Source organism: Arvicanthis niloticus, chromosome 24, assembly GCF_011762505.2.
Source record: "Arvicanthis niloticus isolate mArvNil1 chromosome 24, mArvNil1.pat.X, whole genome shotgun sequence".
Classification (NCBI taxonomy): Eukaryota; Metazoa; Chordata; class Mammalia; order Rodentia; family Muridae; genus Arvicanthis; species Arvicanthis niloticus.
Window position 1 is genome coordinate 36,339,595 of NC_133432.1, and position 109,925 is coordinate 36,449,519.

At 37.6% G+C, this 109,925-nt stretch overlaps 2 protein-coding genes and 1 pseudogene across 3 annotated transcripts; 2 read left to right on the top strand and 1 right to left on the bottom strand.

Moving 5' to 3' along the window:
* Window positions 1–6,918: 6,918 nt before the first annotated feature.
* Window positions 6,919–42,322, top strand: LOC143438113 (uncharacterized). Of its 2 annotated transcripts, none has more exons than XM_076923693.1 (5): window positions 6,919–7,214; window positions 11,874–12,000; window positions 15,177–15,269; window positions 22,908–23,017; window positions 23,792–42,322. In XM_076923693.1, exons 1-5 carry the CDS (start codon window positions 7,212–7,214, stop codon window positions 25,148–25,150), a joined length of 1,692 nt encoding a protein of 563 aa, XP_076779808.1. In that variant the 5' UTR covers window positions 6,919–7,211; the 3' UTR covers window positions 25,151–42,322. The 2 variants fall into 2 exon arrangements, with proteins under 2 accessions (XP_076779808.1, XP_076779809.1); XM_076923694.1 differs by lacking the exon at window positions 6,919–7,214 and adding an exon at window positions 13,360–13,412 and having other exon boundaries at window positions 11,924–12,000.
* A 16,593-nt stretch (window positions 42,323–58,915) lies between these two features.
* Window positions 58,916–69,773, bottom strand: LOC143438262 (vomeronasal type-2 receptor 116-like). Its single transcript, XM_076923954.1, has 6 exons — window positions 69,712–69,773; window positions 66,158–66,449; window positions 65,001–65,804; window positions 63,849–64,076; window positions 62,658–62,781; window positions 58,916–60,952 (listed from the first exon to the last, which is right to left on the bottom strand). Exons 1-6 carry the CDS (start codon window positions 69,771–69,773, stop codon window positions 60,027–60,029), a joined length of 2,436 nt encoding a protein of 811 aa, XP_076780069.1. The 3' UTR covers window positions 58,916–60,026.
* A 14,174-nt stretch (window positions 69,774–83,947) lies between these two features.
* On the top strand, window positions 83,948–95,367 carry LOC143438263 (vomeronasal type-2 receptor 116-like; annotated as a pseudogene).
* Window positions 95,368–109,925: the final 14,558 nt, after the last annotated feature.

Genomic DNA, 109,925 nt, shown 5'->3' on the forward strand with positions numbered 1-109,925 from the left:
TACCAGATCGCCAAACCTTGGCACAAGCATCAGCAGATTGGTAAGGTTTTCATTCTGGTCAGTGGGGAGGGTCCCTTCTCCCAGAGAGGTCTGGCCACCCTCTATGAGCTTAGGGGTGGGCTTTCCACAATCCCTATGACTGACCTCCCAGCTGGCACATAAAACAGGACTTCAACCCTTGGGTGACTTCCCTCTCAAAGTGGTTTTTTTGTGACCCCTCCCAGTCTCAGGCTTTTGTAGCCATGGGGCCACTTTTTTTCTGTGAGTCTGGGACTCAACCCACCTGTCTGAGACAGTACCTGATCAGGATCCTTGATGGAATTATAATTTCCCAGATGGCATTTTAGCCAAAGATAGATTCATAACCTGCCTCCTGGCCAGTTGCTGTAGGGCAGCCTTAAAACCAGTAAATTTTGAAACACTCCAAGAGGTCATCCAAGATAAACAAGAAAAACTGTCTCAATTTTTAGAGCATCTTACAAAGACTCTATTACAATATACTAATTTAGATCCTAAAAACCCAGAAGGTAAGCAACTCCTGATGACCTATTTAATTTCCTAGAAGTCTGACATTAAAGCCAAATTTAGACATTTGAAGAGGAGACCCCTAACTACTAGATCTAACCATCCAGGGGTGGGCACCTTGTATTTTTACCTTAGCAACTGCTGAACTCCTTATTTGAGAGTCTAAAAAACTAACTTTTGAGTCACCTATAACTGTCTTTTCTTCTTATTACCGGCCACAGCTTCTAACTTAAAAAGGCTTATACGATCTATCTCCCTCCAGGGTTCTTTCTCTTCAGATAGCACTAATAGAAGACCCCATACTCACCTTTCAATCATGCCTGCCTCTCAGAATTTCTAATCTTCTTCCTCTACCAAATACCAACCACTCCCTGTCTCATTCTTGCACTGAAACTTTAGAGGAACTAGTACCTCATCCTTCACACACACACACACACACACACACACACACACACACACACACACACACGGGAGGGCACATTGCCTCAGGCCATCTATACCTGGTATACAGATGGCAGCTCCTTTCTACGTGAAGGAGCCAGGAAAGCTGGCTATGCCATAGTGTCAGACACAGAGGTGGTTGAAGCACAGACCCTCCCTGTTCATATCACCAACAGGATGAACTAACAGCCTTACCTGTGCCTTTCAATGAGCACAGGGACAATCCCTCAATATTTACAGAGACTCCAAATATGTTTTCCATATCCTCCTGCCCCACGTTGCTATCTGGAAGGAGTGTGGGTTACTTATGATGAAAGGAGGATTAGTAACTAATGCAAACCAAATTACGGCCATGCTAAATGCCTCCCCATCTCCCCACAGCTATTGGGATTGTCCACTACAGATCCCACCAATCTGATGAGGTAGCTAGAGCTTCAGCCCTTAGGGGCTTAGACTCATCTCACCCTCCCCTGGACATTCTTACATTACAACCCACATCCTTACTCTAACCCCCTGACACTCACCAAACTCTGTCCTCTCTTCACCATCTCTTTTATCCTAACAGCCAAGCATTGTCCTATTTTGTTGAAACCCTCCTATAGCCTACTCCTGAGGACTTAAGTTTCTTAAAGTCTATCACTGCCTCCTAGAAAATCAGATATCAGACTCCAACTCCAAGTATCATAGTACCTCTTTTCTTACCTATCAAGGAAGAGGTTTCCTTCCAGAAACCGACTGGCAACTTGACTTTACCCACATGCCCACTGTCAAACATGCCAACTACCTCCTGGTTTTGGTGGACACCTTCTCAGGGTGGGTGGAAACATTTTCCACAACTAACAAAGAGTCTCAGACAATTTCTTATCTCCTCCTCCGAGAGATCATTCCCTGATTTGGTATCCCAGCCTCCCTCCAGTCAGACAATGGTCCTGAATTCACTTCCCAAACTTTTCAAACTCTATCTAAAGCTCTAGACACCCCCTGGCATTTTCATATTTCCTACCACCCCCAGTCTTCAGGTAAGATAAAAAAGAACTATCCACTCTTTAAAAACCATTCTTGTCAAACTGTCACAGGAAGTCCACCTCAATTGGGTAAAACTCCTACCTCTGGCTCATTTTAGCCTATGAGCTCACCCCAAGTGACCTCTCTTCATCTCATCTTTCAAATTCATGTATGGACATCTGGTCCTAACTCCTGGTCTTTCACCTAAATGTCCTCCCCTCCCTGATCACCTACTTACCCCGTTATTTTGTCACCTCTGCTCTCTCCTATGGAACTTTGCAGACTATTGTCTACCTAGGTCACATGCTATTCCCTGTCCACTGCCTTTCAACAATAGAGATCAAGTCCTTCTATCTCCTCCAGACTATCAGCCTTCACCTCTCTCTCCTAAATAGCAGGATCCTTTCAAGGTAATTCTCATGGTTCCCACAACTGCTAAACTTGAGGGACTCTCTTACCGGGTCCACCTTTCACCTTTCAAACCTTTCACCCCTCCACTTCAAAATGACTCTTCTACCTCAACAGGACCCTGATCTACAACTGGGATTGGTAGAGGCTTTTTTCTGTGGATTACTCCTAGTTCAGGGGAAAGGAACACCAACATGCAAACTCCTGACCATCTGGCAGGTAGGCGATGATACACCTCAGTGCCACAAAGAATTGATGTGTTTTGGACTGCAGAGCATTGTAGCAGACATGAGGTATCAAGGGTTGTGGTTTGATTGCAGTCTAGGGAGCTTAGAATTCCTACAAAACATGTCTCGGATGTCAGAGTGAGTGGTCTAAGGGCTCCTTTAGACACGAGCCCCACCTGGTGATTTAAGCACCTGCTAGCAGATTCCACAGATAGTGCATGTCTTAGTCAATGTTCAACTGCTGTGAAGCGTTACCATGGACCTAGCTACTATTATACAAGAAAGCATTTAGTTAAAGAGAGAGAGAGAGAGAGAGAGAGAGAAGAGAGAGAGAGAGAGAGAAGAGAGACGAGAGAGAGAGACACAGAGACAGAGAGAGAGAGAGAGAGACAGTTAGGGCTGGCTTACAGTTTCAAAAGTTTACTTCATTATTGTTGTGGTAGACAGGACCGTGACAGTTTGCAGACAGACATGTGCTAGAGAAGTATTTGAGAGTTCTACATGATCTGTAGGCAGCTGGAAGAAAGCAACTGGACCTGGTGTCAAACTCAGGCACTGGACTCATGCACATACTGGGAAAGGGCTTCCCTTTGATCCTGCTACCCCAAATAAATATTGTGCTATGCTGAATTAAAAAAAAAAATCTTCATTTTTCTTTTAAATGTGTGGAACCGGTTACCTATGCCCTAATTTCTTCTCTCTTTCTTCCTTTATTTCCTGTCCTGTTCTCACCGTGAAGCTCAGGATGAACTAGAACTTTGAGTTCTTCTAACTCACCATCCACAGTACTGGGATTGTAGCTGTGAACCATCACCTTCAGCAATAATCAGAACTTACTGTGGTAGTTTGAATACTAATTGGTAGCACTACTTGGGAAGACAGTGGGACATTTGGGACATTGAGCCTGGCTAGAGGAAGTATGCCACTGGGGTCAACTGTGACAGTTTATACCTTCTTTTTATTTCCAGTGTTCTCTCTTTACAAGCTCATTATGCTTTGACTGATGGTGTGATCTCTCAGCTTTGTGCTCTGTCTGCCTGCTCCCATGCACCCCCCCCCCATTATAGACTCTCCCTCTAGAATTGTGAGCCAAAATAAATTTTTTCTTCCATAAGTTGCTTTGGGTCATGTTTTTTTAATCATGACAACAAAAAAGTAACTAATACAATTATTGAACACAATACTGTAGGCTCAGTGGTAGGTGGTTTATATGTATAATACACTGAGAAAATTGATTAATGAAAAATATTTCTCAATTTGGGATTGTGATCAAAGTGTTCAGGGACTAAAGACATAGGTGAGTGGTATGATATGTTCATAGCATGCAAGAGGGCTTGGTTCAGTCTCCACTTGTTTGCCTTTGAATCCTAGTTCTTTCAGTTAACACTGAGTAATCCTGGGCAAGCAATTTGCCCTATAAGTGGCAAGCCTTCACCTATAAAATGACTTAAATTGTATGCCTCACAGAATGTCTGTGAGGGTGAAATGTGTTAGCCACTGTCAGCACAGATCTGGGAGAGTGCAAGTTCTCAATGTGGCATCGGCTACAAGGCACACTACTGTATAGGAAGAACAGGAATCCAAGGCTATCCTGAGTCACATAGAGAGACCCTGTTTTAAAACAAAACACGGGAGACTGTGTGGGAAGCGGCTCCGCTCTCGCCATTACAAGGTGGCGCTTGGCATAGGCATTGCTTGAGAGAGAAGACAACTCCATATATGGAGTTGTATGCGCTGAGAGGTGTGGCCAATTAGTAGTGACATCGTGGCAATCGCTGATTGGAACAAGGAAAAGGTTTTAAGGGGATGCACAGGGAGGAGAGAGAGAGAGAGAAGAAGCTCAATGTACAGGGATAGCTGAATAAACCGCTTGAAGAAGAACACGGTTGCCGTTGCCTTATTCCGCGGGTCAGACGTGGGTAGCGACAAGACTGGACAGTTTTCAGGCATAGAGCACTTACCTACCATGTATAAGACCATCTCTTAGATCCCAAATACCACAACGCAAAAAAAATAAAAAATAAAAAAAATCAAACAGCCACTCTAAAGAACAAACAGACACAAACACTTCCATAGAACTAAACAAAATCATCTCTCGAAGGGGGAAGAGATCATGTTAAATTGACTAATCACTAATACAAGGCACAGGACTGGCTGACACACCGAGCATGCTGCTCTGATCTCCTTTCAATAAAGAATTGACGATGCAGCTGCTAAAGGTGTACAGAATACCTGCTGTGGCTGAGCCAGTTGTGCTTCGGAAGGTCCTCATGTTTCCAACAATGGCATCTGTCACAGCCAGACGGTGTCTCCACCCAATTATTCCTGCTCTTTCTTTTCTTGGGTAGTACACCTCATCAATTTTTAGTCCCCTTAGTGTTATATAAGAGTCTTATATTTGGGGGAGAAAACAAACCTCATGGCCTTTAAAGTCTCCGCACTGCTTCCTATGATACTGTTCTTTATTCTCATGGTTTCCCCTCATTCAGTCCTCTCACAATGGCAATGAGGATTAAATTGTGTGGATGACACAGTTGCCTGGCAGAGCAGAGTCTGCTACTTTAAGAGTAGCGTGGTCTGCTACTGCTTAAAGATCCAGGGTCCTGGCACCAGATAGAGCTGTCCTCTACCCTGCTAGCATCTGTCAGTGTCTCTTCCCCAGTTCCCTACCTTCTCAGGGTGCTGAGTGGTGATGCTACCCATATCCCTAATGTATGCCCTTAAGCACACTCCTCTAGTTAAACTCTTTGGAGCCTCATCAAGTAAAAACACTGCTGCCAAACTAGGTGACTTGAGTTTAATTTTTGTGACTCACAATGCCCAGCAAACGGTCCTGGGACTTTCATACTCAAGCACATGCAAACACATATAAATAGATAAATTTAAACTCATTGGTACATGTGGTGGTTTGAATTAAAATGGTCCCCATAGGCTCATATCATATATTTGAATGGTGAGTCATGAGGGAGAGACACAACTTAAAAGGATTAGGAGGTGTGACCTTGTTGGGGTAGGTGTACCCTTTCTTGTTGGAAGAAGTGTGCCACTGGCAATGAGCTTCAAGATTTCAGAGCCCATGACAGGCCCAGTGTCTCTCTTCCTGCCATCTGCTGATCCACATGTGGAACTCTCAGCTGCTTCTCCAGCACATTTCTGTCTGTGTGCCACCATGCTCCCCACCTTGAGGACAGTATAGACTAAATGGCTGAAACTGTAAGCAAACCCCAGTTAAACGCTTTCGTTTATAAGAGTTGCCTTGGTTATGATGTCTCTTCACAGCCAAAGAACACTGACAGAGGTAATGTAACAAGTTAAGCTTGAGTGGATCTGAATTTTTGTTCTGTCAGTTTTGTTCAATCTGGAGAGAATAGAAGTTTGTTCAGAAAGAATTCAATAGGAATTTAAGAAACCACTAGGATAAAATCCTTGAAAGCTATTGTTTTGGGGATTGAAGTCATACTGAATTACTCTGGAGACCATTTTAACACCATTAATGTCTGGGTTCTAGATCCTGGATTCTGATTTCACTGGTTCTTTATTCCACTGGAAACCTTTGCTATAGTGTCAGAAGTTACAACCACAAGTTCTGTGGTTTGTGATGCCTGAACTATGCATGATATCCATGTATGCTGGGAGGCTTTGTCAAACAGCTTTGCCTAGCAAAAAAAATCAAAGAACAAATTCAAGACACGCTCCCTTGTCAGCTACATTGTTACAAGAGAAAATGTATTCTTTGCATATACATCTGTGTGAATGCTCCCTTGCTTTCTTGGGAAGATGACTTAATAACAGAGATTTAGTTATTGTTTATGTTGGAAATAATAATTAAAAAATCTTGCAAACCCCAGAAGAACTGGATTTTGTTGTTGTTGTGGCTATTTTGTTTTGTTTTTGAGACAGGGTTTCTCTGTGTAGCTCTGGCTGTTTTGAAAGACCATGAAGTCACAGAGACCAGTAGGCCTCTGTTTGTGCTGGGATTAAAGGCCAGGGAATGAAAATATTTCTCATGTATGTGAGATGCATTATACATGTTTTCAAATATTTCCTAAGGTAAGCAACGCAACGCATGGCATTGATTTCCTAAATGATAGTTCTTACAACCAAATTCAAATGTTTGTTTTGATTTTTTTTTTTAAGTGAATACTTAAATTTGTTCTTGGAATACATAGGACACGAACAATGTATATAGATTTATATACAATTTATAAATTTTCATACTTTATTTACAAGGTTAAACGCAGACAAAAACCAAGGAGGTTCTGTCACAAGAAGCCCTGCCTTAATTTACCAGTGAAAGCAAGGCCTTGTCATTCTGGCTTCACCCACCCGAGAAAGTTGAAGCATGAACTGTCACTCAGGGTGGGGACGTGGGGCGCCGACCTATCAGAAGCACTGGGCTGAAGGCTACCCAATCAGACATACGTTTGGTGAGGAAAAGGCGGGCTTTCAGCCCTGCGTACGTTGTTGCTGACCCCGCCATCTTGCCATCTGTGGTCGCTTTCTTCTCCTACCTCTGGGTTCTGGATTGCACCTGGTATCTGTCGCCGTGTGACTCGCTGGTGCCTGAACACCCAGCACGAGTGGGGCGCTCGCCGGAGTTCCGAAATGGTGCGTTTACCCGCAGCAGTGTCCCCAGTCCTGAGCCCCGCATCGGGGTCGCTTGCGCCCCCGCCCCCTGCACTGTGGCCAGGCTGAGCGGGCTGCTGCAGCTCCGGGGTCTTGTCGCGTCCGTGCACGGGTTACCCGTAGTGATGCCCGTAACCAGGGCCGCTGTGGATGCCTCCTAGGTGGGGACACCAGGGCTGCGGGACCCGTGACTGCCCGAGCGCGGCCCGGAGCTTGTCTGCCACCTCCAGACCTGGTAGGACTTTGGCCAGCATGAGGGGATGCTGCCTGCTTGGTCTCTGGGTCCTCAAGGCCATCAGCCTCCCCAAGGTTTTTCTGCAGCCGCCGCCCCGCCCCCTCTTCATCTTGCATCTCCACGTTGGTTTCTGGCTGCCCATGTCGCAATTTTGTGATGTGTCTCTCTGAACCTCCATGGGAATCTGTGTGCAGGACCTTCCTCAGCCCTTTCCTCTGCTCTTACCAGTCCATCTCAGCGTCTCTCAACACGTTTTCTTCACGAGGCCTGTCCTTCAGGCCCCGGAGTCCCTGGGTGACCTGGAGTAGATACTTCCCCTCCTCTCAGCTGTTTCCTTCACTCTCCCTCTGTCTCTGTCTCTCTGTATTTCTAGGGATGGAATTTAGGAATTCATTCATGCCCCAAGCCAGTTAGTTACTTGTCCTTTTTTCCCTTTCACGTTTTTCGTATTATATATTAACACACCATAGTTACTATCATTACATTTTATACCTGCATGTAATGTATTTTCTTCATCCTAACCCCTATTATCCTCCCAGTACTTTTCCTACACCCACAGATTCCTTTCCTCTTTTCCATTACTTCCCCTTATTCTTAGATCCCTTTTTTTTATGACCCTCACCGTTGTGTATGCTACTATACTACTGAATAAAGAGGCTATCCTGAGCCTCTCCCCAGGCCACCATTACCTGCCTATACATCCTCAAGGAAAAACGGGGCCTTGTGAGCCTCTTCCTATTTTTTACAATTTCATTTCATTTACTTATTTTTATTTATTTACTTAAATGGGGGTTTGTGAGCCGCCTCCTTTTTTTTTTTTAGATTTATTTATTTATTTATTTATTTATTTATGACACAGTTTTAACTGCAGCACAAGTTGGCTTTGAACTTAACTGTTCTCCTACCTATGCTGGGAACATAGGCCAGCCTTTCCTACTATTTGGCAGGAGCCCAGGTAGCAGCTGTCCTCCATTCACCTCGCCCCATCTGTGCACTTGGGGATTGAGGGGGTGAGGGGCGGGGGTTGCAACCTTGAATGCTTCTCTTCTGGTGGGGTCCTGGCATACAGGCATAGCTCATGTAACCCAGTACGGTGCTGAGGGAATTAAGGTGCAGGTAGCAAAAGAGGACTATAGTCAGAGGAGAAGACACGAAGGACAGCAACAACTGTAGACATTAAAGGAACGGAACCAGCCAGGTGCTTAGGTCCATGTACTCTGGAACAAAAGAAAAGGGGTAGAGAGGCAGGCTCTCTAAGTCCCTTTTTGGAATTTGGCCATATAGCTCTGGGCTATTCCTTGGGTGATGAAGCTTTTCCTGGACCTCCTGGGTGATGAAGGAGTGTTAGGAGACTTGGGGTACAGGAAATGGGGAGGGCTGTACCCTAAACCTGATCACTGCAATACGGGTCTCAGTTCTCTTTATGTGTGCCCACTTTGTGTCTGCAAACCTGTCACTGCATCCTTTGCCACCTTGTTGGTGGGATTTGTTTGTTCTTTGGATCTGATCTTTCATACAGGCTCTCACAGTGTGGCCTAGTCTGCTCTCAAGCATATGATGACCCTCCTGCCATAGCCTTGTGATCCTTGGAGGGTTTTTTCGACACGAGCCGTCATCCATCTCCCTGGCTTATATGTCCTCATCTCTCTGTCTCTGTGCCTTTGATGTGGCTCAGCCTCTGAAAGAGCCCTGCTCTGGAAGGTAGTTTGGCTGACTTTGAGCCGTCTCAGAGTGATTTAATGTGGGAACAGCATGCATAGAAGCCTCACCTCTTCCCTCTTTTCTTCTCTAGATGTTCTAGTACGGTGAGACAGGAGAGAGACACCTAGATCTGGGTTCAAATCTCACTTCTAAGTCAGGTGGCCTGGTGGTGCAGGCCAGTATATATAGATTGCAAGTTTGAGGATTGTCAAGTGAGTTCATGGTGGGCTTGGGCAATTTAGTGAAAGCTAACTTTAAAGAAAAAGACACAAACCAGTTCAGTGATTTGTATGTGTTACATGTGTTAGGGTTCCATTCCCAACCATCTCTCTATGGGACGGTTCTATAGAATGCTATCACCTGTTATTTGTTGTTGTGCAGCCATAAAAAGAGCAGCATGGGATTGCCATGAAAAGGCCAATGGATGTTTTAGTGCATGCAGACTTTCCATTCTGGGACCCCGAGACTAGAAGAAGGGCGCGATGTAAAGCTGTTCCCACCATAATAATCGGAAAGCTGTATAGGAGGAGCTCAGGTGAGAGGAGTAAAGAGAGGAAGAGGAGAAAGGAGAGGAAGTGGAGAAGGAAGAGGAGGAGCTACGGGGAGATGGATAACGAGAGAGGGAGATGGAGGCTGATGTTCGCTTGTAGCAGTCACAGGTAATTGGTATATCTAGGTTGGGTATTGGGTTACACCTCTCATTGTAAGGGTATCTTGTTATTGATCATTACTAAATATATAAGCCTTTGGATAATCTAAGCACTAGAGTCTCTGTATGCTATTAGAATCTACTTCCCTATTGATAAACCCAAGTTATTACTTACTATGTATTATCTGGGCTGCTCTTAACTCCAATTGGACAGCCCTCAGGGCCACATTTTTCATGAACTCACCTAACGCATAGTGGCTTTTCTTCCCCTCACTTTCTGCTGGCCATGTGCTCATAGTCCATCTTTCCTAATGGCAGGTTCTCTCTCCACCTTCTTCTTCTCCCCTTGGTCTCTCCTCCTCCAACCAGGTCACTCCAAACCCACCTACCTCTCATCCCTCCAGTAATTGGCTTTATCCAATTTTATTTAACCAATAGTTTTAAATCAAGGAACAAGGTTTGCACAACAAAAGCTTGTAAACAGGAGACGTCTCTGGCCCTAGACCTTCTGATATAGACTTTAGCCTTACAAAGCATAGCTGTAAACCAAATTTCAACATCAGACTCCCTTCTATAAACAACTAGTAGTCTTGGAGATGTTGCATGGTGAGCAGTGGAGGGGCTCTAAACTCCCATTGAGGCTACCAGAGAGACAGGTAAAACCTCAGCTATCAGTAATAGCAGCAGATGTGTTGGAGATTACCTACAGGGAGAATCATGGCCTGAGAGTTTTAACCTGTTTTCTTTCTTGATCCCAACATCATGAGACCAGAGGAAATACTTGTATTCACATATGAAACAATGATTTTTCTCAGTTTTCTAGAGAGGTGTGTGGGTCCATGTAGTCATTATCTTCCCATCCTGTGGATGACCTCAGGAGCATAGAACTATTTTCCTCTTGTATGGCACATGATCCAAGTTGAGTTGTTGCTCATGTCTAAGCATTTCTGAACTCTCAGTGTGACTGTTTTCTCAGTTGGCCAGTGTATCAAAGGCAGGTAGTTCATTTATGATTTTAAGACAGAAATAATACATAGAAATCTTTCTACTTAGTGATTCCTTTTTGCCTGAGAAACTGTGTGTGAACTCTAAATTCATAAATAGGAGTGCAAATCAAACATTTATGTTTAATAATCTTATATTTTAAAACCATTTCTTATAATTTAACTAATTGCAAAAGATGAAATGAAGTTTGCATACAAGTGAAATGCATGTGCTGGTTTATGTAACACAACACCAGTATGCTATTTTAATACTTTGAGAATGAAGGATAAAGTTGGGAAAGTATTTAAAATCTTTAATTTCCGTGATTAAATCATTCTTTTAATAAGTAGGGAATACGGTATGCATAGTAAAAGCATTGAAGTGTAAAACAGCACCTCAGGCAGTCTTTCTGGAAATTGCATGATGAGATGCCATGCTCAGTGCCTATTGCACATGGTGTGTGTTTACAGCAAAGGCTGCAGTGCAGTTACCTTATGCAGTGTACAGGTCTGTCCCCAAAGCATGCTGCCAAAAGCTTGGATTTATTACATGCCTTTCTGAGTTAAAGTTCGGTCATGACATATTTGGGAATCTACTCTGTTGGAAAAATAATTTTGTGACCCTACATTCATGTATGTGATCCCCATCATCTACTTTTAAGAATAAGATCTATTTCTATAGGAACTGGAATTGAGCTTGTGCCTCTGTATCCTCTGCACTGCACCACAGTGCTACCCTGCCAGTGCTGCTCATGCCTTTACAGGTTTAATCTTGTTTTTATATGATTGAGTTTACAGAGTCTACTCTCTTTAATGCAAACTTTACAAACACATACTCAGCTACAGAGTTTGTTTCTGTTGTAATTTCTTGGAGAGCTCTTTAATTGTAATTCCTTCAATCGTTACGTTAACACAGAAGAAAGATACTTGTATTGATTTTCAAGTGGCCCATGATACAGAATACAAGTCAAGCCCTAGTTTCTATGTGACACTGGCAAGACACAAACATCCAGGGGACGTAGACTCTTTTCCAGTGCTGAAGCCTTAGGTTAACGAGCAGTGTGTCGTTGCAGGGGTTGGTGTCATTTGAGGACGTAGCCGTGGACTTCACTTGGCAGGAATGGCAGGAGCTGGATGCTGCTCAGAGGACCCTGTACAGGGACGTGATGCTGGAGAACTACAGGAGCCTGGTGTCCTTGGGTGAGTTGCATTCCCTGCCAGCTCTCAGCAATTACTTTCCTCTTGGTTGAGAACTGTAGGAATTACTGCAAACTTTTAATATAATACTAAGTTGCTCATATTTTAGCTGGCCTTTGTTATTGCCGTATATATATAAAGAACTTATATGTGGCTTGGGAAATACACTTAGATGATGTGTGATCATCTGTTGAAGCCAGTCAGTAAGTCTGCCAGCTTAGACACAACCTGTTTGTGGTAGGAACATTTAAATTCTCCCTCATAGCAAAGATTTAATTAATTGTTGTCAAATATATTTATTATCACACTATAGAACGTAAATTCTGTGTCCCTTGCCTGTGTACTTGGAGCAAATACCTGCTACTCCCCAGTCTTTGTCTTTATTCTACTCTTGTAACTGCATTGTCTCTTATCTCTTTGGGATCACCTTGGACTTGCAAATATAATAAGGGCATGTGGGATTTTGCTTTCTGTGACAGACATAGTTCATTTATTTTGTGTCTTTCTTGCGTAGACATCATCTTTAAGAGATCCTCTGTTTACCCCATCCAAGAAAATATCCATCTCTTCTACTCTGGTGAATCAGAGAGTGTATTTGTTGTAGTCAGCTAAAGTGACTCTCAGACAGTGGTAACCCTGAGAATACCACATCTTACTCAGTTTTGCCCTCTGCATCACATGCATTTGTGCAGAAAGGGTCTGGATTAGAACCTCTCTTGAGGGATTCATGGCCCTGTTCTGAGGGGATGTTAGAGGTGGCATTATCATGGATTTGCTGGGGTTTATTATTATTATTATTATTATTATTATTATTATTATTATTATTATTATTATTATTTCATTGCCTTATTTGGGTACCAAGCTCTCCTGTGGATTACCAGTTACTAAGCATTAAGATAGCAGGCTCAGAAACGGTGGTGTACAGCTTCACAGTGTGCTCTCCAGCTGTGTTCTAGGACAGATGTTTCTGTTTGTGTGGTGATGCCCAAGAAAGGATGTTAGGATGCCAGTACCTCCTTCCTTTGCTTTCTGGCTGCAGTAAGGTGAGGAACACAGCTCAGGCACTGCTGCATTCTCTGTGCAGATGATTTTGAGTTTGGTATGATCCCATTTGCTGATGTTGCTTTGATGGCTGCACTTTTGAGGGAGATCTTAGAAGAAAGGTCTTCGTCGGCATATAGTTTTCTAAGGTGAGTTGGCCGTGTCACTCTGGTCCTGTAATGAGGAAGAGCATCATTTCAGGGAGCTTGTAACTACAATATGCTGCTTACTTCACAGCTGCCGGAAAGCAAAGAAGCAGGGTTCTGACGTGCTGGCATCCCTTTTGGGGGATCTCCTCATGACCTCATTTTCTTCTTCTAGACTTCAGCACCGGTCCGCTGAATCCATGTCAAACCCCATATAACACTGAATAGGTATGGTTTTGTTTGGGGCTATCCATTCTCTTCCAGTGGCTTCTGTGTTTCTTTTTGTGGCAGTTTCCTACTGTCTCCTCAGAGTGGGGTTTGAAGGTAGATATCAAGAGCTACTTGTTTGTGCTTTTTGATCAAGATGCTTTGCTACTTTCAGGTCTTTGTTGCTTTCATATTATGTTTAAGGCATCGTTTGGGACAGTGTTTTTCTGTTTATGTGGAGAAGTACATAGATTTTTACTATGAGGATATTGTTGAATCTGCAAATCACTTTAAAAGTGTGGAAATTGCTTCCTTTAGTATTACTTCCAATTTGTTAATGTGGAATATGTTAATGTATATTTGTGTCTTACCCTGGGAATCTCCCCACCCTGTGCATCAAGTCTCTGCAGTGTTCGGCACATCTTCTCCCATTGAGGCCAGACACAACAGCCCTGTAGGGGAACAGATTTCACAAATAGGCAACAGCCTTAGGGATAGTCCTCCTGTTCTAGTTGTTGGGGAACCCTCATGGGGACTGGGCTGCACATCTGCTCCATACATGCCAGGGGCCTTGGTCCAGCCCATGTATGCCCTTTGCTTGGTGGCTCAGGCTCGGAGAGCTCCCAAGGGTCCAGGTTAGTTGACTCTGTTGGTCTTTTTGTGGAGTTCATATCCCCTTCAGGGCCTTCAGTCCTTCCCCCAGCTCTTCCATAAGATTCCTCAACCTCTGTCCAATGTTTGGCTGTGGGTTTCTGCTGTTTCAGTAGCTGCTCTGATGATTTCATACACATATGCAATGCGTTTTTATTTTTACCATCTGTTATCCTCAGGCAGCCTCCTGATCTCACTGAGCACACTCTTCTTTACAGTCCCCGTCTACCTTCTCTCCTTTTATGTTGTGGGTGCTGTTTTTTTTTTTTTTTTTTTTTTTTTTTTTTTCTGACCACTGAGTTTGATTCTTTGCATGAACATGGGATGTGGTGGGTTAATTCTTAGAATGTGGGCATTTTTTTCTTGGTTTTCTGAGCCACAGTTTCATTGTGTGTCCCCAATTTGCACTTGTTTTATAGTGCAAAGTATTTTCAAGCTTACAACAGTTCTCCTGTCTCAGCATATTGCATCCTGGGATCTTTCCATCTGGTAAAGGGAAGGATATGACCTCTTTTAATTTCTCAGTGTTGGGAACTTCACACTGGTATTAGACTCTTTGGTTAATAAGTTAATCAATAGAGCTGGGGACATATGTAAATTCAACCCCTAGCACCACAAAATTAAATAAACAATAAGTAAATAATAAAATTATTGAACCTTTAAAGATTCCTTTAATTTTTTAGGTTTTTAATTTTTTATTAAAAATAGACTTTTAATATACTATAAGAATATAGTATAGTATTATGATTCCGCCTTTCCCAACTCCTCCCAGATTCTCCCCACCTCCCCACACAAATATGCACCTTTTCTTGCTCCCTCTCATTAAAAAACAAACAGGCATCTAAAAAAAAAAGAGAGAGAGAAATATTTATGTAGCTATTTTGAATGGGAATGTAAAATTGAAACTTCTCAACATCTTTTTTTTTTGATTGCATGTATTCTGTTTAGTTTTTTTTTTTTGACTCTGTGGTTTTTCTCTAGTTGTTTTTTCTTCTTTTTTTTCCCCTAAGTTCTTCACATTTTTCTTTATATAGCTTTCTTTACCCTTTATAGCACAGCTCAAATGGGGCAGTCATGTTCCATCAGCAAAATGGACTTCTTGGGAACACTTTACATATCATTTTCCATTTACAGGGCACTGCATGACTAAACCTGAGTTAATCTTAAGGTTGGAGCATGGATTCCGGCCATGGAGCATAGGAGACACTTCACTCTGGAGTCTCCCAGGTCAGTGACTGTGAACTGGGGAAGGGAAGTCAACAAGGACAACTGCTCATAGGATATTGGTCATCTTCAACTTGAACTGTCTTCACCAACAGCTATTTTGTCTGTTTATTTTATACAGTTTCCAAATGAGTCAGTCTGTGTCCTTTGTCGTTGTTGAAGTCTGTTTTCCTAAATTTACTTTTTAAAAAAATTGATCTTTGTATAGGTTCGGACAATTTTGTTGTTGCCTTGAGATGGCGTCTAATATAACCCAGACTGCCCTCAAGCTTGCTATATCGGCAAGATGGGGCTCAAACTCTGCATTTTCCTCAGCGTCCCACTATCAGGATGTGTTGCCATACCCAGCCTTGTTTGTTAGATACTTTGCCTAAATGTTTTATCTGAGTTTTTAGTTGTTCTTTCTACCTTGTTTTAATATTGGAGATTTCTTGATCTGAAAGTTTGATAGCAATAATTAACACTCAAATGCATCTCTTGAAGGGAAGAAGTAAGAGAAAAGCGAAACAGTCATACAGTATACCACAGTGAGATGAGAGACACCAGGAGTATTTACCCAGAGAAAGGCAAAGAAAACCAGAAGTTTTATTTTAAGAAAGGCATAAAGACACTGTTGAGGAAATACTCATTTACTTTAGTTTAGTGTTGTGATTACTCTTGTAAAAGCTTTGAACTAGCTATGTGGTGGTAGTGGTGGGACAGGCCTTTGATCCCAGCACTCAGGAGGCGGAGGGAGAGGCAGAGGCAGAGGCAGAGGCAGAGGCAGAGGCAGAGGCAGAGGCAGAGGCAGAGGCAGAGGCAGAGGCAGAGGCAGAGGCAGAGGCAGAGGCAGAGGCAGAGGCAGGCGCAGAGGCAGAGGCAGAGGTAGGCGCAGAGGCAGAGGCAGAGGTAGGCGCAGAGGCAGAGGCAGAGGCAGAGGCAGAGGCAGAGGCAGAGGCAGAGGCAGAGGCAGAGGCAGAGGCAGAGGCAGAGGCAGAGGCAGAGGCAGAGGCAGAGGCAGAGGCAGAGAGGCAGAGGCAGAGGCACTAGACAGATCTCTGAGTTTGAGGCAGAGGCACTAGACAGATCTCTGAGTTTGAGGCCAGCCTGGTCTACAGAGTGAGTTCCAGGACAGCCAGGGCTACACAGAAAAACACTGTGTTGAAAGAAAGACAGACAGACAGGCAGGGAGGGAAGGAGGGAAGGAGGGAAGGAGGGAGGGGAAGCATTGTTGAACTAAACACATATGTGGATGTCAATTAAAGATGTGACAATGAAATTAGAATGGTAAAAGACATTTGGAATTGGTGGCCTAAAAACAATCAACCTTTTTTTTTTTTTTTTTTTTTTTTTTTTTTTTTTTTTTTTTTTTTTTTTTTTTTAAATTAGGAAAGAAAGCACTGGAAGTTTAGGGATGGGATTGCAGACAAGGTTTTCTATGCTAGTACATGAATGCTCAGTGTCATAGTCACAGATGAGAGAATGTTTTCCAAGGAGAGCAAGAGAGAAAGAACATTTGGCATCAAGAAAGGGGTGACAGGACAGTATGCTCTAGAAAAGAACAGCTACTCAGAAAAGTGTACACACAGCACAACTTCCTCTGCAAATCCCAAGTGATATTGGGCTGAATGCTACAACTAGATAATGACCATAATGTGCAAAGTGCTCTGCTGCTGATTGACTGGCATTCTTTGTCATGGGAGAAACCTGTGATACTGACAAGTGTCAATACAGAGAAGTAACTTCTCTGATGGTGTCCTGTGTATTTTGGCTTAATAGATTGAAAAACAAACTAATTGCATTTATCTATATATAGAATATTATATCAGGTTATTCACTCTTGGGACGTGTATAGCTATGATGAGTCAAAACCTCCGGAGGTTGGGAACACACTGGTAGTTCCTTTGTGGCACAAGAAATGGCCATAGAAACTTACATGGTGAGATGCAGGCTCCCCGAGAAAGGAGCACAGACTGTTAGGTATGAAGTCTTACATTTGTGGTGAGGGAATATGCCCATTCCTCATAGACATGGTCAGACTGTAAGAAGAGTGGGTCCAGCATCAGCCAGTTACCTGGCTTCTACACCATTTTCCATCTTTGTATGTTTACTGTAACTTAGGACTAAAGGATTTGAATCTAGGGACAAGAATCCATTAGGTTTTCACAGCTATCTTTTAACCAGAACATGCTCACTGTTCATTGGATTCCAAAGGACCTGAGAAATCCAGAGTCTCCTTATCTTTTTGCTCTATAGTATAACACACTAAAGACACCTTTTATTGTCTTCATTGTCATCATCATCTTCATTGTCTTCTTCCTCTTCCCTTTCCTCCTCCTCCCCCTCTCCACTTCCCCTCTTCTCTCCTCCCTTCTTCCCCTCCTCCTCCTCATTTTTTTTTTTTTTTTTTTTTTTTTTTTTTTTTGCTTTCCATCTGTGAGTTCAGAAATACTGAAGTTTCTGAAGAAATATTACCATACTGGCTGACACTGTTAAAAGCCTAATTTTTACTGTCACAAAATGTTCTGCATGCTGAAGTTTTTACTATAGTGACTGATAATGTTATATCTGTCTACAATTTTTTGAATATTATTTCTATGTCTGGTTAGTTCTTTTGTTGATCTTTTAGCATGTTGATTTCTCTCTGCATGGTGTCAGAAGTTGGAGCTACAGGGGAGAGCTGCTAGAAGTACCCTTTTTGTAAGATGAAGGGTGCTTTTCATCCACATTCTTCCAAAGTGACAGTTGAGGGCAAAAAATTCCAATATACATGGCAGCAACCAGGCAAATAGTGATACACATTGGAAAACCTAGAACATTTCCAATAACTAATTCTCATTCTCAGGATTTTGGAAATAGTGGAGTATTCGGCATAAAATGCCAATGTGTGGTTTTAGTAACAATGTGTACACTAAAATAGTATTCAAATAAGTAGGTTTAGCAAACAGGGATAATGAGAGAAAATGCGACCTTAAATAACTGAAGAAGGAAGCTTAATAAGTAGAGCATTCACTGGAAAGCAGCATTCACAAGAGCAGGCTATAGAACAAAAGAATACGAGGAATGAAGATGAGGTTGAGAAATTATTGTAGTGAGAGAACCATACAGAAAGAGGAAGAAGAGTCATGACTGCAACATTTAAGCCCCTTTGGCTATGGTAAAGAGGTGCAGCGTATGACTGGGAAATTGCATAAATACATGGAAAACACCAAAACCAGAAAACACATCCAGGGATGCAGCCATTTAGAAGTACCTCACAGTTGTAGTTAAAATGTCGAGTACAGAATAGAGAAAGACAGCTTACAGCGTAAGAGGCACATGCTTAGTTACCATGATGGCAAGTCCCTTTAGCCTTGTGATCATGATACTAGAAAGCATGGACTCATGTATTTTCAAGCACTGAAATAAAATAATTGCCAACTAAGTTACCTCTCTCTAGTAGTGTTACCCTGTAAACCGTAAGTGAAGAACTAGAGATCTTTCTTCATGAGTATAAAACACATTGTACTGTGAATATTAAGGGGCACCATGGATACGTCAAGAGATGTTGCACAGAAACAAAGAAGGTGAATATAATCAGGGTTTGAGTAATGGCTTAAGGGTTAAGTGCACTGGCTGCTCTTTCAGAGGACCTGGGTTCAATTCCCAGCAATTGCTGCCTTCTCTCCTCTGCAGATACTACATGCACATGGCACATAAGACAAAGCACCCGAACACATAAAATAAAAATAAATCAAATCTCAGAAAAAATCAAAACAATGGATGTAATCAAGAGCCTTGGAAAAAATTATACTCCACTAATAAAAGCATCAGAATAAAGTGTTAGACATTATTAACTCAGTAAACTGGCAGAACTTTAAGATGGAGAAGGAAAACATTAGTAATTATTCTTTAATAAGACTAATTATAACTGATTTTTCTAACTCATAGCTGAACACTGACAACCTGGATTTAAAGAAAAACACTTCCAGCTGCTGCTTAAATGTGAGTTTACAATACTGATGAAGACAGACTGAGAAAAAGGAAAACTGTTTTGGAGCAAACAGAATATAGAAGAACTCAACAATAGTCATACTGAAATTAGTCAAACCATATTGCATGCCAGAGTAAACCAGAAGTTTTTTGCCCATGAAATATTGGACTAGTGCATTGTGATGATCACTAATAAAAGAGAATCTGTCCAAATTAATAAAAATTCATGAAATGAATGATTTCATCAGATATCTTTGAGATAGAAGAGATTTGTTAGGAATATTTTTAGAATGTGTATTTTTGTAATTGCAGAATAGGAAATCGAACAGGTATTTATTTAAATATAAATATAACATACCAAAATTCTACAAAGTGCCTATATTAATCAATAAGAAACGATGCCATTGAGACAACAATAGGGTGCCAGAACTAATCAAAGCCCTTTGTAAAATCTTTTTGACTAGTTCTTCTACCAGACAAGTATAAAAGTAAATATCTATGCCCATCAAGCTGATTGATAAAATGGAAAAGGAATATGGTAGTTTTGGAAACTTGCTATATAGCCAGTATTAGATAGCAAGACTAGGTAGGAATATGAGAAGAAAATAAACATGTAAAAATCTTCAATAAAATATCACACTACAGAATTCTTTAAAACATTAAAAAAAATGCCCTGTGATAAGTATCATTTCATACCACAGATATCAGGTAGTGTAATTAATGGAAAACATTATATGTAGTGTTCATGTAATAGAATTTGGAACACTCACATGCTCATTTAAGTTGAGTATCTGATAGAATTTGGCATTTCTTCAAAGTTAATAAAAAGGGTAACTTTTCAAGTGGCTGAAAAAAGGAACAGGCCAACATAATATTGCAGTCTAGACAACTGTGTATGCTAAATATAGAAAAGGAGAAAACATTCTGTCTAAATAACAGTATGTATTGTATTCCCTCTCATTAACTTTTTTTTTTTTTTTTTTTTGAGAACTTCATATTTGCACAAATGATTTGGTCAAAGCTTCCTTTTCCTTTCCTTTGGCCCAACTTCTTTTAGATCTCACCATCACTTCTCTCTCCTACATTCATGTCCTCTACTTTTTAAACCCACTGAATCCACTTCGTGCTACCAGTATGTATGAGGGCATAGGCCATTTGTGGGGCTTGGGTACCCTCTTGGGGGCCACATCCTGTAGAAACCTCAACTTTCCATCATCTAGTAGCTATCAGTTACCAGTCGCTTCTTAGCTATTGATGGGACTTTGTCAGTCCTTTCTTCATCTATGTTGGGATTTTGGTTAGCTTTATTGTGCAAAGGCTTTATACATATAGTCCTAGTTGTTCTGAGGTCATATTTGCAGTGGCGTTGTCTTGATCTGAAAATGCTGTTTAAGAAAATCATCTACCACTTCTATCCTTATAGTTTTTCCTCTTCTTCTTCCATGATCATCCCTGACCTTTGGGAGGAAGGTGTGTGCTACAGATTCCTCATTTAGAATTGGGCACTCTGACAAATGAAAAGTGAAAGCTACACTAATATATGCATATAAAGATAAATACTTAGGGGGCTATTTAATATTATTGCTATGTAAAAAAAAATTGAAGTAGGTTCTGCCTCACAGCCTGTGAACTACCCACCCACAGGTTCTTGACCCAGTTACAAAGCAAGAGTTCTAGCTCATGAAGTGAGCCTTGACTCCAGTTAGAGTGGTTGGCTACTCCTGTAAGTTTCATGCCACTATTGTGAAACTAGGTATATCTTGGTAGGCCAGTTATTATTGTAGCTCTCAGGGTTCACAGCTGGTTAAGAATGTTGATAACTTTTTCTTCTAGTATTGTGATAGTACTTCCCAGCACTATAAAAGCTAGTCAGTAAGCATGAAGCTTCCAGATCAGTGTCAGCTTGATTTTTCATGTTCTATAACTAAAGTTTAAGTGTCTTCAGAAATGTGGTCTTATGATCAAGTTCTGGAGGGTAACGAAGAACAATAGCAATATTTTTTAATGTTTCAGTGGTGGTCTTTGGGATCACACTGTCACCACCTTGAAAATAGATAACCCCAAAGCACTGAACATTTAGTTCAGTAGTCTATGGCATCTGGGGCATTGTATTTCCCCTCTATAACTTATCTCCAGTCTGTCTGTCTGTCTGTCTGTCCATCTACCACCCCTCCCTCCCTCCCTCCCTCTCTCTCTCTCTCTCTCTCTCTCTCTCTCTCTCTTTCTTTCTTTCTTTCTTTCGTTTTTCTTTTTTGCCTTTCTTTTAGAACCTTCTAAAGTAGGTTTCCATGAGGCTTTTAAAGGAAAAAAAAGGCTAAACTAAAAAAGGCTTAACACTAAAAGGCCTTTAGTGAACCCTACCTGCACCACTATTTTCCTTTATTCCTTTATAATATTTATGTTATATCCCTCATTCTTTATCTCTCCCCCGTGGCCTCTTTTTTGTTTGTTTGTTTTCCTGACTTCTATAGGTCCTCCTATTTAAGCACACACATCTAAAGATTCCAAGCTAGGATCTACATATGAGAGACAATTTGGTTCATCTTTCAGGATTTGGGTAATATTTCAAAGAATAGTCTATTTCCAGCTCCATTTATTTACTTGTAAAGTTCATAATTTAATTTTTATTTATAATATAATAAAATTTTTATTTTATGTATGTATTTTTATTTTTATTATATATATATATATATATATATATCATATTTTAATTATCTGTTTATTAGATAATGGACATCTATGCTCATTTCAATTTCCTAGCTTTAAACCGCAGTGCATGTGTGTGTTAACCATTACCCACTGCAATAAGAAGCTTTTCTAATCAAGTTTAAGAACAGTGTAAACTGTAGATGGAAACATACATGTTTACAAGACAGTTTGATAATATGACCATTCAAAAGACAAAAATAGGTTCTTTCTTAAGGACTTTGACTTCTCAAGCTGTGAGTTTGGATAAATTATGTCCATAATTTCGTACAATTAGTGTATAGCTAAAAGACACCTAAAATTGTGTCCTTGACATCCTCTATGTACAGGCACTTACCAGTCTGGAATCACAATATATTCATTTCTTAACATTTATTTTTAATAAATAGTTTATTTTCAAAATGTGTCTTTGTTCAAGAGGCAAAGAGGTTTGTAGAACAGAAGGTAGATTACAGGGAGCTTCTGATGAAACTGTCCTCTCGTGTGAGAGAAGGGTATGCAATGACCAATGGAAGACAGACCCTGCTGTGACTTTTCAGGGCAAAGGATTTATAATCAATTTATAATTAATATGTAATAATCCTTTTATGATCCTACATTCTTGCTCATAAAACAGAATATGAAGCCTGTGTAATGTGGGTAGCTAATGAAAGAAAATCTTCCCACTTCACATAATGAGAGAGATGTGATAACAGATGGTGTGAGTACAATTAAAGTAATAGAGGACTGGAGCTCAGGTTAACAACACAATTAAAAATTACTGTGCCAAAACAGTAGCAAATAAGAAGGTGAATTCCATGTATTTCTCAAGAGTAAAAGCAGTGAAGGAACACGACTTGCACTGCCTTACCTGTTCGTGTAAAATTCCCTTCAGTAAGCTGAAGAATCAAGAAGAAACTTCACAATTACATTTGAACACAATATATTTGATTTATGGATATTGGTTTTTTTTTTTTTTTTTTTTTTTTTTAAATTTTGTTTCAGGTGTTCTTGAAGTGTATACTCCAGATGAGAGTTGCCTGGAAAATCCAGAGAGTCATATGTGGCCACTGGGAAGCATCAGCAGAAATCTTTCAAATAAAGAGATGATTGAAGTAGGTAAAATGTGAATGTGAACACAACCTTCACATTCTGATTGTGGACATAAGGAGACTTGCTCACAAATGTTTTTTAAGGAACCTAACCTGTGGCAGGATGTGTCTGTAGTGAGCCGAATGGGATGCTGACTAGTGATGAACCTGATAATATAACTGATAAACCCCTCTGGCACCCTGAGCATCTTATTCTCCCTCACAAGGTTGAAAGTTCACATTATGATATTCATAATATTTGACTGGGAATATACACCTATACAAAGACAATGTAATTGATACTTTAAAAGTTTTACATTTAAAAAATCTCTAGTTTCATGGATTGGAAGTCTTTTCTTGTTTATGTAAACTTAACTGTGCAAAACATATCTCATATAAGGAAAATATTGCATATAGGCAGACTCAGACAGAACATGATAAAGTATGGGGCTAAGAGATAGCTGATCAGTTAAGAGCTTGAGCTGCTTTCTCACATAACAAGAGTTAGGTTCCCAACACTCATTGTGTGGCTCTTATCCAGCCTGTAACTCCAGCTCCAGGGTAATAAGACACCTCTAGCCTCTGTGGGCACCTGCTCCTAAATGTACATACTCTTAAATGTATACATAATTTAAAATGGTAGAAAGAAAGTAATCTTATTTTAAGTGACAAGGGAAAATTGTGAGTGTACTTTCTGTAAAACTTTAAAAATGTTATTATCCTCACAGAACATTAGTAAGTACACGCTGGAAAAAAGCTCCATTAATACAAAACCTTGACAGATTCTTTTGTCTCAAGGCAGAAATGAAGGTTCAACTGGAACTTGACCGAGGTACAAAACCCTATGAATGTAAGCCATGTATGAAAATGGTTAGCCTGCCATCGCAGCACAACAAGCAGCATGTGTACTATCCAAGTGTGAAACCCTACGAATGGAAGGAGTGTCAGAAAGCTTTCTGTTACAAATCAGCACTCACTCCACACCAGCGAACTCGTACAAGGTTGAAGATCTATCAATGTACAGAATGCAGGAAAGCTTTCCCCTCCAAATCAGAACTCACTGTGCATCATAGAATTCATACTGGTGAGAAGCCCCATGAGTGTGAAGAATGTGGTAAAGCTTTCTATCGTAAGTCAACTCTTACAGTACATCAGAAAACTCATAGAGGTGAGAAACCTTACGAATGTAAAGAATGTTGGAAAGCTTTCTATTATAAGTCAACCCTCACTGAACATCAGCGAATTCATACTGGTGAGAAGCCTTATGTGTGTAAAGACTGTGGTAAAGCTTTCTTCTACAAGTCAAACTTAACTCGTCATCATAGAACTCATACAGGTGAGAAGCCTTATGAATGCGAAGAGTGCAGGAAAGGTTTTTCCTCCAAGTCAGAGCTTACGTCACATCATAGAACTCATACCGGTGAGAAGCCCTATCAGTGTGAAGAATGTGGGAAAGCTTTTTACTGCAAGTCAACCCTTCGTGTACATCAAAAAATACATACAGGTGAAAAGCCTTATGAGTGTAAGGAGTGTCAGAAATCTTTCTATTATAAGTCAACTCTGACTGAACATCAGAGAACTCACACAGGTGAGAAGCCCTATGAATGTAAAGACTGTGGCAAAGCTTTCTTCTACAAGTCACAGTTAACTCGCCATCATAGAATTCATACAGGTGAGAAGCCTTATGAATGTGAAGAGTGCAGGAAAGCGTTCTCTTCCAAGTCAGAGCTCACTGCTCATCATAGAACTCATACCGGTGAGAAGCCCTATGAGTGTAAAGAATGTGGCAAATGTTTCTGTCGCAAGTCACACTTAACTCTTCATCATAGAATTCATACAGGTGAGAAGCCCTATGAATGTAAAGATTGCAGAAAAGCTTTTTTCTGCAAGTCAGGACTTGCCCGACATCTGGGAACTCATACACATGGTACTAATACAAAGAATAGAGAGAAGCATTTTCCAGCAACTCAGAGCTCAGTCAATATCAGACATGGTATACAAGTTAGAAACCCTGTAGCTATAAATGAAGAAAAACTCTCTACTGTAAATCAGTCCTCCGTCCATATGATGGACTTCTTAGAGTTGAGAAGTCCTATAGATGTACATAATGCAGGAAAACTTACTTTCTTAACTCATACCTCATTCAGTATGAATTAACTCAGGTGAGACACACTAATAACAGAAGGCTAGAAAGCATGCAGTCGGTCAGGATCATTTGACATCAGAGAATGCCTGTAGAATGATTACAGCAAAGAACTGCTACAAGGGAGACCTCTCTCAGCATCAGAAGAACATTTTGTCTGGAAGGAACACAAGAAAGCTCTACCATAGTTGTCTCAATGTAAGCAACTTATCCATGTAAAGAAGCTTATGAATTAAAAGCCAAAGTTTTGAATGGTACATCAGGTCTCTATTGAAACCTGCAATGAAAAACCCTGAAAATGTATAAAAAAATCAAAAAACATTTCCCAGTATAGACTACATTATATGTACTAATCTTGAAAAACGACCATTCAAGGTACCCTTTAAAAGAACATAGGAAAATTTTGATAAGTCAGATCACATTTTGCATCAAAAAAGTCATACAGGTGAGAGACTATGTACAAATAAATTTGTCGTGTGTAGTGGTATTTGCTTATGTTCATTTTCATTGACACATAGATATTCAAGACTAGGAACATCATATCCTCTCTAACTCTGGGTGGCCCTAGAGTGTTATAAGGGCATGTGTAGAAATGTGATGTAGTTCAGAAATGCTGTGGAGGTATGTTGGAAATGACTGATTCTGTGTCTGGTAGGGTGCACTGGCTTATTTTGTAGGACTGCTGAAGTCACTGGTGATCTGTGTTTTCTGATTCTTATCTCACAAGAGAAAATGTGGTAAATCTTCTGATAAAGTCATTTTAATCTGACAGTCAATGACATAGGGGTCCAGAAATTAATAGTGCTTATTATCTGATCTCAGTGATGGTTAAGAGTGGTAACATTTATATCAAATTAGTAGCACAGGAGAGATCAAGGTACATGGTTTTAATACCACACTTTGCAGATACAGAAGAGAATCTAGACCAGTGCCTAAGGTAACAAACCAAGTGAGTGTTAGAGCCAGGAACAAATATCCTATCTCAGCTCAGTGTTGCTTGCACTAGCCCTGCACCATTTTAGTTGACTAGATTTATGTAGGTTGCTGTTAGTGGACGAAGGGAGAACAGTCTTCATTATCATTTTTCAACTCTGGCAGAAGAGAATCAGGGTTGTGAGTGGCTGTCTTTTAAGTGAAGCAGCAGCCATCTCAGGGAATTCAGCTGTACCCCTGTTGCGGTAAATCTCTTGCCCATAGGAAGTTCATAGAAGAAAAGACACAAGTCAATAAATATCAAATGAATGCTGCATGCCTAGATTGGGCAGATTTACCATTAAACTACACTATTCCCCGACTAAGAGAGCTCTTAACAACTTGCGGTTTCCTAGGTAAAGGTCTTCTTCGTCTTCTCTCCTTCCACCAACTGCCAACTTCCTCTGCTTCCACCAACTGCCAACTCCCCTAACTCCAACGGCTCTCCTCATCTTATCCCCTTTCCCTTCCTCTGGCTCCTCCCACTCCTCTTCCACTGCCCAATCACTGGCTGTAGCCTTTATTTAACAAATTTGATTGGACAGAAGGTTTACAAGATTCACTCCTCCTTCGCAGCCCCTCCCAGGAGTGGAATTACCATGACAACAAGAGGCTAGGGCTATCTACCACATTTCCCCCTTTTTGTCCAATAAAAAAATTTTTTTTCACATATTAATTGAACTCTAACTATATTACCATATTGTGATTGTTAAAGAACAAGATAAACCTAATACCCAGTGCATCATTTTTGCTAACTAAATAGAACCTTTGCCATCTCTCTCAATTAAAAAAAAAAAAAAAAAAAAAAAAAAAACCTTAGTTCTGAACCTGGCTTATGTCCTGTCTTCAGAATGAATAGCATCTGAAAACCATCCTCTCAAAGTTAATAGCCTGGGTTGGCTGTGAGATTATAAATCTTCAACCCCATCAGAAATCCAGAATGACTCAGTTAAATAAAGATATGGGAAGCACAAAGCGTGGCTTCTAAAACTCAACCAATTTAAATAGACCACTGAACATCTAGACAGTTCCTTATTTCAAAACGTTAGAGCATCTGGTTTTCAGCCTTCTGGCCCAGGAATCATCTGACAGACCTAGTAATGCAGAATTACTAAGGGCTGATTACTCTGTCTTGGCAGATATAATCAGTCGACTATTCCGCAAGTGTGTTTCTTTTTTGCACAATATTTCGTCTGTAGATGAAAAGAGGCAATTCTTGCCTAGTGGCTATCATACCACAACTGATGTAACTCCAAAGATGCTCAATTTTTTCTTAGAATCCAAGACTGGGAAGCTGTCAGGATCAGATAGGTCTCTAATAAAATAAATGTTTATATAAGAATGTTTGTAACATCAATTCTATGGATTTCTGATGTTTTTGAAAATCAACTATGTAAGGCAATCTGAACAGTTGTCTGTTAATTCCTTTCCACTATTTCTAATTAAAATCTAGAAAACATCCTAACAGTAAGCAATGAGCCATGCAATTACCATACGCCTCTGATTCACAAGCCAACCATCTCAAATCAAGTGTTTTTTTTTTTTTTTTTTTAATTAAAAAGGACTGGGTCTAAGCCTTGTATTTCTAAATAAGATATATAGGCACAATGCCTACATGAGAGTAATATATTAATCCCTCTTAATTCCTGAGATTTAGCTCTCTAATTCCCTTCCTGTCTGAAGCTACATTTGTAAAGTATTCCTTAAATTACAACACATGTATAATTTACAAGGTAACCAGAACCATCCACCCCAACATAAGGAACTGGGGTGATGATCTCCTTTTGTCTGCTTCCAGCTGAATTGGGGCGAAGAATTCCCATCTTGGGGGCCCAAAGGGAAACAGGAAAATTGGCTTAGTCAAAGGAGAGCTAGCTGGCATCATTTGCCTTGAAGTCTCTATGTACTGAGAAAGTTCATAGTTTAGCTGACACCATAACTGTTACAGTCAGAAAGGCTGGACAGGCAAGCTAGCTGTTCTGGAAAAGTTCTGGAAGCAAGTCCTTAAAAGAAGCAGCTTCGATGCAGTTGCAGTAGAATCAAGCACGAAGCTGGAATAGGAGGTCCCAGAGACTCAGCATCCCCGAACATAAATCATGCTAGGGCTGAGTTTCTCTTCTTTCATCCTGTAACATATAAAACTTAAAAGCAACAGGTAGTTTTATAAAAACATTCACGTGGAACATGTAGGGCACACAGCTTTGTCAATGAAGATCAATAAAGAAAGGCCACTGCCCTCTTCAGGTTAGTTTGATCACTTAATCAAACTATAATATAACTTATATACATGCTCTCATAAAGGATGGCATGTATTAAGTCATGAGAAATTATTACCCAATTAAATGTTCTTGGCTTTGTATTGACATTTTAGTCCCAGCCAGTTAAGTCCATATAAGAGACATAACACCATATATACATCACCCATTTGGTTGGTTGAGTTAGTCTCCCTTTTCTTTTGTGTCGACTAGTGCTTCAGGGGGTCTCTCTTTGTCATTTCTGATTTTTTTCAACTTGGAAGGAACCCACAGCTTTTCTTTTCCTGTGGAAACATAAACATAACCTCTCCCCCAGCGTAACACATTTCCCACTTTCCATTCTGACGTCATAATATCCTTAATATAAACAGGTTGATTTAGTTCAGAAGTTTTTTCCACCATCCAATATCTCTCAGCAGCTGTGGTGTTTTGTTCATTAGCATTAAAAAAATTTAGAGTTAATAAAGCACTATGTAATCTATCTTTGGGGGTTCTTACTGATCCCTTTTGCCTATTAAGCATCTCCTTTAGAGTTCGATTAGATCTCTCCACAACTGCTTGTCCCGTAGGATTATGTGATATGCCTGTAACATGTTTTATATTATAATATGTAAAAAACTTCTCCATCTTATTAGAGGTATATGCTGGACCATTGTCTGTTTTAATTTGTATGGGTATTCCCATAATGGCCATGACTTCTAACAAATGTGTAATTACAGAATCAGCCTTTTCTGGTGCCAAGGCAGTTGCCCATTGAAATCCTGAATATGTGTTTATAGTATGGTGCACTCTGTAAAATGAAAGACATCCATTTGCCAAATGTCATTTCTTTGGGTACCCTTAGGGTTAGTTCCTGTAGGCAATGGAGTTTGGTTATATAATGAGCAAGTAGGGCATTGCCTCACAATTTCCTTGGCTTGTTGCCAAGTAATAGAGAACCCTTTCTTTAAACCTTTGCTATTAACATGATGTTTTTTATGAAATTCTGAAGCCTCTAGCACGCTTCCTATCAATAGCTGGTCGATATCATTATTACCTTGTGCTAGAGGGCCTGGCAGACCTGTATGGGATCTTATGTGTGTTATATATATATTGGGTTACTTCTATTTCTAATAATTTGTTGTAGTTGAATAAATAATGAGGTCAATTCAGAATTATCTTGAATAAGTTCAGCATTCTCTATGTGTAAAACAACCCTTTCGGCATATTGAGAGTCAGTTACTATATTAAGGGATTCTTGAAAATCTGACAATACCATGATTATTGCGTATAATTCAGATTTTTGAACTGACTTATAGGGACTCTCAGCCACCTTACTTATGTCTTCTGATTTATATCCTGCCTTTCCTGATTTACTAGCATCAGTGTAAAATGTAGGGGCTCCAGATATCGGAGTTCCTTTTAAAATACGAGGGATAATCCAATTAGTTCTTTTTATGAACTGAAGCCGCTTGCTTTTAGGATATTTGTTGTTAATCTCTCCCAAAAAGTTACTACATGCTCTTTGCCAATGTTCATCTTGTGCCCATATGAGGTAATTTCTGCATTAGTAAAAAAGGTACAACAATTTCAGCCGGGTCCATTCCAACTAATTGTCTAAGTCTCATTTTTCCTTTCAGAATTAATTCAGAAACCTTCTCAACATAGGTTTTTAACTTTTTACTCTGTTTATGAGCTAAAAATATCCACTCTAGGATATCATCTTCTCTCTGAATAAGAATTCCAGTAGTAGAGTGAGCAGAAGGTAAAATAACTAAGATGCAGGCCATTTTTGGATCAATACGATCTAGATGTGTATCCTGCAGCTTTCTTTCTGCCAAGGCTAACTCCTTCTCAGCATCAGGAGTCAATTTCCTAGGACTATTTAAATCTTTATCTCCTTGTAAGGTTTGAAATAAATTACTTAGTTCTTGAGTGGTCAAGCCAATTGCTGGTCGCAGCCAGTTTATATCTCCAAGTAGCTTCTGAAAATCATTTAGGGTTCTTAACTGGTTTCTTCTAATTTGTACCTTTTGTGGCTTAACTGTTTGTAGACTTATCTTATACCCTAGATAATTAATAGAATCTCCTCTTTGTATTTTTTGGGGGGCTATTTGCAATCCCCAGCAAAGCAAGATTTTCTTTACTTCATCAAACATTTTTTTCCACGATATTAATATCTGAATCAGCCAACAAAATATCATCCATATAATGATAAATAATTGATTTGGGAAACCTTTTGCGAATTATCTCCAATGGCTGTTGAACAATGACAACAAGAGGCTAGGGCTATCCACCACATACCCCCTTGCAAAAGCTCATCCCAACTGGGCTGATTGATGGTTTATACTCTCTTCTCTTGGCATCCAACTACTCTCTACCAACTAGCAGCTCTGCAGACTTCCTGGGGAAAAGATTTAAAGTGCCAAGAAAGACTAGTGAAGGGGCCACATCCTCCATCTATGCTGTTTTGGAAAAATCCCATTGCTGCTGAGTAAGGCTTTCCAGATTTGGCCCACTAGGGGTGGTGTACCCATACCCTTGTAAGTACCCCTTACCCACGCTCTGTAAGGAAGTCAAATAAAGTCACTGGTTTATTTATGAACTTTGGTGGAATCATGGCTCAGTTTGTCATTAGTACCTCAAGGGAAGAAGTAGAGATTGCTTTACATCTCCCCCCGGGAAGGAATTTATAACAACAAGGAATAAATAGCAGCACAAAGTAAGTGAGTATTCCTGTGGTAGATTGGCTCTCTAGGAAGTCAGGGTGATCTTTACCTGTTATCCAAATCCAGCCATTCTCACCTTTCCCACATTAGTTATTGATACTTCATTAGAGAGAGAGTAGATAATGCAAGAAAGTTCTATGCTCAGAAAGTTCTATGATCAGGTTGGATTGGAGTAAGAGGTACTGATTTGAAGTTTACACAAGATATGTTAAAATACTATTTACTTTAATATCTTCCAAGAATTCCTGTCATCTACCCTGACTCAGTGTAGTGAGAAAATAAAAGGGAGACAGGTAAGCATATCCTAGAAACAAGTTAATGAGTTTTTCAGTTGAGCAATCTTCTGGGCCTTGAATAGGTATCACAGCTTGTGCATTTGTCATTTCTACTACTGTGATGCCACAGTGTCATTCCTTTAGTTGCCACCTTTCTCACTGACCTGGTGTCTCTGGATCTTTGTGAAGGATGTGGGTGTAAACGGTCCTGGAGTCAGAGCTTTGGGACCAGGAGACTGTCCCAAAGGCTTAGGAAGAAGTCTCAAAATCTCAGTACATAAAAAGAGTCCTTCCAGAAGAGTCTCAAATCTGAGATTATGATCTAGGTGCATATTGTCTGCTTTTCAGAGTAACATAATTTTGACAAGGTAAAAACCACGCAACCTTTAAGATGTCTTGAGTATACAGAGGAAGTATGAGATTTTCACTGACTTATAGTTTCTAGTGTGGATAGGTAAAAGGTAGCAAGTGTTCTTCCTAAATCTGGGGAAAACTAGTGGCTAGTACTCAACTTACTATGTGAGTCCACATGTTCCCAGTTAGATTAATGACCAGTTCCTATTTTTCTTTTAGGGCAAAAGCCTGGTATATAATGACCAACCTTTTCCACAATCATCTGACTGTACAAGGTCCTGAAAATAGTGCAAAAGGTAGAGGGTATGGCAGCTATGATGTAAGGGGGATTTTAATAGACGTTGGCTGCTTGCCCACTAGGGCAGTATTTCTTAGTTTTGCAAAAGTGCAGACGATGAGCAGTTAGCTGTCTTTTATAGTTCAGGGTAGATGGTCACTACAGCTTACCCTCTCTGCTTATTAAGTTTTCAAAGATACAGAAATTACACATCAGGATCAAAAGAGGGTTTGTGGATGGGACTAGAAGCATAGACAGCTAGTGGAGTGTGTGTGTGTTCTTGTGTGCACACATTCTTCTTAAACTCGAGTAAATGGTTTACATCTTTGCCTATTCTAAAGAAGACTAGCAAGAAGTCTGAGAGGACATCATCTACTTGGCATCACCAGTGCCTTGTAACATTCTCATTAAGCACGAAAGAACATAATCCCATGATTAAACAAACATGGAACTGTAAAAGAAATAGAACAATCCTTTCACAGGGGTTACCTAAGACTATTGGCAAATAGAAATATTTACATCATGATTTATTATAGTAGCAAAATACCATTATAAAGTAGCAATGGAAATAATTTTATGGTTGGCTGGTAAGAGCTAATTAGTGTCTGAATTCCATAGGATTAATTAGTAAGACTCAAGGATACAGTAGTTAATGTACAGAATGTTTAGAAGTTCTTTTAAAGTTAAACATTCACTTATCTTACTCAGAGAACCAAAACCTTGATAGTTACTGATGTAACTAAAAACTGAATCGTTAAACAAGTATCCACCCTACTATATGTGGAGATATTACTTTATTTCAGATTTTAAATGTGGACCAGGATGTTGGTATAATCACAGTGGATAGACTATACTATGTGAGCATTTATGTATGACATACTCATTGAAGAAGTGATGGAAGGTGCTGAGTTAAGTAACATAAGCAGGCTTGTGACTGTGTTCTCCAGATATCAGACTGCACAAACTACTCCAGTTACCAAGTATGTTGTTAATCACAGGTATACAAGTTTGCAATTGTCTAGGTCCTCTTGGAAAGGACTACATTATAGATAAGTGGGACTGATTCCTACAATCTAATTGAACAATTTGTAAATAAAATGAAAATGCTCTAACAAGCACTGTGCCAGTGTATAATTGGGATCATCAGTATCCCCATTCCACATTTTAACTGTTTTGTGAATATATTTCCCTGCACTCTCTGAACCAATATTGATATATTCCCTTGTGTTATAATCATGCACCTGAATACTTATTTCTGTATTGTATTATTGGTAGGAGAATATCAAATATATTTACCAGCTAATTTTACTAAATGAATAATAATTTATATTTAAAATTTTTATTGAGTATTCACTTATTCTAACTTCATAAGTTGGGGTTTAAAAGTATTTTTCAAGTTAAAATATATTCTTTATATTTAATATATACATACAGTCTCTTAAGTGCATAATGTTACATGTATGTGTGTGATTTTAGGGTATTGGCTAGGTATTGGCTAACCAATTGGTTGGTATGTTCTTCCATTGGGAGCATTATTTCTCCTGTTCTCAGCATTCCTAATTTATCTGTAGTCCTCTATCTAGAGTTGAAACCTTGTGAGATTACTGCCTACCCCATGTTAGTATGTCTGTTGATGCTATCCTTTAAAGAGAGATTTTAAAAATTATATGTGTAGCAGTGTTTTGCTTTCACTTAAGTTAATACACTATGTACATGCTTGCTACCTGCAGATTCCAGCAGATGTTGGATTCCATGGAACTAGAGTTAGATTGTTGTGGGTAATATGGATGCTGAGAACTGAGCCTAGGTTTTCTGCAGAAGCAGCAAGTACTTTTAACTACTGAGCCATCTCTACAGCCACTAGTGTTTTAGTTTATATCTACATTGATTTCTCTAATTTCTAAACATATTAAGGATAATTTATAATATTAAACACTTACATATGTTCTATACAATGTGGCCATTCGTGTCTCTTGCCAATTTTTTTTTTCCTGAGCTGTCTAGTTTTTTCTTTTATTTTCAAAGTATTTGAAGATGACCCAAGTTTTAATCCTATCAATTGGGAGGTAAAAGCAGATGCATTTTTGAGTTCAAGTTCAGCCTGGTCTACCTAGTGAGTTCTAGAACAGCCAGGGCTATATGTAGAGAATAAAATAAAAGTAGTTGATCTATGTAATGTGGTGAGGTTTCTCCTAGTGTGTTATGTCTTCTTACCCTTAAACTGTATAGTCTGATGAATAGTCTTTTTAAAAAGTCATTGCATTTTAAATACTTTTTAAAATCATGGCTTTAGGCAAATTTGAAAGGAAATCATACACATATTGTACATCTCCTATACACTTAGTGACAATGATCCATTCCTTTATCAGTTTTTTTTTTACTTTTAATGCTGATCTAGTGTCATGTGAATAAAATTCTTATATACTCAACAAAAAAAAAACCCAGAAAGTTCTGTCACCCAGAGGAGCTAGCACCCAGTAGAGCTCTGCACCTGAGTGAATAGCTCATCTATCACTTAACATTTAGTCTGTGGAGGACAGAGTTTGAGAAAGGGACTTGGTACACAGTCTTGGGTTTCCTGAAATTTACTGTGTAGAACAGACTTCCCTTTGCATGCTGCAATCTTTGGCCTCTCAGATGTTGGGATTGAATGCCTGTTCCACCGTACCCAACTGCATTCAGTCTTAAAAATGTGATTATTAGAGGGTCTCCAGATGCAACTGTGAATATCTAGATGGTTCTACTACCGAGTTGAACTGCAAATCAGGAACAGTACATGCAATAACATGATTATTACAGTTTTGATATTTTCTCTTACAGGTTCTTGTGTCTGAAGCCTGTTTATATATGTGACAGTGTTGAGGTGCTGAATTAAGTATGAGGTCTCTATTGTTCCTTCCCATCACAGAGATTTTTGTTCCTGCCTACCTCCCCCCTCCCTCTTTTCATCCTTGGCACTGGTTAGAGGACCACAATCTCTTAACAACAACAATTTAAGCTCTTAAACTCCAAATTTATTAACTATAGTTCTTACACATAGTTACCAGTTAAAGTATTCCATTATTCTAAAAGAGTTTAAACACACACACACACACACACACACACACACACACACGGTGTTTATGTTCTTTAAGGAAGCAATTGCTCTTGATTTTTATTAGTTTTCTCTTTCCTGAAAAAAAAAAAAAAAAGACCTGTGACAAGAAAAAGTAAAAGAAGAACGACCTATTTTGCTTTCTGGGTTTTAAGAGTTATCAGTCCATCATGACAGGAAAAGTGTATTAACAGGATTAGCTAAGCACCAGGTAGTGAGTGCTGGAGGTGTACTTTTCTGACATGATAGAGGTCAGGGAAGCAGAGACTAAAGGCCAGATCTATTAGTAGGTGTAAACTTCAGAAGTCTGTGAGTAATGATAAACTTCCACAGGCTCAAACTCATCACTGTAAGTTGTGAAACCAGTGGAACTTTGAACTAAAGCAAGAACAACAGCTATTCTAGGAAACACCCAAAACTTCAATTTCATAACCAGCAGCTAAGTTTTATTGAGATCATCTGGTCCCCACAGGGACGTCTCAACCCTTCAGATCTGCTTCCTACAATGCATGTTACCTCTATCTTAGTTCAGCTCCGCATCATGCATGGATGGAGCTTAGCTGGGTATCCTACATGCAATGACCTCTCGGGAGTTCCTTGCAGTGAATTTGAGTTTCAGTTCACTGCTTATCCTCAGTAGCATTCTGAACCATCAGTAAGAGCTTCCATAACCCCCTTATGCATCTCTTACTCCTACTTGCAAACCAGCACCAGTTTGAAAGTGTGACCTGGCCCCTGTTGTGCTAGACACAGTGGCCTCTGCATGATCCATAGGAATACTTGTTTAGTTGATCTTTCTCTATAAGGGAAGCCTTTGGTTAACATTCTCTGGTCAGGTATATTTCAAACAAATGTGTTTTTAGTTTGTTTTTCCTGGTGCCCTACTCTCAGGGGACCTCTGGTTGTTTTGATTTAATGGAAGCTATGGCATGGCTTGGCTACAATTTTAAATTTGTCAGGATAAGGAATTATTTTAGTTCTTTAGTTTTTTGAAAATGTTGTGCAGTGTGTTTTGAAACACTCATCTCTTCTTCAAATCCCTGTAGATCTACCCATTCCCTGCCTACCCACTTTTGTGCCTACCTTTTTTCAACCAACAAATCTATTTTGCATTTTCCATATATTCATTGATGTGTGGGCTTCCACTGGAGTATGGTTGAGTTACCAAGTGAACCACTCTGAAAGAAAACTGACATTCGATTTCCCAGCAGCTATAAGTTGCCAGTAGCTCCAGCTTTGAGAGACACTTTATGTCTACCTTCTTTATCCACAGTGGGATTTTGATCTGCATGGTGTCACACTTGCTGTGAATTTCTTTGTGAGGCTTTCTCATGTCTTGAGATCACTACCTGTTTGGATGGAAATGAAAAACATGATACTAATTGTGGTAAAACAGAAAAAATAAATTTGGAAATCAGCAGCCCAAAGATAATAGGTCATATTTTTGGAGTCAGCTGTGTAGTCTTAAAAAGAAAAAATGAAAATAGAAACCATGAGAAGTTCCAGAGTTAAATGGTAACTTAGTATTTCCATGCTACAAAATAAGTAGGAAGGGTCAGAGTAACAAAGGAAAGAGTATTCCCAGGAAAATGCGCAATAAAGAACACTTGAATCAAGAAAGAAGTGTCAGGACCTGTGTAATATAGGAAAATAGGCAATGTAGCAAGAAGGAAACAGTCCACACTTTTTTTTTTCATTTTTTATTGGTTATTTTATTTATATACATTTTAAATGCTATCCCCATTCCCAGTTTCCCCTCCACAGCTCCCTATCCCCTCTCCCTGCCCATGCCTCTATGAGGGTGCTCACCCACCTGCTTACCTACTCTTGCCTCAGCACCCTAGCATTCCCCTACTCTGAGTCATTTAGCCTCCACAGGATCAAAATACTCCCCTCCCAGTGATGCCTGATAAGGCAGTCCTCTGCTACATATCCAGCTGGAGCCATGGGTCCCCCCATGTATACTCTTTGGTTGGTGGATTAGTCCCTGGGAGCTTTGGGGGTCTGGTTGGTTGAATTGTTTTTCCTATGAGGTTGCAAACCCCTTCAGTTCCTTCACTCCTTGCCCTAACTTCTCCATTGAGTTCCCCTTGCTTAGTTTGATGGTTGGCTTTGTGCATTCGTATCTATATTGGTCAAGTTTTGGCACAGCCTCTTGGGACAGCTATACCAGGCTCCATTCAGCAAGCACTTCTTAGCATCGACAATAGCATCTGGGCTTGGTATCTGCAGATGGGATGGATCCTTAGGTGGGGCAGTCTCTGGATGGCCTTTCCTTCAGATTATGCTCCACTCTTTGTCTCTGCATGTCCTTTTGACAGGAGGCATTTTGGATTAATATTTTTGAGGTGGGAGGGTGGCCCTATCCCTCAAATGGGGGTCATGCCTATCCACTGGATATGATCTTTACAGGTTTTCTCTCCCCTTTGTTGGGTATTTTGGCTAATGTCCTCCCTGTCTTGGGGAACCTCTTGGGTCCCTGGCATCTGGAACTTTCTAGTGACTACCCCCAGTTCCTCCTGCCCCACTGTTACACACCTCCATTCAAATTTCTGACCCTCTGTACTTCTCCCTCATCTGTATCTGAACTGCCCCCCCTTTTTCTTCCTCATGCTCTCTCCTTCGCAGATCCCTCTCTCCCTCTACTTCCACAGATTATTTTCTTCCCCCCTTCTGAGTAGGACTGTAACATCCACAGTTTGGTGTCATATTTTTTCTTCTTGGTTTTCATATGGTCTGTGAATTGTATTGTGAGTATTCCAAGCTTCTTTTTGGCTGCTATTCACTTTTCCGTGAGCACATGACACATGTGTTCTTTTGTGAATGAGGTACCTTACTCAGGATGATATTTTCAAGTTCCATCCATTGACCTGTGAATTTCATGAAGTTATTTGTTTTTAATAGCTGAGTAGTACTCCATTGTGTAAATGTACCACATTTTCTGTTGAGGGATATCTGGGTTGTTTCCAGCTCCTGGCTATTATAAGATTGCTATGAGCATAGTGGAACATGTTTCTTTGTTATATGTTGGAGCATCTTTTGGGTATATGCCCAAGAGATATATAGCTGAGTCCTCAGGTAGAACTGTTTCCAATTTTCTGAGGAACCACCAGACTGATTTCCAGAGGGGTTGTAACAGCTTGCAATCCCAATAGCAATGAAGGAGTATTCCTCTTTCTCCACATCCTCACCAGCATATGCGGTCACTTGAGTTTGTGATCTTAGCCATTCTGACTGGTGTGAGGTAGAATCTTAGGGTCGTTTTGATTTGCATTTCTCTGATTACCAAGGATGTTGAACATTCCTCTAAGTGCTTCTTAGTCATTTGAGATTCCTCCATTGAGAATTTTCTGTTTAGCTCTGTACCCCATTTTTAAATAGGGTTATTTGGTTCTCTGGAGCCTAACTTCTTGAGTTTTTTGTATATTTTGGATGTTAGCCCTCTATCAGATGTAGGGTTGATAAAGATCTTTTCCCAATGTGTGGGTTGCCATTGTGTCCTATTGACAGTGTCCTTCACCTTACAGAAGCTTTTCAATTTTATGAGGTCCCATTTTTTTAATTGTTGATCTTTATGCATAAGCTATTGGTGTTCTGTTCAGGAAAATTTCCCCTGTGCCAATGTGTTGAAGGTTCTTTTCCACTTTTTTTTTCTATTAGATTCATCATATCTGGTTTTATGTGGAGGTTCTTGCTCCACTTGTACTTGAGCTTTGTACAAGGAGATAAGAATGGGTCAATTAGCATTCTTCTGCATTTGGACCACCAATTGAACCACCACCATTTGTTGGAAATGCTGTCTATTTCCCACTGGATGGTTTTAACACCTTTGTCAAAAATCAAGTGACTAAAGGTATATGGGTTCATTTCTGGGTCTTCAATTCTACTCCATTGATATATCTGTCTCTGTACCAATACCATGTAGTTATTATCACTATTGCTCTGTAGTATAGCTTGAGGTCAGGGATGGTGATTCCCCCAGAAGGCCTTTTATTGTTGAAAATGTTTTTTGCTATCTTGTTTTGTTGTTGTTGTTTTTGTTATTTCAAATAAATTGGAGAATTGCTCTTTCTAGCTCTGTGAAGAATTGAGTTGGAATTTTGATGGAGACTATTGGATCTTTTGATTTCTTTTGGTAAAGTGGCCATTTTTACTATGTTAATCCTGCCAGTCCATGAGCATGGGAGATCTTTCCATCTTCTGAAGTCTTTAATTTTTTTCTTCAGAGACTTGAAGTCCTTGTCATACAGATCTTTCAGTTTCTTGGTTAGTGTCACATCAAGATATTTTATATTATTTGTGACTATTGTGAAAGGTGTCATTTTCCTAATGTTTTTACCAACCCATTTGTCCCGTGAGTAGAGAAAAGCTACTGATTTGCTTGAGTTAATTTTGTATCCAGACACTTTGCTGAAGCTGTTTATCAGCTGTAGGAGTTCTTTCATGGATTTTTTTTGGGGGGTTCACATATATACTGTCCACAAGTAGTAATATCTTGACTTTATCCTTTCTACTTTGTATAACTTTGATCTCCTTTTGTTGTCTAATTGAGTAGGCAGCCTTGTCTTGTCCCTGATTTTAATAGGATTGCTTTTGAGTTTCTCTCCATTGAGTTTGATGTTGGCTATTTATTGTTTTGTTATATATTGCTTTTATTATGTTTAGGTATGGACCTTGAATTCCTGGTCTCTCCAATACTTTTAACATGAAGGGGTGTCATATTTTCTCAAAGGCTTTTTTGGCATCTAATGAGATGATCTTATGGTGTTTTTCTTTGAGTTTGTTTATATAGTGTATTACATTGATGGATTTCCATATATTAAACCATCCTACATCCCTGGGATGAACCCTGCTTGATCATGGTGAATGAATCTTTTGATGTGTTCTTGGATTTATTTTGCAAGAATTTTATTGAGTATTTTTGAACCAATATTCATGGGTTTGTTTTGAGAAGATTAGTTTCTTGCTTTTTCTTGGATGTTTCCCTCCTTGTGTTGAAGTTTTCCTTCTGTTCTCCTAAGTAGGGCTAGATTGATGGAAAGATATTGTTTAAATTTGGGTTTGCCATAGAATATCTTGGTTTCTCTCCCTATGGTAATTGAGAGTTTTGCTGGGTATAGTAGCTTGGGCTGGCATTTTTGTTCTTTTATGGTCTGTGTGTCATCTATCTAAGATCTTCTGGCTTTAGAGTGTCTGTTGAGAAGTCTGGTGTAATTCTGATAGGTCTCCCTTTATATGTTACTTGACCTTTTCCCCTTACCAGTTTGAAGAGTCTTTGTTCTGTGCATTTGGTGCTTTAATTGTTATGTGATGGGAGGAATTTCTTTTCTAGTCCCATCTTTTTTTTTTTTTGGTGTTTTGTAGGCTTCTATATTTATGGGCATCTTTTTCTTTAGGTTAGGGAAGTTTTCTTGTATAATTTTGTTGAAGATGTTTGGTGACCCTTTGAGTTGGGAATCTTTACTTTCTTCTATACCTATTATTCTTAGATTTCAGTTTTTCATTGTGTCCTGATTTCTTGAATGTTTTGAGTTAGGAACTTTGCTTTTGGTATTTTCTTTCAATACTGTTGTATCAGTGTCTTCTGTGATATCTTCTATGCCTGAGATTCTCTTTTCTGTCTTTTGTATTCTGTTGGTGATGCTTGCATTTGTGACTCCTGATCTCTTTCCTTGGTTTTTCATATCCAGGGTTGTCTTCCTTTGTGGGTGTTTTTTTTTTTTTTTTTTTTTTTTTTTTTTTTTTTTTTTTTTTTTTATGTTTCCATCTTCATTTTTAGATCCTGGATGGTTTTGTTCAATTTGTTTGCCTGTTTTATTGTGTTTTCTTGTATTTCTTTTAAACATTTATGTGTTTCCTCTTAAAGGGCTTCTACTTGTTTACCTGTGTTCTCCTGTATTTCTTTAAGGGAGTTATTTATGTCCTTCTTGAAGTCATCTATTATATTCATGAGGTGGGGTTTTAGATCTGAATCTTGCTTTTCAGGTGTGTTGGGGTATCTAGGGCTTGGTGTGGTGGGAGAACTGGGTTCTGATATTGTCAAGTAGTGTTGGTTTCTGTTGATATGGTCCTACACTTACCTCTCACCATCTGGTTATCTATAGTCCTAACTGCCCTTGCTGTCTCTGACTGGAGCCTGTCCCTCTTGTGAGCCTGGTTGTGTCAGAACTCTTGGGATGCCAGAGACAAGCTGGAGACACTATTTTAATATGTAATTATTATAGACTTTTAAACAAACATAATTAAAAGAGATGGGGAAGGACACTTAGTCATAAAAGGAAATATTCTCCAAGAGGATTTCTCTGTTCAGAACACCTATGCTCCAAATACAAGGGAATAAACATTCATAAAAGAATCATTACTAAGGCTTAAATTACACATCAAACCTTCAACACTTCCCTCTTACCAATGGACTGGTCATTGAGACTGAAACTGGGTAGAGAAATAATGAAACTAACAAAGGGTAAGATTCAAGTGGACTTAACAGGTATTTATAGAACAAAACAAAATAAGAATATGCATTCTTTTTAGCACCTCATGGAAACCTCTTGAAAACTGATCATATTATTTGGTCACAAAGCAAGCTTCAACAGATACAAGAACATTGAAATAACCCCTTGCACCTCATCAGATCATCATGGTTATAGCTGAACTTCAACAACAACAGAAAACAACAAGCCTACAAACACATGTCAACTAAAGAACTCTGTTGAGAGCCAACTTTTAGCAGAAAGCGGCTATCAGCTTTGCAGCCATCTTGAGCCATATACCCTGACATGAGACTTGGATTACAATAGCCTACAACAGCTGAGCACACTCTGATAACATCTTGCTTTAGATGCCCAGGACTTTCCTTTGGTGTGTGAGATTAAAAGTGTGTGAAATTAATGGTGTGTGAGATTAAAGGTGTGTAACTTAAGAGTGTGACTTAGAGATCAGATTTAGAGACAAGACCTAAGGGCATGATTAAAGGTGTGACCTGAAGTCGTGGCTTAGAAGTGAGACATATAGAAGGCTAGAGGCAGACAGAGAAGGCAACAGATTACTTGACATTAGGTAGAAGACACTTGGCTCTAGACAGAACAATTTGGAGTAACAGAGATTCAGACACTAGGAGTAGGGGTAGACATTAGACACTTGGAAGAGAACAAGAGGAGTAAAACTAGGAACTAGAAGGAGTAGAATTAGGAACTCAAGACTTGGGACTTGGACTAGGAAGAGAGACTGAAGAATAAACGGAATGGAATCACACTCTGTCTGGTCTCCATTCTTCGAGTCCGTCCTCACTCTCTCTCGCTGAACCCTGACCCGCAGACTGCAGACTGCAGTGGAGAGGGCCTCAACATTTTAGGGCGCCCAAAGTGGGGCAGTCTAGGCCCCAATATTTTTGGCACCCGAACTTGGGCTAGTGCCATCTCAACATTTTTGGCACCCGAATGTGGGCAAGTGCGGTTCTCAACAGGTTCTCAACAGAACTCTAGACTCAGTGACTAGTGGGTCAAAGAAGGAATAAAGAATTAAAGACTTCCTGGAATTCAATGATAATGAAGGTACAGGATAGCCAAACTTATAGGACAGACACAGTGCAAGCTGTGCTTAGAAGAAAGTTCATAGCACTAATCACCTTTGTAAAGAAACTGGAGACATCTCATACTAGCAACTTAACAGCATACCAGGAAGCTCTAGAAGGAAAAGAGTCAAACATAATCAAGAAAAGTAGACAGAAGGAAATAATCAAACACAGGGCTGAAATCAATAAATTAGAAACAAAGAGGACAATTCAAAGAATCAACAAAACCAAGATCTGATTATTTGAGAAAATCAATAAGATAGACACAGCCTTAAAGACAAAATCCAAATTAATAAAATCAGAAACGAAGAGGAACATAACAGACACTGAGAAAATTTAAAGAATCTTAGTTCAACAACTTGTACTTCACAAAATTGAAAAATCTAAATAGAACAGGTGATTTTTTTGATAGATTCCACTCAACAAAGTTAAATCAAGATCAATTAGACAAAATAAACATTGCTGTAACCCTTAAGGAAATAGAAACAGTCACTAAAATTATCCCAACAACAACAATGAAAGCCCAGGACCAGATAGTATTAGTGCAGAATTCTACCATACTTTCAAAGAAGAGCTAATACCGATGTACCTCATACTGTTTCACAAAATAAAAACAAAAGGAATACAGCCAAACCCTTTCTATGAGGCCACAGTTACCTTGATAACAAAACCACACAAAAACCCAACAAAGAGAATTTCAAACCAAATTCCCTTAAGAATATTAATGCAAAAATATTCAATAATATACCTACAAACTGAATCCAAGAACACATCAAAACATCATCCACCGTGATCAAGTAGGCTTCATCCCAAGGATGCAAGTGGTTCAATATATGAAAACTCATCAACTTACTCTGCCCATAGAAACAAACAGAAAAAAAGCTACATGATCATCTCATTAGGTGCTGAACAAAAGCCTTTGACAAAATCCAGCACAGCTTAATGTTAAAAATCTTGGAGAGATCAGGAAGCATATACATAAACACAATGAAGGCCATACACAACAAGCCAACATCCAACATCAAATCAAATGGATAGAAACAAAGCAATTTCACTGAAATCAGGGACAAGGCTGTCTACACTCTGTATACCTCTAATTTTGTACTTGAAGTTCTAGTCAGGACAATAACACAACTAAAATAGATTAAGGGAATACAAATTGGAACAGAAGAAGTCAGTGTATTGCTACTAGCAGATAACTGTCCCCTATGACATGGTTTACCTAGCAACTGACTGAAACAAACCCAGTTGCCTACAGCCAATATTGAATGGAGGTCTGTTACTCATAGAAGTGTTGGGGGAAGAATTGAAGGTCCTAAAGGGAAATAAAAACCCCACAGGAGGTCAAACAAAGTCAATTAATCTGGACCTCTGGGAACTCACAGAGCTACCAACCAAAGAAAGAATACACTTAGGCTGGAATGAGGCCTCTGGCACATATGTATGTAGAAGACATACAGCTCAGTCTCTATGAGAGGCCCTAAGGAATCAAGTGGAAGCTCTCCCTAAAGCTGTAGCCTGACTGGTATATGTTTGCCAACAGGACTGATTTGTCTGGACATAGTGGGAAAGGATGCACCTAATCTGGCAGAGACTTAATGTACCAGGGTGGTGGGATATCCAAGGAGGTCCCACCATCTCAGAAGATGAGAGTAAGGGGATGCTCTCTGTGAAGAGGGACCAAAAAAGAGGGCAGCATTTGGGACAAATAAATAAATAAATATTAAAATTTAAGGTAATTTCTTTTTTTTTTTTTGTTTTATGTGCTATCATCATACTACAACTTCATTATCCTGATGAAGAATATTAAACAAATTTAATAATAATAATAATGACAAAATTCTACCACAGAACTCATAAGGCTTATAAAAAACCTTCTGCAAAGTTACTGGATACAAAAGTAACTCAAAGAAATCAGTAGCCCTCCTTTATACAAATAATTAATGGGCTGAGAAAGAAATTAGGGAAACAACAAACTTCACATTAGCTACAAATAATATAAAATAGCTTGGTGTAACTCTTAACTAAGCAAGTGGAAGATCTCTATGAGAAGAACTTCAAGTCTCCAAGGAAAGAAACTGAATAAGTTATCAGAAGATGGAAATATCTCCTGTGCTCATGGATCCATAAGATTTACATAGTTAAAATGGCCAACTTATCAAAGGCAATATACAGATATAATACAATTTCTATCAAAATTCCAACACAAATTTTATAGACCTTGAAGAAGAAATTCTCAATTTCATATGGAAAAACAAAAAGCCTAGGATAGCTAAAACATTCCTGTATAATAAAAGAACTGGAGGTATCACCGTCCCTGATCTCAAGCTGTACTTGAAAGAAATGGCACTAAAATCTGAATGGTATTGATATAAAAATGGACATGCTGATAAATGGATTTTCACTGAAGACCCAGAAATAAACCCACACACTTACAGAAACTTGATTTTTGACATAAAAGTGAAAACCATACAATGAAAAGAAGAAAGCATTTTCAACAAATGGTGCTGGTTTAACTGGATGTCTGTGTGCAGAAGAATGCAAATAGATCCACATTAAGTCCCCTTCAAAAAACTAAATACTATGTGGACCAAAGACCTCAGCATAAACATGATACACTAAATCAAATGAAAAGATAAAATGGGTTAGAGTTTTTGACTGTGAGATGGCAACCCTATCCCTCCTGTTGATGCCCTGTCTTTCTACTGGAGGTAGGCTTCACAAATTCCCTCTCCTCACTGTTGGGCATTTCAACTAAGGTCCCTCCGTTTGAGTCCTGAGTGTCTCTCACCTCCCCCAAGTCTCTGGTAATTTCTAGAGGGTCATTCCCCACTTCCCACCCCTGAGGTTGCATATTTCCATTTATTCTGCTGGCCCTCAGGGCTTCTATCCTGTTCCCCTCACCCCCATACTTGATCATGTTCCCCTTTTATCCTCCCCGTCCCCTCTCCCACCAGGCCCCTCCCTCCATCTGCCTCCCATGATTGTGTTCTTTTTCCTCTCAAGTGGGATCAAAGCAACCTCACTTGGACCCTTCTGCTTGCTAACCTTCTTGACTTCTGTGGATTATATAATAGAATTTCTATACCTTTTTGGTTAATATGCGCTTATTAGTAAGTATATAGCATGCATGTCCTTTGGGGTCTGAGTTACCTCACTCAGAATGATATTTTCCAGTTCCATCCATTTGCCTGCAAAACTCATGATATCCTTATTCTTAATAGATGAGTAGTATTTCATTATGTAAATGAACCATATTTTCTGTATCCATTGTTCCACTGTGGAACATCTGTGTTGTTCCTAGCTTCTGGCTATCATGGATAAGGCTATTATGAACATAGTGGATGGAACTCATGCCCCTGTAGTATGGTGGGGCATCTTTTGGGTTTATGCCCAAGAGTGGTATAGCTGGGTCATTAGGTAGATCTATTTCCAATTTTCTGAAGAACCTCCAGTTTGATTTCCAGAGTGATTGTGCCAGTTTGCAATCCCATCTGCAATGGAGGAGTGTTCCTCTTTCTCTACATCTTTGCCAACATATGCTGCCACCTGCATTTTTTTATCTTAGCCATTCTCACTGGTGTAATTTGGAATCTCAGGGTCATTTTGATTTGCATTTTCCTGATCACTAAAGACTTTGACATTTCTTTAAGTGTTTCTCAGTTATTCCAGATTCCTCTGTTGTGAATTCTCTGTTTAGCTCTATACACCTTTTTTATTGGGTTGTTTGGTTTTTTTTTTGAAAGTTAGCTTCTTAAGTTCTTTATGTATTTTGGATATTAGCCCTCTATCAGATGTGGGGTTAGTGATTTTTTTCCCAATCTGTAGATTACAGGTTTGTCCTATTGCCTATGCCTTTTGCCTTACAGAAGCTTTCCAGTTTCATGAGGTCCCATTTATCAATTGTTGATTTTAGAGCCTGAGCCATTGGAATTCTATTTAGGAAATCCAACCCCCCACACACACCTGCCACTCCATGACAATGAGTTAGAAGCTCTTTCCCACTTTTTCTTCTATTAGATTCAGTGTATCTGGTTTTATGTTAATGTTCTCGATCCATTTGAACTTGAACTTTGTTCAACGTGACAAAAAAGGATCTATTCTCATTTTTCTTCTTACAAACTGCCAGTTAGACCAGGATCAGTTATTGAAAATGTTTTCTTTTTCCATTGTATATTTTTGGCTTCTTTGTCAAAGATCAAGTATCCATAAGTGTGTGGTTTTATTTGTAGGTCTTCAATTCTATTGCATTGATCAACCTGCATGTCTGTGTACTAATATCATGCAGTTTTTATCACTTTTTCTCTGTAGTACAGCTTGAGATCAGGGATGGTAATACCCCCAGAAGTTCTTTTATTGTTAAGAACTGTTTTTGCTATCCTGGGTTTTTGTTTTTCCATATGAAATTGAGAATTGCTCCTTCAGTTCTTTTTCTAACTCCCTCATTGGGATCCCTGTGCTCAGTCCAATGGTTGGCTGCAAGCATCTGCCTCTGTATTTCTCAGGCTCTGGCAGAGCCTCTCAGGAGACAGCTATATCAGGCTTCTGTCAGCATGCACTTCTTGGCATCCACAATAGAGTCAGCAGTTAGTGACTGTATATGGGATAGATCCCCAGGTGGGGCAGTCTCCGGATGGTCTTTTTTTCAGTCTCTGCTCCACACTTTGTATCCATATTTTCTCCAATGAGTATTTTGTTTTCCATTCAAAGAAGGACTGAAGGAGATGAAGGAGTTTGAAACCCCATAGGAAGAACAACAATTCAACCAGCCATACCCCCCCTACAGAGCTCCCAGGGATTAAAGCACCAACCAAAGAGTACACATGGAGGGACCCATGGCTCCAGCCACATATGTAGCAGAGGATGGCCTTGTCAGTCATCAATGGAAGGGGAGGCCCTTGGTCCTGTAAAGTCTTAATGCCCCAGTGTAGGGTAATGCCAGGGCAGGGAGGCAGTAATGGATGGGTGGGTGGGTGGGGGAACACCCTCATAGAAGCAAGAGGATGGGGGAGTGGTATAGGGGGTTTCTGGGGTGGTGAACTGGGAAAGGGGATAACATTTGGAATGTAAATAAAGAAAATATCCAATAAAAAAGAGAAAGAGAACTGCTCTTTCCATGTCTTTGAAGAATTGTGTTGGAATTTTGGTGGGAATCTGTAGATTGTGTTGGAATTTTGTGTTGAATCTGGAGATTGCTTTTGGTAGGATGGCCATTTTTACTATGTTGATCCTACCAATTCATGAGCATGGGAGATCTCTCTGTTTTATGAGGTCCTCTTCAATTTTTTGAAAGACTTGAAGTCCTTGTCATACAGATCTTCCAGTTGTTTGGTTAGAGTTAGTCTCAAGATAGTTTATATTATTTGTGACTTTTGTGTAGGGTGTTGTTTCCCTATTTTCTTTCTCAGCCCATTTATAGTTTACATAAAGGAAGGCAACTGATTTGTTTGAGTTAATTTTATATCCAGCCACTTCACTGAAGTTGTTTATTAGCTATAGAAGTTCTCTGGTAGAATATTTGGGGTGGCTTATTTATACTATCATGTCATCTGAAAATAGTAATACCCTGACTTCTTCTTTGTCAATTTGTATCCCCTTGATATTTTGTTGTCTTATTGTTCTATGTAGAACTTTGAGTACTATATTTAATACATACTGGAAGAGTGGGCAGCCTTTTCTTATTCCTGATTTGAGTTGGATTTCTTCAAGGATCTCTCCATTTAATTTGATATTGGTTGTTAGTTTGTGGTATATTGCTTTTATTTTGTTTAGGTATGGAAATCAAGTTCATAATCTCTCCAATACTTTTAACATGAATGGGTGTTGTATTTTCTCAAATACTTTTTCAGTCTTTAATTTCTTCTTTATTTTTTCCCCTGAACAAGTTACCATTGAGTAGAGAGTTGTTCCATTTCCATGGGTAGTGGGGTTTTGTTTTGTTGTTATTGGAGTCTAGCTTTACTCTGTAGTCATCTGATATATGAGATTATTTCAGTCTTCTTGTATCTGTTGAGGCTTGTTTTGTGAGCAATTATACAGTCAGTTTTAAAGAAGGTACCATGAGGTGCTGAGAAGTTCTTTTGTTTTAGGGTGAGATATTCTGTATATATCTGTTAAATTCATTTGGTTTATAGCCTCTATTAGTTTCACTGTGATTCTGTTTAATTTCTGTTTCAATGGCCTGCCAATTGGTGAGAGTAGGGTGTTGAAGTCTTCCACTATTATTGTATGGGGTTCAATGTGTACTTTGAGATTTATTAGTTTCTTTTATGAATGTGGATGTTCTTGCATTTGGGGCATAGTCATCCAGAATTGAGACTTTATCTTGGTGTATTTTTCCTTTGATGAATATGAAGTGTCCTTCCCCATCTTTTTAATAACTTTTGGTTAAAAGTATATTTTATTGAATATTAGAATGGCAACTTCCACTTTTTCCTTGGGACCATTTGCTTGGAAGACTTTTTTTCCAGCCTTTTACTCTAATATAGTATCTGCTGTTGTCTTTGAGGTGTGTTTCTTTTATGCAGCAAAATAGTGGATCCTGCTTGAGTATTCAGTTTGTTAGCTTATGTCTTTTTATTGGAAATTTGAGTCCATTGATATTGAGAGATATTAAGGACAGATGATTGTTAATTCCTGTTATGTTTGTTGTTATAGGTGGCATTATGTGTATGTGATTCTCTCCTTTAGGTTTTGTTGTGAGATGATTAATTTCTTTTTTCTTTAGTGTAGGTACCCTACTTGAGTTAGTGTTTTCCTTCTAAAATTCTCTGTAGGGCTAGATTTGTATTGTTTACATTTAGTCTTGTCCTGGAATATTTTGGTTTCTCCATCTGTGATGATTGAGAGATTTGTAGGGTATAGTGTCCTGGGCAGGCATTTGTGTTCTCTTAGCATCTGCATGGCATCTGTCTAGGCTCTTCTGGCTTTTAGGGTCTCTTTTGAGATGTCTGGTTTAATTCGGACAGGTCTGCTTTATATCTTAGTTGCTTTCGTTTTTGTTTTTGTTTTTGTTTTTTTTTTACAGCTTTTAATATTCTTTTTTTTTTTGTTCTGTGCATTTAGTGTTTTGATTATTTTGTGACAGGAGGATTTTCTTTTCTAGTCCAATCTATTTGGTGTTCTATAGGCTTCTTGTACATTTATGTTGTTTCTGTCTAAAAGAAGTACAGAGATTAAAAATGGAGAAGAGGCTGAGGGAAAAAGGTCCTGTGACTGGTTCACCTTGGAATCCATCTCAAGGGGAGGCTCCAAGACCTAACACTATTACTGATGCTATGGTGTGCTTACAGACAGAAGTCTAGCATGGCTGTTCTCCGAGAGGCCCAACAAGCAGCTGGATGAGACAGATGCAGATACTTACACCCAACCAATGGACTGAAGTCAGGGCCCCCTATGATTAAATTAGAGGAAGGCTGGAAGAAGCTGAGGAAGACAGTGACCTCATAGGAGGACCAGCATTCCCAGCTAACCTTAACCCCTCAGATCTCTCAGAAACTGAGCCACCAACCAGACAGTATACATTAGCTGTTCCAAGGCCCCCAACACATATACAACAAAGCACTGCCTGATATGACCTCAGTGAAAGAAGATAAGCCTAATCCTTGAGAGACTTGAGGCCCCAGGGAGTAGGGAGGCCTGGTGAGAGAGTGATGGAGACATCCTCCTTGAGACAGAGGGAGCAAGAAGGGATTGAGGAACTGTGGGAGGGTGAACCAGGAGTGGGGTAAAGACTGGAGTGCAAAGTAATAATAATAATAATAATAATAATAATAATAATAATAATAATAAGATGATGATGATGAGAAGGAGGAGGAGGAGGAAGAGGAATTGGAGAATAGACTTCAACCCTTTGGCACGGGAGACAACTTTCTGAACAGAACACCAATAGCTCAGGGTTAAAGATCAACAAGTGATAAATAGGAAGTCATAAAACTACATTAGTAAGACTAGCTAAAATCAAAAACTCCAGCTTCAGTATATGCTGTTGAGGATGCTGAGAATGGTGATCACTCCTACATTGCTGGTGGGAGTACAAACTTGTACAGCCACTCTGGGAATCTATTTGGTGGTTTCTCAAAAAATTGGGAATAGTTATACCTCAAGACCTACCTATACTACTCTTGGCTATGTGCCCAAAAGGTGCTCCACCATACCACAAGAACACTTGCCCCATTATATTCATTGCATATTTATTTGTAATGGCCAGAAACGAGAAAACCTGTATGCCCTTCAACCAAAAGTAGATAAAACAAATTGGGTTCATCTATACAGTAGAATACTATACAACTACTAAAAAGCATATCACAAAATTTGCAGCAAATAGACAGAACTAGAAAAAAATCATCCTGAGTTAGTAACACAGACCCAAAAGAACCCACAAGGACCCACAATGACATGCATGGTATGTAGTCACTTATAAATATAAATGGGTATTATCCATAAAGTATACCCATGATTGGCTTGTGGAAGACTTGGGGGAAGGATTGAGGAACCTGGAGAGGATAGGGACTCCACAAGAAGACCAACAGAGTCAACTAACCTGTACCCTTAGGTGCTCACAGAGACTGAATCAAAGAGCATACAATGGCTGGACCTAGGGCCCCTGAACATGTGTAGCAGAAGTACAGCATGGTCTCTGTGGGGCTGTGGTCCCTGTGTGAGAGTGGGTCTAGTGGATTGAGTTGTGGGTCCTGGGTGTCTCCCTCCCCAGGCAGCTCAGAGGGCAGAAGCACAGGAATTCAACTGAGTTCACTCCATGCTGTGCTGGGCAGATGCCAGGCTATGGGAAGCCACAGAGCTCCACTCCAGGCATGGGGAATTCCCAATCTGAGGTCCCACGAGGGCAGAGCTCTTGGGTTGGGGACCCCTGGGCAAGAAGGTGGAATAGGATCAGATGATCTCAAGCCCTTGGGCTCCAAGGCTGAGAGGCCGCGGAAAGACTGAGACATGGCAAGGGGAAGAAGTTGAGCTCCTGCAGTGCCCCACGGGGAAAGAGACTCTTGGTCATGGTGACTCGCTTGGCTGGGCCTTGGATGGCTCAAGTTGCTTGCTTGAGTTGGTGGGCTCAGTGGCTGGAATGTAGAGAAGTCCTCTGGTGGGAGATTCGGCAGCAGCTCGTTAGTTGAAGGTCCCATCTACGGTTCTCCACAGCAGGCCCCAAGTACGAGAGGAAGTCCATGATCTTAAAATGTTTATTGTCATGGAAGAAAGTGGATGAAGCTGTACTCCATGTTCTCAGGGCAGGCTTGAGGTTAAATACCTTTTGCTAGTAGGAGGAGGGTCTGGGAAGGAATGTTTAATTGGCCATGCTTTCTGGCCTTTAGGTATCTCACTAATATGGGGATATCTTGAGGCTCTGCAGGCTGTAATCATTCCCTCTACCTGTGCTACTTGACTGAAGGCCACAAACTTTTCTTTGGGAGGGTCTGTGGATGGCTGAAGCTAAGTGAAAGGAACTCCAACTCTACTCCTGTAGTGACTTGAGGTTCCAGAAATCATTCTGCAATAAAAACTGTACTAGGTGTCTCTTAAATTCTTGCCAAAACAACTCCATGCACAATGGTATTCCACAAGACAATAATTGTTGTTTAGACATTATCTATCTATTTATCTATCTATCTATCTATCTATCTATCTATCTATCTATCTATTCAACTTATATCCCAATATCAGCTATTCCTTCCTTTCAGTCTTTCCATCACACAGCATTCCCCCAAATTCCTCTACTCCTCCTCTGAGAAGGAGGAGGCCCCTACAAGGTATCACACCCAACCTGGCTCATTAAGTCACTGAAGGACAATTCACATCCTCTTCCAGTGAGACCAGACAAAGAGGCCCAGTTAATGGAAGAGAATCCACAGGGGCAACAGCCAATCCATATGGGTCTATGGGGGCCATTTTTATTCAAATCACAGTAACGTATTAAAAATTTTAAATGTTAATTTCAATGGTAATCTCAAACAAATAGAAGTTTATTTCTGCAGCAGATGGTGAAAAACACAGAGCTACTACTAGCCAAGGTGCAGAGTATAAAAGTAGAGAATGCTCATCCTAAGTGAGACATTTATATCACATTCCACTCCTCAGAGATAATTGTGGGGAATGGGTAGAAAGACTATAAGAAACAGAGGTTGTGGATTACTACAAAGAAACAGTTTCCTCAGAACACAACCAGATAGCTGCATATATGAACTCAGAGTAAATGTGACAGCATGCACAAGCCTAGTGCATGTGCAAGGTAGATCAGATTCCAGCATGAAGATGGGGGATAGCCATGAAGTCCTACTACTAGCTGAGGGGCTTCTGGTATTTTATACATGTATGCAGAGAAGTAGACTAAATATTTTTCAAGAATAATTTACCTGGTAAATCATTTATATTCCAGTAGGTCACATTTCTAGGAAAAATATAGATAGGACTCATTTTATAGATATTTGGAAAAGGGGGGAATATAGTCCAGTGGGGGAAGATGTAAAGTAAGTTGACAAAGGGTATGAAAATATTCAAAATCCATTGCACAAAATTCTCAAAAACTAATGAAAATAAACCAATAAGTCCTCACTCCTGGGTCAAACTTGGTGGGTTTAAAGTTGCTGACAAATTTTGTGACAATGCTACTGTAATTATTAAAGAGATTAATACTATTAGACAAAAAACTTACACTGTAGATGGAAAATAGTGTCTCCTCAGAGTAGAACAACACCCTCAGTGTAAAAATAATAAAATCCCAATTGAAATATATCTGTATTCTCAAATATAGAAATATTTCAATGGACAATCCCAAAGAGGCCACTGTAACTATAATCCAAGCCACCAGGGTATAGTTTCATATTATACCAGGACTTGACAACCTTTAAAAATACTTCTTTTATGCAGAAATTAAAAGGGATGCAAACATTAAGGGTTCAAGGAAACTTGCATTAAGTTTTCAGGATTCACTGAAAATAGGTCTAAGGCAGGGTCAGAGTCCCTGCAATGATTACTTGAGAGGAAATTGCATCTGGTATATTTTCTCATGATAAAGTCATATTCGTGTGGTGCTGAACCAGAACAGATTATGTGTTACAGAAGCAAATCTGAAGACACAGGATGTTCTAGTGGGTACCACCTCATCCAAATACTACTCTTAGATGTTGATGTGGATCTAAAATTAAGGGTTTTTTAATTGATTGCTGCTTTTCTGGCTTTAATTTTGTCTTTTGTGGTGCCCATGTTTTGATCATATGTGGAGGCAGTAGGGCTTTAAAAGTTTGAACATATATGGCGGAAGTAAATTATTACTCACAGATGTTTGTAGGTTCTACCTACTCAGGCTCTAGAATTCAGTCTCAGCAGTCTTGTTCTAGATGATGTGAAGAGATTAACTCTCATGTTCTCACCACCTGGAGCTCACCTGAATTCCTAGTAGGTAGGTTCTACTACCTACTAGGTAGCTATATATACCTTGATAAAGCTTGAGAATCAAGAAGCAAAACTTTTCAAAGTATAATTTTTATAAAAATTTAGATATTTTTCATTTCAGGTAGTACTTTCTCAGAGAAGACAGAAGCAGCTAATGCAAATGAAGAATTGTTTGTGAATATGTCTACCCAGTTCTTACATATGTAAACTGATATATATATATATATATATATATATATATATATATATATATATATATGCATTCATTTATGTATATGTATTATATATGTAAGATTGTGTAAGAGTATTTGAATAAGTGAACTAGAGAGGTGCATGTAATAGAAGTACTTTAGTTTTAAAGTTTGATACATGAGTGTAAACATCTTTTGTAGCTGATGCCACTCACCACCATAGATGCATTTGTTGTTATCAGAAGAATACACTAGATATTGCTCGTTAAAAAAAAAATCTTTATATAGAGACAGTTTCCTTCCTAGGAAATTATTTGTTGAGGTGTGTTTTCCATGACCCAGTGTTTATTAAATTAGGAAAAAAGAACATGAGTTAAGTTTTAAAATAAGTTCTACCAAGACCATGGTCAATTACTAATAATGTCAAATGCTTTAAGAAGAAAGTTTCAAATTCTTCTGTTAATTATTACACAAACTTAGACAAGGTTAGAAAATGAAAAAAAAATTAGTTTTCTCTAATGGAGTCTCACTGTGCAAATCACTCATAAATGCACTCAGCAGTAGATGGCCAAGACAGAAATATTTCCAAAGTGGTTGTACAAGTGTGCACTTTTACCAGCAATGGAGGATGGTTCCTGTTGTTCCACACCCTTGCCAGCATGTGTTATCTCTTTAGTTTTCATGTGGAACATCAGAGTTGTTTTGATTTGCATCTGCCTGATGACTAAGGACTCTGAACATTTCTTTAAGTACTTTTGACCATTCCAGATTCCTCTGTTGAGAATTCTCAGTTTAGCTCTGTACCCCATATTTTAATTGGGTTATTGAGTTTTTGGTGTCTAATGTCTTGAGTTCTTTATAAATTTTGGATATTAATCCTCTGTCTGATGTAGGGTGGTGAAGATCATTTCCCAGTCTGTAGGCTGCCATTTTGTCCTATTGACAGTGTCATTTGCCTTACAAAAGTTTTTCAATTTTGTGAGTTCCTGTTTATCAATTGTTGATCTTAGAGCCTTAGCCATTTGTGTTCTGTTCAGGGATTTGTCTCTTGTACCATGCTTTCAAGTGTATTTCCCACTTTCTTTTCTATGTGATTCAGTGTATTTGGTTTTATGTTGACATCCTTGATCCACTTGGACTTGAGTTTTGTGCAAGGTGATGAAAATGGATCTATTTACATTCTTCTACAGGTAGACATCCAGTTAGACTAACACCACATGTTGAAAATGCATTCTTTTTTTCCCCATTGTATGGTTTTTGATTCTTTATCAGAAATCAACTGTCCATGGGTGTGTGGGTTTATTTCTGGGAATTTGAATCAATTCCATTGATCAACTTGTCTGTTTATATACCAAAACCACACAGTTTATTTTAAATCACTATTCTAATGTACTACAGCATGAGGTCATTGATGGTGATACCTCCCAAAGTTTTTTATTGTTCGGGATGATTTTGGATGATTTTGGATATCCTGGGGTTTTTGTTTTTCCATATGAAGTTGAGAATTGGTCTTTCAAAGTCTCTAAAATTGTGTTGGAATTTTAATGAGGATTGCATTGAGTCTGTAGATTGCTTTTGGTAAGATGGCCATTCTCACTATGCATATCCTACCTATTCATGAGCATTGGGAGTCTTTACATCTTCTGATATCTTCTTCAATTTCTTTCTTCAGGGACTTGAAGTTCTTGTTATACAGATCTTTCAGTTGCTTGGTTAGAGTTACACCAAGATATTTTAGATTACTCATGGCTATTGAAAAAGGGTGCTATTTTCCCAATTTCTTTCTCAGCGTATTTATCATTTGCATAAAGAAAGGCTACTGATTTCTTTGACTTAATTTTGTATCCAGACACTTTGCTGAGAGTTAATCACCTGTAGGTGTTCTCTGGTAGAATTTTTGTGGTCACTTATGTATACTATCATAATTTCCATAAATAGTAATACCTTGACTTTTTCCTTCCAAATTTGCATTCTCTTGATTTCCTTTAGTTGTCTTATTGCTCTGGTTAGAACTTCAAGTACTATATTGACTAGATCAGAAGAGAGTGGAACAAGTTGTCTTGTCCCTGTTTTTAGTAGAATTCCTTTAAGTTTCTCCCTTTAGTTTGATGTTGGCTATTGGCTTGCTGTATATTGCTTTGATTGTGTTTAGGTTTGTTCCCTGTATCCCTGATATCTCTATTATCTTTGGAAGGAGTGTGAGATGTGTCAAAGGCTCCTTCCACATTTAATGAGATGATTGTGTGATTTTTTTCTTTTAGTTTCTTTATATAGTGGATTACATTCATGTATTTTTATATGTTGAACCATCCTTGCATCCCTGGGATGAAACCTCCTTGAACATGGTGGATAATGTTTTAGATGTGTTCCTGGATTCAGTTTGTGAGAATTTTATTGAGTAGTTTTGTATCATTTTTAAAAGAGAAATAGGTCTGAAGTTGTCTTTCCTCATTGAGTCTTTGTGTGTTTTACATATCAGGGTGACTGTGGCTTCATAGAATGAGATTGGTGGTTTTCCTTCTGTTTCTAATTTGTGGAATAGTTTGAAGAGCATTGGTTTAAGCTCTTCTTTAAAAGTCTTGTAGAATTCTGGACTGGCCCTACAAGTTTTTTGTTTTTGATTGAGAGATGTTTAATGACTGCCTCTGTTTCTTTATCCTATCTGTACCTCAATTATTTATTCATATATTCATTCACTCATTTGTTTGTTTATTTATCAATGCCCTGTGTTTTCTATTAATAGAGAGAAAGGGTATGGCTTTAGGTGAGTGGGAGGTACAAAAGATCTGGGAGGGGTTGTAGGAGAGAAACCTATGATAAAAATAGTCTTTAAAAAGTCTAATTTCTCTTAAAAATACAAAATAAAATCAATCATATTTTGAAAGAATTTTTCTCATAATTCTTTTTTTTACTTTACCTTATTGATCATAATAGTAAGTATGCATTTTGATGACATTTTAAAATCCTTTTTTCTTTTATTGAAAATAGATTTTTACTACTTTTCTTTTTGTTAAAATAAATAAAACATTGAATGTTTTCCACTCTTGCTCTCTATTTCTTCTATTTCTTCTTTGGGGGTTTCATTGTGAAGTGTGTTCCTTTGGTTGTTGGTTTTATCTCCCCCTCCCCTTTTTTCCTTATTGTTGAGGGTATAAACCTGCAAAGCTTGGTTCTACTTTGGTTTTAAAAGTTTAAGCTTGTCTGCTTGTGCAAGCACAGGCCTCTGTCCCCTTCTAATCCAAATGAACTTTTGTGTTCTCTAATGATACTAACACAATGTAGGTTTTACAGTATCTTAATTTTTACTGGTAATGCAGATTCCAAAGAAATAGTTTCTTTTGTTGCAAAAAAACTAATTTTTTCTTACATTATATTTTGCTCATGGTTTCCTCTTCTGACCCGACCCGCGGGTCTAGTTATTTCGTGGGCACAAGAAGGATCGCAACCTGAAAGAAGAACGGGCGAGACAGGGAAAAGGACTCAAGGAAGCAAATGCTTGTCAAGAGTCATATATTTGGGCACAAAGTGCTTATTTATAATACATTTTGCAAAGGGAGGGGTAAGAGGGATCCAGGTGATGGGAAAGTACAGAATCTTCTTGGCCTGTGCCCTGAAACAATGGTGGTCTAACTGCTTACTCAAAAGATGTGGTACACTGCTTTGAGTCTATAAGTCTATCTGTAACTGTCAAGCTGAAACTTGTGGTTGCTAGGGGGATGAAGCTGCAGGGGACGTAACTATCAAGCAGGACCTTGTGGTTGCCAGGGAGATGAAGCTGCAGGAGACATTGTGCAGGTGGGGAGAAGTAGGGGGTGAGGGTAAGAGGCGAGGGTTCTGGCTTCTGACACTCTTCCTCTTCTCCCAGGTTCATCCCAACTTCCCTCTGATCCTGAATAACCTCATTTCTTTCTATCATTAGAAAACAAACAGGCATGTAAGGGTTTGTGTAATGAATACAATATAATAAGATATACTATACTATAATATAAAAAAAAAATCTTACATCAGAATAAGATAAAACTAACAAACAGAAGGAAAATTACCCAAGAAAAGCCAGAAGAAACAAAGAGACAGAGACCTATTTATTTGCATACTCTCAAATCTCATAAACCACTTAGTGGAATCCATAATGTATATGCAATGGGTAAATACATAATAATATATGTTTCAACATGTATATTTTTTTCAAGACTTTCTGTCGGCAGTGGTTCTGCTGTGTGTTTTCAATGTGACTTTCTTGACATTTCACAGAATTATCCACATCTGGTCAGTAATGAAATTTATTGTGGGTATATGCTCAGGTTCACCTTTTATCCCAAGCCACTTCTCAGCACCAGTTCTGTGGCATGATATGCAATGTATAATGTCATTAGTGATGATTTTAGTGATATGTGCTTCTATTAGAACAGTAGCATTTATTTTTACCCTAGGCACTTGGACTGTCTCTTGGTATGGGACTTCATTTAAATCAGAGGTTAGTTGGTTACTCCTCCAAGCTTTACACTATCATATCTTAAATGCTGGATCTCTCTCTCTCTCTCTCTCTCTCTCTCTCTCTCTCTCTCTCTCTCTCTGTCTGTCTCTCTGTGTGTGTGTGTGTGTGTGTGTTTCGTTCGTGAATCCAGAGAACTCTGGCAGGTAGTGAAAAATGCGCACCTGCTGAGAGCTCAGAGCAGATTAACTATTTACCATGACACGTGTGTGTGTGTGTGTGTGTGTGTGTGTGTGTGCTGTGTGTGTGTGTTTATGTCTGTGCCTGTTTCTCAAGGTTTCGCTTTATTTTGTGTATTTGTTTTATTTTGTTTGTTTGCTTAATTTTCATATTTGTTTTGTAAAAAAAAGGAAGCCAAAGAGTTGGATGTTTGGGAAAGTAGGAAAGATGAGGGAGAAGATAACACAGAGAAAATCATGATCACAATTTATTGAATGAAAAATGTATTTTACAAACGTTTTCATGGGCTGGAGAGAAGGCTCAGCAGTTAAGAGCACTCTGGGGTCTTCCAGATGACCTAATTTTAATTCCCAGTAACCACATGGTGGCTAATAGCTGTCTCTACTGGGATCTGATACCCTCTTCTGGTACGTAGGAATACATGAAGATAGAGTACTCACATACATAAAATAAATAAATATATAAATCTTTTTAAAACATCTTATCATAATGAACCAATTTTCAAAACTAGAATGTGGCTTGTTTTCAGTATACTAATAGATTTTAACATAATTAACCCTCTCCCATATTTTTGTAAGTTTACAGATTGTGTAGTATAAAAAGATTGATTGGTGAGAGGTGACAATATGAAAAGCATATAGCAGAGAAAGTCTTGCACATTTAAGAAAACGTGTAGCATATAAGAAAAGAAACCAATTCTGTTCTGAGTACAAGATACCTTTTATGAAATAATGATAAATTATCAAGAAGTAGGTACTCAAAAATGTGTGGAATTCGCATAATATATGGTTTCAATTGAAGGAATACAGATCAATTCATCAAAGTAAAGAATTGTGAAGAGAAAAGTACATGAAACACTGTTTAGATATCAATAGTCAAAGAGAGACATGAGCACAGGTTCTGATGAATTGGATACAGCTGGTCACTAAACATTCTTCAGAGAATTAATGGAAGCTTAATATAATTATCTGCTTTCAGGCATATCCAGCTTACTGCTATGTGACTTTGGTTATGACATTTAAATTGGTCTTTATTCTACTATAGTATGCAGGTCTGAATGTTGGGATGGATGGTGCTTAATCCAGCTTAAAGACTTCTACGTAATTAAAACTAAGTAGACTAATCTGTAAAATGCACTTTTCTTCTAGAATGTGCATTGTTCCTGATGCACTGAGGTGAGTTTCTATCTGGTCTTAACAAAATAATATAGCACTTTGGGGCAAAAATGCAGCCTAGGATCCCTGCACTGGAAGCCATGATAGAGAAGATTTCCATGGCCACCATGACCCTACCCTTGGTGCTATAGTAAACAGGGAGGAATGTGACCCATACACTGAGGAACACTAGCATGCTAAATGTCAAAAACCTGGCTTCATTAAATGTGTCAGGCAGGTTCCTGGAAAGGTAGGCCATAGCATAGCTCCCAAGTGCCAAAGAGCAGAGGTATCCCAGAATGCAGTGAAAGACAACTGAGCCTTTGTTGCAGACAGTGATGATGTGTCCATGTTCAGAGTGAGCATCAAAGTCAATGAAGGGAGGAGAGGTGCACAGCCAAATTCCACAGAGCAGAAGTTGAATAAAGGTGGAGATGAGAATAATGAAATTAGGAGCCTTTGATATCATTAACCATCTCATCATCTTCCCAGGAACAGTGACCTTGAAGGCCAGAACAACGGTCATGGTTTTTGCCAAGATTGTGGAGAGAACCACTGTGAACAAAACTCCATATGTGCTCTGCTGTAGGATACATGTGGCTGTGTTGGGATGGCCAATGAAGAGCAAGGGACAGAGAAAACAGAAGATCAGAGTGATGAGCAGGATATAGGTGAGGGCCCGATTATTGGCCTTGACAATAGGAGTGTGGTGGTACTTCACAAAGATACCAAGTACAGCAGTTGTGAGTACAAAGAAGCCCATGGTCATGCAAGTGAGAGTCATTCCCAAGGGGTCTTCATAGGCCAGAAATTTCAAGGCTTTCTCTAGGCAGTGATTCTGCTCTGTGTTTGCATAGTGACTTTCTGGACACTTCACACAATTATCCAAATCTGATCAGGAAATTTATCATGAGTGTATGCTCAGGTTCACCTTTTATCCCAAGCTACTTCCCAGTACCAGCTTTTCTCTTTCCTTTGTTGTTTCAGACTCAAGTAAATTAGTGTTCAATAGTGAACATTCTCAAGTGCTCTGTAATCAATAATTCCAAATTGACACTCCTCATTGTCTTTATTGGGACATGAAATGAATAGTCCTATTCTCTTCATCTTTGTAATTAACTATCTTTTTAGTATAAATATATTAATAAATCTTAACACAGGGTTCATCCCACCCTAGACCATTTATGTTCCCAGATGGAAGACACACATATAGCCTTTATATTTTAATATGCCTAAAGCAGCACAATAGTTGGGCAACTGCCTAACATCCATGTTGTTAGAATCTACTTCTAACCATAACCCTATTGTTACTTACTAATTTCTAAGTTCTATCTTAGCTGTGCATGACCCAAATGAGCAGCCCTCTGGGTCATGTTCTTTTGGTTTTTTCACATGGCAGCTCTGGTTCTCCTTCCTTTATATTCTAGTTCTTCCATGGCTGCTTTCTTGCCCTTTTCCTACATCTCTTCTAAGACATGCCCCTCCTTTTCTCTCCTTTCTCATTGTCCCAAGGCCTTGAAATGGAAAACATGCCTATGTCTCCCCTTTCCAGCTATTGGCTGCTAACATCTTTATTAACCTATCAGAATTGACTGAGGGCAGGTTCCCAAAAGCTACATATAGACCCTATCTTGCAAAAAGTTTGGGGGAACCAAATTAGCTTTAGAATACAAACAGCTACATCTTTGCTTCTAAGTGATAATATTCACCTATTTGTGTGTCACAAATTATTGAATTACATTACATAAACCTAACTTAATAGAATTATCTCCTTGTGAAAACACTTCCAGTGTGAGCTGGACATGTAGTCATTTGACTCTATGTTTAATAATGATTCTATTAACTCATTATATAAAATACAGTCATTTGTACATAAGGAGTTAATCAATACTGCAAGATTATTTATGCTTAATTTAATCAAATAAACTTGGAATATACAACTCTAGATTCAATTTCATGATACAAAAGCATTTATTGATTTAAAAATTTATCTGTGCTCAATCAAAAAGTCTCATGTTAGGGTTGTGACATACCTCTCTAATTTATATTTTGTGGTCTACAACATTTATCTATGTTATAGACTTATTCACTTCTCCAAAGATTTTATGTATTATATTTTAAATAATATTTATTCACTTTCTTTTGTCTGTGAGTGTTTATAATAAAGGAGTAAGTCAAATACATCTCTGATCACATTTGGTGAGTCCGGAATCATGACTGAAATTATAAATGTAAGAATGATCAGGATCTAACAATTAATTTTTACTAATTATGAACTAAATATGCTTTTAAAATGTGAAAAGTTGGTATTTTATTTTCTCTATGTTACATGTCATGGTAAAATAAAGTAGAATACTCTGGGATAGACAAAGATGTTCTCTGCAGGGAAGAAGGCATAACAAGGACAAAAATCATTGACCAAATATGAATTTTAATGGCTAGTCTGTCATTTAAAGTGATAATATAATAAATTAATTTTACTTTTAAATGAAAGAATAGGACTAATAACTGCTGTTCCTTCACAAAACTTTTCCATGAGATTAGACATTGAACACTATGGATAGATGGGAAAATTCTCAGTGAGATTGACATTTACCTGTTTCATTGGAAATCTCATTATCTGCACAAGGTGTACAATCATAGCAACAGGCAGCCTTACCCTCCTGTTGGGATTTTCTGAATCCAGAAACACAGCTATCACTGCATACAGAGTGAGGAACCTGAATTAAATACAAGAGAGTAAATACTCACATGTGGAGTTTTAAAACAATGAAAAGATTATATTTCACTATTTAACAATGAGATGGAAAAATTTTATATTTACAATACAACATCAAATTATTGTTTGAATGCTTCTAATTTGAAATGTCCTATAAAGTTCAATATGTTAGAATTATGACTTAAAGAAATAAAAAAAATCTCTAAACAGTTGTATGAGTGTAATAGATAAGGCAAAATAAGAGGACATTAGGTCACTGAATTCATGTCTATAAGGACAATTAGAATGCTATAGTGATTCTATGGTGTGCTCCCTAACCATAAGAAGGAGCAGACTTTTTATAAACTTTACATTCATTGGGCCTTTCTGTGAAAGATGATCTATGTTAGAATAATTGAAAAGGCAAGATATAATCTAAAATAGGTACCAAAATTTTGTTGGCTGTTCTTGTAAACAGAATGAAAAACAAAAAGGGTTGTGAAGAACAGTAATCACCCATAACCACTTCTGACTGAAGAACCAATGTGAAACACTTTCTCAGGGCTCTACAGCCATGACTGTTTGAATCTTGATGGACTATCTCTGCCATACAAAACCAAATTGAAGTCTGTTCTTAAGCTGCTTCTATGTGGTATGCACTTTTGAATGTTTGATCAACTCTTTGTTTTCAGCAATAAGTCATGTAATTAACCAATGCACATGTGCCTTCCATGCTAAAGTACATTTTCAGGGGCCCTAAAGCAAAACAGCAAATGATATTAGCAAATACACTGATATTTTCTAATCTTGGAGTCAAATCAATCCTCTTATCAGCATGATTTTAGCATAAGTATGAAATATTAATTAATAGACTTTGTATTTATGACTTGAAATACTTGCTCATGGGATAAATGAATGAAAAAATTAACAATCACATTTCTCAGAATATGAAAACAAAAATTTTTATTTGACAGGGTTTTTTGCTTGTGTATATATTGATGAGTTCTTTGGAAAGAACCAGAAATCTTTACATCCAGAAAAATATTTATATACATAAAAAGCAATGTAATGAGATAAGATCCAACATACATCTTTAAATCCCATGGCCCACTGTATCATATGGTCAGCCAAAACCAGTTGTTGACCCTTTGGAGCTTTTGGAGAAAATGTTCCAACTTTCAGCTTTTGTCGGAGACCATTTGGAAAATTCCAGAAGTTGAGAATATCATACTCTTCATCTAATTTATTTCTTGGATCCATAACCACTTCATTTCCAGCATCATTTTTGAAATGGATATTCTTGAGAAAATGGTGGAGCTAGGGAGGTGAGGCAGGAGGGGAGGGAGGATGGCATAGGGGGTTTGCAGAGGGAAACAGATAAGGAAGATAACATTTGAAATGTAAATAAATAAAATAACCAATAAAAAAATTAAAAGAAGACTTGCAGAATCTTATGAATTTATTCCCAGAAATGTTCAACAGTACCCAATGAAGTAAAGACTCACAACATTCCTGTTGTGGAAACCAAGCTACAAAAGACTGTTACAAATTCTAATGAAAACACCCTAAGTGGCATTATCACAATGTTTCTATTCTGTCAGTCAGTCTCAAAAGAAAGCATACACATACACACAGACACAGACACACACAGACACACACACAGACACACACACAGACACACACACAGACACACACACAGACACACACACACACACACACACACACAAACCAGAAAACCAAAAACTAGAATTAACCAAGTAATGATGATTATGGCAAATTTATTTCTCCAACATTGAAATACTAGTCAAATGTAATTATTTAAGAAAACTATTCAAATTTATTTTGTAAATTTTGCTGTTGATTTACAAAGTATAACAAATTGACAGTTAGCTAACAGCCATTCCTTTTGCCTTTCACCCTTAAGTGTCTTGTAGCATTTTACCATATAGGATCTAGTTCTATTTCTGTTCTGAAATGTATTTAGTGATAGTGGAGTTTCAAATTGAGTATACTACCATCAGAAAATTCTGAGGTTATTGTAAAACAAAATTGGCATTTTTTGTCACTCATTCACCATGGCCATTGACACATGTGTTCACTATGATGTTTAGACAAGCAACTACATAATGTCTATCATAACTTTTGGTAATCTGACATGAAGTACAATAGTATATTGAATGCTTTGATAAAGTCTCAAAATCTCACAGTTCTATTGTTAAAATATATAGGAAGAGAAATTACCTCCCATGGGTGGAAATTCCCCTGCCCATTTCCATGAGGTTGAATTTGTACTTGTTTGAGAGTCATCTCATGGAGACTGCGAGCTACAGCATAGACAGAATTATATATATTGTAACTCTCTTCAGTCATATCCATTTCCCATATATTTGTAGGCAAATATTCCAAGGAAACATTTGGTAAACAGTTACCCAAAATTTTACAGTCTTGTACAGAAAAAGAGCAATTGAAAAATTTACTCCACAAAAGAGCAAGGTAATGATCATCTGGGTATTTGGAAGGGTTATATGTCTGAATAAATTTTCTAAAACCAGCAATCTCATTATGATGGTGTGCAAAAAAGAGACTCCCGTGCAATGAGTCAAACAAAAAATAATCATGAGTAGCAGCTACATCCCATTGTGAATTCATGACCCAGACTTTCCATGTTATAATCAACTGCATTAGATTTAACATTGCAGTATGTAAAGATTCAGTGTCTTCATAAACAATAACCACTTTTGCAGATGATGCCATGATCCACTTGAGAGTTTCTTTGGAAGCATAGTCAAAGGCAATCAAGTTTTCTGGCATCATTTTTACAAAAGCTACACACACCTTATTTCTGTACATCTCTCCTCTCAAGTCTGACAGAATCTGAGTTCCTTTGTGGTTATCTAGGAGGACCAGCCCCACCCAGGTCCAGCTGAAATGAAGCATCAAAGAGACAATGCCAAATGACAGTGATGTATCTTTTGAAGCGGTCTGGTAGAGAGCAGAGAATTGGTCTTGGTCACCCAGGATACTGTCAAATGGTCCAAAACTAAGCTGAAGAGAATTTTAAATTAGAAACAAAATATTGATATAAAAGCAAACTTAGACCTTAGGGAGCACTTGCGATTGATAAGAACTAACTTTTGTTTATGATGTTTTAAATTCCCTTCTAATTCCTAGAGAATTTTGTTGAGAAATCTTGACAATACACAGTTTTAGAAAAACCCATTGAAGGGTCCAATCATTTCTCTTCTCTATCTCATGTAAAGTCTTTGAGGCTTCATAAACAAATATCCGATTTCTTACCATTGACAGATGAGAGTTTTGTCTCTCTCCTTTACATGTTAAAACACATGAAATGTCAGCAGTTTAATACTGGCTTGTTTCCTCACAGTCATGTCCCTCACCTGTGGATATTTGTAGAGATTCAGCAGTCTCCCAATACGTGCAGATATTGCCCATGATGTTCCTGTAAGTATAGCGACAGCCTTGTTCTCCCTTCTACAGGTATAATTAGGAATGTTTATTCCCATTCCTGTGAGCCAAATAAAAGCTTCCTTCAGACTAGTCCATTCACTTCTTTGAACATTATAGAGATCAAATCCTAGAGATATGTTGGGTAAAAGTTGAGGGTTCCTGTTGATCTCTTCAGTGGCAAATATGACAGCCAAGGAACACTGGTAGTTCTTCACCTTGAACCTGAAGAATATATTTGTCAGTATTGAGGAAGAGGACTTATATCATGCTGCCTACCATTTTGATAAACTCACTTTTATTATTTCAATGTTGTATTTCAATAAACAAATAAAATTTTGCCATTCCAATATTGGTTACAATTTGAATGGCCATTATACAGAACAGAGCAAGTTTAACTACCAGAAGTCTAGGGTAAATTTACAAGTTCTGGACAGAAAACTTGTATTGAAGCAAATGGACTTCTGACGTGCAAAAGGAGATCCACATTTCTAAATCCACTATATTTTGACAGGTTAGGGAAATAATCAATAAACAGTATCTTCCATTCTGAAATACTAACTTTTAATATTATAAAACACCACACCATACTCCCACATTGAGAAATTCCATGGAGAAATTGCAGCTCTTTCGTTTTTCTTATTAAAGAATAATGCTGCTTATAGAGATTTGTTCCTTTGACTTTTATTTCCAGGTCACATCACTCAGTTTCAAACTGGCATGTGTATCTGAACCTGGTAGTGGTTTGCGAGTCCTTAATGACAGCAAGTCATTCTTTGAAACCTTTTATTTCTTGATTGCTATCTTCTATCATTTCTGAGAACGATACAATCAAGAGCATGGTAGCTGAATGAGTTCACTATGATGTCACAACCCTCAGTCATAATTTGAATCCTCTGGGAATCTGTTTTATTGTGGGAAATCAATCATGTTTCCTCCTCAACTACCTTACTCTTTTTCTTTCTCTCCCACTGTCTCCTTACACAACTCAAAGAAAATAGATTACACGATTACACAGGGATCTCAAATTCTTTGATGAAAGATGTATTTACTTTGCCATGGGGGTGTTTTTACATAGAGCAGATAACAACTACTTGATTTACTGTATACTTAACTTGGGGTTGCTCATTAAGATGAAAGCAACTATGAGATTTGGCAGCCATCTTTGAAAATGATATTATAAATAAGACATATACCACAGGTCTTCATATCTTTACCAGGGGTGAACTAATATAATCAGAGCAAGATTTCTTAAATGTTACTATATCTTCATAGAAAGAAGAGATGATGGGCCAATATTTTTAGAAAGTGGGAGGGAATATCTATGAAGAAAATGCAAAATTGTTTTCATACATACTGAGTAAAGAATATTTAGTAATTCTGAATCACACATTCGCTCATCAGAAACCCATTTACCATTTTTCTATAAGTAAACACAATGAATTTGTTAGTTCCTTAGAGTAAACTGTCATGAAGTGGAAACTTGGTGTCATTAAAAGCTTAAAATGAAGAAATAAATACTGCTTACTCTTCACCTCAGTGTAAATAATGGCACAATAGATTGTGGCATTTTTTTGTTAAAGCTAGTATGTCTTATGTTATTAAAAAGAAATATTAGAATGTTCTAAAGATGGAAATTGTATTAATAAAGAAGAATTTATATATAAAGATTAGAATAGATTAATGTTTCCAAAATGGGGAGAGGGTAAGAACTACAACTCCCTTTGAAGTTATGGACACATTCTGAGTTATTTAAGGTACATAGAGTATGAGATTTGAAGGTAATATAAATTGGCTGTATTATAAGTTGAATTCTGTCTTTTCCCCAGTCTAAAATGAGAAAAGTTAAAATGCAGAGATGATTCTCTCAGAGCTTCTGAAGGAAGTCAAAGTCAGGCCAAACAAAGCTATTGACTTATCCGCACTGAGAGAGACAGTAGTACAAGGAAAGGCTAGAAGAATCAAAGATTCCTCAGAACCCAAGTGAAAGCTTAGCCCAGAGTTTTTCATAGGCATTGCCAGAAAAAAAACAGAAGTAATTTTTGCTAAATACATAGTATTAAGCATGAAGTAAAGTATCATTACTTTTTCTTCAACATTCCTTCTGCAGAAAAGACCATAAAAAATATTTCACTATTGTTGAGCTAAAGTGAAGACAAAGTAAGGTAGAGAAGAAGATCATAGCATCAAAATTTTAAATGAATTAAATAAAACAAACTTTTTTGTTTATCCTTAAGCAAAAAGGTGAATATAAAAATAATCCCCAAAAAGAGGTAAATGATAACAAGAGAGGAAAGCCTGGATAGACCATAAAATTACATTGGTGCAGATACAAACTTACTTGAGGACAATGGAAATTCAATTCTAAAATAGTTTTAAAAGCACTTACATGGCATGATACTTTTTTTCAACATTAAAAGCAATCGTTTTGTTTAGGATAAAATAATTAAAAAGAGGAACAAATGCAGCAATCACAACATTTCCATCACTGTATCGATTCCACTGTGGTTTAAAAATGCACTGAGAAGTATCAGAAGAGCACACAAGAACAGGGATCTTCAGGATCCAGAAGATAAGCATCCAAGAGAACATCACAAAATACAAATGTCTACCACAGTATAAGTATGGGAGATATGGATCTCAAATGTCCAGCAGCTGTATTCATAACTTGTGTGTTTGTGAGCATAAGCATTTGAATATTGGTGGTGAGTGAAGTTCTCACTCTGATCACATATTTTTTAGGAAAGCCTCTTGTAGTCTATGGAGAATTCTGAAAAACATTATTCCCTGAATATCCCATCAGAGATACCACAGTCAAAATAAAAACAATGTTCAAAATACATTTGTGGATCTTCTTTATCCTCAGGCCATATGATTTCATCTATAAGGACAGACAACAAGACCCCAGGGATGACTCCTCATGAATAGTAGACTTGCACAGAACTCTGTATCATAGATGATACAGATATCTTTGAAAGGACACCATGGGAGTTGAAAAGGAAAATATCCAGAAAATGTCCAAGCCATAAATGGACCAGTGAAAACCAGGAGTAGAGTCTGCTCTTTAAAGATGACTATCACCTATACAAGTCTAACTTTTCAATAGCCTGGAGGATACAAAAAGCCCTGTCTGTATGAAATATGCATAGCTGCATATTGGTATTTCATTAATGTCTCTCCCCCATATTCCTGGGAAACTAATGGGCTAAATTAATGAATTTTAAATCAATGGCTTAATATCAATGTTATTACTTGTTTTCCTAATTTCATTCTAAATGCTGACATACTATCATGTCTTCTTTTCATCAGTGAATCATTCATTCAATGTAAAAATCCTAATTGTTCTCCTCTACATTCATAGTAAGAGCTTCTCTCAATATTCTTTCCATTCAACATGATGTAGTTAGAGAAATCCTTCAATTTTCCAAAAGAAGAGCTGGTAAAACTAGTTCATTGATTTCAGAATTTTAAAGTTTATCTCACCTACTGGTTCTTTCCTTCATTCTCTACTTCCTTATCCTCTATCATGAGAATAGTTGCTTTCGACATCAGCTTTTACTCTCTGAAGCTTATCCTAAATTTCAAATATATCCTCACTGCAGCTATTAACAGTGTATTCATTTTTTTCAGACATATAATGTAAAATGATCTTTCCCTTTTTATACTGTTTTGATTGTGTCTGGTAATTTTTCTCAGGGAATAGAGAAGCAACTAATATAAATCAATAATAATTGTTACTTCATAGGTAAAATAAAATAAAACCATAGCTATATCTATACTTCTATAAATGTTAGATTCAATTAGTTGGAGGAAATAGCAAATTTCTGAAATTATGTATAAAAGAAATATTTATTTTTTTAACTTTGTTGTCTGGGATAACTGTGATGGCTTAGATGATATAATCTCATAAAAAGCATTCAAAATAAATATGACACTAATGGTAGGACAAACAGAAAGATACACACAGACAAAGACACATATACAAGCACACACAAAGATATAGACAGACAGGCAGACAGACAGATAAATGGAATGAAACCAGTTTGTAACAATGAAAGGTTTAATAAATAGTGGAAAGTGTTAGTACAGAACTCATACTAATTGCTAGCTATTCATGCCTAAACCTCAAGCTTGTTATCTAGAAAAACAAGACTTAATTACAGAAATGTTTGAGACTGAACATGTCAAAAGTATATCAATTAATGTCTCACTACAATTACTGTATTTATCTTTACTAAAAATAAATTTTAATATTGCTTTTTTCTATGAACTGTTTGCAAAGCTATGACTTCCCACAGGGAAATTGTGCTTCCAGGCCTGTTTTCCATAATATTTTCATTAAATTTTAACAAAGAATGTTTATTTTAAAACAGTCTCAACTTTCTTGTTATTATCTATGATGTATTCTGTTTTCTGACTAATAATCAAAATTCACCCATGATTCACTATAAAAAAAAGCCACCTCAACTTTGAATTGAATACATCCATCACCACTGTAGGTTTCAGAAACTCTAGTTCATAGGGTATTTTGCACAAATCTGCTCAGCCCCATGGCTTTATTTCTAATGTAATGTGCTTGTAAACACTATCACTCTATCTAAAACCCACTTCCTGTTCTTATGTCTCAGTTGTTTTACAAGCTTCTTCACATCTATCTTTTGTCTGTTTTGGTTCTCTTCAGTAGAAGGCTTGGTCTCTTATTATGTACAAAACTATGATTAAATTTAAAAGGAATTTTTATTTTTCTCTTCACCACTCAAATTTCTTCAAAATTTCAAGACCTGACCCTCCCTCCCCCCCCCAAATCATTTTTGGCTATGCCAATTCTCAAAGACATAATACAGTTTAAATGAATTCTATTTTAGCTATAAAATTAAAACATATTTTCCTTGTCTTCTTGTTATTGACTGATTATACTTTGTGATCTTAAAAATGAGGAAAGACAGATGACTAGAATAAAGGCATATATTAGTTAGTCTTATGCACTTATGCACCTATATAGCACACCACAAAGAAGAGAAATCAGAAAGAATCAGTCTTGAATGGAATGCATATCTTTTATAAATTGGTGATAAGTTTCTGAGAAATGGCTAGTGATAAATGTGCAGGATTCACCCATTTTATGCTTTCAGTTGAAAGACTATGTATAATTTTTTTAAAATGTGAAAAGTCTTATAGTACTGAGTAGAAAAAGATATACAAAGATAGAGACAGAGATGTGATTATCAGTAAGCTGTGTCATCTGTTTTAAGATTGTCTGACCCTGAGATTGTAAGAAAATGACATAAATTACTCTATAAAGTAACAGTATTCAATTTATTATGAGATTCCTTCAGACAGTATTCTACTGATAAAATATTATATTTATTTTTAAATATCATTTTTCACAAAAAAGAATAATTCAAAGAAAAACATGATGAAACCTACCACAATTTTATGGTTATATCTATATCCATCTATCTATCTATCTATCTATCTATCTATCTATCATCTATCTATCTACAAAGTTAGAAAAAAGGAGCACATACACAAACTTTAGTCTTCTTGTATAAATAATTATATTAATGAATTAAAATCTACCTTATATACTAGGAAAATATGTAAATAATCTAAAAAATTAGAGCATAAAATGGACCAGAAAAAACATATTTCTTCAATAGCAGTAAAAATAACAGTGACACAAACCAAGAACATATCACGTTGGGCACCAAAAATGTTGTGGCCCGAGGTACCCCACACTTGGGGGCCAAAATGTCTCAGACTGTTTTGTCAATGTTGGAACTGCACTGCCAAAAGCCTTAGGGGCTAAGTGTTAGAGCCCACTGCCCCAAGTTGCTCTGGTCCACAGGTCGGGGTTTAGCAAGAGAGAGAGTGAGGACAGATTGGAAGAATGGAGACCAGACAGAGTGTGAGTCAATCCCATTTATTCTTCAGTCTCTCTTCCTAGCCCAAGTCCCAAGTCTTGAATTCCTAGTCCCTAGTTCCTAGTCCCTAGTGCCTCCAAGTTCCAAGTTCTTTCTTCCAAGTGCTAAGTGCCTAATGTCTAATTCCAAGTTGTACTCTAAGTTGTACTGTCTAACCTAATTCTTAGTTCCAAGTTGTACTGAACTCTTCTGTCTGCCTCTTGCCTTTTATATGTCTCACTTCTAAGCCACGCCTCTAAGTCACAACTTTAAGTCATGCCCTTAGGCCTTGTCTCTAAATCTGATCTCTAAGTCACACCCTTAAGTCTTGGCTCTCAATCACAGCTTTAAGTCTCACACACCCAAGGGAAAATCCTGGGTATCTAAAGCAAGATGTTATCAGAGTGTCCTTAGCTGTTGTAGGCTAATGTAATCAAATCTCTTGTCAGGGTATATGGCTCAAGATGGCTGCAAGGATGATAGCCACCTTCTGTTGGCTCCCCACACCAACCTTACTTCAAAACATTAAAAATGATTTTTTTTCAATACAAATTATCTCTCAATAAAATAATCCATTTCCAGAATTATGACCTTTGGTGACTTTGGCAATGCTGTATGACTGGCTTCAAAACTTCTACTAAATTAAAAAAAGTGATCTATGATTTCAGACAAATTTATCTTTCTAGGTTGTAGTTTACCACTGGTGCAATGAAAACTAGTTTTCACCTTATCAGAACAGAATAATGTAGTACTTGGGGGTGAAAAATCAGTCAAGGAACCCTGTCCTGGAAGCCAATATAGAGAAAGCTTCCATGGCTAATGTAACTTTCCTGTTGGTGCTGTAGTAGACAGAATGAAGGTAATTCACACATTGAAAAAGAATACCACATTGAATATCAGGAACTTGGCAGCACTAAACATGTCTGGAATTTGCCTGGACTGGAAGATCATACTGTAGCTCCCAAGGTGGCATGCAGCAAATGTCTCTCAGGTCCCATTGGAAGGCAATAACTGAGACCTTGTTGCCTACACTGTTGATGTGTTCATATTCAGAAAGTGAACGTCTGACTCAATAAAGGGAAAAGAGCTGTTCTGTCAAATTCCAAAGACAACACATTGGGTGAGGGTACAGATAGGAATGACAAAGTTATCATTACTCACCTCCTCATTAATACAGGATAAGTGATCCTGAAAGCCTGAACTGTAGCAAGAGTTTTGTCCAAGACATTATAGGAAGCCACAGTATGAATGGGACCTTGAATATGCCCTGCTGTTCTTTTATTCCAATCTGCTTTCTACCTCTTTAGAGTATTATGTAATGCACCATCCTTTGTCCTGTCATATTCTAATAATCATTCAGCACTGCACTTCAGCATGAAAAATTGCAAATGTACTATCATTATTTACTACAGTTGAATACAGTTTTCTTTTTATTTATTTATTAGATCTTTTATTTACACTTCAGATGCCATCCCCTTTCCCCATTCCCCCCCTTAGAAAACCCCTATCCCATGCCCCCTTTTCCTTTTTGCATTTATACATTTTTTTAAAAAATGTTAATCATAGGCTTTATAAGTTTGGTATTGTTCAATCAGAGGTGTAACCCACTACCCAACCTAGATATAACAACTATCTTTGACTGGTGGAGATACATGAACATCTGCCTTCCTGTCTCCCCCCTATTTTCTCTTTCATCACCTAGCTTCTCCTCTCCTTCTTCTTCTCCTCTTCTTACTCCTTTTCTTCCTCTCAGTACTCCTCCCACCTTAGCTCCTCCTACACATCACCCTTCCTGTTAAAATGAAATTTTTCTCTCAAAACACAATTAGAGCATAATTATGCCAATTTGTACCAGTGAGGTACAAGATAGTCCTAATACCCAGTCCATCCTTTTGTTGACTAACCACCACCTCTGTCATCTATCCTAACTAAAACACTTAGTTCTGAACCTGGCTTTAGGATGAATGTCAGCTGCCGACCATCCACTCAAATCTTTTCTCTCAAAGTAAATAGCTATAAGTTTTCAACCCCATCAGAAATCCAGAATGACTGAGTTAACTATAATTGTGGGAAGCACAAAGCATAGCTTCTAAAACTTAGCCAATTTATAGAGACCTCTGAACACCTGGACACTCGCTCTACTTCAAAACGTTGGAGCATCTGTTCTTCTGCCTTCTGGCCCAGGATCATCTGACAGACCTTAGTGCTGCAGAATTATTAAGGGCTGATTACTCTGTCTAGGCAGATATAATCAGTCGACTATTCTGCAAGTGTGTCCTTTTCTGGACAGTGATTTGTCTAAATACAGTTTTCTTTATTGAGACATAAATTGAGCAAACTTGTTATGTTCCTTTGTCTTTATTCATATTGTCTTTACACTTAGTGATAACTTTTCTCTTTATGTAGTGCTCAATTATTGAGATATATTGCATAAAACAAATTTGACCATAGTATCACCACTTCCTGGAAGAGGTCAAATTTAAATATGTAGTAAACTCACTTTTAAAAAGGTGAATTTTTATTGTTTTATCTATTTGTGCCTTTGTGATGACCCCACATTCTCCTTGGATTCCTTGTATTGTGGTTTTCTGACTGAATAAATGTTTCATATATACCACTCAAGCAGCTACTGATCAAATAGTAGGAGATATAAAAGATGCATTAATTTTTATAAAGAAATAAATATTTCTTTTTATACATATAATTTATTCTAAAATATTTAATGAGTAATATTTAAACTTTGATCCATTTTTGTTTTAGTTAACTGCTAGACAGAAATGCTGCTTTAAAGTCATCTCTTTAAATTGCATTCATGCACAGTTTGATACTGATGGTTCAGATAATCTCAAATGTACACATGTGACATACATGAGCTTACCATATATTGATACACAGAAAACATCCATGTACTAGGTAATTATTTTCTGTTTAGTACTGTCATTTTTAATCACCTCATGAACATTCTTAATTTAGGTAACTTATCTGTCACATAACAGGGGTTATAAACTACTAATTTTAAAAGGTATGTTTCAAGGAAATAATTATGTTATTTGAAATACTGAAATGAATGCATTAATAACCTCTTGGTGTGAATAAATACTAGTGATGTGAAATCCTCGGCTTTTTGTCTCATTTGTAGAATTGTGTTTATCTGTGATTTCTGACATAATGTTTTGGTTACCTTGTGCCTATTTTATGTTCTCTGAATGAGTTTTGATGTATGTTTCTATACTGTAAACAGTTTGATCTGGAAATCATGATCCCTCTTCTTCAGTTTCCAGAGATGATGTGAGAACAAGTGTGAACATCTATGTCTGGCTTTTCCCTCTTTTAATGTTATTGGATAGAATAATTGTTATTTCAATTAGTTGTTACAGTATTATTCCACAATTATAGTGTGTGTTTTATGCTCTAACACTGATTTAATAAACTATAGGAGGAAAGTATTGATGATGTAACAAGTAATGGCATCTTTTTTAATGTTTTAAATCCAAAAACATATTAGAGGTCAATCTTAAAAAGGGAGAAATTTCATAAATGCATACCCAACTTTATAAGTTCCTAGGCAAATACCAAATTTTAAATGACTTTTGTTCAATACACTTTCTTGTGACATTCTTCTCCAAATGAAGATTCTACTACCAATGGTATCCTTTAGGTATATGAGCATCTATTGTACAGTCTGTTTGCATTATAAATGTTTGCATGTACTTTGATGTATACATCAAACTAAGCACAAAAACCTATTCATTGTAGAATGATGATCATCTTTTATGTTTTACATCAAATTTTTAGACACTGGGTAATCAAAGCCAACCATTCTGATCACTTTGGATGAATTAAGAAATGTTCTAGGAAACATGAAATTGTGAATAAAAAGTTCCAAGCCTTAAATGTGACCAAAATCATGAAAACAAAAAAGGTTTCAAAAACTTAAAGAGAGTTAAATGTTTATGTTAAATTGTGTGATAAAATGAAGATATTACAATAGGATGTAAATACTCCTTTTGTGTGGGAAAATGCCTATAATATAAAAGAAAAACATAAGTATGTCAATGGCATGAAGCTGCCAGCTGCCATGATGAACTGGGTTCACCTGAAATAAAAGGGAGGCTGGAAATGAAAAAGAAAAGGAGGGGCATGAGAAACAGGGAGCCAAGACAAAGTTCCTGATCAACACTCAAAGTTTAATATTCAGTACTTGTATATATAGGGGAAGCCCAGGGAACCCATCCTTTGTTTCAGCTGTCTTAAGGTAAGCTCAGCAGCCAGTCTATTATTCTAAATTTTTATAGGAAGTTGTATGTGTAGCCAGGGTGGATAACTACTCCTAGGTCCTATTGTGGCAAGGTCTATTGTGGTTAAATAGATCTTATTCATCCTGTTCAAGGCTGGGGGAAGGCACAATTCCCCGTTTTTAGTGTTTTAAAGATGAGAAGTAACAGTAGCTGGACAGGGGCACAAGATTTACTTATTTTCCATCATCCCCTCTAGGGTAGAGTTTCCAAAAGACTATGTATGGCTTAAGTCGGTGTATATATTGCTTTTTCTTACCCATTAAGGAGGACAAACATAGCAGCATTGATGTTTGCCTCTGTCTTAGGTCAGTAAATATATTTAAAATATTATGAGCTAACAAGAGGTGGTGGACTATACAAACAACATGTTCTGTAGAAAAATGGAAGAGTTAAATACATCATGTTCAAAGTAAAGATGAATAGAAGATGAAGTTATATCTATGGATATACAGAAGAATCAAGATTGTATATTATATGAATAATTCACCATTAGAAAGTAAATGCAATACCACAATGAGTCAGAGTTCAGAATATAAAGGTTCAACATAATCTACAGATTGACATTAAGCTGTTTTCCTTTTAATTCAAGTATTCATGATATCAATTGTTCATAAGGAAAACAAAAAATAACTTGGACTGTATGAACACATGAATGATATATTGGTATAAAGACAAGTATGATTGATAAAAATGATATTTATGATTCCTCCAGGATACTAGCAAGTTAGGTATGCATAGGCAATGATCAACAGTCAGTTTGAGATGACAGGGTGTCCCACTAATATATCTGGCTTTGATGAAGAGGCCAGAAATCAGACACATTTAATGGTGAAGTTGTTATATATAATGTGGCAGAATGATACTCTAAGGCTATGAGAAGGAATAGAAGATGTGGCAGAGAATGAATAAAATGTTAGTTTTAGTCAAAATATAATCTTTCTAATTATTTTTTTAAAAAATTAAAGAAAAATGTTAAGGTACAAACAATCTAAGATCTTTAATATACATACATCACTGTGTCTAAAATCTTTGTAGTGCCTATATCCATTTTGTTCTGGTTTCTATGATCTGCAAACCGTAAAGAAAATGCAAGTGGTTTTAATTTCTATATTTACACTGACTTAGGAACTGTTCGTTATACATATATATGACAGAAAAAAGGATGAAATATGAAGCCTTAATGTTAATATAAATTTCCATATATCAAACACAAATATAAAAAAAGAGAATAAAACTATTCAATCCTATAATTACATTGTGTCATTTTGTGTTACACAGCCAACTATATGCTGTACATGACTATCAACAGCCCATGAACCTATATAAATAGTGCTTTGTTCTGGTAATGTTTAAATGAAAGAATCAAGTATGAACATTTTAAAATAAGTACAAAAACTATATTTTTCCCAATTCTAGAACAAAAAATATGGAAACTTAAGGTTTTCTTGGACCTACTAATGCTGTGAATGTTGATTGGTGATTCTTTCTAACCATACAAGGTCTGATAATATTGACCTATTTCACACTCATCACCTCAGCTAACAATCCATTTTCACTCAAGAGCAACAGGTTTCTGGCCTTAGAAGTTCATTAGATTCTTTATGCAGACCCAAATCCAGAGTCACTTACAACCTTACTTAAGATAAGAAAATGCAGGTGTCTGTCAGTCAGTATAAATATCTTTGTTGCTTTCAGAAATTGTTCCTAAACACACAGCAGGTGTATAGTTTACATGTGTGGCAGTGCTCAGGATACAAGCTAAATGCTGAACTCACCATTTTCACTTAGTTTATGCAAAGCAGGACAAGGAATGCTTTTTATACACCATAAAACCTATGCCAAATTATAGTTGATCTTTTAGACATATATGATCATGTAAAATTCTTCAAAATTTAAATATATAATCATGGAATTTACCCTTTTCAGTTTAACATCATTTATATTACTCTGAACTAGCATGCGAACAGTGGAGTATATGAGCTTTTAGGTTGTTTGGAAAAATGCAAGGATTTAATTAAGCACTTTTTCAATGAAAGAAATGCATAAATACAAGACAAAGCTGCCTGTGTGGAAATAAGGAGGAATCGGGATTTTATAACAAATGAGTGGTTCACCATTGAAAAGTAGACACAATAGCACAGTAGGTCAGAGTTCACAATGTAAATGGGAAAATTCATCTAAGAATTGATATTAAGCCATTGATTTGATATTCATGAATTCAGTGAGTCAAAAAGTCATTTGGTATGTAGGGAGACATCGAAAGAATATTGGCTTGAAGACTTGAATGATTCTTTAAGAAAGTGTTTTAAGATTCCTCTGAGCCACTGGAAAATAAGATAGGCATAGGAAATGGTTTTAGAGAGTACACTATCCTACTGATTTATACTGGTTCATTTCTGGCTTTTATCATTTCAGCAGGATTTCCATCTCAAATTCTATGACATCTTCTGTCTGAAGACATTTGAAAAATCTCAAGTCACTATTGCATATACTATTAAGGTACTGTGTTTTGGGCATGTCTTCTCAAGTGAAGTCATCCCTGGGGTCTTGCTGACTGTCTTCTGGATAAAATGCTAGGTTCTGGGGTTAAAGGAGATCCACAAATGTATTTTGAAGTTTTTTTTTTATCTTGGATGCATGATCTCAGATGTCTCAGGGAAGACAATTTTTCAGAATTCTCTATAGAATAGAAAAGCCTTACCTAAAGATATATGTGATTAGAGTGATGACTTCACTCACCAATAATATTATCAAATACTTATGCTCACAAACATACTAACTGTATATATATATATATATATATATATATATATATATATATCATGAACATTATCATATCTACACTACATATCCCATGCTTACACTGCAGGGGGCACTTCTATGTTATGATGCTTTCTTGGATATTTATGTACAGTATCCTCCAGTCTCTTTTTCTTGTGTGCCATTTCAGTGATCCTTGGTGCCTTATTAGCCCACAAAAGAATCGAGACAGTGATGGAAATGTGGTGATCACTGCATTTATTCCTAATTATATATTCTCTCTCTTAACCCTTATGATTGATTATGATGATGATGGTGAATCTCATTTCAAGCAGTAAGTTGTTTAAAAAATTATTCATTTTCAGATTCAATTTTTATTGTCCTCAGGTCAGTTTGGATGCATATAAATGTAACTTTTTATTTTCCCAAAAGTCTTTCCTTGCTTGTAGAAACATAATTCTTTTTCAAGTGTTTCTTCCTGGTCAACCATGTTTTCTCAAGGAAAGAAGAGGTGTTTGCTTTTATTTATCTCATTACTTTTGACACTCTGAAAGTTTGCCTTTGTCTGTTATTGGTGGAATATTTCTTGTATTTTACAGCAAAATCTATTTGATGCTGACTTAGGAGGAGAAAATTGAGAATTTAGATTTGGGAGACTTTTTATTACAATACTTTCAGATGATTCACAAGTGTTTTATTTATATTAAGTGATTTGTAGATTATGTTATTTTTGCACATTTCCCCCATTATTTCTTGTTTCTAAACTTCTGTAAACTGGTACAGATAAGATCAGAAAGACACATTGATGCTGATGGTGGCCATTAATGATTGTTTGTCAGTTTAGTACCTATAACTTAGAGGACAGAGGAAGAGAAATTGGTGGAATTACTTGGACTGTGCTGAAAAATGCCAATGTAGGATTCTTTCTGAAAGAAGTAAAATTAACTGTCTATCATTCAGACATTTTTGTAGTTCTGTGATCCATTTATTGAGATCCGAAATGGACATTACAGAAATAACTATGCAATTATACTTTGTTTCTCATCATTAATAATATAAACACTAAACAAATTTGATTTTCTCTTAAATATTAATGGTTTGCCCACATTTTAATATATACTGTTTCTTCTTCTATTTGCAACAAAGTTGCTAAAGTATCCTATGTCCTTTGATTTCCAATGGAAATGTGTTGAGAACTGCACTAGCCCAAGTTTGGGGGCCAAAATGTCTCGGACCGCTCTGTCATTGTTGGAAGATGCACTGCCAAAAGCCTTGGGGACTAACTTGTTAGCTCACACTGCCCCAAGCAGCTCCAGTCTGTGGGTCAGGGTTCAGCAAGAGAGAGTGAGGATGGGCTTGAAGAATGGAAACCAGACAGAGTGTGATTCAATCCCATTTATTCTTCAGTCTCTCTTCTCCTCTCCAAGTCCCAAATCTTGAGTTCCTAGTTCCTAGTGCCTCCAAGTTCTAGGTTTCTTCTTCCAAGTGCTAAGTGCCTAATGTCTAATAACTAACTCCAAGTTGTTCTCTCTAACCTAATTCCTACTTCCAAGTTGTACTCTCTGAAGTGTCTGATTCTCTGTTACTCCAAATTGTTCTCAACTCTCCTGTCTGCCTCTTGCCTTTTATATGTCTCACTTCTAAGCCACGTCTCTAAGTCATGCCTTTAATCATGCCCTTAGGTCTTGTCTCTAAATCTGATCTCTAAGTCACACCCTTAAGTCACACACCGTTAAGTCTCACACACCCAAGGGAAAATCCCAGGTATCTAAAGCAAGATCTCTTATCAGGGTATACAGCTCAAGATGGCTGCAAGGATATCCACCTTCTGTCGGCTCCCCACAGAACTGATGTGAGTCAAGTGATACTAAGAGACCATTATGCTCTTCACTTTTTCCTAATGATATATCTGAGTATCTTGAACCAATATTGTTTTATTCAAGAAATTGGAAATGTTCGATTCTTAAGAGTATTTGTGTTGCATTGACCCGATCATGTGAAATTTTGAAGATATGTTTTAAAGTACATACTGGTTGTTTATGTTTCTTATTTTTAGCATAATCTGTCTTTGTCATTACCACATTGGCAGTTTTATTTTCATGGTGTGCAACCTGTGTTAATTGAAAGATTTTGACATTAGTTCACTGTCTAAAGGATAATTAGAAAAGTTTTCTCTCATTCTGTGATGCTCTGATGATAGTTTCATTTGCTGTGCACAATGATTTTTGTTTTAAATTCCCTCTGTTAACACTTGGGGATAATATGTGAGATGCTTCTGTTCCCTTCAGCAAAGGCCTCACCTATATGAATGTTTTGAAAATTCTTTGTTGGGTATTTTGCTGGCACTTTCAGTGTTCCCTATTCAATGTTAAGGTCTTATATTCACATCGAATTTATTCCTGTACCATATGAAGTGTTTTGTTCAATTTTGAATCTTTTATAGGTTGGTACCCAACTTGCCACCTCTACATGTTTTATAAACCGTTTGTTCTCATCTGCATTTGCTATTTACATGTCTTTTTCCCTTCAAGTGCCTGCACCTTTTCTGTTTAAAGCAAATTAAGAGCATGTGTAAATGCCACCTTAGGATTATGTCTATTATCAGGAAATAAAGTCAAGATATGCTCCCAGTAAAAAGGAGTCTTTATTTTCTGTGTTGGGCATAAAAATTTATAAAATCATATATTATAGAAATAATTTCAGGGCTTTTCAGACTGTAAAATAGAAACACAATATTATCTGATTCCATTATTCCATTTTCATCTTCATTAAACTCTAAATCATGCCATGGATATTTCATAATATTATGAATGAAGTTCTTTATAATTTTGTTGGACTTTTAAAGCATGTTTTAAGTTAATTTTGAGAGACATTTCAAGTATGCATACACATTTATCTGAATGTATTTAAATAACTAGACATAATTTTATGCAAAATGAAAACCATCTCTTTTTGATGAAAACATTATACATTTATTACTAGATCTTTAAATGCCTTGAACACTTCATGTGCAATCTCTGTATCACATAGATTAGCATAAATCCTTAGTTTCCTTGAATCAATGTGTGAGTTCTATTAATACTGTTAATTTTTCTAATAAATATATATTTTCCTTTCAATTGTAATGTTCTGTATTAGTAATTATTGTTGTCCACTTTTCCAAATGTAGGTATTTTCATGTGCATTATTCTGCAATGGATACTATCTCTCTATACTTTGAACTATTTATTACTTTAAAAAGACATTAATAATAGTGACAATTTGTATATATTTCTTAGAGTACCAAACAGCCTGACCTGAATCATAAGTATCATATGACTTAAAATTAGTGACATGTGTATATAAACCCTATGACTCAAAGTTTGAAAGATAAAAAAGACAAGGAAAGATAAAGATAAACATATTTTGGCAAGAGTATGATTTTGATCAGCCTAGATAATGAGAACAGTGTAGAGTCTTGCCTTCCTTCCACCCATTGTCTAATTGTATCTCACTGGTTTTCCAGAATTTTCCCAGATGTCTAAGTGCTTCAATGTCAATCATTCTCTTCTATTTTTCACTCTTTGATCTCAGGTATCCTTGAATATATAATCACAATATTAGTTCCCAAATATTCTAAACATTGTGGTATTACATAAAATGTTTATACCTATTCTAATTTGAACCAAAATGAACAAACTCAAAAATTCTGTAAATAATCCTCAACTTATGCAATAGGAGAATATCCTGTCTGTAATTGTGGTTCCCAGCATATCCCATGTCAGTTTTAGTAGTAATTATGTGACCATCAAAATGTTTAGAAAAATTCCTTAGGGGACAAGGACTTTTATGTGTGTGTTGGTGTATGCATGTGATCGGGAGCATTCATTTACTGTTTTGTTTCCTGAAAGTACCAGAAAGCTAAATCTGAAGATATACATATCTAAGACATGGGTATTGATATGGAGGCACAGATTCTAGCAATTAAACAACATGTTCAATTGATCTCCAAATAATACCCTACCTCACATACAATATAAGTTCCTACAAGTATATCATTTTTTCAAGGGCCTTTGTATAGAGGTCAGGCCAACTGGTTTGCATGGGCACCAAAAATACCTTGAGTGAACTTCTTAGCACAATTTTTCCATCTGAGATAATAAATCCTAAGAAATGTCTGTGGGGTGATTTGCTTACACAGGTCTTTTTACTTTACAGTTTCTCATGGCACTCACAAATATACCTGTTTTTCCTTGGTCTACTTTTGATGATAATATGGCAATGGAATAGTAAGGGAGTTGTCCCATTTGTCCTTCTTCAAGAGATCACTGGAAAAACTTTTAGGGAGTTAAGCAATTGATCTTTTAGCATTTTGAAATGACCAGAGGGATGACATAAGAATGACAGAAGTTAGGGTAACTCAAAGAAAAGTCCTTTTAAGAAAACAAACTAAAACTAAACAAATAACAAAGCTTCTGAAAATATACAGCCACAGCCATTTGATGTGGCAATATTCATGGAAGCAGTGTGCTATGTCAGTGGGGTGACATCCGCAACATACATAGTCAGATTCCCAGCACTTCTATAATTGTTATGGAAAATGTAGTGAAGAACATAACTGAGACTATTCCTGCCCCCTTTTATACAAAGAGAATAGGCAAGAATACCATCTAAAATCTTGTGGCAGGGTTTTGTCATGGTTGTTATAAGACTGATGATTTTTGTCCTTGTTATGATGCCAGTAGTTTGTAGGATACTCTTGAGATAATTTAAACTAATCAGCATGAGTTCAGATTCAGCCATTGTTTCTCATCTCTTACAACTTGTGAGAAACTTTAAGAGGTAAAGTCGTAGGAAATAATTTTGTATGTATGCTTTTGGTTTCTGTTTCATTCTCTGTGATACCCCCTTGGGCCCAGCTTAGTTCACTCTGTAGGTCTTCTTGTGCAGTCTTTAACTTGCATAAAAAGACAAAAAAAATGTATCAGAAATTTGTGAGAGAAGTTAGTTGAGTCCTATGGTATTATGAAGGATTCCTGAATAATTCCCCAAATCTGTTACTTTGATGACAGAAAATCCTGAAACCCATTAGTGAAAAGAGCATGTATGTTTATTGTATCAAATGATGCATTCAGTCTTTGCAAATATTCTTCATGTTAGACCTGTGTTTTCTAGATGTTAAATACAACTTTCAAATTTGACATGAGGGTTTAAGAAGATAGGTTCTTTTCCCTCAGCTGTTGATATTACAGCACTCCTGATGTGAGCTGGGTTTTGTTTTCTATGTATGTACTATATTCGTGTATCACAAAGAGAATCAGTGGTGAGAAATTCTTGTTTAAATAATATTTTATATGATTAAACATACTTTTATGACTGCATTCCCTTCAGTTGCTAAACAGACAAATTGAGCATTTTAAAGGATGCTTTATTGGTGCATGCTTGGTATTGTGTATTTATTAAAAATTAACTTCTAGTTTTGTTCTTTTGTTTCCTATTGAAAATTTAGGCATAAGTGTCACTCTTGCTTCTGAAGAATCTCTGATTCTTCATGCTTTTCTTTGTGTTAATATCTATCTTAATGACTTTAACTCAATAGCTCTGCTTGCCCTGACTTTATCTTCCCTTGTAAGCACTGTGGTACCTTTTACTGTGTTTTTCTTCTCCTCACTGTAGTTTGGATAGAGTAAAATTCAACTTGTATTAAAGGCAGATTGTAATGATTGTTGACCTTAGGCCATAGAAACTTTAATTCAATATTAATTATTTTTAATACTCACACTCTATGTACCTTAATAAACTCACTTGTACCTTCACAAATTGTAAGATATTTATAAGAGTCTGTTTGATGAAAAAGTCACATTAAAAATTAGTAACTCTACTATACTAGAAAGGGGAATAACTGTTGCTGTTATTCCTTTCTGACCAGCAGAAAGTAAAATGCATCTCCTGAGTTCTTTCTCAAGCAGTTTAATCAAGCTTTATGATACAAAAGTAGCACACTCTCCCCTTCCACATCTGGTTTATAACCCCTTAAGGCCAGCCAACAATTCTCTGCCACATGGCATAATACTATGGGTACTCTACTAGAGAAAGCTGCATATTGTTTATATATTCCTAATAAGGCTTGTATTTACAGGTACAAGCTTTTGTCTGGCTGCCTGCCAGGCGCCATCTTCTGGGCACGGCTCTCCACAGATAACATTGGAAATGTAAATAAAAAATTAACCAATAGAAAACTAAAAAAAAGAAAAAGAAAAAAATTATTAACTCACTATTCGTTGAGCCAAATTTGTCTTACATAGATAAGAGAATATCTGCTCTCACATTTAAAAAAATTCCAGGTGGTCATCTCCTCTTTTCATGAAGGTTTAGTAACATTTAAGAAGTGTTGTTCGGATTATTTTAGTCCACCAGAGTTGGTCATACTGATTAAGTATATATTTCCTTTATCACATTACTTTTACATTTGGTTGTACTGTAAATAAAATGAACTAGGGGTATGTTAATGATTTTAATTTACAAAACACTTATAAACAATTTGATATTAGTACGTGAAGTGAAAAACTAACAATAATCTTATAAAGACTGTTTTTATATAAATAAAACAAAAAGCAAATATTAATAAACCAAGATTTTGTGGTTATTGTTTATTAAATTTAATTTTCATGAATTTCCTTGTGAAAGGGAAGCTTATCATAGGGATATTTAATAAATAGATGGGTTTGAGAGTAAGATAAACAGACATACATGGAACAAAGGAGTACAAAGGAGCAAACAAAATTTTATCTCAGAGAAAAATTGGCTTGAGTTTATCAGGCAGAAATAGCAAACAATGAGACTCAGCAGAAAGTATAATAGCTGTTATTTGCTTCCAGTGGCCTATCAAGCACTTGGAATTTTATGCCCTAAATTTCTGTTGGGATATGTGAATATCAAAGTGTTATCTCCTGTTGTTAATATGCCAGTTTTGGAGACATATCTCCAGAAATATTTCTATGTTCTCTTGCAAAAACATTGAATATAAAACCTTTGAGAAACAAAACAAAATACTAAACTTACAAAATAAATACCTTGGTTGCATCCACTTAATGAATAACCTCATGTGCTGTATGTGGCAAATCAAGTAGTTGTTTTCTGTTCTATGTGAACTCAGTCCATCATAAAGCAAACATTTCCCAGAAGGAAATTACAAGACCATGTGTAAGTCATTGTCTTTGGGATGGATAAAGGGCTGTCAGAGAGCATGAAAGAGAGAAAAAACAGATGAGGAAAAAGACAGAAACTCACCAGAGGATTCAATTCATGACTGCAGGATATAAAGATATGTAATCTCACAGAGCTATCATGCTCTTAAAATATGGATCTGCAAAAGGAGAGAAATAGGGCAATGGGAGAGAGGAAAGGTTGTTCAGAGTAGTTTGCTATCATTGGGTACCCCAAAACTGCTCCCAGTTTTAGATCTAAATGTTGACATTGGATTGGTGGATGCATACTGGAAACAAAAGACACAGGCAGACATCTTCAGAGTCTTAATTAGAAAAACTGAAGAAAGGCTGTTTCTCCAGGGAAATGTTTATGATGGGAACATGGTGTGGGGTCTTTCTGGTTTTATAGTACAAAGCATGTGTTATTGGGGGGTGAAATATTTGACTTGCTGATTATATCTTTACAGCTGCAAAATATTAATGGGTCTGGAGATTGGATGTAGATTGTGAAGAGTCCACAAGTGCTATTGATTGACTATAACATTCCTGTCCAGAAATGCAGATTGAACCAAGACATTAGATATTTAAAACAATCACTTGTTAAATGTGCTGGCCATTTTAATCATAACTATTACAGGATGACATAAAATTATTTGTTTTTGTAAATATTACATTGAAACTATAAAATCCACTGAAATTACCCAGGAAGCAGTATGCTATGAATCTTCTGCATTAATATTAATAATATTAATATTAATATTGATATTAGTATTTTTGTAGGTTAAATTTGAGGAGCTATCAGCTTATTTTGGTCTTCACATTTGCCATTGAGGAGATCAACAGGGACCCTCATCTTTTACCCAACACATCTCTAGGATTTGACATTGTGAATATTAAAAAGGGTGAAGACCATATTCTGGATGAAGTGTTTGCTTGGCTCACAGGAATGCATAAACAAATTCCCAATTACACATGTAAATGTAAGAACAAGGCTGTTGCTCTAATTACAGGATCATACTGGGGAACATCTGAAGGTATTGGGACACTGCTCCATCTCTACAAATATCCACAGGTAAGGAACATGCCTGCAAGGAACCTAGAAACCTGTATTAAACTGCTAACATATCAGGTGTTTCTACATGTAAAGAAAAGAAACAACATCCATCTATCAAATGAGAGGTGTCAGGCATTTGCTTATGTTGCCTCAGATATTTTGTTGGAGATAGAGAAGAGTTACTGTGAATACCAGAATAAAAGTAAGAACTAAGTGACACTTTGGAACCTAGACTTTTCAATTAATTTTTAATGACCTAAGAAAATGGGATATTTTATGTAAATTTCAAGTGGAATTCTTGGGATTCATTCAGGTTTTCATTCAACAACACAAATCTAGGGCTTCACTGAGCACTTAGTAAAGATAATTAAATAAGAATTGAGTCCAACAATAATAAAAAGTCATGGAAAATAACAGTATAAAGATGATTTTATATAGAGAATGAAACAGTCCATGCTTAATCATACCTTACTGATTTCCATTTCCTCTGTGCAGCCATAGTCATTGCTGCAAAAGGTTGAGGCATAAAGTAGGCATTTAGACAACTGTCTTGTCAAGGGATCTCAATATATTTCTTCAGAAATGATATAGGTGTTTAAACATCAAGAACAAAATTTAGTCCCTACTAATTTCAAGCACTGTCTTAGTTCTACAATTAAATATATATCACTGCTTTTATTCTTTTTCTGCTTTGAAAATTTCCTCAGATATTTTTTTGACTGTCTGACACTATTCTGAGTGACCGAAGCCAGTTTTCTTCTCTTTACCAGATAGCTGCAAATGACACATCATTGTCGCTTGCCATTGTCTCTCTGATGCTTCATTTTAGGTGGAACTGGGTCGGACTGCTCCTTCTAGATAATGATAAAGGATTATGGATTATCTCAGACTTCAAAGGAGAGATACACAGGAATAAGTTGTGTGTAGCTTTTGTAAAGATAATGCCAGAAAATGTTAGTTATGTGGATTATGACTATGGATCCACAGAAACTCTCAAATTAATCATGACATCATCTGCAAATATTGTTATTGTTTATGATGACACTCAAGCTTTACATGTTTTAATCCTAAATTTCATGAAATTGATAATAACATGGAAAGTATGGATTATGAATTCACAATGGGACATAGGCAGTGGAGTAGATTATTTTCTGTTTCATTCATTGCATAGGAGTCCCTTTTTTGCACACCACCATAATGAGATGCCTAGTTTTAGAAAGTATGTTGGGACATATAATCCTTCAAAATACCCAGATGACTATGTTTTTGCTTTTTTATGGAATCAACATTTCAATTGCTCCATGTCTAAACCTAATTGTAAAATATTGGGTAACTGTCTACCCAATGTTTCCTTGGAATTATTGCCTGAAAATACATGGATTATGGAAATGCCTGAGGAGAGTTACAATATTTATAATTCTGTGTATGCCGTGGCTCACAGTCTCCATGAGATGACTGTCAAACAAATACAATTTCAGTCTCATCAAATTTGGGAGAATGTCAAGCCATGGGAGCTAATTTCTCTTGCTGTGCATTTTAATAATACCACTGTTCAGTTTGCAAATGTATTAAACTCACTAAATATATTTTTACCTAAAAGGATATGACAGGCTGTTTGTCATGTCTTCTGTAAAGATATTGCAGACAAATGTGTTATTTTCAATGATGAACAGGCTTAAAACATGGATTAAATGTATATGTCAATATCTCTTTCATGCTACAAATAACTACAGAATTGTATTATAGTAACATACTCAATTTAAAACTATATTATCTCTAAGTGCATTTCTGAACAGATAGAAGAACTAGACCCTAAATTGCCACAGGTTAATAGAACCTTAACGTTCAAATGCTGAAGCAATGGCTATGTTACATAAGAAAACATTTTCATACATTTTGAAAATGAACACCAAAATTTACAAACTAAATTGAGTATTTTTCTTAAATAATTAGAGGTGGCTAGCATATGAAGATTGTGCAAACTTGCTTCAATCAATACTGCTTGTTTAATCTGTTTCTTATTTGTTTCTGCGTATGAATCAATGCATTGTTTTGATGGTAACTTTTAGTCTAGAAACATGATAATGTCATTTTTGAGCTTTCATCATAATAATCAGTAATAGATTGTTGAAGCTCATATTTCTTATCAGCAATGTCAATGAGAGAATTTTCTTTATTGGATACTCTTGAACATTTCTGGGAATAAATCTACCATAAGGCTCTGTATCTCTTTTAGCTCAACACTTTTCTCAAGAATGTCCATTTTACAAATGGTGCTGGAGATCAAATAGTTTTGGATACACAAAAGAAATTGGATGGAGAATATGATATTCTCAATTTCTGGAATTTTCCAAAAGGTCTCAGACAAAACATGAAAGTTGGATCATTTTCTCCAAAAGCTCCACAGGGTCAACAATTGTTTGTGTCTGACTATATGATACAGTGGGCTGTAGGATTTATGGAGGTATGTTGGACCGAATCTCATTGCAGTGTTTGTTAAATAAAAAAAATGTAGATATAATAATTTTGTTTCATTCTCAGGGCCATTCTGTAAAAACAAAATCTAACAGTATGAAAAAATTTTGTTGCCTTATTCTGAAGAATCATATTTTTTGTGCATGTCTTCATAAGCCATCATTTCAAGTCATAAATACAGTATCTCTTTCATGTTTCTAGTCTTAGTGCTGACAGCATGCTAGCAAGATAATTTATTTTAATCCAAATTAGAAAATATAACTGCATGGTCATTTGCCCTGTTTGTGTCCATGCTTCTGAAAATGTACAGTAGCATGCAGAGCCCATGTGCATGGGTTAACTACCTGGCATCCTGTTGAAATAGGAAGCAATTGTTGAACCAATCAATAACACACAGTACAGAGAAGCAACTTAAGAATATACATGTTATTTGGATCTCATGTGACAGCAGCAGCCCATCAAGATTCAGCTAATCATGACTTCAAGAGCCTGAAAAAGTTTTTTACATTTCCTTTTCTATCAGGAAATATTTTGAAACAAATACTCCTCTTAATAGCCATTCTCTTTTTTACATTTTTTTCTCCACAAAAACCAATAAAGGATGCTATCTAAATTTAGAGTATCAAGAACCACAATGTAGATTATTTTTCACAAGAAAGATGCAAAACTTGTTTTTATTATAATTATGAATGCTTTCAAATTTGTACTCCAATAGATATTAACTATTTTTATTATAGAAAGTCTGCTCTTTCCTGTGGTTAGGAAGCATTCAGTAGCATCAGGATAGCATTCGACTTGCCATTCTAGACAGGTACTCAGTGACCTAGTGGCGGTTTATCTTGCCCTACCTCTTACACTCCCACAATTCCTTAGAGATTTGTTACATTTGGATGATAGTTTTAACAAACTGAACTTTGCTGAACACTATCAAGTCAGACTAGAAGCAGAATAATAATAATCTGTAGTTATAAATATAAAACCTTTTTGTCTCATTGTTCAATATTGAGTTATAATGTTTTAGTAGGATTTGAACCTGTACATCCCTGAGTATTTTCTCTTGTGTACTTGATTCTTAGATTCCTCGCTCAGTGTGCAGTGAGAGCTGTATACCAGGGTTCAGACAATCTCCCCAGGAAGGAAGGGCTGCCTGTTGCTATGATTGCACTCCTTGTGCAGACAATGAGATTTCCAGTGAAACAGGTAAATGTCACTGGGGAAGATAGCACCTATCAGGAGTTTTCTGTAATGTCTAAGCACACAGAAAAATTCTGTGAAGGGATAGCACACAGATAAGTCCTATTCTGCTTTCATTTAAAGGTAATAAAAAAGATTTAGTTCACTGTATCATGACTTTAAATAGCACTCTGGCCATTAAAATTTATACTTAATCATTGTTTTTGTTCTCGCAAGGTATTGCTGCCTTAAGAGAATTTCTTTGTTCATTCCAGAATATTATACTTTATTTTACCATGGCATTTAACAGACACAGAATAAATTATCAACTTTCCATGATTCTGAAAACATATTTAGCTCATAGCTAGTGCAAATTAATTATGAGATCTTTATCACTCTTTCTTGTATAATTTCAGCCATGAATCATGATCAGAAATCTCTTTGATTTATCCTTAGTTATGTTTTAAAATATTTTTATATAAGATTTATTCACTTTGATTTATCTCTGCGTATTTTGCTTGCATGGATGTATGTGGACCTGAGGCTTGTTTGCAGGACAAAGAAGATAGAAGAGGGCATTATATCACATCGATGAGGAGTTACAGAATTCTATGACTCATCATGTGGGTACTATATCATAATCTCAATCAGCTTTATGTTTAAAAACTGCCCTGTACCAATCAACCATATGCACAGCTTTCATCCTTTGGATATCTGGCATGAGTAATGTACTAGATTTCTTTAAATAATTTATTACCTGTTTTCTCTTTCTCCAAATTCACACAGGAACCATCAGATATATAGCATCCCAACATAGTTAGATCAGCCTTCAGCATAGATCATAAAGTCTTAAAATGTCTTGCAAACTACAAAATAAACATAAGGGAGGAAAGTAAATAAAACTGTCATGAGAACCTTCCATCGAACACAAATAAAATGTTTAATTAATAATCATTTATTATTATGAAATTGAGTCAATAGTTACATAACTTCTCAGTTCATTTGGTTAACATATGCCTAAAGAATTTTTAGTACTCCTTAGTTCACTGTGTACAAATGAAAGTATTTTGTATAATGTGTTTTGTATATCAGAAGTATTATTGTATATAGAATATATAAGATATACAATAGTGTCTTCTGACAGCTAGATACAAGGGCACATAGTCATTTTTATTAAACATAAAGTTGATATTTAGTCAGGAATACATGAATGCTCTTCAGAGTGACTGAGCAAACAGAAGTTCAAGAATTAGTTTTCAAGGCAGATCTGGTTACAGTAGAGGGTCCCTGTGCCAAAATACATCCAAGGAACAATATATGTGTATGAACTAATTGAAAAGAGCAAATGTTATGAGCACCCACACACAAATGTTTACTATGGAGACAAAAACCAAAAAGTATTCACCTTCACTATTTTTATTTGTTTGTTTAATGAGAGTATTCAGCTATTAATTTAAATAATTTAAATATTTAAGATGAAATGATCATTTCCCCTAACACTCAGATGTTATAAAGTTATTTCATAAAAATAGAAATTGTCTAAATGTTTGGGTCTTTTAATTTATCCAATTTCAAAATGTTCAGATTAGAAACAACTATAGAGACAACAAAATACTGTACATGTAGATGCTTTTGTACTTTGGTGACATCATAAATTCATGTATATGTTAAGTATATACACTGATGAAACCTGAAATGCCAATCTTTACTCATCCAAAGTTACACTTTAAAAATTCAAAACAGTTTCAAAAGCAAGATACTAAAAGATAAATGCTTAATGGTTCAAATCAGAGAATATTACATTCAAAACTTGAAGAATAAGCTTCATTTACCTTTAAAATTGTAAATCTCTATAAAATATTTGACATGTTGTAAATAGCAGAAGCATTTTAATAAGTTAGACATTGGGTCATGGTTATGATAATTTCATGCTCAATTAGAAAACAATAGAAAGGAAATGAATTGCAAACAGAAGGGAAGAAATGCCTTGAGAGGAAAAGGTGTCATAAAGGTACATACTAAAAGATTACTCTATAGCAACCTCTTATCTTTTTATACCTTAAATAAATCTTTTCCACACAAATTCCTAAATAGTATCACTTGGGAAGTTTTTCAAGCTTTAGAGAGTCTTATAATTGTCATTTTGCATGTACTTCAGAGAACAAAAAAAAAAATGGAGAATCCACTAAATGCCATTAAAATGAGAAAAATCTGGGCTGATTACTAAGAACAATTTAAAAGCAATTTTTTCTCTTGTACTGGATTCATATGACCAATTCACACTTTTGGTTATTCACAAGAATAGAGTCCCATGACTAAGTTAGTTAATGCAATGTAATTCAATAATTTCTGATTATAGAAATAGGTGAAAATTATCACATAAATGCAAGTATTTAATTATAAAAATAAAGAGAATAGGAGTGTTTCATTAAGGTCTCCATAAAAACAATGATCACTATCATTTGATAGTACTTATCAGTATGGGTTTGGTTTTTCACACTATTGAACACTAATATACTTGAGTCTGAAGCAACAAAGAAAATAGATCTTGATATTGTGCCAGGGATCAGGTGCTGAGAAATATCTTTGGATAAAAGAAGATCCTGAGCCTATATCCATAATAACTTTCATTCCTAACCAGATGCTGATAGTTGTGTGAAATGTCCAGAAAGTCACTATGCAAACCTAGAACAGAACTGTTGCCTACAGAAATCCGTGACTTTCTTGGCCTAAGAGGACACTTTGGGAATGGCTCTCACTTGCATGGCCCTGAGTTTCTTTGTACTCACAGCCGGTGTACTTGGTGTCTTCGTGAAGTACCATCACACTCCTATTGTCAAGGCCAATAATCAAGCTCTCACTTACCTTTTGCTCCTCACTCTAACCTTCTGTTTTCTCTGTCCCCTGCTCTTCATTGGATATCCCAACACAGCCCCTGTATCCTACAACAGAGCACATTTGGACTTCTGTTCACAGTGGTTCTCTCCACAGTCTTGGCAAAAACAATGACTGTGGTTCTGGCTTTCAAGGTCACTGTTCCAGGAAGAATGATTAGGTGGCTAATGATATCCAAAGCCCTGAATTTCATTATCCCCATCTGCACATTCATCCAACTTGTGCTCACTGGAATTTGGCTGAGCACTTCTCCTCCCTTCATAGACTCAGATGCTCACTCTGAACATGGACACATTATCATTTTGTGCAACAAGGGCTCAGTTGTTGCCTTCCATTGTGTCCTGGGATACCACTGCTGCTTGGTATTTGGGAGCTACATTATGGCCTACCACTCCATGAAACTACTTGACACATTCAATGAAGCTAAGTTCTTGACATTTAGCATGCTGATGTTCTTCAGTGTATGGGTCACATTCCTCCCTGTCTACCATAGCACCAGTGGGAAGGTCATGGTGGCCATGAAAGCCTTCTCTGTATTTGTTTCCAGTGCAGCTCTCTTATGCTGCATCTTTGTCCCCAAGTGCTACATTATTTTGCTAAGACCAGATAGAAACTTGCTTTATTGCATCAGACAAAATGCACATTCTAGGAGAAAAGCTCATCTTTCAGATTTGTCTGTTTAGTTAATTTTAGAGAAGTATCTAAGCTATGTTAGCACCATCCCAACAGTCAGACATAAAATAATGTAGCTCTGTAGGATTTTATGATTATTGGGTTCATGTTTTGACAGCATCTATTTTTATTAGCTCACCTTCTAATTCCATTTACATATTTCTATAAATTATAAAGTTGACTTCCATAAAAATCATTTTCTCTATTATTAGTCAAGAGAAAATGAGTGAGTGTTGTATCCTTCTTTACCACTTTAACATTTCATAACTTATCCTTTGTAGTAGCAAACTACTCAGCATGTATCCATCTGTTTCTGATGCCCTTGAGATGCTAAAACAAACCATCATTTTTTTGGTTCATGCATGCTTTCACTTTTAAGGTAAACAAATTTTTAAAAATATATTAATAAAATTTGGACATGAATAAATATATTCATCTTTATGATATAACCCAAAGTCAGATATCAATCAACTAGATAACTGAATATTATATGAACTTCTGTTAAATCTGTGAAGAATGTCAAGTGCCAAGATACATCCAGGTCATCAGAAAATATACTCATGTTTCTTTTTGATAACTGGCACATAAACTGTGATTTGGGTGCTTCCTCTTCAAAATTCCTTGCTTTTTATAAATTGGTCTATATTCATTCAATTGAAACTGTATTGTACCAATTCTGAACAATCATGACTATCTATTTCTTAATAATTTATCATCATTTTACAAAAGATTTAATTCTCAGTGAAGAACAATTTGATTCCACTATTTTCTTGTGTATTATACATTTTGGTAATTTTTTAAGACTTTCTGTGCAGTATTTTTCATATATTTATTAATGATTCATTAATCAGTCTTTTAGCAGGGAATAAGCTATACATTTTCAAGAGTAAAGAATGTAGAAAATTATATCAAACTCTATTGTTATATTGAAAAGAAATTGAATTTTATCTTGTGAATTGATTCATCATGAAGCCTTTTTAGAATAATTTTTCTATACATAATATGTTATATTTATGGTTTTCCTCCCTCATATCTTCCCTGATTCTCAGTACCTGACTACCAAAAATAAAACCAAAATAAAGAAAAAGAAATGCATAGGAAACAGACACACACAAACACATACACACACCCAGATATCCAGGCAAGGACAAAGGAGTCCCCTATATGTTTGTGAAATGGTGGCACAAACCTTGTTGGAAGAACTCACCGACCTATGACTAGACTAAAGGCTCACACCAAGAAGTGGAAACTATACCCAACACTGCTTAGGTGACTAAGCACCTGAGAATACACAGTCCAAGTACCTAGTATAAAACAAAATACTGCTGATTATATAAAGGCACATGTCAATTAAAATATTACTATAACATTCTGGTATTTATCAGTGCCTTTATTAGGTATCATCAGAGAAGTTTCCTCTTGAAGATGAAGGAATCAAATACAAACACCCACAGAGTGATACTATTCAGAGAATGGGAGAAATTGGAAATCTTTTTCTTAAAGGGGTCTCAACCAATTCCCTCCCCTTAGGGCTAAGGTGACCCTGTGTCAGATGGGGCAAAAAGGTGTGAGAGCTAGAAAAACATAGAGGTCATCAAGAAAACAGTCCCTGTAAATTAATAGAATGGATGAGCTTAAAGATATGGAGGCAGCATGCTCAGGGACTAAACAGGTCTGAACCATGTTGTGTTAAAAGTGAACAAAGAAAGAGACAAAGACAGAGACCCTCAAGTAAATAAAAATGAAAAACACACCATTACACAAACCCTGTCACACAGTAAACTCAGTCCTATGGGGAAATGCATCGCTTCAATTGCCTACCAAAAGAAAGGAACTAAGGAAAGAAGAAAGGACAAAAATAATTGTCCTATGTACACAGGTCCAGAATTAGACAGCTGGAGAGATGACTCACTGGAGAAGACCAGTACTGGCTGGTCTTCCATAGGTTCTGAGTTCAATTCCCAGCAACCACATGGTGGCTCATAATCATCTGTAATGAGATAAGTAGTAACATCCATAATAATCTTTTGGCCTACAGGCATACATGCAGCCAGAGTGTTGTATGCATAATAAATAAATCTTTAAAAAAAGAACTAGGGGCTGGAGAGATGGCTCAGTGGTTAAGAGCACTGACTGCTCTTCCAGAGATCCTGAGTTCAATTCCCAGCAACCACATGATGGCTCACAATCATCTGCAATGGGATCTGATTCCCTCTTCTGGTGTGTCTGAAGACAACAACAGTGTACTCATATACATAAAATAAATAAATAATTCTTTTTTAAAAAATAGGGCCTCCTCCAGTCTGAGGCCTGCGGGTGAGTGCACCCAGGTGTCCCCCAGACACATTCTGGGGGATCCATAGAACCCATAGCCAGCGCTAGCACGCCCCTTCCACTGCTCGCCCCTCCTCCAGTCTGAGGCCTGCGGGTGAGTGCACCCCGGAGTCCCCCAGACACATTCTGGGGGATCCATAGAACCCATAGCCAGTGCTAGCACGCCCTTTCCGCCGCTCGCCCCTCCTCCGGTCTGAGGCCTGTGGGTGAGTGCACCCTGGATTCTGCCAGACACATTCTGGGGGATCCATAGAACCCATAGCCAGCGCTAGCACGCTCCTTCTGCTGCTCGCCCCTCCCCATATTCGGGGGGATCCACAGATCCCACAACCAGCTTTAGGTAGGAAAACCCACATACTACCCTGAGCTCATAGCTGGGCACCATGAGTGCTCAGAACCCAGCAGATATCCCTCCCTGCCCCCCTTTCCCCGCGCCCCTGCCGGCTAGCACCCCTTTTCTACCCATCTCCCAGGTCTGAGTCCTGGACCAGACCTCTACCAGGTCTGCAGTTGTGTGGACCCCGGTCACCACCTGAGACATACTGGAAGGTCCACTCAACCCAGAGCCACAGAGGAACAACTGAACTCAGAGTGTCAGACAACATACCCTGAGATATCCAAGAGGAGACACTGCACCCAGAACAGCAGACATCTAGCTGGACTGCTACATAGGAGGCTCCATATCCTGAGGCATCCTAGAGATACCACTGTAATCAGGGCAGCTGGAAAAAATCACAAAGACATCTGGACTCCTAGAAGACCAAACACAAGCGAGACAACTGGAAAGACAGGCTTCAATCAGAGACAGAAGTACAGGTAGCACTAGAATTAACCAGATGGCAAAAGGCAGGCGCAAGAACGTAAGCAACAGAAATCAAAGTTACATGGCAACATCAGAACCCAGTTCCCCCATCATAGCAAGCCCTGAACACCCCATCACACCAGAAAAGCAGGATTCAGAATTAAAATCACTTCTCATGATGATGATAGAGGACTTTAAGAAAGACATAAATAACACTCTCAAAGAACAGATAGAAACCCTTAGAGAGGAAACACAAAAATCCCTTAAGGAATTGCAAGAAAATGCAACCAAACAGGAGAAGGAATTAAACAAAACCATGCAGGATCTAAAAATGGAAGTAGAAACAATAAAGAAATCACAAAGGGAGAACACCCTGGAGATAGAAAACTTAAAAACACGATCAGGAGTCATAGACACAAGTATTACCAACAGAATACAAGAGATGGAAGAGAGAATCTCATGTGCAGAAGATACCATGGAAAACATTGACACAACTGTCAAAGAAAATGCAAAATACAAAAAGCTACTAACCCAAAATATACAAGAAATCCAAGACACAATGAGAAGGCCAAACCTAAGGATAATAGGAATAGATGAGGGGGAAGACTCCCAACTTAAAGGACCAGTAAATATCCTCAACAAAATTATAGAGGAAAACTTCCCTAACCTAAAGAAAGAGCTGTCCATAAATATACAAGAAGCCTACAGAACTCCAAATAGTTTAGACCAGAAAAGAAATACTTCCCGCCACATAATAGTCAAAACATCAAATGTACAAAACAAAGAAAAAATACTAAAAGCAGTAAGGGAAAAAGGCAAAGTAACATATAAAGGCAGACCTATAAGAATTACATCAGACTTCTCACCAGAGACCATAAAAGCCAGAAGATCCTGGACCGATATCATACAGACCCTAAAAGAACATAAATGTCAGCCCAGACTACTATACCCAGCAAAACTGTCAATCATTATTGATGGAGAAACCAAAATATTCCATGACAAATTCAAATTTACACAGTATCTCAACACAAACCCAGCACTTCAAAGGATAATTGGTGGAAAACTCCATCACAAGGAGGGAAACTACAACCTAGAAAAAGCAGGAAAGTAATCTTCCAAAAACCGTAAAAGAAGGTAGCTACACAAACATATCTCCACTGCCAATAACAAAAATAACAGGAAACAACACTCATTTTTCCTTAATATCTCTTAATATCAATGGACTCAATTCTCCAGTAAAAAGACATAGACTATCAGACTGGATACGTAAACAGGACCCAACATTTTGCTGCATTCAGGAAACGCACCTCTGTGGAAAGGACAGACACTACCTCAGAGTAAAAGGTTGGAAAACAATCTGCCAAGCAAATGGTCCCAAGAAACAAGCTGGAGTAGCGATTCTAATATCAAATAAAATCAGTTTTCAACCAGAAGTAATCAAAAAAGATAAAGAAGGACACTTCATATTCATGAAAGGAAAAATCTACCAAGAGGAACTTGCAATTCTCAACATCTATGCCCCAAATGTAAGGGCACCCACATACATAAAAGACACTTTACTAAAACTTAAAGCATATATTGCACCCTACACAATAATAGTGGGAGATTTCAACACCCCACTCTCAGCTATGGACAGATCATGGAAACAGAAACTAAATCGAGACACAATGAAACTGACAGAAGTTATGAACCAATTGGACTTAACTGACATCTATAGAACATTTCATCCTAAAACAAAAGAATATACCTTCTTCTCAGCACCTCATGGTACCTTCTTGAAAATAGACCATATAATTGGTCACAAAACAGGCCTCAACAGATACAAAAAGATTGAAATAATCCCCAGTACCTTATCAGACCACCATGGATTAAGACTTGTCTTTGACATGGACAAAAACATCAGAAAACCGACATACACTTGGCAACTGAACAATGCTCTACTCAATGATAACTTGGTCAAGGAAGAAATTAAGAAAGAAATTAAAGACTTTTTAGATTTAAATGAAAATGAGGACACATCATATCAAAACATGTGGGACTCATTGAAAGCAGTACTAAGAGGAAAAATCATAGCTCTAAGTGCTCACAAAAAGAAAGTGGAAAGAGCATACATCAACAACTTGACAGCAAACCTGAAAGCATTAGAACAAAAAGAAGCTAGTATACCCAAGAGGAGTAGACGGCAGGAAATAATCAAACTCAGGGCTGAAATCAACCAAGTCGAAACAAAAAGAACTATACAAAATATCAACAAAACCAGGAGCTGGTTCTTTGAGAAAATCAACAAGATAGACAAACCCTTAGCCAGACTAACCAAAGGGCGCAGAGACAGCATTCAAATTAATAAAATCAGAACTGAAAAGGGAGACATAACAACAGAAACAGAGGAAATTAAAAAAATTATCAGATCCTACTACAAAGGCCTATACTCAAGAAAATTGGAAAATCTGGAGGAAATGGACAATTTTCTAGATAGATACCAGGTACCAAAGTTAAACGAGGAGCAGATAAACCACCTAAACAGTCCCATAATGCCTAAAGAAATAGACACGGTCATTAAAAATCTTCCCACCAAAAAATGTCCGGGGCCAGATGGTTTCAGTGCAGAATTCTTTCAGACCTTCAAGGAAGACCTAATACCAATCCTCTTCAAGTTATTCCATCGAATAGAAACAGAAGGAACACTACCCAATTCATTCTATGAAGCTACCATTACACTCATACCTAAACCACAGAAAGACCCAACAAAGAAAGAGAACTACAGACCAATCTCTCTTATGAATATTGATGCAAAAATACTCAATAAAATTCTCTCAAACCGAATACAACAACACATCAAAACAATTATCCATCAAGATCAAGTAGGCTTTATCCCAGGAATGCAGGGATGGTTCAATATTCGGAAATCCATCAATGTAATCCACTACATAAATAAACTCAAAGAAAAAAACCACATGGTCATATCACTAGATGCTGAGAAAGCATTTGACAAAATTCAACATCCCTTCATGTTAAAAGTCTTGGAAAGATCAGGAATTCAAGGCCCATATCTAAACATAGTAAAAGCAATATACAGCAAGCCAGTAGCCAACATCAAACTAAATGGAGAGAAACTTGAAGCAATCCCACTAAGATCAGGGACTAGGCAAGGCTGCCCACTCTCACCTTACCTATTCAATATAGTACTGGAAGTCTTAGCTAGAGCAATTAGACAACAAAAGGAAGTCAAAGGGATACAGATAGGAAAGGAAGAAGTCAAAATTTCACTATTTGCAGATGATATGATAGTATACTTAAGTGAACCTAAAACTTCCACCAGAGAACTCCTAAACCTGATAAACAACTTTAGCAATGTTGCTGGATACAAAATCAACTCAAACAAATCAGTAGCCTTCCTCTATTCAAAGGATAAACAGGCTGAGAAAGAAATTAGGGAAATGACACCCTTCACAATAGCCACGAATAAAATAAAATATCTTGGAGTGAATCTAACAAAGCAAGTGAAAGATCTGTATGACAAGAACATCAAGTCTCTGAAGAAAGAAATTGAAGAAGATCTCAGAAGATGGAAAGATCTCCCATGCTCCTGGATTGGCAGGATTAATTTAGTAAAAATGGCTATCCTGCCAAAAGCAATCTATAGATTCAATGCAATACCCATCAAAATTCCAAATCAATTCTTCATAGAGATAGAAAGAGCAATTTACAAATTCATTTGGAATAACAAAAAACCTAGGATAGCGAGAACTATTCTCAACAATAAAAGAACCTCTGGGGGAATCACCATTCCGGACCTCAAACTGTACTACAGAGCAGTAGTGATAAAAACTGCTTGGTATTGGTACAGAGACAGAAAGGATGATCAATGGAACAGAATTGAAGACCCAGAAATGAACCCGCATACCTATGGTCACTTGATATTTGACAAGGGAGCTAAATTCATCCAGTGGAAAAAGGACAGCATTTTCAACAAGTGGTGCTGGCTCAACTGGAGGTCAACATGTAGAAGAATGCAAATTAATCCATTCTTATCCCCTTGCACAAAGCTCAACTCCAAGTGGATAAAGGACCTTCACATAAAGCCAGGTACACTGAAACTATTAGAAGAGAAGTTGGGGAAGACCCTCGAATACCTAGGCACAGGGGAAAAGTTCCTGAACAGAACACCAATGGCTTATGCGCTAAGATCAAGAATCGACAAATGGGACCTCATCAAATTACAAAGCTTCTGTAAGGCAAAGGACACTGTCAACAAGACAAAACGGCAACCAACAGATTGGGAAAAGATCATTACCAATCCTACATCTGATAGGGGGCTAATATAGAATATTTACAAAGAACTCAAGAAATTAGACGCCAAACAACAAAATAACCCCATTAAAAAATGGGGTACAGAGCTAAACAAAGAATTCTCAACTGAGGAAACTCGAATGGCCGAGAAGCACCTCAAGAAATGCTCAACATCCTTAGTCATCAGGGAAATGCAAATCAAAACAACACTGAGATACCACCTCACACCAGTCAGAATGGCTAAGATCAAAAACTCAGGTGATAGTAGATGCTGGCGAGGATGTGAAGAAAGAGGAACACTCCTGCATTGTTGGTGGGGTTGCAAGCTGGTACAACCACTTTGGAAGTCAGTCTGGCGGTTCCTCAGAAAATTGGACATAGCACTACCTGAGGACCCAGCTATACCACTTCTGGGTATATACCCAGAAAATGCCCCAACAAATAACAAAGACATATGCTCCACTATGTTCATAGCAGCCCTATTTATAATAGCCAGAAGCTGGAAAGAACCCAGATGCCCTTCAACAGAGGAATGGATACAAAAAATGTGGTACATTTACACAATGGAATATTACTCAGCTATTAAAAATAATGAATTCGAGAAATTCTTAGGTAAATGGATGGAACTAGAAAATATCATCCTGAGTGAGGTAACCCAATCACAAAAGAACACACATGGTATTTACTCACTGATAAGCGGAGATTAGCCCAAAAAATTTGAAACAACAAAGATTCAACTACCAGACGACATGAAGCTCATGAAGAAGAAAGAACAAGTGAGGATGCCTAGGTCTTTCTTAGGAGGAGTAACTAAATAACCAAGGGAGCAAATATGGAGACAAAGTGTGGGTCAGAATCTGAAGGGGGGGTTGTAGGGAGACCATTGCGTCTGGGTATTCATTCCATAGGCAGTCACCAAAAATAGAAGCTGATAGGGATGTCAGGATGGGAAAGCTGACAGCAGCTGGATAAGGCTGTCTCCTTAGAGGTCTCTCAGAGTCAGACATACCCAGAGACAGATACCCACATCTATCTATTAATCTGATCAAAGTTCCCAATGGAGGAGTTAGAGAGTAAATTGAAGGAACCGTGAACTGTAAGGGCTGGTGGCCCCGTGAGGAAAGCAACAATACCAACCAGCCAGAGCTCCCCAGGGTCTAAACCACCAGCCTAGGAGCACATAGGGAGAGACACATGACTCCAGCTGTATATGTAGGGGAGGATGGCCCTGTTGGGCATAGGTGGGAGACAAGATAATTAGTACCCTGAAGGCTGAGCACTGAGGGGGGGATCTGAGGGTGGGGAGGGAGGCTGGGGGTAGGTGGGTAAACACCTTCATAGAGGCAGGAGGAGGGGGGATGGGATAAGGGGTTCCTGGGTGGTGGGGGAAATATGGTAGGGGGATAAAATTTGAAATGTAAATATTATATCCAATAAAAGAGGGGAAAAATAGAAAAGCGGTTAGAACCAACATTCTTAATAAAATGTCAGCCCTCTTCTAAAAAAAAAAAACTATCTTGATACTAAAATTTGTTTTGAGAATTGTATATTGCAGAATGATCAGCCTTGGTGTATCTACTCAACAAGCAAGCTGGGCAGACCTGCTCAAACCTCTGAGGTCCGTGAATTCCTTCTGGAGGCAGTGAAGACACAGCATCAGAGGATTGTCAATTTGCTCTCCCCCCCACTCCTCTTCTAATATCTCAACGCCCATAATCAGCTTGAAGAAGCTAATGATGAGTCAGCGCCCCTATTCCCTGGGCATGGGGACTAAGGTGGTAAATGTTGGGCTGTCTCTCTAGGGAAAAGTAGTAGTTTTGTCGGAATAGAGAGGATTAGCTAGGGTTTATTGCATAGCCATAACCTATTAGTAGAAATCTGTATAATTAATATCAAGATGAAGATATAAATTCTTAAATGGCACCAATTTACTTTGTTTACAAATTTTAAGGTTTTCATTGGCATGAGCTTCTTAGTGATATAAGAGTGAGATGAATATTGTTACTCTCATAGGCATTGTACCAGTATAACACACTTAGGAATACAAAGCTTAGACCCAGTCCTTCTTTAACTTTTTTAACTGATTTGAGATGGTCAGCCTGTGAGTTAAGGGACTATAGCAAATTCATGACTTGGAGTTTATTATAAGGGTGTTCTCTATGTTTTATTTAGAAATAGCTGAGTGGAGTTAACAGGCAACAGTCCAGATTACCTTACATGGATAGCTGGTTTTCAAAACATCAGAAATCCTTAGAATTGACATGACAAACATTTCAGTATTAATGTTCATTTTCATTAGAGACCTGTCTGCTCCGGACAGCTTCCTATGTTAAATTCTAAGAAGAAATTGAGCATCCTTGGAGTTACTCCAGTTGTGGTGAGACAGCCACTAGGCAAGAATTACCACTTTCCTTCTACAGACAAATTACTGTCCAGAAAAGGACACACTTGCAGAATAGTCGACTGATTATATCTGCCTAGACAGAGTAATCAGCCCTTAATAATTCTGCAGCACTAAGGTCTGTCAGATGATCCTGGGCCAGAAGGCAGAAGAACAGATGCTCCAACGTTTTGAAGTAGAGCGAGTGTCCAGGTGTTCAGAGGTCTCTATAAATTGGCTAAGTTTTAGAAGCTATGCTTTGTGCTTCCCACAATTATAGTCAACTCAGTCATTCTGGATTTCTGACGGGGTTGAAAACTTATAGCTATTTACCTTGAGAGAAAAGATCTGAGTGTATGGTCGTCAGCTGACATTCATCCTAAAGACAGGTTCAGAACTAAATGTTTTAGTTAGGATAGATGACAGAGGTGCTGGTAGGTCAACAAAAGGATGGACTGGGTATTAGGACTGTCTTGTACCTCACTGGTACAAATTGGCATAATTATGCTCTAATTGTATTTTGAGAGAAAAGTTTCCTTTTAACAGGAAGGGTGATGTGTAGGAGGAGCTAAGGTGGGAGGAGTACTGAGAGGAAGAAAAGGAGTAAGAAGAGGAGAAGAAGAAGGAGAGGAGAAGCTAGGTGATGAAAGAGAGATAGAGGGGGGAGACAGGGAAGCAGATGTTCATGTATCTCCACCAGTCAAAGATAGTTGTTATATCTAGGTTGGGTAGTGGGTTACACCTCTGATTGAACAATACCAAACTTATAAAGCCTATGATTAACATTTTTTAAAAAAAATGTATAAATGCAAAAAGGAAAAGGGGGCATGGGATAGGGGTTTTCTAAGGGGGGGAATGGGGAAAGGGGATGGCATCTGAAGTGTAAATGAAAGATCTAAAAAAAAAAAATAGGGCCCAAGGACTGAGCGGACCACCAGCAGCAGCTCTGCACCCAACCTCACCAAACCCAGATGAAGCAGGGCTACCAGGAGCTCTAACTAGGGCAGTATCTCAGGTAAGGAATCAGCAACACTCACCCCAAACAGGGAGTAACTGGGGCACACAGGGACCCAGGAATTCACTCCTGGCCAGGAGCACTGGTACCTTCCAGTCTGGGCCTGAGTACTCAGTGGATCCCGGGAGATAGCTCTGCACCCAATCTCACAGAACCCAGAGGAAGCAGGCTCTCAGGAGCTCTAAGCCGGGCAGTATCTTAGGTAAGGAGGGAGCAACACTCACACCAAATAGAAAGTAACTGGGACCACTGTAACCCAGTAATTCACTCCTGGGTGGGCATACCAGTTCCTTCCTGTCTGGGCCTGAGCATAGAGCAGATACCAAGAGGCAGCTCTGTACCCAACCTCACAAAACCCAGAGTGGCAGGGCTCTCCAGAGTTCAGGTCAGGAGATAGCAATACTCTACCGAAACAGGGAGTAACCAAGACCCACAGGAACCCAAGAATTCACTCCTGGCCCAGAGCACTGGTTCTGTCCTGTTTCTGCCTGAATACTGAGCAGAGCTTGGACCTCAGCTCTAACCCCAGCAGCAACACTCATCCCAAAGGTACCTTAGAAAATTGAACATAGTGTTACCTGAGGACCCAGCTATATCACTCCTGAACGAACATATATCCAAAGATGTTTAAACATACAACCAGGACACATGCTCTACTATGTTCATAACAGCCTTATTTATAATAGCCAGAAGTTGGAAAGAACCCTAATGTCCTTCAACAGAGGAATGGATACAGAAAATATGATATATTTACACAATGGAGTACTACTCAGCTATTAAAAACAATGAGTTCATGAAATTTTTAGGCAAATGAATGGAGCTTGAGAATATCATCCTGAGTGAGGTAACCCAATCATAAAAGAACATACATGGCATACAATCACTGATAAGTGGATATTAGCCCAAAAGCTCACAATACCTAAGACACAATGCATAGACCACATGAGACTCAAGAGGAGGAAGGAAGACCAAAGTGTGGGTGCTTTTTTTTTTTTAGAAAGAGTAGCAAAATACTCAACCAGAGCTCCCAGGGTCTAAACCTCCAGCCTGAGAACAGAAAAGGAGGGACTCATGGCTCCAATTGTATAGGTAACTGAGGGTGGCCTCGTTAGGCAACAGTGGAAGTGGAGGGCCATGTTCCCAGAAAGATTGGATCCATAGTTTTGGGGAATTCAAGAGCAGGGAGGTGGAATTGGGAGAATGGTGGGAGCACACCCTCATAAAAATTGGAAGAGGAGGTATGGGATAAGGGGTTTTGGGGGAGAAAGGAAGTGGAGATAACAGTGAAAGGTAAATATGTAAAATATGAAAAAAAACCAGATAATGGGTCTGGAAAAAAAAGGATAGTTTACTTATTTCAAATGATTTTCAAAGGTTTCCAGGAGATGCTTATTGGCTAAGATCTTATTTTAAGCTCTTCACAAAAGAATTTATGTCTCTGTTTAATATTCTCAAGAGAGATGCAAATCCTAATTTCTCTCAACAATTAATTGACAAAAGAGGAGTAATTTTACAAAAAGTAGAAGAAGCTCTCATTAATTTATATATTATATAGATTGATATAGATTGATTAATTGTTGGCTGTTTTATAATAGTCCTTTGATAAAAGAAATTATTAATAAAGAATTATATTTCTTTAAATAGTGTCTTCATGACTCTCTGAGGGTGGAAGGGGCATGCCTTGTTTACTCTTAACTTTCTAAAACTGAAAGCTCATGGCAAATCTGCTGCTGATTGCCTCTGGAATTGCTGAGACCAATAAAAACTAAGCCAGAAGTATGTGGAAGGACCCTTTTACTCTTAAATGGAATGGCCAGGACCCAGTTCCTACATGGGGCTGAGGATTGATATGCATGTTTGATACCTCAGAAGGCACAGCTAAATGGCCACCAAAAAGATTAATGAACTAAATATATACCCCCACAAAACCAGGCCCAATTATAAATAAGATGAATAACAATTGACATCCAGGGAAGAGAAATTTCCCTGAGAATTCCCTTCTTTTTTCCTTTCCAGATAAAAAATTAATCACTGGTGATGTCTGCTGTTAGTTTAATCCTGATGCTGGCTTCTGGACTTATAATACTCAGACCTCCAATGGGCCTTTGACAAGGACGTCAAACAGCTTTAGACTGACATCACTAATCTGAAGAAATTCGTTGTTTCACTGTCTGATGCAATCCCCCCAAATTGCAAAGGACTTTATTGGACTTGATTTTCTCTTTTACAATAGAAAAGATTGTGTACAGCTCTAGACTGTGTACAGCCCTTAAAGAAGAATGCTGCTTTTACATAGACAAAACAGGGATGATTAAAAAGAGCATGAAAAAGGCGAGAGAAGGTCTTGAGAAAAGACAGAGACAGGAAAATGAGAGCTTGTACAAGAATTGGTCTTCAACCTCTCCATGATTGTTAACCCTACTTCCTTTCATCTTGGGACCATTAATTAGGTTATTTTTGTTTATTTCCTTTGGTCCCTGGGCCTTAAATAGGCTGACTAACTTTGTGAAACAACAGATAGATAATCTGATAGCAAAATCTATTCAGATACATTATCATAAGTTAGCTATGGAGGACCACAAGACTCTAGATGAGGATGTTACTCTATCCAGGGTGCTCCCAAGTCCCATCTCCACCCAACCTAAAAGAGGGGACTTCTGCCCCTGGACCAAGCAGTGAGGGGCCACCCAGAACCCCTCTGTCTGGCAATCTGAATTCTTGCTTAGGCTGCGAGGCTAAGCACTGCAAGAGAATATAAATAAAAGTTAAAAATACGTTTCTGGGTTCCCTGAGGGACAAGCCTGACGGCATAGGGGTTGATGTCAAAAGTATCCCCTCTCCAGGAAAAAGATATCGGGACAGGTATGGCCCTCATGCCTCACTGGACAATGACAGGAGGACTGGAGCCATTACAAGGTCCCCTTTAATTACTGGAGGTCAGGCCTTTATCCCCGCCTTGGCAAGATTAGAATCTCCACAACCCTTCTATATTTGGAGAAGGGAGGAGATGTCAGGTGCAGCCCTGCTTATACACTGAAGGTCTAAAATCAGCCATAAGCCTAAAATCAGCAATAGGCCTGACATACATGCCTGCTAATACAAAGTCTTGGGTCTCTATAAAAAAAAAACAAAAAAACACTGAAACAGATGTCTATAAACTATTGTAAACAGGCACCTTTTGTGGAAATCTACCAGCTTGAGTAGTTATAGACCTTGTAAATAGGCAGCCTTGGCAGATAGTACCAACTTAGATAAGGACAAGGGAAGCATAGGCAGAGTCATAGTGACCTGACCCCTGAACCTTCACCCAGCTGATACCCTGTTCTGAAAGATATCTGTACTCCCCCTGAACATCTATGCTCCTGTGTCATCCCCTTCCCCACATCCTGCATTTTCGTGTTTATAACCCCTGTGTTAAAAAGTAAAAATTATGATTTGATAATAATTAAAAAAAGAAAAAAAAAGAAAAGAAATAACACACAGTGTCCCCCTGGCACTGCTGACTTAGCTTCTGACAATCCATTTTCTTGTTCTCAGAAATACTTTGAATTATAAAATGTTATTGTGGTTTTTGTTAGTATGCTGGGTAAAATAATTTTTATTGATTTCATTTTAAATTTCATAGTTTGTAGTGAGTTAAAATGTCCTTCAACATAATTACAGGTCATATTTATTTTCATATTGTAAAATGCAAGTTAATCTGTTGAACATTTTTTTTTAAAAATTGATTCCTTTTTGAGAATTTCATATATGAGCACTGTATTTACATAATTTTTTCCTTCTCTCCTTCCTCCCACTCTTCCCAACATTCAGTACTTTTCAAATAGATCTTATTTAATTATTGTTCATATATGTATGTATATATGTATACATGTATAAGTACGTATGTATATACAAATACTGATAAATAAAGTGTTTGGGGGAAAAAAAGAATCAGAGACTGAAATAAAGGCCTCCTGAAACCAGACCACCTAGTGATTCATCCTATCTGCAAATACCAAACCCAAACACTACTGCTGATGCCAAGAAGTGCTTGCTGACAGGAGCCTGGTATGGCTTTTCCTTGACAGGTACTACCAACACCTGACAAATACAGATGCAGATACTCACAGCCAACCATCAGACTGAGCCTGGGCACCCAACTGGAAGAGCTATGGGAAGGACTGAAGTAGGTGAAGTCGATTGCAACCCCATAGAAAGAGTAACCTTAACTAAACTAACCACCCAGAGCTCCCAGAGACTAAACCACCAACCAAAGTATACACATGTAGGAATACATGGCTCCACATACATATGTAGCAGAGTATGACCTTATCTGACATCAATGAGAGGGGAGGCCTCTGATCCTAGGTTGGTTTGATGTGCCATTGTGGTGGATATTAGAGTAGTGAGGTGGGACGGGTGAGTGGATAGAGGAGCACCCTCTTAGAGGCAAATGGGAGGAGGGAGAGGGGGAATGGGAT

Coding starts and splice junctions, on each gene's coding strand:
- LOC143438113 (XM_076923693.1), top strand. Junction 12,001..15,176: donor CAGGAGCCTGGTGTCCTTGG/GTGAGTTGCATT, acceptor TTCCATTTACAG/GGCACTGCATGACTAAACCT. Junction 23,018..23,791: donor CAAATAAAGAGATGATTGAA/GTAGGTAAAATG, acceptor TTTTGTCTCAAG/GCAGAAATGAAGGTTCAACT.
- LOC143438262 (XM_076923954.1), bottom strand. CDS start 69,773: ATGTCGAAAGCAACTATTCTCATGATAGAGGATAAGGAAGTAGAGAAT. Junction 64,077..65,000: donor GGAATTTCCACCCATGGGAG/GTAATTTCTCTT, acceptor TCACCTCCCTAG/CTCCACCATTTTCTCAAGAA. Junction 62,782..63,848: donor GGGCCATGGGATTTAAAGAT/GTATGTTGGATC, acceptor TATTTAATTCAG/GTTCCTCACTCTGTATGCAG.